At 39.7% G+C, this 144,179-nt stretch overlaps 2 protein-coding genes across 2 annotated transcripts; both read left to right on the top strand.

Annotated features, from left to right (window-relative positions):
- Nucleotides 1-30,597: 30,597 nt before the first annotated feature.
- Nucleotides 30,598-31,407, top strand: LOC124170569. Its single transcript, XM_046549369.1, has one exon. It carries the CDS (start codon nt 30,598-30,600, stop codon nt 31,405-31,407), a length of 810 nt encoding a protein of 269 aa, XP_046405325.1.
- Nucleotides 31,408-62,796: 31,389 nt separating this feature from the next.
- LOC124170870 (protein Peter pan) lies at nt 62,797-110,734 on the top strand. The gene is made up of 8 exons (XM_046549882.1): nt 62,797-63,023; nt 63,155-63,322; nt 63,474-63,797; nt 96,626-96,810; nt 99,013-99,157; nt 100,494-100,603; nt 100,693-100,916; nt 110,339-110,734. Exons 1-8 carry the CDS (start codon nt 63,003-63,005, stop codon nt 110,527-110,529), a joined length of 1,368 nt encoding a protein of 455 aa, XP_046405838.1. The 5' UTR covers nt 62,797-63,002; the 3' UTR covers nt 110,530-110,734.
- Nucleotides 110,735-144,179: the final 33,445 nt, after the last annotated feature.

The following is a 144,179-nucleotide window of genomic DNA, read 5'->3' as shown; positions in this document are numbered from 1 at the left end:
ATTTCAATCGTTACCGAATGCCTCATTATGTGTCCGTTTTCGAGGTATTTTATAATGCCCCCAAGCAAGGGTATTGATACCATCCTCGCAGATGTATCGCTTGTCATCGAACGCATTCAGTGATACTTTATTCATTCTCATAGTGTATAGTTCATGATTTCTGCTTCGAATTACCGTCATTTTTCGGAACTCTGTTGAGTTCTCGCGGAGACAATGCACGTAGTTTTCAAATTTTAGGCATTTTTCTTTCACGGATTTAGTTATTCCCTTTGCTTTTTTTGTCTCTTTCCCTGTTTCCATCTTGAACGAATACAATTTACTACGTAAACCTACGAAATGTGTCATAATTTTACCATCGCATTTATCCTAAAATTTACCGATTACTTTCTTGTTTTTTTCGGAAAAGCAGGGGTGATTTTTTGGATAATTGGAAGTATCAAACACGTCCATGTTTTTTAGCATATCTTCGTAAATATCATCTGTTTTTATACAATACATAAGGCTATCCGTGTCTGTGTATGCAAGTGATAATCTTTCACCGTATTTTGGAAGCATTGTTCGGTAATGAAAATCATACATTAATGTTTTACTTAGATCCAACACACAGAAACCTATATAAATTGGCTTCGTCATTTTAATGATGGCCTTCCGCATGTGAACGGCGACTAGAGACTCGGTATATATTGTTCTATCGGGAAAAGTGGATTTATTGATCAATTTCTGCATCCTTTTTTCAGAGGTAACAAGTTCAAGGTTAATTCGCTTCCTAACATTCTCCATTGTCTTTCCAAATACGGATTTATTCATAAGTTTATAGAAATCCTTCTCAAACTCGTTTTTGGCAACTTTCCGACGGTTAGTGTTCAGGTTGATATATGGCTTTAACCACTGAGACTGACTGAACTCGATGACTCGATGTACCTTTTGGAGTCTTAGGCCTAGAGAAAGAGCCTGCTTCAAATTTACGTAATGTATTACATATTTTGTTTTATTTTCGAGTGTTGTTAGCAACTTGGCATGTTTACCGTTATGTGGAACTTTATTTTCTGAGCAAAGAGGAAAATCTGAATGCTTATCGTGAAGGTTTCGCGGATAGTCGAGGTCAACCTCAAGAATATATCCCGTTTCACTGAAATCTGAAATATTGTTTACGTCTAGGTTTTGAATTTCATCAGGTGAAAGCCATTTGAAATTTAAACATGGGAGTGGTCTTGAGAGGGCCCAGCCATACAAATTATTTGCGTCCAAATATGTCAAGTAGTTAGTTTCTTTTTTAGTATCATGAACCTCCATGTATTTATTGTTAGCTTCACAATATCGCTTGCAGCATTGAGGTATTCCTCCTCGAATACCTTTCTCTCTCATCAGTAACATATCGTAGTCTGTTAAAAGCTCAAGCTCAATACGAGTATGTTTTAGCATTGCGTCAAAAGTCAATCCCGGAGCGGTATAGTACCACGCAGGATCGAGTTTGTACGCGCTAAAACACACGTCACGAAAGTTTTCAAAAACATCAGCGAGAAGAGTGACGTCACTTTTTAGATAAACATCGCTGTAATCGCCCAAAGTGTTGCAGTTGAAAGCTTCCCAAACATTACATGCATGCGCATAGTCCGTGTCAGAAATTCCGTCATCTGTTAGACGATTGTAAAATTTTTCCTTTCCCGGGAGCAAGGTTTCATCGAGTTAATTCAACGAATCTGTGTAATCATAGGGATAAACCCCCTTTCGTGTAACTAGTCGTGTCTTACCACCAAATATTTCTGTAGTATTTTTAAATTCAGTTAGGTTGGAGACTAGTGACGCTAATGAGGTGGACATGAATCGACAAGTATCAATAAATCGTACAACAAAATTGTTTTCAACTGATTTTGCAAAAGAAATGTACTTTTCTTCCGTGTTTGCTATAACAAATATTTGTCTTTCATCGTAATCCAATTCACGAACAATGAAATGACCATCATAAGCGGACAGGTTATGAATGAAAACGGGGAGAAATTTAGGCATCTTGTACTGAACATTGCAAAAGGAATGAGCTGGGCCTCGATACTGCCCCGTTAGGTGATCGTGATCTCTAACCCTATCGGTACCCAACTCATTTTCGCAAATGTGGCACGTCGATGCGTTTTGGAAAGCGCTCTCTTTTTCCTCGGTGAGTGGAGTCATCGGAATAGGGTTCTTGTAAATTTTGAAAACCTTCTGGGCCTCCTGTTTCATGCACTCAATAAAAGCCCGTGCTGCATTAGGTCCCCGATACAATACTGGTTCCTCACACCCGTCTGGTGTTTTTAGCATGTAACAAAAACTAAATGGTACGTGTTTCTGAGTAGCATTTGTAATAGATGTCCTAGAAGAAGGTTCACATGTACTGATGTTTTTTAGAAGACATTCAAAATCAGCATATATCACGTAAGGTACACGGAAAGTGCGATTAATGTTGGTAAATTTCAATAATTTACTGTCGTCGTCTGGCATTACGATTTTACTGGGTTCGCCTGTGCCCCTACATAGCTCTTTGTGAGCCTTGAGTTTTGATTCGTCATGATGGTGAGTAAGACGACGTTTACAAATGAATATAGGATTATTATTTCTTGCTAATTGAGTTTTAATCAGCCTATAAGTTCTTAATCCAACAATAGTGGGCAGTATTCTCGTTAGTTATGTAAAGTAAGTCTCTATGATCCTCGAGCTCATGATCTACAATTTTTAAAGGATAAACGTTATTTTTGTCATCCAATTCAAACACATTGATTGAAATGTTATTGGCGCGTTCGAATTTAGGGATTTCATTCAGTCGGGCGGTATAAGTGATACAATCCCAGTCGTAGGCGTCATAAAATTCGTTCGTGTTGTACAAGCTAACACGTTGAGGGTTTGTAGCGATATGTTTTGCCCAAATTGAATACTTGAAGCAAAAATTGTCGTTGTTTCTAACGTTAATGACTGCCTCTTTCCTAGCGATCTTCGCAGGTAGTGGAATGAAACTAGATCCTCTTAATGGCTTGTATTTGTCAATACGTAATTCCAACCCAATCACACGATCTAATGCCCATCCTGACCCTTTAGCCTGAAATTCGGATTTTTCCTTCAGTAATTTTGAAAAGGTTTCGTCAACAACTTCTTCAATTTATCTACTAAGAATAGACGTCGATTGTTAGTTTGAAAAGAAGCATCCATTTATTCTCTCTCACCCTTTTGAAATTTACAAATAAGAACAAGATTAAATTTGATGGAATTGTTCTGAATCACAGAATCCAGTAATTTTGCAATTGTACGCGTCTTGATCTCATCTTAAAAGGACAGTACATCAATAGCACCGTCCTCCTCCTCTGGAGTAATCCAAAACGTCTTTAGCCGCGAACCAATTGCCGACTGAATTTCATTAAATCCTCTACCAACTTGCTCATTAATTTTCATCCGGTGCGCGTTAGTGTTCTCATGAGGCATAGACTCATCAATATTGTAAAAGATTTCACAATAAGTGCAAAATTTTCTGCCCTTTGCCTTATCTAACGATTCTGTCATTCTATTATAAGTTTCCATGTCATCTACCGTTTCGTTATAGAATATAATGCGTTCATTGATCCCCGTGAGCGCTGATTCTAGCTCCTGTGGGGTCACATAACGTTCGGCATTAAAATTGTTTAGGATGGTGGATATGAAGGATGACATATTTGATGATTCAGTTTCCTGCATGAAGAGGAGAGATAAACTTAATTAATTGGAGATATATGTGTTGTCGCTAAAAGTTCGATATCAAATGAAATACCTGCATTAATTTGTTAAGTTATATATGAAACATGGTTAAATATAATTAAAATGTACATGATAAAGAGTTTGGAAGGTAAACCGGTAACAACTAGCTCGTTTAGATGGTGGAATCAAAATTAATTGATTCATGCAAATGTAAGTCAATGCATTTTTCGGCACGAGGATTAAAACATTTTTTCAGTTATTGCACTGTATTTAGCTATCAATATAGCTTGTTTCCTGTAATAAATATCAATAGTCTTACACTCTAATTAGAGGTACCTAAGTATCCTGACCCTGAATCATTCAGGGTTTCATAAAATTTTGATAATTTATAAAGGTAATTAAAATTAATCTAATTTCCTGTTTGCATCGTATTTTTATGATTTTAACTAGGGAAGATATAAAAGATTAAATATGCTTACCCAGACTAGGGAAATTCTAAGTACAAATCTAATTTTTAAGTTAATTTTTGAAGGGCTATCGGAGCGAATTTGAAAAACAAATTATTAATTCATATATAACGTTTAAGGAGCAACAATATTTGCCAGAAACTTTGAAAGGTTAACTCCTATAATAAGGGTGAAAGAGACCCCTGACCCTGACCCTATGAGGGTCTGAGAAATTTTAATTGTTATATTTGAAGCGTAGTTAAAACTTATCACCTATACCGTTTACAGTTTGCATTTATCACTTCAAATAAGGAAGATATTAACAGATTTATATTGTCCCCAAGAAGAGAGAAATTTTCTAAGTCCTCTCTTAACTTGAAACCGATTTTTGGACACTTTGGGGGGTGATTATGAAAAAATAAACCGGTGCTTCGTGTATAGAGTTGAAAGATGAACAACTTTTCTAATAACTCTTAAAACCCTAACATGGAAAATAAGGGTACTTGAGTACCCTGAATCGGAACCCTTAAGGGTCGTAGAGAATTTGATTGGTATATTTTAAGGACATTTAAATTTTATCACCTACACCGTTTACACTTTGCATTTATCACTTCAAATAAGAAACATATTAACAGATTTATATTGTCCCCAAGAAAAGAAATTTTTTTAAGTCCCCTCTTAACTTAAAACCGATTTTTTGACCCTTTGGGGGGTAATTATGAAAAAATCAACCGGTGCTTCGTGTATAGAGTTGAAAGATGAACAACTTTTCTAATAACTTCTAAAACCCTAAAATGGAAAATAAGGGTACTTGATTACCCTGAATGAGAACCCTTAAGGGTCATAGAGAATTTGATTGCTGCATCTTATGTGCATTGAAAAACAAAGAAACTTTTTCCTTTAAACAATACCCAAATTCCTTCAAATAACGGAGTTATTAAAGATTTTCTTACAAAGCTACCTGCTGCTAACCTATATTTTCCTAATACCATCGCTCATAAATTGGCCCACCAAATCTAAATTACTTGCTTTGTCAAAATTTTTTCAACGGTATTGTTTCTATACTAACCCCCCGAATTTTTTAGGTGAAAAATGACAGTACTTGCACCAGAATTTTCCCGTACCCTAAATACCCTGAATACCCTGAAAAGGGTTTTTACGAGAAAAATATTACGGATGAATGCTAGTTGTGTGAAAGTCACTCGTAAGGATTTTTGAGGCTCTCTGATCAATATTATCGGATTTAATGACCTCTTATTTCTATGGACTTATTATAAATATAGCCAAAATAATATGGAATCAGGCTGGCACTCACCAATTCACTGTCTGAGGTGGTCCTCCCGATTTCTGACGACTTCTTATATCGACGATAGCTATTAGGAAGGTCCTCGAAATTTTGGTGAAATTTAGGTGAAGATCACTGTGCTGGCAGCTTGAAGCAAGAGAATGAGTCCGCTCCGATTTGGTGAGGCTTATATATCCATGAAAATGAGGGGTGGGGGGTACGAAAGCCATGTCACGTTGTAGCCGCACGTGTTGGATGATGCAATTTCGGGGGGATATTGCGTCTCCAGAACACGAAAAAGAGGGGTGGGGTTGCGTCATATTCTTTGCGAAAGCCAGGTCACGTTGCAGCCGCACGTGTTGGGTGATGCAATGTCGGGGGGATATTGCGTCTCCAGGAAATGCGAAGGGTGGGGGAGACACGTGCGCGGGACACCAACAGGGTGATGCAATGCCGACTGGTTATTGCAATTCACGTTTTTGAAATGACGTAATGTCGCTCGAATGTTGGTGGCGGGGAGGGGAGGGGAGGGGCTTGTGCAGCGAGACGCCTCTCCTCGCAGTTGCTACGCGGAAGTGACCTTGGACTGTGCCCGTTTTCTTTTTTTCTCCCTACTCATAACCTGTTAACGTTTAGGCAAACTAAAGCCCCAAAAGAGACTCGCTACTGAACACGAGTACATCGCTTCACAACACAAAAAGGACTGCCTGGGCCTTGAATAGTATATGCGGTACCAAAAAGAAAACAAAAGAGTATAAAAAAGCAACTCTCATTAGTTCACTGCCACTCCGTGGTGTCGCTAGTGTGCAGTGCACTTAAACTTCAACAAAAAAGACGTCTTCTAGGCGTCTTATAGGTCATGATATGGTCAATGGTTTTAGTTTGGTCTCGAAAAAAAATGACCAGCAAAAATGATGTGCAAAAGTTTTTCAAATAGTTCGCTTAGCAGTTCTAGGACATTCTGGAATCCATTTTCATGAAGATTACTCGTTAATGCAAAATGTATTTACTTCATCATTAACGTGGTCTATGTTTGGTTTTGAATTGGTCTAGGAAACGTCGAATAAGACGTCTTCAAAAGGGGTCGATAAGAAGTCAAAAAACGTCATTAAATGGTCAGAAAATCCTCTCGATCCCATATTCATAATACATATTCCCTATAAATTTTCCCTTTGCGGGAAAGTTTCCAGCATATCAGGGTTTCGATCCTATTTTTTCAAAATCAGATATTGTTGACCTCTGCCGCTATCCAGGGAGAACACGGTCAAAAAGACGTCATTTAGATGGCAAAAAAAACCTTGCGATCCCCGATCAAAAAAACTATTTCCTTCCCTCCACCGTGACCTAATCACGACGTCTTCTGGTTGGTCAAAAAGTCGTCTTTAAGACGTCATTTAGATGGTCAAAAAACGTATTAATCCCAGGTCAATCATACCTATTTCCTTTGAAGGTGGATGGATAGATGAAGTCATAGTTCACACGTGCACCAAAATGCATAGGCAACTTTTCTGGCAAATGTTCATAGAAGCAATTTAAAGTTGGGAAAACTCGTTCTTTAAATGTCTTTACTAAATATATAGCTATATATTCTAGAAAATAGTAAAGTAGAATAATAGAAATTCTATAGAATGTCTGTTTTATGAAAGTATGGCTGTTGATTGGACTTCAAAAATACCAATATTTTAGCCGATAGCCATTGAACTTCCAGAATAGGTTTCAGTATCGAGGCATTGAAAACCGTTACATTGCACTGGTGAGGTCTGTTGTGGATTTTGGAAGTGTTATGTCACCTCGTAAGCTTGGACAAATACAGAGGATCCAGCGGGTTCAAGGCAGGTTCCTCCGAATAGGGAAATTGCATACTTTTTATAAACAGTATGCTGATATACTACAGTAAACACTTAGTACCGCAACATACTTTTTTCCGCTTAAAATTCAGTTTATACACTAGAAAATGACTCCCAAAAGTCTCCCGAGTTTCGCGGGCTAAAAAATACCGCCCCCACTAATCTTAGGCCGTGACGTCAAAGTTCAGTAGGAGTCCAAGATCCAAGCCCAAACTGCAGGTTTGGAAGAGCCACGTTGCGTTTAAAGGAGAACATGGGTGAAGTAAGGAAAACTTACAAGTGGTGCATTGTTCCTCTGTGCAATAACACCCCAGAAAAAATTTTCGTCTGCATTCCCACGGAGGAAATTAGATAAGAAAAGCCTGGATGCATGTCGTCTGTCGGGATGAGCGTTGCGGAAAAATAAGAGTATAATAAACGGAATGATAAACCCGTGTGCTATGTGAGCGAAGATAACTTTAATATAAATAATATTACCATATTTCATTGACTGAATAACTTGAAACTGAGATTTTTCGATAATTCGGACGCCGTAATATAAAAACTCAACTTCACAACAAAAATCGAAATAGGTGTTTCTCGATGGTTACGATGGCCTCAAATTATTTATGGCACTAGTTCAATTTCAGTTACGGAAGGACATAGAAAATTCCATGATGTTTAAAATCAAGGAAGGAAATATGAAAATATAGAGCAACGTTGATCCTCATGCATTCGAGTGCCAGCCAAGAAGACAGCGTTTTCTTCTACTGTCGGCGTCAAAATTATGTGCCGCTGTACTTTGCAAATTTATATCCTGGCATCACTGCATGCTATAATAATGAACTATACGTCATTTTAAAGGAAATTTTATCCTAAATTCTGATTTGTTTTATTACAAAAAAATTTAAAAATGTAGACACGGCCAGTGCAATAAATGACTCCGCGCACAGAAAAATCAGCCGTTTTGTCAACTTCATGAACTTTGAAACTCAACCTAAGAAAACTATTACGTCTACAGCATTCATCTTCCACATTAATTTACACTCATCAGTGCGGATTAATAAAATGGCTTTTGCAAAACCCATAATGGCTTTTGCAAAACCCATTGCTCATGGGTATTTTTAGAACTTATATTTTGTTATAAATTAATGAAAATATTTAAACATTATCTTGTCCCATAGTTTACCCCGAAAGATAAAGGAAGTTGTAGATGAAAAAAGAATGGAATCCAGAGGTGGTCACAAAAAATGAATCGCAGCATTCTTTGATTTTATTCTACGCCGGCTTGCTTTTCAGAGAAAGTTGAGTCACAAGAGGAATGTTCCGCGGCCCTTGATTTGGAAACTGTGGAGATAGAGTAAGACGTGTGGATCAGCAATTTCCATTTAGTTGGTTGTCAGGATAAACCAAGGATCCATTTAAAGGTTGTCAGGCCTTCGTATAAAGATAGGACTGATGTGCACCACAGGGGAAATGAGGTGTTTGAGGGAAAGTCAAACACAAAGTTGCCCAAAGAATGTGCAGTTCTATGTTGCTCTTTCCCCAGTTAAAAACAAATAGAAATTGGATTGGGATGATATTTTCACCACGGGTTCCAGTAAGAGTGAGAGTGCAGGTGATCATGGTCATCGTCGAAGGTCATCCCTCTAGGATTTCCGATACGTAATTTTTAATTGACAACCGATCGCAATGACGATGAGCTCGCCTTTAGAGTAGGTTTCAGATATATCGTGAGAAAAGCTCCCAAAATGTATTAAAGACTCGCGCTGTTTGGAAAACATTCACATTTTAATGCTAATTTAGGAAGGATTTCATTACAAAAGTAACTTATTAACACCGTTAACAAGACGTTGCGTTTATTACATTGATGTAAGTGCGATTGACCGATTCTTTCTGCAGAGTAGGAAGTGTGGAAGTGGCTTCGGGGTTTTGAGTCACAAGATGGTAGATTGTGTTGGAAGTTCGTCTATATTATCGCTACTAAATTGAAACATTAACAGTCTGGCTTCGTCAGAGCTTCCTGTCGCCCTCCAGGCAACGTATTTTTAAGTTGAAAGTATCATCGACAGCTTCGAGGTGGAAATAAGTTCACCATAAGACTCTACCGGACTGCCAAAAGAATACACATTTCACATGAGTATACGCTATCGCCAATATTATACGCAAGTCTCACTTTGTTATGAACTATAAAACATTTCAGATGCACATCAGCTACCTTTCCATTTCTCGGCATCGACTTTCGGCGCCGACGAAGTCTACAGTTTCACTAAAATACCCTATTATCATGATGGAATCAGTAACAGGAAGCTTGCAAGGTTCAGCCTAGGAATAACCATATTCCTTTATCTTTACGCAATCTATCGCTTTCAATGGAGGATAAATATATCAAATAATAGCCCTGAAGTCACAATGAACAACTCCGATACGTCTGCACTTCAATAAATGAATCCTAACCACGCCGTCGCATATACTTGAATTGAATACATATGTATTCAATTCAAGTACTATGGCCGTGCCTCCTCGTACTGAACTATGACGTCACTTTTCTACCAGCCAATCATCGGGCGTTTTCGCTTCTCACTTGCATTTGAAAATTCTCGTGAACTTTGATGCATTAAATATCGCAAACCACGTCATAAAATAATAAAAAAAACTTTCACCGAGGTAAGCAAACATATATTTTTATATAATTTTGGGGCTATTGATTATATCTGAAATATATGCAAGTTCCCTATTATAGTTATAAAGATGGGTTTTTCATTACCAGACTACACCTCTCGAAACCATTATTGAAATTGTCGTAGCCATTGATGGTGAGACGAAGACTACTGGACCTGCTGTTTTTCTACAGCGTCTCTTGGTTGGTGATGTTGGCTTTCCTCAACTCCTACACGATAATAATATATACCAGTACCATGTTATTATATATGACCCAGACGGCACAGAATCCTCCGTATCTAATTCGTATGTGCATAGTACCCATTGACTGCGGGGATACTATGCCGCTCGTCATGGATAATTTCCGTTCACGGCCTGTCGACGAAGCGCGTACGAAGCATGTGAATGTCCGCTACGAAGTGCTTTCGAAAGGATACGAAGCGCGCAGGAACACAGCGCTCAGGTTAATCTCAATCGTTTAAGTCGAAAATTAGATATATCATAACTGGCACGATCGAAAAATGTATCGAACGCAGCACAATCGATAACTACCTACCATGGCCCTTACATACCCTTGGCCCTTTTACGAGGCAGGAAAGAAAAAAAAACACAGAAATACATTACATATATTATTTATTTTCTTTAGTCAATCACAATAATATTTCCAATTTTCTCTTCTAACCCACATCTAATTTGGCGAAACAATTACCTACTCTTATTCTCTTCGAAATGAAAATTATATAACACCTTGAGTGCGGCATGACGTGATATCACGTCATGGTGTGCTATCCCCTGGTGCTGATGACGTGATATCACGTCATGCGTACCCCGAGGGTTCCGGCCCTCCGTAAGTGCTCGGTTAAAAGAGGATCGGCCGATACATAATAACTATCTTCAATGCCTCCTCCGATGAACGTTCACTATCACAGCATCCATTTGCACAAAACAAATCCACATCCACTTTAGATCTATATGTCCCTACTGCCACGACGTCTTTCTTCTTGACGACAGGTTACAGGGAAGCAATGGCACCTTCCTCCAATCTGGGCGCCTTCAATTCAACAAGAATTTTCTCCCCGTCTTCTCGTCCAAGACCGCAGATTATTTTCTGATATCACAAGGTGTGATGTGAAGCTCTCACACCTGAAACTAATAATTAATAAAAATACCATGTAACTTACTAGGTCACATCTGTCGTATTATTGTTAATTGTCACAGTTATTGTATAAGGTAGGGAACACTTATAGAGAACAACTCACTAATGTACTTACTTTGTTAGAAAACACGCACTCATATACATGTATACATTGTAAAACAAAACACACACTAGATTAGTGCTACCAACCCTACTTTATAAAATTATCCCACTGAGGTTATTGCCAACCTAAAATACATTCCAACAACATCATTTCCAATTTTTGGTATTTCTGCATGAGAAATCATATTACTAGGCTCGTAAATAGAGTAAATATTTGTATACAGTATATTTTTTCATTTTAAACTATAGTATAAGATAATTTGAAATGATGAAAGCCGACGTATAACAAACCATTGGGCAAGCTATGAAACAATATTCGATTCTATAAACTTGGCTGCTTATTTCTATTTTCTCCATTAACCACACGTTTAACGAATGAATTAACACAAAAAAGACAACTAAAATGCAAGAATTTGCAAATGAATTGCTGCTACAAAATTTTGAATCACCATTTTCAGTACTGAAGTTATGCATCAACATCCCGAAGTTACTTCTAACTTAAAGTTACATCCAAATAATTACAACGAGAAAGAGTACACACCTTACTGTGTTTCGTAAGGGTGAAATGTTTTCTTCTTATCACCCGAATGCACTTCTTCTTCAACTCACGATCTTTTGGAAAGCTAAAACTTGAACCATGTCCCGGAGTTTCCTTTACACCCTGACAATACCACAGCCACCTAGAGAAACTGTCATACACGAAAGGCATTTTTAACAAAAAAATACCTCACAAACACGTTTCTGAAGCCCAGTGAATGAAATTAAAGCCGATGTCCCACGGTCAAATTTGCGTCAAAATATTTGCATCAAAATGTTTGTCCAAATATTTTGATGCAAATATTTTGGTACAACTGGACTGGGGGTGTCCCACGATGCATCTCATTTTTATCAAAAACAAACGAAAGACGATATTTATGTAAACAATTAGGAAACTTGTGGAGGTGGAGGATTCTTTCTTTTTTAGCAGGCGAAATTGTCTGAACAGGCCTCTTGAACATTAAAGATGCGAAAAAAAAGAAAACAGAAGGAATGCTGAACTTGGCCTTGGCTGGAAAGGGGAATGAAAGCGTTGGAATAAGCATGCTAAACATGTTGGAGAAGGAGTTGGTCGCCGATGTTCCCGTTTATTATCGATAATAATTGACAAGTGAGGATATTTTCATGTCCCTTATCAGCAAGGTTGAAGGCAGAATAAAACGCCAGGATACAAACGTGAGGCAGTTTATTCCCGCGAGGAAAATGTTATTAATAAATGATGGACATTGTGGTTGAGGAGATGTTATGAATAGTGCTGTAAGCGTGCACTTAAATCACATTTTTCTCTCCTAATCTAGCAGTTTCTAAAATAAGGTCCTTATCCGATAATCATAGTAATAGAAACGGGCAGCTGTAGTGTTCCATAGGTACAATCGTCAGTTCATATTAGTCATTTCTCCAGCTACTCGCTCGCATTGTATGCCTTCCACAAAGCGTAAAATTCGGCCTCGATACCTTAATTAAATCTTTTATTATTTACAAAACATCCCTCCTGGTATTGCGATTCTAAATATCGCTTCCTTTCTATTAATGATCAACTAATTATTACGGATTTCCTAGTTGAGAGCTTCCATCGCCTATCACTAAGACAAATTTTTGCTCATATTTACCTTTAGGGCCACACCATGCGATGAAATAGACGATCACGAACGTATATATATATTTGAAATAATGTTTTGTGAATTCACTTCGTGGTATGTTGATGTTATAAATTTAAAACTAAGCCTTTTAGTATTCCATACAATACTAATGAAAAAACTCAACCGGTTTCGATCTTTTAAGGTCCTTATCTAGAGGTTTACGATTAAGATAACGACCTGAAAAGGTGGAAACCGGTTGGGTTTTTAATGCATACTGTGTGGAATACAACAAATTTTATTTTTGTGTCCATAATATACATAATTGTTGTATGTATGTCGTATAGATGTCGCCACATATGTGTCGGTGCTGCCACTTGTGGTAGAGTGTTGTTTGCTGTACAGAAACCGGCAGTCTTTCCGTGGTGACTACATTGTCAAGACCATGTATTATAACGGACTAATAAATCTACAACATGGTGTCAGAAGTGTCGCGAAGTACCAGTTTCTTTAAGTCTGTGCTACGACTGTTATGTTTCAAGTAAAAGTAGATCGAAATGCCTAAAACCGACGAATCCGACCGGCTTGAATCAAATACGGGTGTTCAACCGCGATCACAGACTACGATCGGCATGTCAGGCCACGTGCGTCCGATGGAGACAGAGGGCAATATCGCAGTGAATTGGAAACACTGGTTTCAAACTTTCGAAATATATCTAATTGCCAGTGGTCTCGTGTCAGAAAAGGAAGAACGACGGGTGGCATTATTACTCCACTACATTGGCCCCTACGGGTTGGAGGTTTTTAACTCCTTCAACGTGGACAGATCACAAGTTACTTTTGATGAATTGGTGAGAAAATTTAATAGCCATTTTCTGCCAAAAAAAGAACCTGACTATGCAAAGATATAAATTTTTTTCAAGACTACAAGGTCAGGATGATATCGATGTATATTTGACTGACCTGCAAAATCTGAGTCATACGTGCGACTTCGGTAATTTGCGAGAGTCGCTGGTAAAGGACATATTTATACTAAATATGAATCGGCGACATCATGTGGTTAGAGAGAAGCTACTGCAAGAGCCAGACCTCGATCTCTCTAAGACAGTTAGGCCCATATCGTCAGTCGCTCCTTCAGATCTCGTCTTCACTTAGGATTCCTTCGGCGGCCTCCTTCGCGAAGGACGCGATTACGTTCGAGAGACGATCCTCAGTGAAGCTCTTCTTTGTCTTCCGACTTAAGCTGGTCTTTTGGATCATTTTCGTCGCTCATGGAATGTCCGGTTCTGAGATCCGTTCATCCAGTCAAACAAAGATAAAGCATAACTCACCTAGCGTCACATGGGTCACAAAATATGCCGAAATGGAGCGAAAGGGTAACGCAGAAAGAGTTTTTCTGTTTCATTTGGCAATCAAACATAGGGATATTCAAGAAAATAAGAAAACAGACATACTTAGTGACAGTTTGCATTGGAATCAGAAATTAAATTCACCGAAAATTCATAGATAATTCATACTTCAAATATACAACAGACCGAAGCGTGGGAAAAAAGCAACAAGTTTCCTCAGTTAGATGATTTGTAAATATCAACTATAGTCTTTAGTAGTCGAAACGTACACCTAAACAATCCAGCATTAACGTAAGCCAACATGATGATTAAATAATTCCTGGGGTGTAGGTAATATAATGCAAAAAGTTGTTTGCCAACGTGTTGTTTTATTTTAAAGCCATCATTCCCTTTCCGAATAAAATTCCACTGGATTTTGACAATTCCTCAAGTATTGCCGAGATAAGCAATCGTAAACGGAAAAAAGGTTTAGTTAGAACTATCGAATTCTGATGAAATTTATCAAACTTTTCGGTCGTCATATGGCTCATTGAAAAATTTAGCAACAATTACCAAACCAGTTTGATAAATTATATCAAACTGGTTTGGTAATTGATACCGAAATGGCCACAGCAGTTCGATAAAAACTATCAAAATCAAAAGATAATAAAACCGACGTAGCGTGCACAGTGCGCGTGAAAGATTTTCAATCCAGAAAACACTATTCTGATTTAAAATCATAAAATTAATAGTTTAACGTAAGTTTATGCTAAAGAAATACAAAAAAAGCTAAAAAAAAATTCACCTGCAAGCAGCATCGAACGTGAGCCCTGCGCGTGGTAGCGACGGGCGCTAACGACTGGGCTAAATCGGTTATAGTAATAATGCCAGACACAAAGGGAATAATATTTTATTAATGTAAATAATCAACCTTTGCGTTGAAATGTGAATAAGATGTGACTAAACTTTCCATTTGTAAGCTTAAGAGGAATACTTGATGCACACAATTGCATTACGTAGTTACTCCATATCCATTTCTAGTGCAGATGCGCAAGAAAACTTTATTTGTAGGCTTTTTACATCGATGTAGAGATGATTTTAACGTGCTGGGTGATGGATTGAGTCTAGTATGACGACTTTTATCACATGTCATTCAACATGATCGCGAATGATTATGCCTCAGGAATACCTCTAATTAAGGTTTTTATGTGTCGAAATACACAAACATCTCCTTGCAGCTTTATTATCCATGATAATACGCTGTTCAATAATTGCCTTTGATGCACCGGCTTACGGATAACATTGCAATGTAAAGCAGAAATAAACAGAAAAATGAACGTAAACAAAATTAAAACGTTATCGCCATCACAAATAATAAAAATAAAAGCATTTCTACCAACCTATTTTTTATGTAAGGCCTGTTTAAAAATCTTTAAAGTGATGAAATGGTTGTGAAGGCTGGGCCAGACCAACCTACGCTGGCGAGGAGTCCTTCACCAGCAAAGTGCGCTGAAGAAGACCTTCGGACGTCTCTCGAACTGAAATCTATCCTTTAGGAGCCGAGGAAGATGAAGGATGGCTAAAGAAGCGACTGACGATACGGGCCTTAATCTCGCCAAAGTCATTCTGTCGTCACAGCGAGATGCGGAAAAACTGGAAGTGGCTGATGTAAGCTTTGTTCAACGCTCGCGCCCCGGTGCACCATCACGTCGGACGACCACGCAGAGTTCAGCAACGGCACGGTCCACGGGAAATACGCAGACGCCCGCGCATGCGCAGCAACGTCAGCCGTTCGGGCGGCAGCTGCTCAGATCGCCGCGGCAGACTCAATGCTCCAAGTGTGGTCAAGTTCATCGCTACAAGTGTCCAGCAGAACAGGTTCAGTGTCGAGTATGCTCTAAAAAGGGCCATTATGCAAAATGTTGTTTTTTTCGTGACACTATTAAAACTGTGACGGTCGATTCTATCGATCAAAATGATTCTTTGTTTTTGGGTATCATCAATTGCCAAAATGAATCAAAGTCCAACGATTACAAACCTGTGATGTGTCATATGTTTTATCGTCAGCCTGGCAAATAGAACTAATGATCAATGATATTAAAGTTCCATTTATTTTGGACACTGGTGCCATGACGAATGTCATATCCTACGAAACATTTAAAATGTTAAATATTGCCGAGTCTAATATTGTACAAACATCAATTAGAATAAGTGGATTTGGGGGTAGTGAGGTCAAAGTCAGGGGAATAGTTAATTTAAAATGTGTACTTGTTCCTGCAAGGGTTGTGTCAATTAAATTTGTGGTCGCTGACCAACCATGTTTTTCTGTTATAGGGCTCACAACATGTCAAGAGTTGGGACTAATCAAGAGAGTTTTAATGACCTCTAATTCTAATATATTTGTACGAAGTGTCACATTTGACTCACTATTGCTTAAATATTCTGACCTTTTTCAGGGTTTGGGGTGTCTCCCATACAAATGTACTCTAAATATGCACTCTGATGTACCACCCAAGGTTGAGCCTCTCAGGAAGGAGCCATTTTATTTATACTCAAGGCTCAAAGATGAGTTACAGAGAATGGAAAAGCTGGGAGTGGTAACAAAGGTATCTGACCCAACACCCTGGGTAAGCTCAATTGTAATAGTAGAAAAAAAGTCTGGGCAGTTGAGGATCTGTCTTGATCCTCGTAATCTTAATCGGGCATTAATGAGGTCTCATTATCCTCTGCCAACTATTGAACAAGTAAGATATAAACTCAAGGGTGCTAAAGTATTTTCTCATCTTGATGCTTATTCAGGCTTTTGGATGATACCATTGGAACGAGAAAGCTCTAATTTATGTGCTTTTCAAACCCCCTTTGGCAGGTATAAATTTCTGAGGCTGCCATATGGACTTAATTCTGCACCAGAAATATTTAGCAGGATCATGACAGAAATATTTTCTGATATCCCTGGTGTTTTGGTTTATGCAGATGATATTTTGGTGTGGGCAGAAAATGAAAGTATACATACTGAAAGAATTCAAAGAGTTTTTCAAAGGGCTAAGGAAGTTAATCTTAAATTTTACAAATCAAAATGTCATTTCAGAGTCAAGGAAATGAACTTCCCAGTCAGCACAAAAGATAATTTAGACGGAAAATTTTCTGGTAATTTGGGGCGAATTTACCCCAGTAAGCTTTACCCCTTCTTTACCACGTTCCCTGTAAACACAATGAGTTGCAGCAACGTTGCAGTCAGGTTGCACGAGGTTGCAGAGGTTGCAGGGCTGTTGAGGTCTCTTTGCAACGTCCTGGCAACGTTGCAGACAGGTTGCACGAGGTTGCAGAGCTACTTAGGTCTCTTTGCAACGTTGCAGACAGGTTGCTTTGCAACGTCCTTACAACAATTGTACCTCATTCATTAAAATATGAAAATATTGAGCTAAAAGAATAGGTACCCACACAGCAGAGGATATTCCAGGAATATCCCATTTTGATCCCCAATATTCCTATTTCGTCCCAGGGATATTGCGACTCATCACGGAATATTCCTGGAATATCCTATTTTGATCCCTTATATTCCTATTTCGTCCCAGAGACATTGCGAACCATTGTGGGATATTCGCGGTATATACTTTGACAGTAGGCTTTTGTGTATGTAATAACTGAGTCACAGTTGTTACAGTGTGTTTCGTCATTTCTTTTCGGAACACCCAAGAACGCAGTCCACCTGGGGTGCTACGAAATGCAGATTAATTAAAAAATCAATCAATTCCCTTAAGATGTAAAAAAAACCTGCCATGATAAGTTTTCCTCGTTTCATAAAGAAAAATGTTCTTCGAAATGTGATTTCACTCGTGCTTTTTAATCTACTAAGGCGATGATACAAAAACGATATATTTCCCAGTGGGATTTATTCCTCAAGTCATAAGGCGAAACTTAATTTTTCGCCTACCAAGATTTAGACTCCCGCCCGCGATGTCGAGCTATCGATTGTGGATACCATCGATGGTCGATTCCACCAATAGTCGATTTCCATCGAGAGAAAAACAAATACGCGCATGCGCATTACCACTTTAAAATCCAACCGAATCCAACGGCCATGGCCGTTTGATGTCCGTTGTGGTATTCATGTGAGTAGGAGTAAATTGGCGAGTCTGGCATATGACGTCACAGCATCATTTACCTTGAATATCTTCCACATTTGAATTGATAAATTTTTGCTTTAAACGGTATAACTGTAAGCATTTTATCATCCTTCGAATCCAATCATCAAATTTTCTAAGACTCATTCAGGGTCCAAAGTAAGGATACTAGGGTATCCAATTTGAAGAGTTAGCGCTTTGACAGTTATTACAAAAAATGTTTCTCCTTCAACGTTATACACGAATCACTGATTATCTTTTACGAATTCAACCCGTAACTCTCAAAAAGTGAATGGGGAGTCTGGCGCATGACGTCACAGCATAATTTACCTTGAATATCTTCCACATTTGAATAGATAAATTTTTGCTTTAAACGGTATAGCTGTAAGCATTTTATCATCCTTCGAATCCAATCATCAAATTTTCTAAGACTCTTTCAGGGTCCAAAGTAAGCATACTAGGGTATCCAATTTGAAGAGTTAGCGCTTTGACAGTTACTACAAAAAATGTTTCTCCTTCAACGTTATACACGAATCACTGATTATCTTTTACGAATTCAACCCGTAACTCTCAAAAAGTGAATGGGGAGTCTGGCGCACGACGTCACAGCATCGTTTACCTTGAATATCTTCTACATTTGAATAGATAAATTTTTGCTTTAAACGGCATAGCTGTGAGCATTTAATTATCCTTCGAATCCAGTCATCAAATTTCCTAATACTCATTCAGGGTCCATAGTAAGGGTACTAGGGTATCCAATTTGAAGAGTTAGCGTGTTGACAGTTATTACAGAAAATGTTTCTCTTTCATTGTTATACACGAATCACTAATTATATTTTACAAATTCAAACTGAAAGTCTCTTTAACTGAATGCCGATCATAGCGCATGACGTCACAGCTTCATCTACCTTTAATATCTTCTACATTTGAATAAATAAATTTTTGCTTTAAACGGCATAGCTGTCAGCATTTTATTATCCTTCGAATTCAACCATCAAACTAGCTAAGACTTATTCAGGGTCCAAAGTAAGGATACCAGGGTATCTTATTTGAAGAGTAAGCGTTTTGTCAGTTATTACAGAAAATGTTCCTCCTTTGTCGTAATATACGAATCATTGATTATATTTTACGTATTCAACCGGTAAGCCTCCAAAGGTGCATGCCGAAGCTGGCATATGACGTCACAGCAGCATCAAACTTTAATATCTTCCACATTTCAATAGATAAATGTAAGCTTTAAACGGCATAGCTGTTAGCATTATATCATCTCTCGGATGAAACAATTAAATTTCCTCAGACCCTTGAGGCTCCATTGCCAGGGTGCAAGGGTACTCCTATTTCACGATATATCGTTTTGACGTCTATTACATAAAATGTTCATCATTAAAGCTAATAAACGAAACCATACTTTGTATTAACCTGTTCTCTAATATTTATACTTTCTATTCTAATATTCCAAATTAGTGTTAAATTTTTCACTGTTTTTAAAATCGAGAGATCATTCCCATCATTCTAATGCAACCTCTAACATATTTAAGGGTTATTGTTCTGGGTAAATAAATTAAGAAATAAATAATACATTTTTTAATTTGTAATGTTTTTTATTAATTTGCGTGCATAAAACTTTTCATCCCCGTTTAAGTTGTAGGAACATACTCCCCCTTCAGTCGTCCTGAACATCCGGGGATAGTATAGATTTCTCTCTCCCCCATCATAATTAATTAGGGTCAACAACCCCTCTCCGTATCGGGTACTAATCCTCTCCTTCCGATACCTCACCCATCCTCCAACTCTTACTTCTTGAGGAAGGTGAACACCTCCAGTACATCTTGTAGTCTTCTCCTTAATAATCACTGCCAGAATAAATGGATAGAGAAAATATCAGGTATTGATAAATTAGATACATTATCATATATTTCATAACGAAAAAGAAAAGAAACTCTTTCAAATTAGCAGGAGGAGCTTGCTGTGTTGGTGAGGGTATGAGGTGGTGGTCGTGTAAGAGGTACCGGTCGTGGTAGTGGAGGGGATTTCGATCCTTCCATAACAAAAGGAAGAGAATAAATTAACATCATATTGAACAATGAGATTTAAGAACTCCGATTTTTTCCTCCATGATCTGTATTATTTTTTATTGAAGAAGCAGATCTCATTAATTATTTCATTGATTATTATAGCAATAAATTATAGTGATCTTCCTCTCAGCCCGTAAAATTCCTTATATTTCACTCATGATCAACTTAAAGTTGAATCTCAACGTTTACAACACTCATAAATAACACTTTTCACCCATTTCCACGAAACACCGCATGGAAACGGTAGAGTACATTTCTTCTTCTTTATTTTAGGTATTCTAGTAGACATTTTTTCCATTTCCATTCCTTTCTTAGTTCTGCAACTTTTTCTAGTGAGATTTAGGGGTAGGGGGTATCACAGGGGCCATGACTTCGTAACTATCTACGCAGCTATGCCTGTAATTTTTGAAATAAAAGTGTCCTCCATATTAGATGAGTATTATTTTTTTAATTAGACGAACCATTACTTCACAATATTGCGTCAAACTCGGGTGCTTATATTTACGACGTGGGAAGTCAATGAAGATGACGAATATGCGTCGAAAAGTCGGAAAAGATATTAAAAAATTGACCCAACCTCAAAATAAACCAGAAGCATCACTAATAACTAGAGATACGTGTAAATAGCACTTTCATTTTAATTTTATAGCACCTTCAATTATAGTTTATAGCATTGAGTAGCGTCTTTCTTTTCTTTTTTCATTACACATTATCAGTAGATGACGACAAAGTGCGGTGAAACACAGTTATTTGAAAAAATACGGAACAGTTTTAATAATGCGTTGACAAAAATTAATTAAGGAATAAGATATATACTAAACTATCTCACCCCCGGTGAACTTCGTACCACCTGATAATCAATGAACGGTTTCAAAACACCAGTTCTAAATCAAGAACGGTTGTACTGATTTTAATAATTTTTGAATTATTTTAAAAAAATATTAGTAAAAAATGTGCACTCAAGAAAACTACAAGAATAAGTATTACAATGGCTTGTTAGAAAGACATTTTTATTTATTCTATCTACGTTGGGTAGACGGGAGACTTAACTTGCCCGCTCTTGGGACAAGCTTACATAACGCTAGACCGATGCTTGATTGACGTAACAATCTCGTGAATAGGCCCTAAGGAAGAGCATTAATATGTTATGACTTATGGCGCGCTATAGTTTTAACTCGGTTAGGTAAAGTGCACCGCGTAAATCTACCCCATGTGTAAACGTACCTCTGTCTACCCTACACATTCGGGTCTATTCCATTGAGCCAAGCACCTTCCGATATACAAGGCAAAACACAAAATATCATCGTCGTATAGACCGCTAACGATCTTTGGTAGCGTTTTTAATAACCGTAGTCAAGGTGACAGTCTGAAAAAAAAACATTCTCAGGAAGAAAGGTAAAGAGGGAGAAATGCTTCTATATTCCAATTGGTGAACTCCCCGATTTTTTGCGCCTTTTAGACGGAAGCGTGCGAAAATGGGCTGGCGGGGGCGGTGGTGTAGCCTGTATGGTCTAGTTTGAGTCTCATTCAATTAGCAGTATGAGTCGGCAGAGCATTTCCACAGAGCTCGTGACTAAATTTACGAATTTTACCATCGGAAAGACAAATTTGCTGATTAAACATCATAAAAGTCCAGTCATCGCGCCTATGCCGCATTTATTCACGTGCAACGCATCAATATCGCATTTATCACATTAGAATTTTTTACGTATCACTACAAATAACTTATTGGTCATGAAGCACACTCGTTGGTTCAGACAGGAGATACCCATTTCCTCTCGTTTCTCATTGTTCTCTAAGCTCTCATGCTTTCCCTTATTCTGTTTTTATTTTGATAACTATGTCAAAAAATTGAAGTATTTTCTCAATTATCATTAGGATACATCTATGCTGGTAATCACTTATTTATTCGAAAAGTCAATGGTTTTCATTACAAAAGTAAGCACGAAAGAAAAAATCGGAGTTCTTAAATCTCATTGTTCAATATGATGTTAATTTATTCTCTTCCTTTTGTTATGGAAGGATCGAAATCCCCTCCACTACCACGACCGGTACCTCTTACACGACCACCACCTCATACCCTCACCAACACAGCAAGCTCCTCCTGCTAATTTGAAAGAGTTTCTTTTCTTTTTCGTTATGAAATATATGATAATGTATCTAATTTATCAATACCTGATATTTTCTCTATCCATTTATTCTGGCAGTGATTATTAAGGAGAAGACTACAAGATGTACTGGAGGTGTTCACCTTCCTCAAGAAGTAAGAGTTGGAGGATGGGTGAGGTATCGGAAGGAGAGGATTAGTACCCGATACGGAGAGGGGTTGTTGACCCTAATTAATTATGATGGGGGAGAGAGAAATCTATACTATCCCCGGATGTTCAGGACGACTGAAGGGGGAGTATGTTCCTACAACTTAAACGGGGATGAAAAGTTTTATGCACGCAAATTAATAAAAAACATTACAAATTAAAAAATGTATTATTTATTTCTTAATTTATTTACCCAGAACAATAACCCTTAAATATGTTAGAGGTTGCATTAGAATGATGGGAATGATCTCTCGATTTTAAAAACAGTGAAAAATTTAACACTAATTTGGAATATTAGAATAGAAAGTATAAATATTAGAGAACAGGTTAATACAAAGTATGGTTTCGTTTATTAGCTTTAATGATGAACATTTTATGTAATAGACGTCAAAACGATATATCGTGAAATAGGAGTACCCTTGCACCCTGGCAATGGAGCCTCAAGGGTCTGAGGAAATTTAATTGTTTCATCCGAGAGATGATATAATGCTAACAGCTATGCCGTTTAAAGCTTACATTTATCTATTGAAATGTGGAAGATATTAAAGTTTGATGCTGCTGTGACGTCATATGCCAGCTTCGGCATGCACCTTTGGAGGCTTACCGGTTGAATACGTAAAATATAATCAATGATTCGTATATTACGACAAAGGAGGAACATTTTCTGTAATAACTGACAAAACGCTTACTCTTCAAATAAGATACCCTGGTATCCTTACTTTGGACCCTGAATAAGTCTTAGCTAGTTTGATGGTTGAATTCGAAGGATAATAAAATGCTGACAGCTATGCCGTTTAAAGCAAAAATTTATTTATTCAAATGTAGAAGATATTAAAGGTAGATGAAGCTGTGACGTCATGCGCTATGATCGGCATTCAGTTAAAGAGACTTTCAGTTTGAATTTGTAAAATATAATTAGTGATTCGTGTATAACAATGAAAGAGAAACATTTTCTGTAATAACTGTCAACACGCTAACTCTTCAAATTGGATACCCTAGTACCCTTACTATGGACCCTGAATGAGTATTAGGAAATTTGATGACTGGATTCGAAGGATAATTAAATGCTCACAGCTATGCCGTTTAAAGCAAAAATTTATCTATTCAAATGTAGAAGATATTCAAGGTAAACGATGCTGTGACGTCGTGCGCCAGACTCCCCATTCACTTTTTGAGAGTTACGGGTTGAATTCGTAAAAGATAATCAGTGATTCGTGTATAACGTTGAAGGAGAAACATTTTTTGTAGTAACTGTCAAAGCGCTAACTCTTCAAATTGGATACCCTAGTATGCTTACTTTGGACCCTGAAAGAGTCTTAGAAAATTTGATGATTGGATTCGAAGGATGATAAAATGCTTACAGCTATACCGTTTAAAGCAAAAATTTATCTATTCAAATGTGGAAGATATTCAAGGTAAATTATGCTGTGACGTCATGCGCCAGACTCCCCATTCACTTTTTGAGAGTTACGGGTTGAATTCGTAAAAGATAATCAGTGATTCGTGTATAACGTTGAAGGAGAAACATTTTTTGTAGTAACTGTCAAAGCGCTAACTCTTCAAATTGGATACCCTAGTATGCTTACTTTGGACCCTGAAAGAGTCTTAGAAAATTTGATGATTGGATTCGAAGGATGATAAAATGCTTACAGTTATACCGTTTAAAGCAAAAATTTATCAATTCAAATGTGGAAGATATTCAAGGTAAATGATGCTGTGACGTCATGTGCCAGACTCGCCAATTTACTCCTACTCATGTGCACATTAATAATGTTACGTGAACTGTGTTGTGTTCTTCGTGAGCGGAATTGATCCTGCCGAAGCATATCAGCCTCTTAAGTTCTTCTTTTACTTGTTTCACCAGCACCTAGGCAATCATCTACTGTTACTACGTAATTTTGTAGCGTTATGTTTGCGAAACCTCTCCAACAAAAGTTTATCAACCGCTGAAGTTCTACTTTTGCTTCCTTCATCAGAATCTGGGTAAGTAGATGTGTTGCTTATTGCAACATTTTTTATTTTAAATGAAGCATATTCTTAATATTTTCAACCTTCTCACACTTCCTGAGACAGCTCAGTCAATCCATCTTCTGTGGATTGAAAAACATTGCATATGCATAACCTTCCCAGACGGCACTGGAAGTTTTCGTACCTGAATACGAGGGTGGACCATCAAGATACAAAAATCGCGCTTAGGAAGTTACTAAAAAGGTTTTGTTTCTTTATTTCCTTTAATGACGAAAAAAGATGCAAGAGGACTGGCAAATTCATATGCATCGATAAAATTGTATCTCATCGATAAAACTGTATTCGGTCTGGGACTATTTTCTTTCGCGGGTGGTGCTATCGTGCCATATCCTCCTACAAAGATCACATGCCTTCACAAGCCGTTGGAGATCGCATCGTTTACGTCACGTCTCACCACATTTCAGGGATTTTTGTGGTTAATTTTGTGAAAAATAGAGTGTCTGGTAATGGTGAAGTTTCCCTTATTCTTTAATTTCATTCACTGGGCTTCAGAAACGTGTTTGTGAGATATTTTTGTTAAAAGTGCCTTTCGTGTGTGTATTGTCGGGATGCAATGGAAACTCCGGGACATGGTTCAAGTTTTTAGCTTTCCAAAAGATCCTGAGTTGAAGAAGAAGTGCATTTGGGCGATAAGAAGAAAACATTTCACCCCTACGAAAAACTGTGAGGTATGTAATCTTTCTCGCTTTAATTATTTGGATGTAATTTTAAGTTAGAAGTGGCTTCGGGATGTTGATGCATCAACATCCCGAACTATTCAGTACTGAAGTACTATAGTACTATTCAGTACTAAAAATGGTGATTCAAAATATTGTAACAGCAATTCGTTTGAAAATTCTTGCATTTTAGTTGTCTTTTTTGTATTAATTCATTCGGTAAACGTGTGGTTAAAGGAGAAACTAGGAATAAGCTGCCAAGTTTATAGGATCAAATATTGCTTCTTAGCTTGCCCTATGGTGTATTACACGTCGGCTTTCATCATTTCAAATTATCTTATGCTATAGTTTAAAACAATAAAAATATCAGGCATACAAATATTTACTATATTTACGAGCCTAGTAATTTGATTTCTCATGGAGAAATACCAAAAATTGGAAATGATTTGACCTAATAAGTTACATGGTATTTTATTATTTATTAATTTTAGATGTGTGAGCTTCACATCGCACCTTGTGATATCAGAAAATAATCTGTGGCCTTGGACGAGAAGACGAGGAGAAAATTCTTGCTGAATTGAAGGTGCCCAGATTGGAGGAAGGTACCATTGCTTCACTGTTACCTGTCGCCAAGAAGACAGACATTGTGGCAGAAGTGACATATATTTGTGGATGTGGATTTGATTTGTGCAAGTTGATGCTGTGATAGTGGACGTTCATCGGAGAAAGTATTGAAGATAGTTTTTATGTATCGACCAGTCGATCCTCTTTTAAATAATTTTTTATTCGAAAGAGAATAAGAGTAATTGTTTCGCTAAATTAGATGTGGGATAGAAGAGAAAATTGGAAATATTATTGTGGTTGACAATAGAAAATACATAATATATGTATTGTATTTCTGTGGGTTTTTTCTTTCCTGCCTCTTTAAAATTTCTTGTGGTGGTGACTTCATGCAAAGTAAGTGTAAAATCGGAGGTGTGATCTAAGAGATACCATGTTTTATTTTACAAGTGTTTATGCTGGTGATTTGGCAGGACTTTCATATTTTTAATAGGTTGATACATTTACTGCAGTGACCTAGAGACTTTTACTCATCCCAAATAATTTTTCAAATGCTTTAGCGCCTGATATGGGTAAGTTTTAGTAGCTGAGACTGAACTATACGTTAATTTTTGCTTGCATTTTGATGAATTCGATCATACTAATAGTAGATGTGTCAGCAATCCTGTTTCATCGGCAATTTTTATTTAAAAATTTTATTTCGTCAGGCTTTAGGGTAAGCTTTTTAATGCTCGTGGGCTATGTGATGTCTTATTTAGTGTCAAAATTAATAAGAATTTACTCTTATTAACATCTCAAGGTTTCCATGTAAGTACGTGCCACTTAAGAATGCTGGGGATGCGTGAATTAGCCTTGAGAATCTCATTTTTCGCAGTTATTTAAGTGGCCGAGTAAGTTTTGTAAGTTCTCAATAGGTAAATAGTACTGTATCATGGTAATTAGAATTCATGATATAGTATTATTTACCTATTGAGAACTTACAATTCATAATGATTCATAACATTCTCATCGATTGAGATTAGCCTGAGTGCTGTGTTCCTGCGCGCTTCGTATCCTATCGTACGTGCTTCGTAGCGGACATTCACATGCTGCGTACGCGCTTCGTCGACAGGCCGCGAATGGAAAGTATCCATTGACGAAAAGCGACGAAGCGGCATAGTATCCCCGTAGTCAATGGGTACTAATGTACATACGAATTAGATACGGAGGGTTCTGTGCCGTCTGGGTTAAATTTATTTTAATGCTTGACGCATTGCATCACCGTAGTGTGGGAGGATTATGAAGAAAAACTTCTCGGCTTTACTATTTATTGAGTAATTTAAAGTTATTTAGATTTTTTATAGTGTTTATTTTTCATTTAGGTGTAGTGGGTTTAAGTGTAGCTTCATGTCAAAAACATCTTCATGATGATGTAAAAAGTTTTGGATCAAAGTTCCAATCAGGTAATTGTTATTAAAAGAAAACATTTCAATCAATTTTGTGTCTCATTTTTGATAATTTTTTGTAGTTAAAGATGTCACTGTGATTTTGTTAAAGAGGGGATAAGGAATGGGATTTGATTTGTTGGAGGCAAGTCTATTTGTGCACATTACTCAGGGATAAAACCATTGGGCCATAATGATAAAGTGAATATCAGTTTATCTGTGGTAATATTATTAATACCCAGGCCAGTAAAGGAAATGGTTTAGATTCATCTTCCTTTATGTTTGCTTGAAGCACTTTTCAATAGAGTGATCAAAGACTTTGAGATGCGTTGACTCCCTAATATTGTTTTCTTCTAAGCAACCAGACTGTTTGATCTTGATTCCAATTATGCAGGGTATCCCATTTATCTTGACCACCAGAAATAACTTTTTGTTCAGATGGAAGTTCAAAAATGTGTCAAGCAAATGTTCATAAGCTCTCAGGGGGACATTAATCAGCATGACTGCCTTCCTTGTATCTTTGTTTCTACAAAGATTTGAAGAGTGGTATGTCTTTTTTAAATGACACCCTATATTTTTTATGAATGACTGGTGGAGTAGTTCCAATACCCGCCTACCTGCACTAAGTGCTATTGAGTCAGACATTTTTCATAACACTGTGTTTATGTTAATCATGGTCCACTGTGCTACATTTTTGAATAAGTCTTTAGGAGAGGAAATGAACTGCCAAATAAAAAATATAGAGTGCCATTTTAAAAAGACATACCACTGTTCATATCTTTGTAAATAATAAAGCTACAAGGAAGTCAATCATGCTAATTAATGTCCCCCTGACGGCTAATGAACATTTGCTTGACACATTTTTGAATTTCCATCTGGACAAAAAGTTATTTCGGGTGATCAAGATAAATGGGACACCCAGTATTCTTCATGTAAAATTGTCATAGTGGATGTGTACAGCCTTTGGTTCAATGAATTATCCCTAATATAATAATTTTTATTTCAGATTGATTTTTTGAAAAGAGTTGGGGGTTCTACTCCACCAGATGCAACAAGGCGTGGGTTGAGAGCATCATTCTTAGATGATATTGCAAAATATTATTCATTGGAAGGCCTTAAAGGGAACATAAAGTTTGGACAGACACACATTCATTCGGCTCTAAGCTGTAAGTAAAGTTTTCAAATTTCTATTAATTAAATACTTCAATGAGACCAACATATGTCAGTAGCTTAGGTATTTTCCTTGAGAGTTATCAGCAATCCATCCTTGCATTTTGTTGAAATTCTTGCAAGGACATTACTTTTGTTATTTTGTGCTGTCCAGCGCCCAGAATTGAATTATGCTCTCTAGTCTCTTGGGTTGTATTCAAAGTTAAGCCCGTATGACACTTGCCAATTTATTGGCCAATATATCGGCGCGCAATATTGGTTAAAATATTGGGCTTTAGGCATCGTATGACACGTACCAATATTTACACCAATATTGGCCGTTATAGTGTTCTAATACCCCACTAGAGAACGCCAAATAACACAAAATGACGAAAGAGCATCTCAAGACGCAGATTGATTGCCAATGAGCTACAGAATGGGAGGTGGCATAATAATTGTAAATTTAATAACTATTTCGAGGGGCTGCAAAGATATTTTCGAATTGCTCGAAATTTCATTCGGGTGAGTTCCTTGAATGATGAAAGATAGGAAATATTGTGATCTCATAGGTGAGCCAAGATAACGTAGCGGCTCGTTTTGGCTGGAATATGTTCATCGAATAAACAGAGATTGTGTCATCAATTGGGACTTTCACCCGAAACTTTAGCGCTCAAATCATGAAAAATAGTTTAATAATTGTAATTTAAACAAAATATAGACGCAAACGAGGAGAATCACGACGTTTTTATTCATTAAATATCCGAAATGTTATTTCCGAATTACCCACTTTAGACAGTTGATGTTTGTGAATTTATGTTCTCTCAAAGTACATATTAATTATTTGAGCTATTCCATGGATTGCTATGCTTCTAAAGTTTGTATATATGATATTAAAATTCCGAGGTGAAATGTTTTGCAAAGAGCTTATAGATTTGGCCACTAGGAGTCGACGACACTGAGTTCTGATTGGAGATTGGCCTCGAGAAAATAGAACCCGTTCTAAAATCTAGATTGGCCAAGAAATTGTGCCCAATATTGTGAAACGGAGATTGGGCTAGAAATTGGTGTGTGTCAGTGGGTCCACAATCCAATATCCAATGGATTGGCCAATAAATTGGGAAGTGTCATACGGGCTTTAGTACTCTCCCTTTCAGTACAACCCTAGCATTCGATTATTTTTATTACCATTCCTATGATTTTCAAGATTGGCTGTTCTAAAAAATATCATGAGATAATTTCTGTTTTCTTTGAATGACATTCTATTATTGTTGTGCTTGCTTATTTCATTAACATTTGGACTAAACTTTTATTTCTCTAAAGTAAAGAAACCACTCTCCAGCCTTAAATTTATCAGGTGGATTTTGTGGGAAAATCAACTGCTTACGCCTTAATTATCGAGGTCATTTCAAGATCTCATGTAATGACAGTAATGATAATAGAATCGCTCGAGAAAATGACTAAGTATATGCAGCCAAGCTCGTGTCTCAAACCCTTGTTTGTCATTTCATATGAAGTAATTTGCCAACTCTTGCCTCATAGAAAGTCCAAATTTGTGGGCTCTGACCTAGGTGGCAAGTGCAATACTAACCCTGCTGATTTCATCAGCTGACCATCACATCTTATTGGTTATGTGCATGTATTTAAAAATGGCCCTATAAAAACTACTGTCTTAATTATATTATAGTCAATTTACTTCTCACCTTTATAATAAGATGAAAAGTACTGTGGCGCCCCTGTGCGAGTCTCCAGCAAGTAATTTAAGGGCTCGCAGATAGAGGGATGAGGAGCGCCACGCCAGGGGCGCGAGAAAGTACAGTTAGTTCGACGGAGAGAGAGGACTGGTGATAAGGACTTACGCGCGTGTCGGCTGAGTGTCAGTGCTTCATAACTAACAGTGTCACAGTGTATTGTAAAATATATTTTCTTTTCTTGGAGCCAATAAACTCCCTTTACATTAATGCGTGTTCGGAATATGTTTACACCTTAATCCCCGGTACATCGGGCCTACAGTGGTGACCCCGACGTGATCCCCGATAAAGTTAACGACCACGTGGGCCGTCTTATTCCCCCTAGTGACCGTGTGCGCCGTTTTATTTTTGTGTGTTTTTGTGACCTGTATTTTCGCCATTATTTTTTATTTCCCCTTGCAAAAATGGAGGGAGGTTCAGCCGCGTCCGTCGACCGAATCAGTATTCGTGTGCCCCCATTCTGGCCCGAGGATCCCGCGGTATGGTTCGCGCAAGTGGAAGGGCAGTTTCACCTTAACGGCATCACCCAGGATGCCACTAAATTTTACTACGTTATGTCACAATTGGACCATAAATATGCCGCGGAAGTGAGTGACATAATTACTTCCCCTCCCGCCCAAGACAAATACGTCCGCCTAAAAGAGGAACTTATCAGGCGCTTGACGGCATCGCAGGAGCAGCGCATCCGACAGCTCCTGGAGCATGAAGAGATGGGAGATCGAAAGCCGTCTCAATTTTTGCGCCACCTCCGCAACCTCGCAGGCGGCGTCGTTCCGGACGCTTTTCTTCGCACCCTTTGGGTCAATCGCCTTCCCGCCAACATGCACGCCATTTTGTCCGTACAGAGCGGAGCGGACCTAGACTCGCTTTCCGCCTTGGCGGATAAGGTGCACGAGGTGACCCCCCACCCCCAAGTGGCCAGCGCAACCGCCCCCGCCGATAACGACGCCCTCCTCCAGCGGGTAGAGGAACTAACCAAACAAGTCGCTGCCCTGATGACGCAGATGACAAACATGGCCACCGCCGTCACAGCGCAAATCTCCGGTCCTACGGATAACCGGTCCCGCCCGAGGTCCCGCAGCCATTCCCGGGGGAACCCTCGCCGCCGCTCCCGTCATAGGGAGTCGGACATGTGCTGGTACCACTATACCTTCGGAGAGAAGGCTCACCGCTGCGAATCCCCGTGTTCTTACACGGCGGCGGGAAACCTATAGGGCCGTCGGTGAACGCGGCCACCGACTACCGCCCGAATGTCAGCCGCCTTTTTGTCACAGACGCGAGCACTAAGCGGCAATTCCTTGTAGACACGGGTTCGGACCTCTGTGTATACCCTCGCGCTCTAGTGAGAGGCCCCCGTACGAAGTCCACTTATGAACTTTTCGCTGCGAACGAAAGTGTCATCCCGACGTATGGAGCGCTGGATTTATGTATAAACCTTGGCCTCCGGCGGGACTTCAATTGGCGCTTTGTGGTGGCGGACGTGTCCAAACCCATCATTGGTGCGGATTTTCTCCGTTTTTACGGACTGCTAGTGGACATGAGGAACCAACGCCTCATCGACGGCACCACCCACCTTAAAGCGAGCGGTAAAGCCGTGCGGGAACCGTTCCCACACGTCAAAGCGGTAAGCAGCGACAACAAATTTCACCGCATTCTCGCTTGTTTCCCGGATATTACGCGCCCAGCTGGTGCCCCTAGAGATCCCCTACATTCTACCGTGCACTACATTCGCACCACAGCCGGACCACCCACTTCTTGCCGACCGCGAAGACTCGCACCGGATCATCAGCGTGTCGCTAAGCGGGTGTTTGATGACATGTTGCGCGCTGGTACGGCGCGCCCGTCCGAGAGTTGTTGGTCATCCCCCCTCCACCTAGTCCCGAAGAAGGGGGATGAGTGGAGGCCCTGCGGTGATTATCGGGCTCTCAACGCCCGGACGATACCTGACCAATATCCAGTTCCGCATATTGCAGACTTTGCCCACAACCTCCGCGGAAACCGCGTGTTTTCCACCGTTGACCTTGTGCGCGCGTACAACCAGATCCCCATCAACCCAGATGACATCCCGAAAACAGCCATCACAACACCTTTCGGCTTGTTCGAATTCCCGTACATGACGTTTGGACTACGAAATGCCGCTCAGACATTCCAACGCTTCATGGACGAGGTCCTCCGGGGGTTAGAGTTTTGCTTCGTGTACATCGACGACATCCTGGTTGCATCGGAATCCGCAGAGGAGCACGAAGATCACCTCCACCAGCTATGCGCCCGATTGTGTAAGTACGGGATAGTCATCAACCCATCTAAGTGCGTCTTTGGGCAGCCGGAGGTGGATTTCCTCGGTTATCGTGTGTCTGGCAGTGGTTACACGCCTTTACCGGAAAAGTTGGACGCGATAACGGGTTTTGGCTTGCCAGAAACGGTGGAGCACTTAAGAAAGTTTCTGGGCATGGTGAACTTTTACCGCCGTTTCATACCAGGCGCGGCTAAATTTCAGGCGCCTTTAAGTGAAGTGCTACGCGGGGGGGCTAAGGGGAAGGACCGCATTTCGTGGACACCGGGGTTACGGAAAGCGTTTGACGCCTGCAAAGACAGTTTAGCAAATGCAGCCCTCCTCGCACACCCGGACGTGACTCTATCATTAGCCCTTTTCACGGATGCCTCGGATTTTGCAATTGGAGCAGCCCTCCAACAGAAGACCCCTTTAGGTTGGCAACCTTTAGCATTCTTTTCCCGTAAGCTGACCAAGCCGCAGCAAAATTATAGCCCTTACGACCGGGAGCTCTTGGCCATTTACGAATCTGTGCGCCATTTCCGGCACATGGTCGAAGGCCGCGAATTCAGTGTATTCACTGACCACAAGCCCCTCATTTTTGCCTTTCGGCAGAAGAATGATAAAACATCGCCAAGACAGTGCCGTCATCTGACATACATCGCTCAGTTCACCGTAGACGTACGCCATTTAGCTGGAAAGGACAATTTAGTGGCCGACACTCTCTCTCGGATCGAGGAAATCACCGCCGCCGTCAGTCACGATGAACTCGCTGTAGCGCAGGAGGGTGACAGCGAACTCGCCGAGCTGCTCCGCTCAAATTCCTCCTCGCTCGTCCTGCGACAAGTATTACTCCCGCACAGTGAAGTGGCCCTGTACTGTGACGTTTCTACTTCGAAAGCCCGCCCCTTTGTGCCCTCCCAGTTACGCCGACGAGTCTTCCTCTCCCTTCACGGCTTGTCCCATCCGGGTGGAAAGGCGTCCTCGCGCCTGGTCGGGTCCCGTTACGTGTGGCCCTTCATGAGGAAGGATTGCATTTCTTGGGCAAGAGAGTGCGTCCCCTGTCAGCGCGCGAAGATAACACGCCATGTGCAGTCCCCTATTGGTACATTTCCAACACCCTCCCACCGCTTCGAGCACGTCCACATGGACATTGTGGGCCCATTAACGCACTCCCGGGGCTGTAGGTTCTGCCTCACGGTCATCGACCGTTACACCCGATGGCCGGAAGCCATCCCCATAGCAAACATCACGGCGGAGACGGTGGCCCAAGCCTTCTTTCGCGAGTGGATCGCTCGTTTTGGCGTCCCACAGCGCATTACCACCGACCAGGGTCGCCAATTCGAGAGCCAGCTCTTCCAACAACTGGCAGATCTCTCCGGAGCCGTACACCTGCGGACGACGGCTTACCACCCGGCCTCAAATGGTTTTGTGGAACGCCTCCATCGGCAGCTGAAAGCCGCCATCCGCAGTCATGAGACTGAGGGTTGGGTGGATATTCTTCCGACCATCCTCCTTGGCCTCCGCTCCGCCTGGAAGGAGGACCTGCAGACCACATCAGCAGAGTTGGTATATGGAGAGCCGCTTCGCCTACCAGGAGATTTCCTTTCCCCCACCGAGAGCCACACCATAGACGACCAAACCAACTATGTGGTCCAGCTGCGGCAGCATATGCAAAGCCTTCGTCCCCAACCTGCTTCGCGCCATGGAGCACGATCAACATTTGTATTTAAATCCTTGTTCTCTTCTCCCTTTGTTTTTGTTAGGTGTGATCTCACACGCGGAGCATTACAGCAGCCATATGAGGGCCCCTTTGAAGTCCTTCGGAGGCATGACAAATTTTTCACCCTGAGGATCCGTGGGCGAGAGGCCAATGTTTCAATTGACCGCCTTAAGCCCGCTTTCATCGCCTCCGATGACCCAACAGTGGCCACACCAGCTGCACCAGCAAGTACCATCCTGCGGCCACCACGACCTGAGACACCATTGATACCTCCACAGGGGGTCATAGCGTCAGGGGGACCACAGAGGGAACCCCTCAGAGTGCCCACAGCACCCGAAAAGGAAGGGCAGACGACCCGATCGGGAAGAAGAGTGCACTTTCCTGAGCACCTCCGGGATTTTTTGCCTTAAATTGTCTCTCTCAGTGGGTTAATTTTGTTTGCATTTAAATTTTCTTTTTTTTTCTCTTTCTTTTGTCATGCCAGATTGCCTCTGTCACTAGGAAGGGGGTAGTGTGGCGCCCCTGTGCGAGTCTCCAGCAAGTAATTTAAGGGCTCGCAGATAGAGGGATGAGGAGCGCCACGCCAGGGGCGCGAGAAAGTACAGTTAGTTCGACGGAGAGAGAGGACTGGTGATAAGGACTTACGCGCGTGTCGGCTGAGTGTCAGTGCTTCATAACTAACAGTGTCACAGTGTATTGTAAAATATATTTTCTTTTCTTGGAGCCAATAAACTCCCTTTACATTAATGCGTGTTCGGAATATGTTTACACCTTAATCCCCGGTACATCGGGCCTACAAGTACATTATACATATTTTTTAGTAATGTAAACTTCTTCTGGTCCCATAGTTATTTATGAAGACCTTCTTCAGTATTTAAAGAGAATTGAGAAGACGCAGCTGGAAATTTTAAAGGAAATTCGGGCTTTGAAAAGAGCTAAGTCGAACTGCCAGATGAAAGTGACAACGACTTATTATTGACCTGGAAATTCCCCATGTATACAATGGAAGAATTTGATGCCCTGGGGCCTAAGTCTGTAACTTCGTTTTCTCCCGATTTGGGAGAAAAGAGACTCGTGAAGCTCCAGTTTCATCCAACTGAAGTCTGTAACGGTAACGGAGAAAACTTTCTCCCAGTAACGGAGACTCTGACTCTCCTGGAGAGTATCTTTCTCCCGACTGAAGTCCGTAACGCGATTTGGAGACTCTGACGCGCCCTAGACGGGAGCTTGGGAGTCACCCGCCCGGGACCCGGCGATTCATTTTCTCCATAGGAGAAACGAGGAAAATACCAATGGCGGACCGTTGTGGGCGATCGTACTGCAGTTCTAATTGTATTCTAATATGGTTTTTTTACGTATTTGTGACAAAATAGAACACGAAAATGCATTCTTCAAGTTAGGCAGGCAACTTATGTAGTGTAATTTGTGACAAGAATAGAAATTTTTGTATGGCTGCATTTGCAAGGAAACTACGTGCAGTGAACTTTCATTGTGCCTCTAGTATAAGTGAACAAAATTTGTGTCCTTAGTGTACCCCTTAGTGAATTGATTGCACATAGACGATGAAGTAAAGAGTGAAGTGTGTTGTGAATGTAACATCTTCGACGAAATTGTTTCGCACGTATATAACTTAGGCTACGAATCAACTGTATACATTACGATGAAAGGTATCTAACTATGTATTGCGAAGGGGATATGTTTCATATTTGAACTAGTCTTACTTTAGGGATACATCGAACGCCTGTTAATTTTCATTCGTTTGTTCGCTTCTAAGTTCTGTTTGATTTTATTACGTATTGCATCTATTTCCAATTCCCGTTGTGAGATGTGAGGTTTTGGCAATGTTTACATTTCACGCATTTCGTTGTGTTGTTGTTTGTTTTTGTTTTGGTCATGTTACGGTGAGAGTGATAGTGAAATTCGAAGTTTGTTGGTGTTACAATAACTGGTTTAGCAATTTGTTTCAACCTATTCATTTAATTGTCTTCGCAATGTTAATGTGAAATAACGTAATCTGATTCTAAGTCGTTAGTGATGAGTAGGAAGTGAGGTGTAAAGAATCCTTTCGAACTTCAAGGAGTGCAAATTCTTTTAGTGTGTGCAAAGTGATTGGAAAACCGATTATCATGTTTTATTAGTGTTACATAATGGTGTTTTATATTTATTGTGAGCCAAGATATTTATTGAAACAGTTGATTCCGAATATAATGATTATAAGTATTAAAAAGATAGAAATGTGTGCGTTGTAGTGCTGTATGTGATATGATGAGCAATAAATATGTACAAGTAAGGGTAATTTTGCTTTGTTTTCTCTATATATACCTCTAGTAAACCATTTTCCCCATGTTTTCGCTATTCTACGCTGTCAGTCTTTGAAATTTTTAAAAGTAGCGAGGCAGGTTGTTGTGTTTCCTAAACTATAACATTTTGGGAGATTGTAACATATGTTACTAATTGCTGGCACGTAGGTATTTGCAAGAATAAATATGTACCATTCACACATTTATCTTAACGTTATTTTCTTTACGATTCTTTTCTGCATAGTAAAGTTTTTCAATTTTCTTTTTCCACTCCCACATTGTGTATTTCAGCTTTTCGAGGATAAATGCATGTAATACTGACGTTGATAGTTATGTTTTTCCATACTCATCATGCATTCACCAATGAAAGTAAGCATCCGAAGTGCAAAACAATATGCCATATATATCATCAATGAATACAGCGGCCGTTTGTATACAAGATTACCTACATCTAAAACATAAAAATGCTTTGGTGTTACGCATTAGTCTCTCCTTTTTCAATGGTATAATATACTCTTTTGTGTGTACTAATGAACAAATATATCTGCGATGGATTTAAATCGATTTATCCACTATCAATTATAATTTCGATGCATCAATTTCTTTTATTTGAAAGTTTAACTTTAATGATGAACGAGTAGCCCTTATTACAGGTGAGAATCGTTTGATTTCCCTCTCGTTTTTTTATTTGAAACAAAGCTTTTCTATTGGTTCTTCACGGTATCGCCGGCTTCGGATTCAATATTTTTCATACCTACCTGCCGTTCCTGTCCGATACCGAGAATTAGAGTTTTCTCCGGTAGCGGCCAGGAACTGATGTTCTCTCCGCCAAGTTACGGACTACAGTCGGGAGAAAACTACGGGAGAGTACAGAGTCTCCGGAGAAAGGAGAATTCAAGTTACGGACTTAGGCCCGGAGGTGGAACTCCTCAAAAAGCCATTCCACGCAGCTCTGGTAAAATAAAACTTTTGAGTGTCATTTGTTTGATGGGCTTTTATAAGTAGCTATTTGTGAGTTTTTTTGTGTTGTAAAAATTCCTCTGATTTTTCAGACTGTAGAGTTATGCAGACGATGTCGGAATAACATTACTGAGGGTGTTTTCGGCATGTTATACCACCTATTTACCAATAATCTTGGTCGGGGATTTTCATTTTTCGGCCATTCCAAAATGAACACTAAAAAAATCCAGTTCTGTGCCACCAGAACGTGTGCCTGTATTATTGGTATGTTGTGCTTATAAAATTATATCAAAATGGGAACTGTTCAATAAAACTACTTGTGTCTAAAATCCTTACTAAAATTTAATTTCAGATGCTTTCCGTTGCAAGCCCACATTAAAGGAATATGGCCATAAGCACATAAAGGAGAAGGCAATTGACTGGTTCAGGCACGCTGAGTCAAGGCATCAGAGGGTGGAGGAAAGGAAAACAAATTGTAAATAAGGAATAATAAAAAAATTTCCTTTGAAACGACACAATTTAAAGTATTATTTATTAAAGGTTGCATCACGTTACGCTTCTGGTGGCGAAGATTTGTGAAAATGTAGTAAGGATTAAATTTTGGCAGTAAATTGGTTGACGTGAGACGTAGCTGCAACGTTGTGGCAACCTATATGGTTTACAGAAGGTTGCAGGCAGGTTGCAATCATGTTACGTGTCACGTTGCAAAGATGTTGTGAAGACGTTGTGAAAACGTAGTACGGAGGACGTTTGGCAGTAAATAAGACGTTGTCACAACGTTGCATGGAACTCCCAGTTGGTTGCCGTGAGACGTTGCTGCAACGTTGTGGCAACCATTATGGTTTACAGGGTTATTACTCGCGTACAGAATTGCCAACAGCGAAGTGTAAAAAATATAAAGTGAGTAATTTATTTCATTGTATGAGGTTGAGCAAAGTTTAAAGAAGAAAAGTAAAGTTCAATATAACCACAGCGACGCTGTAGTGATATTTTGCAAACTATTTTCGATTTATTTTTGCAAATAGTTTCACTTTATATACCTACACGCTATCGATGAAAGGCTGTGGTCATTAACAAAAATTCAATTGCTTAAAAATTACCAGATTATTTTCGTAAATAAATAGTGGAGAGTACTAATTTTCATCGGATAATTATTTTCGTTAAAATTTTATGAAAGGTCGAGTTCATATCTTGACAGTTGGCTATTCTGGATCCTGTGCGATTTGCGACTAGTGGAGTGTAACGCACGAGTGAACAAGTAAACTGAAGTAAACAATGAAGAAGGAACATGAACGCGACATGTGCCGAAGTAACGTACCTGGTAATTATAATTTCTATCTATTACTGGAGCATGAAGTAAGCTAAACTAAGTTGCCTGATACAATGCTGAAAATAGTTGAATATAATTCAGTTGAAAATTTAACCAGAGAGTTGCATCACTTTTTGTTGTGACGCCGTGGTGAGGCAATATACTTTTTAATAACCAATATAACTGAAATTTGGTTCCCTCAACCTCTGCTAAAGTATAGAGCTCTTTATTTACTGTGATTTCATTGAAAATTTCAGGAGAAAAACCTTGGAAAAGCAGTTTTTAGGATTCTCGTTTGGGTGAATCGTTTCCTCGTAAGCATGCCATTAGGAGTTCGGTGTGGAAGCTGTTGTCACTAAGTGCTTAACGGAAGGAAATTAGTTCTAAGTTTAACATTGTTTCTATTTTAAATGAAATCAAATTGGCAATTCCTCTTAAAACATAACTGTTATGTATTTCAGTCATCTCTCTTTCTTCGAGTACGTATGTCCTCGTGAATGTGGGTTTTGTTTTTGTTATTATTTCTCTTTCACCAAGTGGTTATTTCCTAATATATGTCGTGTTTGTATATGTAGTTACTTTTCGTCGTTCAATAAACAGTTATTTTTCAATATCAATGTCGATTTCGTTCATTTATCGTGCATATGAATGCCTATCAATGCCTGTAGGGCATTGCAATTAGGCACTGTTAGTTCACAATAGCACCGATAGAGGGAGTGTCGTCATGTTTACTTTGAAGCTCCACAGATGGCTCTGATGTCGCATCGGGAAGTTTTACCCGGAAAAAGTACGAATTTTACCACTTAAATTTACAGATATTTTACCCGTTACCATGCAGGTTACCCATCTTTTACCACAATTTTACCCGTGTAAAATTTGGTTAATAATGGGGTAAAATATCTTTTGTGCTGACTGGGTTTCTAGGTCATATTTTTGATGAGAATGGCATGAGGGCAGATAATTCTAAAGTTAGGGCCATATGTGAAATGCCTAGACCACAGAACCCTAAAGAATTGAAAAGATTTCTTGGTATGGTTACTTACTTATGTCCCTATTTAAATAATTTGGCAAAAGAATCTGAAACACTTAGAAAACTTCTTGCTAAAGATGTTGTCTGGACTTGGGATTCAAATCATGATAGTGTATTTAATAGATTAAAGAAAATTATAACTACTGCTCCAGTGCTTAGACATTTTGATGTTAATTTACCAATCACACTGTCAGTTGATGCTTCTAGCACTGCTGTTGGAGCTGTTCTATTGCAAAAGGGTCAACCAGTTTCATATGCTTCAAAGAGTCTTACAGAAAGCCAGCAAAGGTATGCACAAATTGAAAAAGAATTGTATGCTATTCAGTTTGGTTGTCAGAAGTTTCATCAATTTGTTTATGGACATATGGTCAATGTTGAAACAGATCATAGACCTTTGGTGACATTGTTTCAAAAACCATTGGCAGATGTGCCTAGTCGCCTGCAAAGAATGATGTTGGCACTTCAGTCCTATCATTTAAAAGTTACTTATGTTCCTGGTAAATATATGTTTATTGCTGATGCACTGTCAAGGGCTCCTCTTCCTGAAACTGAAGTCACTGACATTGAACAGGATGTGGAAGTCCATATTAATTTGTTTTTAAATAATCTAGCCATGTCTGAGCAAAAACGTGAAGAATTTATTGCTGTAACAAATGATGATCCAACATTGTCAGTACTCAAAAAATATTATTACGAAGGCTGGCCAAGCTCAAAAATGAAAGTGGAACAGTGTGCTAAACCGTACTGGAATATGCGCTCTGAAATAAATGTAGCAGGTAACTTAGTTTTTAGAGGATCCAGTCTTGTTGTCCCTGCTGCCTTACGCCATGAACTTTTACAAAAAGTCCACATGGGTCATCAAGGGCTAATCAAAACTAAAAGTTTAGTTCGTGGCATAATATACTGGCCAAATATGAACTCTGACTTAGAAAATTTAATCAGTCAATGTGAAATTTGTGCCAAATTCCGGTGTCATAATCCCCATGAACCAATTGTTAATTACCCCATTTCTAAATTTCCCTGGGAACGAGTTGGAGTCGATTTATTGTCCTTTAGAGGTTTGACGTACTTAGTAATTGGAGATTATTATTCTAAGTACTTTGAGTTGGCATTGTTAAAAGCAGGATATACTGCATCCTTAGTGGTCACCCAACTCAAGTCAATTTTTTCTCGCCATGGAATCCCAGTGTATCTGGTTAGTGACAATGGCCCTCCGTTTAGTTCAGCAGAATTTAAAACATTCCTTTCTGAATGGGAAATAGAGCATGTTGCCACGAGTCCTTGCTATCCAAGATCTAATGGCCAAATTGAAAGTTTTGTTAAAATAGCAAAAAGTACCCTATTAAAGAGTCACGAGGAAGGCAAAGATCCTTATCTAGCCTTGCTTCATTATAGATAGGACCACTGCTAAAACCAATTTACCTTCACCATCAAAACTATTAATGGGCCGTCAGTTAAGATTTAATTTGCCTATTTCTCTCCAAAATTTACAACCGAAGACAGTGACGTTTAAAGAATATCAAAGGGGCATTACCCAGCTAGCACACGGGAGACTGTCTCCCCCGAATCCTTAGAGACTCTCTACAGAAACCAAAGAGACCGCCGCCCGGAAGCGGTAAGCGTCTCCGGAGACAACAAGGAGACGGCCGGACGATACGATTGCGAACCCATGACGAAATGTCCGCACTACTCAAGAGACGGTCTCCGATTTCCGATTGATGCGCCATCAAGCGATAACCACGCGAACTACGTCGGACACATGAACTATGCGCCGGTGGCGCCATCTGTTGTCATTTATCAGTACTACGAGCAGCGAGCTACAGCCGACCGCTACTTTACTCCAAATCAGGATACATTAACCGGCCACTTATAAATCCGTGGCGTATGCGAATTGATATTAATGCATATTACTTACGAACATGGTGTTAATGGACTGCTATAGAGCGTTCCACATTTAGTTGACAGTACGGGCCTTATGGATAACAGTGTTGCCAAGCTTCCGCTCCGCCGGAAGGCATCCTAACAGCGTATGCAACCACACATAATATGGCGCCAAAATGGTTTAGTTCAAAAAGGAGTTAGGGATCGCACGAAAGACGGCGTAAATTAAGGAATTTTTTAGCGTAAATTACAATACCTTTGCTGCAATATAAAAGGAAAGGTCTTTTGTTATTTTATGTATGTAGTTATTCAATACACAAGCTGAATAATGAATAATCTGTAATGTAAAAAATAACAATAAATTGAAGAACAATAAAAATTATCGCCACTCCTGAATGAGACAAAATTTCTATTCCTCCCATATTATGCAATATTTTTTGGCTCTGGCTAACATTACATGAAAGGCGATGTTGTATAAGACATAAATCTTTAATTTTACAAAATTTTCCCGTACTTGGTTTATTGTAAATTAAAGATCTCTTATAAATCTGACATCTTCAAAGCTAATTTCCTTAATGCTCCTTTTCCTCCACATTCTAGTAGGCAAGGATTCCAATTTCCTTGAGTAATAAGAGGCATTATCAACCACTATAATTGATCCTTCGGGTAAGTTTGCAAGAAGTGAGCGCTCAAACCATCTCTCGTAACACTCGCCACCCACTTCTTCATGCTCATCCATTGAGTTCTTTTTGTACAGAAACACATGCAATGCTCCTTTTATGAACCCATTTTCCGTTCCTGCGTGTATAATTGCAAATCGTCCTCCTCGGGAAGTGGGGGCCAAGCCCAGTATTTAGTTCTGCAAGGAAAGCTTGACGCGGATTTTCTAATTGTTTACGATGACTGCTAATTTCCGGGTTCTCCAGCCGCGTCTGTCGTTTATAGTTGACTACAGTTTCGGAAGCCATCCTGCTTCCGTCTTCAGGTCGAAGGTGAGAAGTGTTCATTTTTTGCCGTCTTATATAGCACTGGCCGATCTCCTCCTGTGCGCTGATTGGTCAGAACTCTCTTCCAAGCGTTGCTGATTGGGTAGCCGTTGTCCCTGTTAATATTTTGCCTTTTGTGGATTTCAATCGCTTCCCTAATTTGCCTTGGGTAGTAGCGACTCTCTTTTGCCACTATCTTCGCTTTTTCAAATTCAATGTTATGGCCGGCCTCACTCCAAACATGCTCTGCAATGGCTGACAAGTGCAGTTGTTTTTTATTGGTAGCCCTCACATGCTCCTTCATCCTTGTCGCCATTCCTCGGCATGTTTCGCCAACATATGATTTTCCGCAGGAGCATTATTAAATGATGATTAAATGAGATTTTAAAGATAAAATGAACAAAAAAGGAAATCTGTAAAGAATCCTCCCTGAATTAAAAACTGCAGAATCGCAATAACAAAGCTATGCATTTTAGAAAATAGCATCTTCATCCTCACAGCAATATCCCAAGAATATGTCACCATGCCATATGTTAAACCCACACTTAAGAATAAACAAAACATGAGGGATTTCCATTGTTCCATATCTTAAATGAAACATCAAAAGAAAAACACCAGGCATCTCTGCCAAGAATAATGTGCACAACCTAATTCTTCTAATGTCTGCTTCACTACATTGTGGAGATTCATCATGGCTGTGAACCTTGCTCACCATCAGAAGATATTAACATGTTCCATCACAAGGTAATAAGAACAAATCGCCTGAAAATGAAGAAATTTAAAAAATTGTAATCACGTGAGGTCCTTACTTCACCAGCTATTAATGAAGATGTAAAAAATTTCTGTTAGTCCATGCACATAAACTATAAGGGTGGATATTGATAAATCACAAGAAGCACTCACCAAGATTAAAAACCAACACTATTAACAGGAACATCCACTGAGATGCCAAATCAACCCTTTCCATATTTACTTATGATACCAAGTCAGAAGAGAATCACCCTGGCAGTAATTGTTGCCCGCCAGAATCAGAAGAACGATGATCCAATCGTGAGGTCCTTACTTCACCACCTATTAATGAAGATGTAAAAAATTTCTGTTAGTCCATACATATAAACTATAAGGGTGGATATTGATAAATCACAAGAAGCACTCACCAAGATTAAAAACTCCCACTATTAACAGGAACATCCACTGAGATGCCAAATCAACCAGTTCCACTTTCCATAGATATTTATGATACCAAGTCAGAAGAGAATCACCCTGAAGTAATTGTTGCCCACCAGAATCAGAAGAACGATGATCCAATCGTGAGGTCCTTACTTCACCACCTATTAATGAAGATGTAAAAAATTTCTGTTAGTCCATGCATATAAACTATAAGGGTGGATATTGATAAATCACAAGAAGCACTCACCAAGATTAAAAACCACCACTATTAACAGGAACATCCACTGAGATGCCAAATCAACCAGTTCCACTTTCCATAGATATTTATGATTCCAAGTCAGAAGAGTATCACCATGGCAGTAATTGTTGCCCACCAGAATCTGAAAAACAATGGTCCAATCATGAGTACCTTACTTCACCACCTATTAACGAAGATGTAAAAAATTTCAATTACCCTTGCAATATTAACAAATGATTTGTATTTCCCCAACTGCACTGATTTATCGGTACAATAATTTACAACCTAATCATAGTTGAATGCTACTCATTGCAGGATCACATGAGTACTGCGTCTTAACCGATTAATCTGATTTGCACATTTGATTAAATTGAACGACCTAAGTTTGGTCGCCATCTCCTTAGCATTATGAATGATCAAAGTATTAAAATTTCTCGCGCACTTACAAGTAAATATTGGCGCTATGTCAAACTACAAAATCAACTGACTACGTTAACATCAACAATGAACTGATAGTAACGAAATTAACGTAAAGTATGTGAAAATCATTTCGCGCACCCTATTTGTGAATAAACAGTGATAAATGAGCTGCCCTCATGATTCAGCCCTGTAGATGAGTGCCGAGACGGTACTTGAAACGTTGGCCGATATAAAAACATTAACCCGGAGGGAATCCCGAGAAAAGTTTACCCACAATGATAAATGAGCTTTTTATGAGGTAAATCAACAATCAAGGGGATAGTGACCCTATGTCACTAAATTTTCAGCATTTTTTCGAATACTTTCCCCAAATTCACGGTAAATAACGCAGAAGACGAAATTCGAGTGCAAGAATGGGATTTTATTTTTCTTTCCAATGTTATATGCTCCAACTATGTGCAACCATTATCTCTAATTTAAATATGCAAAAGAAAAGGTTGCAGTCATTCATAACGAACTTTACCTATGTTTCTTATAATTTTCTCACCTTTAAAATCTTCCCTGAACTTTCACTCACCAACATTTTAAAATCAAAATGAGCCAAATCGGTTCTCGAGTATATTAGCGAGACTAAAGGACATCAATTCATTATTATAATCTATATCAGTAAATGTGACAATGCACCTCGTGCCACACAACATGGCGGCTAGCCGAATATTAAACATATCAACTTTCATTAATTTTAATGTCTCAAAATAAATCTGTTGTTTACATTAATTTTCCTTATTATCGGGAATTCAACAAAACTTAATAATAGTCCACAGAGTAAATAATAGCGTCGGAAGGATAACGGCCATGCTTCGTGAATATTTTCGACCCGCACGAGGCGATTTGGGATAAACACTAAGTGACTAAGGTAGGTGCATTAGATAACGAATATTATCCTTAATGAGGTTAATAAGTAACACATGAAAATACATGTAAAAGGCAACCATAAGCGAATCGAATACACTACCGAATAAATGACAAAATCTAAGTCCTTTGGGACACGTGAAGACAATATGCGATAATGCCATAAAAATTAGCAGGGATACACAATTAATCAGTACTTCCCTCAAACCGGTGAAAATGGACGCGGTTGAAAAGGCGATTGCAAGAACCGGCAGGCTCCAACAATGAGGATAAACACGTGCGGTGATCGTAACTTCGAAGGCAGGACCTCTCAGATTCGAGTTATGGCACAAAGTGAAAGAGACGAAGCGGATGTTGCAAGGGGGAGGAAGGGCTCTTTTCCGGTATCGGCGTAGTCAGTGATATAACTATACTAATTAATGTCTAATTCGTGTTATACTACGACGAATTACCAACATTAAATTAGAAAATAATTAAATATACTGCCATGATCACTCGGTATCCGCATAATGCCTCTTGAAGATAATGTAATTTCGGAAAGGCGAAGCGTTGACCTCGGAAAGAAGCGGAAGTGGGTGGGGGTGAACACTCGAAAATTGACGAACCAAGGGAGAAGGGGGAGAGGGCGGCCATCTCCTCGGGGTCTCTTACCTGTCGTCAAGAGACAGTCTCCCGTGTGCTTGTAGGGTAAAAAGCAAAGAACTTCCATGAAAACCTATGCTAATCAGAGAACAAAAGAATTGCCCACATTAAAGGCTGGGGATCATATATACTTCAAAAAATTTCCAAATGATTATTGGCATCCAGCTGTCATTACAGCTGTATCAGAAAACTGCCCCAGGTCATATTACCTTAGGACACCTGATGGAACTATCTACCGCAGAAACCGCCATCATTTGAGGCTAAAATATAATAGCTCGAAATCATTTCCACAATCAGTGCAAAATTACAATAACCTGGCAGAACCCCCCACTCCCAAGGCAATTCAAGGAATGAGCTCTCAGGTTTCAAGGGAAGGACAGGATGACCAACAACTATCAACACCTAAGTCTAACAGGTCTAGGTCGGGTCGACTTGTTAAGCCCCCTAAAAGGTACTCTGACTCAGAGTATCCTTAATTGTGTTTAAATCCTCATATGTATGTATTATGTATTATTTCCAAGAATGTTGTTGGGTTCATTATATTTTTATTAAAAGTTATTTTGTTATAAAGGAAGGGAGATGTTGTATGTATGTCGTATAGATGTCGCCACATATGTGTCGGTGCTGCCACTTGTGGTAGAGTGTTGTTTGCTGTACAGAAACCGGCAGTCTTTCCGTGGTGACTACATTGTCAAGACCATGTATTATAACGGACTAATAAATCTACAACAATAATTATTAATTAAAATACTCATGCAGACGATAAAAAAGTTTAACCTATTTGGCCTGTGTGTCAGCGCTTGGCGATGCTTTTTTGTCAAAGGCTCTGTGATTGGTCGGTTTCATCCAATTGGATGAAAATTTAGAACCTGTCCTATCCATTTGTACAAATCGGTGATTTGTACAAACGATAGGACCAAAAGCTAGTTGGACAAAATTTTGACCGTGGGACAGGGTGCGCGTCAGTTGCATCAAATTTTGATGCAAATATTTTGACGAAAATTTGACCGTGGGACATCGGCTTAAAAAATGAGGGAAACTTCACCATTACCAGACACTCTATTATTACCAACTTAACCACACAAATCCCTGAAATGTGTTGCGACGTCACGTAAACATCGCGATCTCCAAAGCTTGTGCAGGCTTTGATCGGGCCTTTTTCCTAGGAGTAATGGCATCACCCGCGAGAGAAAATAGTCCCAAACCGAATACAGTTTTATCGATGAGATAAAATTTTATCGACGCATATGAATTTGCCAGTCCTCTTGTACATTTTTTCGTCATTAAAGGAAATAAAGAAACAACACTTTTTAGCAACTTCTTAAACGCGATTTCTTGTATCTTGATGGTCCACCCTCGTATTCAGATACGTAAAATTCCTGTGCCGTCTGGGGATATATTAGTACCATGAACTCCTAGAATTAATCAGGTGAAGAGTCCCAGGCCTAACCCGCTCCTTGGATGTGTTCAGGTGCCATGTGTATTCTACCGACTGTTAGCACCACAGCACCATAACCGGACTCCATAGACTTGGAAAGCTTACATCGTCTCCTCACGACTTTTTCCACGAGGAGTCGCCACCTCAAGACTATTTTCAAGTTCCTGTGATTATTATGCTTGGCATTCCTTAGTTATGGATTGCTATTTTTACTTATATTTAAATTATTTATGTTTATTCGTTATCTGCATGTTCATAGATTCCATTTATTTTTAGTTTTTTCTCTATGGTAAATATTATTTACCTACTGAATTTTCAGGCTCGTATTGCAAGAATGTATTCTCTGAATCCTTTTTTAATTAATATCAATTTCTTGTAGTTGTGATTTCCATATTTGCTCATGATTAGCTTGTTGTACATTTGTTATTGTAACAAATCTACAAAATAACAACAATTTGTATCTGTACGACTCTTATGTACTTATTTAGTGACTACTTGCATATTTATCAACGCTGTTTTTTTGTTGAAATGTCACAATTTTGTTTTAGTAGCTTTCTTGCACATGCTATTTTTGTCATTGCTTATGGCTATTGTTGAGGTTCCGTAATGAAAGATCGACTTATCTCAACATGAATTTATTTGTTGCTTCTTCGCAGCGCAGAACAAGACTAGACTCATACAGGGAATAATCACGATAAAAACCCAGTCAGCCAAAAAAAACAAAAGAGCAATGAAAAACGTAAAACAAGTCAAATCAGCAATTGAAAACTTTTACATTTTCTACAACACTCCCCCAAAAAGTTTACATTGCTGTAATAACAAACAAAAGAAATACATCAAATATCAATAACATCTCTTTGGCTCAAAATGACTCTTACTTCATCAGTAGCAAAATTAAAAGAAAACCCTTACATTCCAAATAAATAATTCACATTCAACTTCAAATTAAAGTTCACACATGCCCAATAAAGAACGCAAATTTTCAAATGGTACTCTTGGAACAGGCTTAGTAAAAACATCTGCAACTTGATTTTTACTTGGAACATACTCAATTGATAATTGTCCTTTTTGGAGTTGTTCACGAACAAAATGATAACGTACATCAATGTGCTTAGACCTCTTGTGAAATTCAGGGTTTTTAGCAAGCTTAATAGAACTAATGTTATCACAGAACAACACCGGGGGATACTTTAATGGGGAAATTTCGCCAAAGAGTCTCTTCAACCAGACAGCATCTTTTGCGGCTTCACTAGCAGCAATGTACTCAGCCTCTGTGGTTGACAGCGACACACACTGTTGCCACCTGCTGGCCCAGGTGATGGCACCACCACTATGCATAAACACAATGCCACTGACTGACCGCCGCGTAGTGGGGTCGCTGGCATAATCAGCATCACTGTAACCAACTACCCACACAGCACACGGACACCTTTCGGACATCCGGTGATTGTCCGCCAAGTGGCCTATGGACGTCCTACGGACGTGCGAATTCATGCTAAAGGATGTCCGCTGCAAGTCCGCATGTCAGTAAAAAAGGTGGCCTACGGACGTCCTGAAAGTGTCCGCTCCGGACACCTTGAGGACACGTTTAGGTTAGGATTGCATTTTGCTCGATACAAATAAATAATAGGTCCAGACAAGAATTTAAATAAATAAGGCATCAATTCCATGCACAATATTTATTTGGCTTCTTAAAATAATACAATGCAAGAAACTACATACATATTATTAAATTTTCTTCTTCCCCTGCAACCGCTCCTTGGCGTGCCTTAGCCAGTTTTGGATGGCAACCTCCACATCTTTTTCAGCGGTCATGCTCTCCTGCACTGCTCCTGTAATAATGAAGTATATAAACATTTCATTGTAGCAAGAAATTGTATCTTGTACGTAACAAGCAGATTACATAAGACAGGACGCTACAGTCTTATTAGTCACGTGTTTAACATTCTTAAGGTTTCAAAATTAGGAAACCTGTCCATTAGAGGCTGAATACATTTTACAAACTTTTCTTTGACTTTTTCTTGTTATTAAATAAGAAAAGATTTTGAGTAAAAATATTAATATGTTAGTAATGTATATATTATGATTAAGAACATTTTTCATAGAACAATTGTTGAACTAGATTTTAATCCCAAATATGAGAAGACTGTTTGCCTGTTAGACCCTGGTGCACCATCTAGAAAAAAATTCTTTGATCCATCCTTGCCAGACAGCTAAGTAGAGGTCTCGAAAAAGATATTGGAAAAAGCATTCAAATGGAGGATAATATTTCTGAACAATAGGGTTGTTCACCATATTTTTTTTATTTAAGAAATCGAAAGATCGTGCTTCAGAAGGAGCAATGACAATAATATTATGCTATTTTCTTCATTGTACATGGTTAGAGAAGGCTTTAAACAGTGACAAATTTTACGTTACGCCAAAAAGCCCTACTTCCATCTTGAATTGATGTGTGACGTCACAAGCCTGTAGATGCCCTACTGCAGTGTTGTTTAAGTGGCTCAGCAGGGTTATTCTACTTTTTTTCAAGATCTCCAGCGTCTGCCGCCAGATCAGTGTTTAAAGAAAATCCAAATTTATCCTTTAATTCGAGTAACAATAAGCAAAATTACCCTTTTACATATTTATTGCTCATCATATCATAAATAGCACTACAACGTACACATTTCACGAGTTGTCTTTTTGATACATATAATCAGTATATTCCGAATCAACTGATTCAATGAAAAACTTGACTCACAATAAATATAAAACACTAATACAACATGATAATCGGTTTTCCAATCACTCTGCACACGCTAAAAGAATTTGCACTCCTTGAAGTTCGAAAGATTCTCCACACCTCACTTCTCACTCATCACTAACGACTTAGAATCAGTTTACGTTATTTCACATTGACATTGCGAAGACAATGAAATGAATAGGCTGAAACAAATTGCTAAACCGGTTATTGTAACATCAAAAAACTTCGAATTTCACTATTACTCTTACCCGTACTCTTACCGTAACCAAAATATGACCAAAACAAAAACAAACAACAGCGCAACGAAATTCGTGAAATGTAAACACTCGTGAATGCTCAAAATGAATAGGTAGTAAAATCAAACGGAACTTGGAAGCGAACAAACGATTGAAAATTAATATGCGTTCGATGTATCCCTAAAGCACAACTAGCTCAAATATGAAACATATCCCCTTGGCAATAGTTAGATACCTTAGATCGAAATGTATAGGGTTGATTGAACTAGCATGGAAGAAATAAATAATTTCGTCGAAGCAGTTACATTCACAACTCACTTCACTCTTTACTTCATCGTCTATATGCATTCATTCACTTAGGGGCACATTAAGGGCACAAATTGTGTTCAATTGCACTAGAGGCACAATGAAAGTTCACTGCACGTAGTTTCCTAGCAAATGCAGCTATACAAAACTTTCAATTCTTGTCAACGCTACATACGTTGCCTGCCTAACTTGAAGAATGGATTTCATGTCGCATTGATCCATCCGGAAGCTTCATGCACAACATAGGCCATTTCAAAATAAGGAATAACCTTGGCAAATGTCCAGTCGGCATGCAGAGTACTCAGCTTGGCATCGAGCGATCGAGGGTACAGGCCAGCCGTACAGGCTTGTTTCGTCATCACCTCTATTTCAAGATGGCCGACCGTTTTTGGCGGCGTTTAAAATTGTTCGAATTTTGATTGCTAATAATTCCATCATTGCTTTTTCAACGCATCTGTCATTCATCCCAATCGAAATGAAATTACATCAGAAGTGATATACATTCGTTTTTTTAGACCGTTCTGATAGGCTTGAACAACCCTATTGGTCTCTGCTTGAAGATTATGACTACACTAGAGTGAATTGTGTTACATAAGCTGGAGCTAAGGAAGACTAATGCAGAGGAGCTGAATATGATATAGGAGTAAAGGAAACTAGAAAATTTAAAGGAGGAAGTTTAAGTGGACTAGATCTCTTGGGATTAGTGTGAAAACAGCCACACTTACTGATTTGGCACACAAACCACTTAGCTGCATTGGCTGAGATGCAACTTAAAAAAATAGAAACTTTGAAAAACTTGCTGTAGTTAAGGCCATTCCATGATTTAGATCTCCGAATTCTTCCAATCTTAATAATTAAAATAGATCTTCTAATGTAGTCTGGTATCGAGGCAAAAGTGAAAACCTAGCTCACTGGCAATATTCACATTTCGACAGAGACATAACAGGTGAATAGCAGCTAAAGCCTGCTGTGAGCTACTGAAATTTCTATAGCTCCTACAACAACACCTACTTCAAAACATCTTAGTTAGCTAGAGCTACTAGAAAATAGTAGCTTCTGTAGTACTGTGCAACTACCATCCCTGTTGAATAAGTTATCCCATTCTTAAGTTCTACAGGTGTTATACATCGAACTTTTATAGAGCATGAGATCCTTTTCAACCATGTTTTTGGTAATTATACCTCCCATATGCAGAACAAAAATTGTTTTCAAATGTTTGAATTACTTGGTAGTGGAATCTGCATCTGAAAATAATACATAACAATACTATTTTCTCTACCTTTAGCATGGAAGGGTGAACCTTGTATTACAAGATGTTCAATAATTATTTAAATTTACTTTATATGAGCTCCCTTAACAGGAGCAACTTGCGAAAAAAGTATCCAGACCAAAATTATTCCTCCTTGCCCAAACCTATATAATAATCAAACGAATACTTACACCTCTCTCTCATGCCTTGCTTTAGCATGTTCCAGCCAACTCTTCACTGTAACTTCCACACTAGAATTGGTGGCTGTATCGTCCTGGTTCAGAGCAACATCTGTAAAGAATGAAGACAAATAAGTATACAGACAATTATAAGAAGAGAGACATACAAACTTATAAATAGAGATAGGAACTAAATAAAAATACAGATAAGGTATTTTTATTCAACTCCACTACATGAAAGCTATAGTCAGTAAATGCCTCCAGGTAAATATATCAGGTTCACGATACTCTACACCAAAATGTGTACCGATGGCTGTACGAAAAGATGCACAAGTTCTATTTTCTGGGTATAAGATTTCATGCAGCAGTTTGAGCAAATAAATGAACCATGTAACATAGCCGTAAGGTTTGTTTACACAATATATCACTTATAATTAGACCTTGTTTAGATTCATCCCAAGTTTCTTACAGTCGTCCTATAGTTTCCACTAAATTAAATGCATGGATGACTAATAGCACAGTTACTTAGTTTGTAGTTAAATTAGTTTATAGTTTAGTAGGTTAGCAAAGTTGGGCAGAAAATATATATTAAACGCTATAAAAGTTACGTCGGCATTGTAATTTTTTAATCCCTAAGCCTTATCTTTACTGACATAATAGATCATTTATTTATTTAGGACCTAAAATTTTTAATTATTAACCTAGTTCCATCAAACAGATAAAGAGTAAAAAAACTTTTTGTAAAAAGGCTAAACATTGGTGGTTATCCTATCATAACCTTAATCACCATATCCTATCATAACCCTTCGACCTGAAGACGCTGGCAGGATAGCCAGCGAAACTGTTGTCAACCAACAATCTGACGCGGAAGAAAACCCTGGAGAAATGCAGAGATCAAACCATCGCCGCGGAAACCTACGCTCTAACATCCTATCATAACATTAATGTTCTTTTTCGATGCGTGCGTGAATATACATATCGAAAGAAATCACACGGTGTACTCCGATTTCAAAGAATTAATAATTTACGTGAAACCTATTAATCATATATGCGTGTTGCAAAATCCCCCGGTTACACGTAAGTACAATTCCTAGTTTCCTAGTTATATATATATATATATTTTTTTTTTTAATATCACGAGATGTGGGTCAATTCCTAGTTATATTTATTGCCAAGAACCCTACTTGATTTGATTTAGGAACGGAACCAAACGGACCGTTCGGACAACAAATTCAGCCGTAGCCTACGTTATCAAAACAACAGGTTCTATTTTATACGCTAGCACTTACATTATTTCCTATACGTTCTCGCGTACAGAGACTATAGTACAAGAACTTCCACTTTAAATTATATCATGTAAACAAGGAACAAAAGCGAAAATTTCGCCATGAACAACGGAAAAAGACGCTACCTTTAGTTGCCAAGTAACGGTTTTACCAAGACGGTCATGTTGTTCCAAGCAGAGCCATATTTTTCCTCGAGATGTTACAGGCTGAGTTATAAGAATTATAAGGAGCATGCGGAAACACTATACTGCCGCCAGTGAACGCCAAGAAAAAATTATTTGGATGTCACATCAAACTTACTTGGAATAGAGCTGCATCTTTGTAACCGCCAAACCACCATGCTGTCTCCGGTGTTCCATTCCGGTTCCTCTGTTGGAAAGGAGGAACGGAGGAATGTGGAGAACCATGGGAGAATCTGTATCGCGGAGTAGCGGTAGATTCAAAATTCGTTCGCCACCAAAAAATCTAGAATTTCAATATAAAGTAAAGGTACGGCAGTACTTACCTTCTATTGCCTATCCTTAAATTGGACAATTACAATGTCTAATCTGGGAATGAGGCCATCGATGCCGTGAAAATTTTAGGAGAATTCTCACCATTAAAAATTAAAATAAATGTAAAGCGTTATGTTTCATTAAAATACTTTCCAATCAATCACCTCTGAGATGTTTTAATCCCTAGAGAGTAAATATTAATTAATCAATAAGTTGAAAGAGTTCATTTAACCTGTAGGAATGGAATGTCCCCGAGACGGCTACGCGACGTCCGCAGGACATTGGTACATCATATAAAATTTCAGTAAAAATCGATAAATGTAAGATTTAGGACCGTTACTGGTTCGTCAGAGGAAGTACAGGGAACAGAATTGAAAGATTTTGTGAGATAAAGACCATTCTTTTATTGATCCCCAAGTTGATGTTGCTCTCTCTACATCTCGCGCTTGACTTCCCGCTGCCAAGCTGCTTACTCTCTCAAGTCCACCTTAGGCGTCCCCACGTGATCGGCATTCACCTCTCCGATTCGTTGCCATCGCCGTGGCGTGTGAGGCTCGTAGGTCGCTGATGTTGCAGTACCTATTGGTGGGAAAGGAGCGACCGGAAACCAGAGGGATGTGCAGGTAAGGTGCAAGCAGAGGAAAAGAACGGAGAGAGCGTGGGATGCTTAGGTAGGTTCCTTCAATATGAAGAGCCAGCATCCGCTCTCCTACATCGCCTTCCCGCAAAACAAAATTGGACACACAGTGGACAATTTTTTTTTAAAGAAGACATTCAAGATGAAATACCACAATAAACCCAACACTCAATACAACTGTAAAAATCATACAATCCCGTAATAAATAATCATTCCGACCCTTGATCAACAATACAAAGATTAAATACTAATAAACCCAGCATCAACAAAATTTCATTAAACAATGTTCAATCTCACAAGACACCAGCATCAACAAAATTTCATTAAACAATGTTCAATCTCACAAGACACAATTTATTTCTTATTATTACGTGGTCGTAGGTTATATGCACCTTCGACTCTCTCCTCGTTCACCACACTTTCTGCTGGCACATTTACACTAACGTCTTCGTTCTCTGAGCGTGGTCCGGCTTGGCCAGCCGCTCGCGACCTCAAAGGGTAGGGAGAGCGCGCGGGGAGGGTTGGTGAGATAAGGGAATTGTCGTCTGCGTCGGTGCTCCCGCAGTCTCCGCGGCCTTCCGCGGAATGTGCTTGCGCACGGAATGGGGAAGCAAGGACGTTGGTATCCTCTTCGCGGTCTTCTCTGGGATGTGCGTACTCTTCCAGATTATCACTCTCGCTTGTCAGGGGACTCGCTGGGGGCACTGATGAGGTGGAGGGATAAACAACACTGGGAAGGGGAAAACAGGGGGGGTCTTCCGCACTTGGACAGGGCGCACAGCTGGCTCCTTCGTCCTCCGTCGTCTGGGTTTTCCGTGGGCGCCCTCGACGTCGCTCCTGGAATCTGCTAGTTGAAGTGGGAGGGGATGTACCATGATATGGTTTAAGCCTATTTTTGTGTACAACAATATTTCGAAAGGGAAGCTTCAGCCGCACATTTGTGTCCGAGAGAACTTCAATCACTTTGTATGGCCCCCTCCATGGGCAATGAAACTTCTTCACTCGGCCTGACTTAATTTGGGCATCACTCAAATATACATACTGCCCACACATGTACTTCACATCCCTGCATTTTTTATTGTACTGAATCTCTCGTGTTCTCTGCGCACTCCTACAACTATTGCGGCACTTCGACCTCAGATCCATCAGGATTTTCCGAAGACCCGTAACATAATCGCCGACAATCTTTTTACTCTCTCTGTCCAAACACTCGAAAGGGGTTTTCATTGGAAACCCGAATACAACTTCATGTGGCGAACATGTTGTACTACTATGCGTGCTACTATTATATGCTGTAGTTGCATATTGGAGTAATACATCCCAGCTATTGTTTTTAGAGTTTATGTAATGGCTAATCATAACCGCAATTGTTCGATGAACCCTCTCAATTCTCCCATTGCATTCCGGATGGAAGGGTGTTGTGCGTAACTTCGTAATCTTCAGTAATTTACACATATTTGTAAACAGTTCAGACATAAAATTAGACCCCTGATCGCTCAAAAGCTTACTTGGCACACCAAATTTCAAAACCCACCTATTCACGAAAGCCTCAGCTACAGTCACTGCCGACTGATCCGCCAAGGGGACCATGACCAAATACCGCGAAAAATGATCTAATATGGAGAGAATGTATCTGTTTCCACTCTCCGTCACGGGTAGGGGTCCTACCACATCGACCGCTACGAAATCAAAAGGGGCTTCGGCTTCAGGTAGCTTCTGCAAAGGCGCTCTCGTTCTACCATACGGGCTACGGCGATTGCATGACACACACTCTTTCACCAACCTTTCAACATGCGCTCGCATTTTAGGCCACCAATAGAGAGATTCTATTCTATTGAATGTTGACCGCGCACCTGCGTGGCCAAACAAAGGGTGCTCATGATACTGTCTGAAAACATCTACTCTCATTATCTCCGGAACCACTAGTTTCAATCCATTACGCGTATCTTTGTATAAAAACCCTCCCTTTTCTTCGAAACCTTGTGATGAACGCCACTGTTTACACTGCATATCCCTTACTTGCATTTTTGCTACGTCATCATCAAATATGGTGTCGACGAGCCTCACTTTACGACTCAAACAATCCGCGTTCAAATGTTTCTTCCCCGGTTTGTGAACAACGGAATAGTTATATTCGCCGAGCTTTAACGTCCATCGCATCAACCTACTAGAGGGGTCCTTCATACTGAAAAGCCATTTCAATGCTGCGTGATCTGTCACAATTTTAAAATTTTTCCCAAATAAATAAGGCCTCCAATGCTGAACACTCCAAATGATCGCCAGCAATTCTTTTTCAGTCGTGGAATAATTGATTTCCGCGGTATTTAGTTGCCGAGATGCATAGGCTATTGGATGCTCCTCTCCCGCGACCTCTTGTGATAAGACGGCCCCAAGCGCAAAATTACTTGCATCCGTGGAGAGAATAAAGGGTTTGTTAAAATCAGGGTATACAAGCACAGGGCTACAAGTCAGTGCATCCTTCAAAACACCCATTGCGTGTTGACAATCCGGTCCCCAGATAAACGCTGTCCCCTTCTTCAAAAGCCTTGTAAGTGGCCTGGCCAGCTCGGCGTATCGATCGACAAAGCGTCGGTAATAGTTGGCTAGACCGAGAAAAGATTGCAACTCTTTCACATTTGTTGGGGTTGGGAAGTTTTTCACCGCATCAATCTTTCCCGGGTCGGGCCGCACACCCTTTTTCGAAATAATATGGCCGAGATAATTTACCTGTTCTAAGGCGAAGTGGCATTTTTCAAATTTTAATGAAAGTTTTGATTCCCTCAATTTTTCGAAAACTCGTCTCAATCTCTCGGAGTGTTCTTTAATTCCGCTACTGAATACCAATGTAAGATTTAGGACCGTTACTGGTTCGTCAGAGGAAGTACAGGGAACAGAATTGAAAGATTTTGTGAGATAAAGACCATTCTTTTATTGATCCCCAAGTTGATGTTGCTCTCTCTACATCTCGCGCTTGACTTCCCGCTGCCAAGCTGCTTACTCTCTCAAGTCCACCTTAGGCGTCCCCACGTGATCGGCATTCACCTCTCCGATTCGTTGCCATCGCCGTGGCGTGTGAGGCTCGTAGGTCGCTGATGTTGCAGTACCTATTGGTGGGAAAGGAGCGACCGGAAACCAGAGGGATGTGCAGGTAAGGTGCAAGCAGAGGAAAAGAACGGAGAGAGCGTGGGATGCTTAGGTAGGTTCCTTCAATATGAAGAGCCAGCATCCGCTCTCCTACATAAATTCCATTATTCCTGTTGTTAATTTTTGTAAAAGTTGCTAAATTTAAGTAATTTTTATAATCATGAAAGAGTACGGGTTTATTGTTCATCCAACGCTTCTCAACCGTACAACATGCGGAAATTTTTAATTTTTTGAAAATTGCTAAATTTGTTAAAACTTTAAAAATTGTTATAAATAATGTAGAGAGTCATAAGTTCGTTCAATTGTTGTTGTTTAACCCGTAAGGCATGTAGAAATTTTTAACGCTCGTAAATGTTACTTAAATTGTTGCTAACTTTGTTTAAACTTAATTAATTGTTATAAACAATGTAAAACTTAAAAATAGCGTACATTCGTTGTTTTTAAACTATAGAAGCGGTAAAAATGTCAAATTTTTTTTTCGTTAAATAGTTTATAATTTCCTCCCAGAGTCCACACTCCAACAAGAGGATTACACTTGGTTACCTAAAATAATCCTCAAAATATCTCTTCCTCCACGAAAAATTTCCTCTTCCTCGATCGGGAGGAAGTATTCTGGCTTCAGAAACGAGAGAGAGTTTTTTTTCTTTCTCCCTTCTCCTATACTCCCTACTCGGAGGAGGATCTCGAGACTTTCTCTCGGAGTTCCTCCTTGAGGAGGTGAGTGTTTTAAGAGGAAACCAAAACTCCGAAACCCTGCATAATGGGACACTAGCTGGACGTCCGCTGGACATCCAAGATAGGACAGTGTGCGGACGGATGGCCAGGACAGCCGGCGGATGTCCTCTGGCTGTCCTGAAAATCCGCGGACACTGAGAGGACGCGACGGACGCGCAGCGGACGTCCTCTGGCAACGATGTGCAGTGTGGGTAGTTCCCCACCATTCTCAGATGAACTGTAGAGAATCCCCTGTGACATTGAACCCTGCAAATACTTCAAAATTCGTTTAACTAAACCCCAATGTCTTACCTCTGGGTTATCAAGGAATTGGGATGCATAGTTCACCGAGAATGCTATATCTGGCCTAGTAGCAACAGCCAGATACAACAGGCAGCCCACAGCCTCTCGATAAGGTGCACTTGTTTTCTCAGCATCCTTCCTTTCCTCTTCTTTCAAATACTGTTCAATTGGTGTAGAAACTGGATTTTCTTCAGCCATATTGAACCGCTGCAGCACCTCTTCCACATAAGAACTTTGGTTTTTGAAGATTGAACCATCTGTTTTTTGAGTTATGTGTAAGTTCAAGAAGTATCCCACTGGTTCACTAGTGATTTTAAACTCCATTTCTAAACGTTGCATAAATTCAGTAATTTTATGTTTATTTGATGCTACCACAAGTCCATCATCAACGTAAATGACCACTATCAGTTTGTCATGGCTATTTGTCCCATAAAATAAGCAAGGATCTACTTCACTCTCACACAGTCCAAAGTCCTTAAGAACTTCCTTAAAGCACTTATTCCAACACCGGGGGGATTGCTTTAGCCCATATAAACTTTTGTGAAGCTTGCAGACTCTGCCAGTGCCATCATCATACCCCTCTGGCTGCTTCATGAATATTTCTGCGTCAAGAACCCCATTGAGAAAAGCAGTTTTAACATTAAATTGTGCCAAATGCATGTGTTCCTTGGCAGCAATACTTAATACAGCTCGTATAGTATCGAGCTGGGCAACAGGGCTAAAAGTTTCACTATAATCTACTCCTTCTCGCTGGCTAAACCCTCGCACTACAAGTCGAGCCCTGTATCTATTAATGTGACCATCACCTGCACGTTTTACTTTGTAAACCCATCGATTAGAGATGGATTTGCGATTACCTGGTAGCGTAGGTCCAGGTCAAGTTTTCCTTTAAGGCAGCCATCCTTCCTCCTTCTCCCAGAGTAATCGCTGATCAGATTTCATTGCCTCCGAGTAGCTGCTTGGCTCATCAACCTCAGCTAACATTGACTCAATGAGGCGTTCAGGTGGTTTGATTTTCAAACGATCCCGTAGGTTTCTCTCACATTTATCAGTGGGTTCAGTAACGCAGTCCTCTTCAGGATCATTTGAAGGCTCCAGCTCATCATGCACGTCAGTTGGAAATAACGTCAGCAGCCCCCCACAAGTCTCAGGTTCAAATACGACGTCACAACTCCGAACTATCTTGTTTCCAGGTTTTATCCACACTCGAAATCCATCTATATTCTGAGAATACCCCACAAAAACCCCACGCTGGCTCTTTGGGTCCCATTTCTTCCGACGGACTGTTGGTATGTGAATGTAACAGTTGATACCAAAAACCCGAAGTTTGTCTAATTGAAACTCTTTCCTTGTTAAGATCTCATACGGTGTTTTTCCATCCACACTGCTTGGGCCTGTTCGGTTGAGAACATAAACAGCCGTATTAACTGCTTCTGCCCACAATGTTTTAGGCAAATTCTTTGCTAATAGCATAGTGCGAGCGAGTTCAACCACAGTCCTGTTACTACGCTCTGCACAACCATTTTGCTCTGGCGTATATGGATTGCAGACACAGAAATCCACACCCATTGACTTTAACAGTTTTTCTACCTCATGATTGACAAACTCTCGACCACCATCGCATTGAAATACACGCACAGGTCGTCTGCATTGATTCCTCACGATCTGCAACACTTCTGTAATATTCTGTGCAGTTTCTGACTTCTCCTTCAGAAAGTAGACCATGCGAAACCTCGAGTAATCGCATGTAAAGCATAGAAAGTAACGTGCTCCACCCAGAGACTCACACTCCATCGGCCCACAGATGTCAGCGTGTATCAACTCCCCAGGTTCTTTGGCTCGCTGACTTCTTGAATGAAAGCTACTCCTGTGCTGCTTACCTTGAACGCAAGCGGCACAAAAACTTTCACCTTCAGTAGCTTCGATTCCCCGTTGTTTGAGAAACTTCAGGACATGTCTTTTATTTTGATGACCAAGACGCTCATGCCAAATTTGTAGTGTGTCTTTTGATGCTACATTCATCTCTTTGGCACCCGTTACATCTAACTTCAGCATACGGATGTGGAGTCTGAATAATTGTCCATACCGGACGCCACAAGCTTTCACTACACCGTCTTTAAGAAATTCACACTTAGTTTTCGACGACTTAAAAGACAAGCCTTTATCAAGGGCGGAAACAACAGAGAACAAATTTCTCCGGGCAGTGGGTACATATAGTACATTCTCCATGCGACACGTTAGCAATTTACCGTTAACACAGGATTCAAACTTAATTGTCCCTTTACAAAATCATTGTGGATTTGTCGCCAATATGTATTTTCAATGGCGTTGAAAACTGTTCAAAAGAAGAGAAACATTCTTTCTGGTTAGATATATGATCGGTGGCACCGGTGTCTACAACCCGCATATCACCAACAGTCTCTGCATTCAAAAGTTCACTAATGAAAGCCTGATCAGCCTCATCATTACGGTCTGGCACACTATATTTATTTTGTATCCTCTTCTGTTTCCAACTAGGACAATCCTTTTTCATGTGCCCTTGTCCACCACAACCATAGCACTTGATTTTCCTTTTATCTTTTACTTTCTCTCGTGAAGATTCCCCTTTCTTTCTACTTGAACCTGCGGCATAAGTGGAAAAATTGCTATTTCCCTGAATTTTAGATTTTACAGTCATCAGTGCTACTGCCTCTTCCTTTCTTTCAGCTCGTTTCGAACGACGTATTTCATCAGAAGTCAGCACTGCCACCAAATTTGCGAAGGTCTGATGATATTCAGGTCTCGCCCACCATGCCTGTTTCAGACTCTCGTACTCGTCGGGCAATGTGTCCAGTAACTTAACCATCAACGATGACTCATCCGGCTTCACGTTTAACTGCTGCATTCGTAAGACTAACCCTTCAAACTTCGCGATATGAGTGACCATATCGTCGGCGAGGCTCATATTGAAGCCAAAAAATTCCGCTTGAACAGTGTGAGCAGCTTGTTTAGTCTGTTGTTCGAATACAGCATGCAATTTGCACCACATGTCTCTCGCCGAGTCACACGCGACGAGAAGAGCAGCCACTTTAGATTCAATAGACCTTACCAAGACTTGGCATGCCGCTCGATCCGCCTTGTCCCAAACTCTATACGCTGCATCATAGGAAGTGCGCTCATTAGAGGATGAATTGCTTCCCACAACCTCTGGTTTTGAGACCTCTCCAGTGCAGACCTCGTATGCATTTTCAATACCTCGTAGTACATTTTTCACCGAGAATTTCCAAATTGTCCAGTTCTCACTACCGCGTAACTTCTCGATTCCATGGAGCTCCATGCTTTACACTTAACAGCAAACAGTTCGTTCACAAGTGCAACCAAGCAAATGTCCAAACGAGAACGTGGCGCGAAAACGTTATTTAACTCGCGAAAAAACACGATTGAAAGCAACGAAGACTATTTAAGCAACCAAGGAACGCAAGGAGCCACGCTCTGCTACCATGTTGAGGTTCCGTAATGAAATATCGACTTATCTCAACATGAATTTATTTGTTGCTTCTTCGCAGCGCAGAACAAGACTAGACTCATACAGGGAATAATCACGATAAAAACCCAGTCAGCCAAAAAAAAAACAAAAGAGCAATGAAAAACGTAAAACAAGTCAAATCAGCAATTGAAAACTTTTACATTTTCTACAACAGCTATGATCATTAAGTTCATTTTTTCATCTAATCTCTTGGATGTCGACTTTAGTGACGAGATCATTGATTGTTTATTTGCACGAACTCATCTTTTCATCTGCATTTACAATCTGTAAATTTTTGTTTATAAATGAATTAATAAGCTAAAATGTATAAATTAGTTAAAACGTAATCACCTGAACACGTAAACAAACACTCGTTTTGAACTGGCCGGGATGTGAATGCGCGTGTTTCCCGTAGCGCCACGGTTCGACTATTTTTGGAATCCATTTAAACGCGCAAGACCTGACAACGGTGTTCACTTCAACGCCTGACAACGGTGTTCTCCATGGTAGTACGGTCGTACTGGCCGTACTGTTTTGGAAGCGAAACTAAGCGAAACACGAGGTTCGGATGGGGGCATAGCGCATGGGTAGTGTATTTTAGTAATGGGTTATCCGTTGATGTTTTAGTTCTGGAAATTCGTGCACTGATTCTATCAACTAGGCTTTTGTTTGCCAGTTCAACTTTTGTGTAGTCACACCTGATAGGAGTTTATTCTGAAGCATTTAATCACAATGGCTCGTAGGAAAAGGAAAGTGAGTAAATAAATGACGGAACTGTTGTGTCTCATCCTTCCCTCGTTTTTAATCATTAGTTGATTTGTGTTTTTGTCAGATTCTCGGATCTTTATTTTTTACTCGAGTGACAAGATTTTTTTATGCCTCAGGGACGTGCGGCAAGAAGGAATAAACAACTAACCTCAGTGGAGCCAGAAGAGGTGAAAAATGCTCCGCATTCCTTTGTGCTGCATCGAGGAAATGTCGGTCGATATCTTAAAGAATTGACGAAAGATTTTAGAAAAATAATGCATCCTTATACGGCGTCGTCTTTGAAGGTAAAAATGGATTTGTTTTGAGTATTAATTAATGGATGTCTTTCATGTAGTCGATCGTCATAGTTATGTAGTATTATTTTTACATAGTTGATTTGGAGAAGTATTACATTTTTTTTTTTTCCGACTTACATGATTCCATTCGAATTGGCAGGTCAGACGGAAAAATACTATAAAGGACTTCCAGTCTGTGGCAGGGTTACTACATGTAACCCATCACGTTTTGTTCACCCGGACTCAGTTGAGCACGTATTTTCGTATTGCTCGGTTTCCTCGTGGACCAACCCTAACATTTCGGGTTCACAACTATTCCTTGGCACGTGATGTAGTATCGAGGATGAAGAAGCAGTACGTGTTTGATCGACTATTCGCAAATTCTCCTCTTGTCGTGCTCAATGGTTTTACTGGTGAGGGTCATCATTTGAAGCTTATGGTGACCACTTTCCAGAATATGTTTCCATCCATCAGCCTTTCCAAGGTAGGTATTGTTTGTATGTTGAATTTTAAGTGGTCCCCGTACCATGGGTAGGATTCCGTGATAGCAGGCGTCGTGGAATCAACATTAACTCTTGTCTCTATTCCATGATAAATCCATGATGGAATTATTATGGACCCATATGTAATCCATGTGGAAATACCACGGGAAGGGATGAAAGCCATGTATTCATTTGGATTCCATAGGGAATACCTATGTAAAATAGGAAAATAATCAATCTAGAATCCATGCTCATTTTCCGATTGCAATCCCCATTGAAAATTCAAATGGAATCCATTTTGAATCAAGAGTGTAAATGCCGGTTTACTTAGTACATTAACCCGTACGAATTAATGCCTGATTTTGTGAATGAACACAAAATGCAACTTACAACCACCCAACTTGTGTGAAAGCATAAACAGAAAATAAGACTTGTTCTAATTTGGTTCATGCATTTGTGCACGTTCCAGTCCTCCAACAATGGTCATGCATTCACGCATTAACTCTTTCATGTTAGTGGTCTCTGTAAACAGGCTTAAGGAGCAGTTTTGGTCATCAGTTATGAATTACTTCTTCTAATAGTATCCAAATTTTTGACTGTACAATGTCACCGAAATCAAGCACAATGCTCATGCATAATGTACCTATATTATTGAAGAATGTCAATGATATAATAAGATTGTAAAGGCCTGGTTACTTAGTGCATTAATAGGTATAAGATGTTGGCATCATTGATTTTTGTGGACTTGGATGGAACATGTACCAGTGCATGAACCAAACGAGAAAAAGTTCTATTTTCTGTTCATGCGTTTGCACAAGTTGGGTGGTTGCATGGTTCATTTTCGGGTCCATCCACTCATTCTTACATTTAGACATTAACTTTTACATGTTTATGTATCGTTAGCCAGGCCTTAACACTCACTTTATTTGTATGCCATGCTGAATTTATTTCATTATCCCAAGCATGCATCTTAAAAGTCTTCACAATATTAATTTATTTATGTAACGGCATTGCACTATGTTTCAGGAATGATATACTATGGCTGACAGAAAAATAATTTAGTTCCATAACTGAGATGTTAGTGATATGATGACTAGTGCTTAACCCAAGGACCATTATTATTTGACTAATATTAATAAGTTCTTTAAGGTTGAATTGAAGATATTATCATTTAACTAATGCAAAAACTAGGTTTAATGAATAAATGTCAAAAGAATGATGTCTCATTTTTTTAATGTTAGCCCAAATCGGTAGCCTTCTTTTCAGAATACAACAGTCAGTAATAATTTTCAAACATTTTTTCCAGATACTTCTTGGCTTAAAATTAATGCTAATAAAGCTGCTAAAAGAAGAACAATGACTGTGTTTAATGAAATGTGCTTATTCATTCAAAATATTGACAATAATTCTTGTGGACATGAACTATTTTAAATATAATGTCACATTATACTTGGCCAGATTGCATGAAAATGTTATTTAATTTTGCGGACATGAAACATTTTGTGATAGAAAAGTACTATTTAGCTTCTCCAGAACAATAAACACACAAAATAATTAAAAATATTGTAAAACTAGAAAGGGATAAAACTTTGTGGTATACATTGGGAAGAAATATACAAAATATTCATCACCTGACATTTGGTACAAATATAAAGGGATATAACCATGATATGTACTCACCACCAATGAGGCTATTACCTATGTTATTTCCTTAAAAATGGCTGAATGAATGAGGTATCAGCTCCTTATATTAATGCACTAAAGTAAATGATCATAAGACCATAAAGGTCTCATAAGTCCATGTAAATATAAGTATTAACACAAGAACTAGTTTCTAACAGGTGGTACAGAGGTGAAACAGAATTCCTGTAATCCTGCAAAGCATTTTATCCATGAATCAGATGAGCTATGTATCAAATAAAAATTCATCGATGTTAAACTTGGATATCACACTGATGATTGCAAGAGTTCAGGATCTTGGAATAAAAGGCCGTCTGAGTATAGGCCCATAAACCCAATAGCATATGAAAAGATCCCCATTACATATAATTTTTCTAATGGCATCCTAGTAAATCTATCTAAATTAATAGATAAATAGTTTTCAGTAATTATAACAAGAAATATATCTCGAATTGTTTCTAACTGTATGCCAACTTAAAGTCTATGCTATGGTAAATATAATTTATAATTTTGATAACGTTGAGCTGTCGTAGTGATTCTTTCAGGCTCCGTGGCAAGGACTTTCTTCTCTTTAGACTTGTATTTGGACTCACCATTTATGTTTTGTGAAGACGGGACTACATACCTAAATAGGTTTGTTTGGGGCCTGGTAGATACAGTGGAGATTTTAGAGGGTTCGAACCCATAGTAATCAAATTATTTTCATTTTTTTAAGAGGCATTCTGGGTCATTCCACGTCAAATCACCCAGAAATTTTCAAAATGACACCCAACGACTCGGATTTTAATGAAATTTTTGTCACTAGCTGCTATCATCTATCTAATGACCCATGTAAAATATTTCCTCTCTCACTCTCATAGTTTGCAAGATATGAGGAGTCGAAGTTTGAGATGTTTGCTCAGAAGTGGCGCTAGTGGGAGTAAAATTCCAGAGTGCAGGGCACAGGGTAAAAAGTCATAACTCAGAAACCACATGATATATTTGAATGAAATTTTGACCCCTTGTCTATCCAAGTACATAGCCTCCATAGTAATGTCTTTTATTCCCCTTGCATTGTTATGTTAGCCAAAATGATGTCAACAGTTGTTAATTAACCGATTTTTTTAGCTCAAAAACATTACTTCATATTTTCAGAATTATCACCAAAAGGCAGAGTAGTTAACTCATCCAATTTTTTTTTAAATTGAAGGTTAATATGTGCTCCAATATACTGTGAAATAAAAATGGTGGTGTTTTGACTGCCACCATGAGTATTTCAGGTTTTACTTTTTTTCTGCCCCCGTGAGAGGGATTTTGGACACGTACTGTAAGATAATAAGTATAAGTGTATCCATACCTTCATGAGGATATATTTGAAATATTGGTCAGTAAATCTAAGACCAAACATGTAGTCTAGTGAATGTGGCTCTTGTTCATACAATTGTTTTTAATAACAATACTTGGCTTGTGGCAGCTGAGGGGAAAAGAGTCCAAATGGCTCAGAAATGTGAAATGATGCTTTTTTTCCTGGAATTTACCCATTTTTCTAGTGTTTAGTTTATGGAAAAATTGGTATCAAAATACATTAGACTCTTACTGTGCATTAGAGGATAAATGGAAATACTAATTTAAATAAAATTATTTAAATAATACACTTCAATGTGTTTAAGGCATCTCCCGAACATCTCTGGAGGCTCTCACGGGCAACTAACTAAATGCTTAACAATACCACCAATTCCATCACATGGGGATTTTCCATGGCTTGTAGCAAAGAATGTCCGTGATGCCATTAAGGAGAAATCCTGGTAATGCTTGCAAAGATTGAGAAATTTTTTGCAGTTCTTGTACCGTCCTGCACAACCATCACTGAAGTAACTCAATTTTTTGACCAAAGTAAAATTTTCTTTGACAATGCTAAATATTACTCTTTGGGTTTCATAAGCAAAAGCTACATCATGATCCAAATCATCTGACAAGATGCATAAACTGGAAATAATAAGCTGTTTAGTCAGGTGATCTCGAGTATAAATCACAACATGGTGTACACCGTACAACTATCACTTGTCCAGTGATACCCTTGTGCCTCATCCTGGATAACATATGAGTAGCTCTCACTGAAGTCAAAGAGAACAGCTGCTTCATGGGGCCCAAGATTTTCTTTCATTTGCTGAAGGTAGTTTGCCTGTACCTTCGTAATAAATGAATGGGGCACCAGTTTTTTCACTCTTTCAATTAAAGTTAATCAGTATTCATCAAATGTCGCAGTGAAGTTCACCAGTTGATATCAGTCCCTGGAAACCCACTGACTGTATGAAACTTCATCTCTGGGGTCACCTTGTTCAAACTTTTTCAGCAGTAAGCTTTTCAATTTTTCATGTGAAGGACTCTTAGAGCAATGTCGCAGTATACAGTCCCTATTATTTCTAGAGCACACGAAATAACCAATTAGGTCCTGGCTTGTTTCCTCTATATTACAGGCATTAAGCAGTAGGTTGACATTTTAATGAATTGTGCAAACACACATTGAATGCGTTCCAGGAGATCCTGCTACCACAAACCATTTTGGACCTAGGTTGCAGAATTTAGAAAAGCCAATTTTAATTCTGGGGAAGTCAAATTTAAAAGTGGAATACAATTCCTTCAAGTTAGCAAGTAATAATCTCTTCTGAACATGTACATTTTTGGAGATACTAATGGAATCTTTCTTTCCTGGTATCTTTCTGGAGTACTCATCACTTTCATAGAAAGTCCTAACTAATTGTAATGTTTTATTTTTGCCTTCCCTTTTCTCAATTCAGGTGCAGCTAATTTTCCATTGTCTCTGAAAAGTTCTCTTGCTTGGCAGGCAGTGTACTCACTCACATGAAACTCTTCCATTACTTTCTTCCTGCTCCATGAAGTTGGTATCAACGATAACAGATGTACCTTTCCTTGATGAGTGCTTGATGTGTCAACTTTTTGTTTGATTAAGTCTATGAGCACATCCATATCATGAACTTTCTGAAGTAGTTATTTTGGGAGTTTTGGGTCATCCTTTTCTGGAGATAATTCTTTATCAAGAACTCTTAACTTTCCTTTTAAAATTACTGCATGCTGACTCTACTTTCCTTTTAGCGTAGGTTGACCTTCTGTGAGATGATATGCCATGAAATTTTAAAGGTGACTCCCCTATATCTTGCAGCGTTCTGTTAAGTAGCTCAGTTGATTTTTCTTGGGGTACTGTTGTTTGAAAATTCAAAATACTATCATTGCTGTCTTTATCTACTGCTTCAACATCAGAAAGCTCATTTCCAAACCTGGAGGGTTTCTGTACTTCCTCCCTACATGGCTGGCATATTTTCATTCCTGGCACTAATTTCCGAAGAGTTGGGATTTTACAGGCCTTTTCTGCAAATTCAAGACTTGCATTTCTCAGTGATTTTGATATTTTCTTCTTGTGGCTCTTAAAAGGATCAAGACAATATATTTGGTAGGTTTCATACTTTTTCAAATATTATAGTCTGTGATGTTCGCAGACATTGGATAGGACTTCCCCAGGTACACCACTTCTGAGAGATAACAGCTGTTTTTGAAGCATACTCATGATCTCAATTTTGTTCAGTTGCACCACTGGTGTGTAGCTTTTTTTAGGCAATCAGATGCAGTTACTTTTCCAATGCTGCACAGTTCAAAAATTTGCTCATTTTGAAGCATAGTGGAGACACTAACCTTTTTTAATGTCGTCGTTCACGATGAGCAGCTTCGCCTAACTCATAGCACACACTGTAATGTACTGGTAAATATACAATGATCGTACACACAGAATAAACTTGGACACCCATGGAGCATCTTCACACAAGAAGACTTGGCAGAAGAGTAAAAGTGGTATTAGAATCAATTTTGATTTATCATGCCCTAGAATCTATTTTGATTTATCATGCCCTCACTGTGATACATTGAAACATTTTATTCTTCCTAATGTAGAGGTTGCACTTAATTCTCTTATTCCTTGGGGAGATGGAATAACACTGGAAAGTGAGGCTGAATAGGTGGGATTGTATTACCTTCTCAAGTTTGCCATGTAATTCAATCATATGTGAGGCAGGGGAGAAGGGCACATAGTGTCAGCATTATCTCTCCCAGTGAAATAGAAATTTAATACTCAAGTTGCCATCAAGGAATGTGGATATTGGTGACAACCTGCTGCATGTCTATAAGTAATACCATTTGCTCTGCCAGCTCTTCCATCACCAAGGGTCTGGAAGACCGCACTTCTTCTGTGAAAGTGAGGCTAACTTTGTACAACTCCAGTTCAGCGGGACTCATTTAATCCCTTTTTCACAGATCTTAACAAACTTGAACATTGCATGTGCTTATGATGACCACTGGTTTTTTGGATTAGTGATTTCTAAACACGAGGAAGAACATGATGTGAAAGTGAAATTTATGCACCCATATGGAAAATCCCCATGTGATGGAATTGGTGGTACTGTTAAGCGTTTAGTTGCCCGAGAGAGCCTCCAGAGATGTTCGGGAGATGCCTTAAACACATTGAAGTGTATTATTTAAATAATTTTATTTAAATTAGTATTTCCATTTATCCTCTAATGCACAGTAAGAGTCTAATGTATTTTGATACCAATTTTTCCATAAACTAAACACTAGAAAAATGGGTAAATTCCAGGAAAAAAAGCATCATTTCACATTTCTGAGCCATTTGGACTCGTTTCCCCTCAGCTGCCACAAGCCAAGTATTGTTATTAAAAACAATTGTATGAACAAGAGCCACATTCACTAGACTACATGTTTGGTCTTAGATTTACTGACCAATATTTCAAATATATCCTCATGAAGGTATGGATACACTTATACTTATTATCTTACAGTACGTGTCCAAAATCCCTCTCACGGGGGCAGAAAAAAAGTAAAACCTGAAATACTCATGGTGGCAGTCAAAACACCACCATTTTTATTTCACAGTATATTGGAGCACATATTAACCTTCAATTAAAAAAGAAATTGGATGAGTTAACTGCTCTGCCTTTTGGTGATAATTCTGAAAATATGAAGTAATGTTTTTGAGCTAAAAAAATCGGTTAATTAACAACTGTTGACATCATTTTGGCTAACATAACAATGCAAGGGGAATAAAAGACATTACTATGGAGGCTATGTACTTGTATAGACAAGGGGTCAAAATTTCATTCAAATATATCATGTGGTTTCTGAGTTATGACTTTTTACCCTGTGCCCTGCACTCTGGAATTTTACTCCCACTAGCGCCACTTCTGAGCAAACATCTCAAACTTCGACTCCTCATATCTTGCAAACTATGAGAGTGAGAGAGGAAATATTTTACATGGGTCATTAGATAGATGATAGCAGCTAGTGACAAAAATTTCATTAAAATCCGAGTCGGTGGGTGCCATGCCTGGGTGAACTGACATGGAATGACCCATTCATAAAATTTGTGTTCCTGTGTTTTCATGGTTTCAAAAGTTTCTAATTATTTCTATTTCAAACTTGTAATTATATCCTGTTTCCATGAGGTGCTTGGCCACCATTTATTGATTGTCCCCTTTATTGAAATAATGTTTGTCTTCATTCATCCTGGTGGTGAAACTTATCCCATACATACAACACTGCACAATCATCATGAGATCTTGTACGTCCCACTTTTTTTAAATACAGTAGAAGATCGATAATTTAGAATGCCTGGGACCAAACACACCATAAATTAACAATATTTCTGGTGAATATGCATGTAGATCAGCAAGTGGATGTAGACAACACTGCAAGATGAAAAATACTTTATGTTGAATGTACATTAATGCTAGTGGAAATGATGCTTTGTTGAGTGAAGTGTCAAGTAATAAGAAAAACCTAATCACAGTCATAAAATTTATGATAATAGATGTGATTAAAAAATATCAGAAACACCAGAAAAAGTTGTCCATCCATAAATTGAAAAGGTAGTTAAGTCACGAAAGTAATTTTGATGTGACCACCTGTAAATGGAAGGAAATTTGTTTACAATTTCACTTCGATTGTGCCAGTAGTTAATCCCTTACACTGTCCTACACCGATCACAGCAGGGTATAGCCATTTGGCTGCAGTGGGCAAAATGGGTTAGCCCATTTATTTCCTAACATTCATTCACAAAGAGGAAATAAGCGGGGAAGGTGGCAGTCATTGTATCTTTTTTGTCCTTTTCGGTAATTACAGTCAAATCTCCATTAAGTAAAATTCCCACTCATAGTAACAACAATTCTCACTAAATAACCAGGTACACTCATAGTTGAAATAATCTTGATAACCCTGGAGCAGCATGAAAAATTGTAATTCAATTGATGATCTTAGCTTTCAAATTTCTAGTGCATACTGGGCCATGAAAAAATGTGGGAAATTAAGTGATTAAAAGCACCCACACCATCCTTTTAGTGGGTATGCAAACCACAAATAGCTCTAAGGACCAGGTAGATGTGAACTCTTTCTCCCAAAATAACCTTACCACTATTAGTAAATATCCATGTGTAACCAAATGGATATCATCAATTTCTTCAATTTATACATAACTTTTGATTAATTAAGCATAATATTTCTATTTGGAAATCTATTGCCCTTGCCTTCTAATTTCACCCCTGCACCCTGATTATGTAACTGTGAGAAGGGTGAGAGCGATGTCGTTGTCAGGGGCAACACGATTCCCACGGCGGAAGGTGATAGCAGCGATTATGAAACCGTGATGGCACTCATTATCACGCTGCGAGCGTCATCGGCCTATCACGTCCGAAACCGATGGTGACAAGCATATGCTGACATAAAAACGAGTGCTAAATGCAAATATTAGCAAAAAATTGTTTATTCAATTTCAAAATGCTCTATAATCGAGTAAAAACCAATAAAATTCATAAGTATTTCTACTGAAGTGCTGTCTCGACTTTATTAGTTGTCCACGTTGCTCAATTGTTATATGCCCATGGTGGTGAATTCGTTTGAGCAGCTTTATTTTCATGCAGCACATTGGAAAGTACCGTATAAGCTTGTGTAAGACGCGCACACGTGTAAGAGGCGCACCCCTATTTTGAGGATCGAAGCTATAAAGAAAAAAAATTTTGCGACTTTTTTTGTTCTATCGTGCGGTGTTGCAGACGTATGCCTGGAATTTCGACAGTTATCGAAATGTCCTCTTTCAGTACTATTTGAAAGAGGAAATTTTGATAACTGCGGCGGCATAAGAGGGAGTAGAAAGAGTTCCGATCCTCTCTTTGCATACGCCATCGCTCTACATTGCTTGTTCTACTCACGAACAATTTTGTTTAAAAGCTCTCGCAGGAGTATTGCAATAGAATTGCAGCCGTGGAAAATTTTAAGGCAAAACACGACAGGCAAATGGCATGAGCTTTCCCCAAGAGATTGAACAACAATCGGGGCAATCTCAGCGCCGTAGGATAATAACCACGTCGTAGATTTAAGGCCCCTTGCACACACACCGATTTTGGACGGCCGGTAAAATATCGGCCATCCACATTCCAATGGTGAACAATGGGAGAGCATTGGAGCTTGCACACGTACCGACCACACGCCTGCACCGGTAAAATGCCGTTTAGCTGCCGGCTATTGTCACTGTGGATCACCGGCGCCGGCTCAAAAACTTAGCAACGTATCGTTTGACCAGTAAAAATCCGGCGTGTGTGCAAGCATCGCTTTGCCGGTAAAATATCGGCCAATATTTTACCGGCCGTCCAAAATCGGTGTGTGTGCAAGGGGCCTAACGGAACTACACTCGGCTCTCCATCAGCTAATGCCTCTGCCGTTTTTTTCCTTTCCGAGACTCCACAGGAAAATATCAAGTTACAGGGGAACAATGGAAACGTGTTTCATCCCTACCCCATTCCACCAACTGACCTTTTTCGGTCTACCAGGTTCAATTCCCCGAGTTTCTGGAGGTCAAATGCTACGTGAGTCACCTTCTGAGCTCGAAGATATCTCGATATCTTTCAGCAATTGTATGACACGCACGAGGTTCTAAAAAGAATTAGACCTAACGCGACGTATATCTTACAGCATTTAAGTTTTTGAGCTCTAATTGATTGACACAAAGATTTATAGCTAAAATAAGGCTATTAATATTCAACATAGTCCAAACAGCACAATTTCGGAAGAAACAAGCGTAGCATTAGCACATTCAAACAAGACGAGACGGACTGGAAACTCAGGCAACGCAAACTGCGTATATCACATTGCTGCGCCTTCGCCCCTTCGCTTTAAAGGCAACGACGTCACATGCAAGATCGGACGTGTTCTTCCCTTTCTCCTTCGCTCGTAGCTTTAAATACGGAGGGGAGGGAGCCCTCTTCCCCTCGACCTCTCCTTCAGCGCTCTTCACTTATAAGCATTTCCGATTTCTTCTATCCACTATTAAGTCCAACAATGAGCACACTCGTTCGAATTTTTTCAACCGCAGGTTTTGACACCAATATTACTATATGCAGTATAAATGCCGCGGGATGCCCACTCGCGGCAATAAATTTAGCGCGCGCTCCGGAGAGAATCACCCCGTGCGATCTTTTCAATGTTCACCTCTGAGGTACCGACGTGACGGCGCGATGCTTGCAAAAAATTCAAACAAGAGCATTTTAAAAATACGTCACTAAGGGAGAAACTCCCCTGCCTGCCGCTTGATTTTGACCCAGGGTTTCAGATGACTGACTCACGCTGAAAACCAAGGCCACTCAGTTCCCCTTGAACTTGCAACCGGTGAAGGGGAGGGGGGGAAGATAAGAAGTTTGTGTAAGAGGCGCACCCCCATTTTCGGCTGCAATATCTGGGAAAAAAGGTGCGCCTCTTACACGAGCTTATACGGTACTGCTAATTGAAGTACATCCGTGATTTAAACGACAATTACTTTATATCGAAGTTTTATTATCAACATTTGCCAAGAACGTTCTCCAATATATCAACATCGGAAAACTCCATTTCGATTTTTTAATCATCATAAATCAACTATTAACTACTTACGTTCAAATTGTGTACTTAATTCCTTCCTTTGAATTTTACACTTCCATTATCATTTCAACATTAATCAGTTTCAATCCAAGGTTATGACTTTTCGACTATTCTCTACAATCGAGCATTAGCATAATTGATTACATTATCAAACATTGAAAATTAATACTACACTTTCCCCATGACTTTACCATAATACTAGTACTTTGTCATAATATTACCTATTAGGAAAGTGAAGTACTTAGCCTTGAACTGCCTCCATTTTATGTTTTCGTTGTTTGTTGTTGTTATTTCAAAGACTCCGCAGACGACGCATTCTCGGACAGAGATCTGTCGAAGGATTTCATTGGCTCTTCAGATTTCCCAATGATACCAACCTCGCACGCTCATACCTATATGATACGCTCGATGACGGTGGCTTATATGATCGCACGATACAGCGGAACGTGATAGGAGAACGTGATGGTCATCTATTGCCATCGTGGCTGTTACATTTACATAATTGAGGTGCTGGTTACTTAAGAAAAACAACATGGCCACCTCATTCACCCGGCCTAAATTCATCACAGTAAAATCACGTGCTAGTGTGATTAATTATTATTATTATTACATAAATTGTTACAAGTCGACCATGAAGTCTGGTGGTAACATAAAGTCAGGCATTACATTAAGACAAAAATATAGAATGCAAAGTACCAGCTTGGTGGATAGGTTACATCACACACAAAAATATACATAAACCAAAATACAAAACAAAATAATAAGTACAAAAAAATTTTAAAAGCCCTCAAAATACCATTTTTTACCCAAAACATGTCCCCATGTACATGGCACCAAATCAGCAAAAAACAATACATGACTACATTTACATTGCCAGCGAGTCACCCATATCTTCAAACTCATTGTAAATGAGTTTAAAGATATGGGTGACAACTATTTTGGTCTACATTTACATGTGCAAGTACATAATTATTAATTGTGTTTCATCATCATTTTAATAACTTAGTTGTTTAAAAAATTCAGTATCAACTTTTTCTTCAATAGAGTATGTGCACATTTTTGGGGAGTGATCTCAAAAAAATATAAACCTCAATAAGCTTAATTCCGAGTCTGAGAATAGTGAGGCACTTTTTAAGTGAGATAACAATTATTAAAATTTGCAAAATTAATGATGCGCTGAAACACTAGTCTGCCATTTTCTCAGAGCTGTGACGTAATTTTGTTTTGTGTGTTCTCAGGCATACCTTGTTCTTTAGGGTGAGGCCCTCTACAGCGTATACCGTGTTTGGAAGGAAGCCATGGAATGGCTTATGGACTAGATTGAACTTGTGTACATGCCATCATCTATATCTTTTAATTAATTTATTTCTCGGTTACGCTGACTACAAGACTCTCTATCAAGTTTTCTACCTTGAACTAACTGATAGTATTTCTCACTCCTCGGTTCTCGGTTTTGTGTTCGTGTGCAGATTTATATTGACATTAAAATTACGAGAGGCACTTAAACAGTGATGATCCTAGTTAATATTAGGACTTAATTCGTTAAAACTAAGTCACCAATTGTAATTAACAGCACCCATACTATTAACTAAAAAACGGAAAATTTATTTTCGATAAAAAGTGATAGTTTGAGTATTCAAAACGTTTGTAATTTAATGGCAAGCACAGTCATGCAAATATTTTCAAAATTGGATGTGAAATAAGCTCATTATTATGTATCACAAGTCGGGACTACTTTTTGGAAATGCACCGCGTGGAGGGATTCCTGGTTGGTCATAGACAGTTGTACCTTGAAAACCTATAAACTTATACTGTGAAAAAATGAAAAATTAACAAATTTTAAAATTGTGCTAACAAATGCTTCAAGAAGCATATTGAAACTGAATGAATGAAAATTAATCGTCTGATCTAACAATCAAACATTTGAGTGAAGTTCTCTCGGGATTTCCACCGGTTGATTTGATTTATAGGCACCAACGTTTCAATGAACGCCTCGTTCATCGTCCTCGGGGTGAATAATAAATTTTTACTGATTAAAGAATGTTTATAAGTAACTATAAACAAATTGCAACAATTAAGTTACCCCTGATCGGCCGGAAAAATCTGAATTTTTATGAAACGGTGGGGTTCTATGATTTTTTATTTTCTTTAAAATGGGATTCCACGCATTGCTAATTTTGTATCCAGTGTCCCTATTGAAATTATACACGTGGCACGTCCAAATCTACGTGGGGGAGACTGGTATAACGATAGCCACCAGGATTAAGGAGCATCGGAGGCATTTCAGACTTGGACAGCCTGATAAGTCTGCTGTGGCTGAACATAGCATTAATAGGGATCACCAAATTAAATGGGATAGCGCCAAATTAATCTGCCGTTCCAACAACTTCTGGGACAGGCTCGCTAAGGAGGCCATTGAAATTAGGCTTAATAAAAATAATTTCAATAGGGACACTGGATACAAAATTAGCAATGCGTGGAATCCCATTTTAAAGAAAATTAAAAATCATAGAACCCCACCGTTTCATAAAAATTCAGATTTTTCCGGCCGATCAGGGGTAACTTAATTGTTGCAATTTGTTTATAGTTACTTATAAACATTCTTTAATCAGTAAAAATTTATTATTCACCCTGAGGACGATGAACGAGGCGTTCATTGAAACGTTGGTGCCTATAAATCAAATCAACCGGTGGAAATCCCGAGAGGACTTCACTCAATTAATACGCCGGGAAAGAATCTCATCATAATCAAACATTTGATTTGGAGCCTTTCCGGAATACATCTGGACCAAGTTTTCAATAACATTATTTTAAGATATGCCTCACAAATGCTATTCATAAACCTCAACCAAGCAAATGAATAGCTGACTGACATATCTCTATTAACGAAATGAAAATAACTGGTACAAACATTGAGATTATCAGAACTCTGCTTTTGAATACATTAATTTTACAAAAGAACAAATACATACGTCTATAAAAAGTGCAATTTGTTAAAGAAATTAAGGTCAGATTACTGCTTAGACTAGGCCAAAATGTAACTCCAGTTATATGTGCTTACGTTTCAAACCTTAAAAAGCCCAGAAGAAGAAGAACCCATCTCAGTAGCGGCAATTAAATAATGAACCATGGATATTCATCCAGTCACTACGGGCCAAAACTCATGTGAAAAATTATTTTTCGTGAGTCAGTAGGTTAAATACTAATAGAAGAGAAAATAGTTAAATAGATGAATTAAGATCGGTATTTGAAATAATGATACAAATATCGATAGTTATCTATGCACCGGCACTTTTACTTCCATAAACCTTCGAATCGTGCTTACAAAATTTTGGCCAATTACCTACTGTTAGAAACTCTCTTACTTAATTTACTTTGGCCTAATTTCTGATGAGGTTTCCCATCGATTGCTCTTTACAATGAATGGGGCAACACAACGAAAAGGTCCAGTGCAACATTAAAACTTCGTTCCGTGGCATGTAGATATAGTCAAACATAATCAGTATGGTCAATCATTGAAGCATCAACCTTAGGGATATTTTCAAGAAACCTTCACAAAACCTGATTCCATGATATGCACTTAAACTATTTCCCTGTACAAAGATCAGATCCACCAACATTTTCCAATGCACACGTAGTTCATTGTATCATAAACACGATCATAACACGATAAACACCTTGCACGCTGATGAGATAAAACAGAATGAAGTCACATACCGAGGAGCCAATAGATGAGCGTTTTCGTCTGCTCAATATCGTTGCTAAAACAATGCATATTAAATATTAATTATTACAAAAACTAAGCTACAATTAATGCTGTTAATCGAAAGTAATGGTATTTATTAGTGATGGGTCGATTCCAAAATTTTATCGATTCCGATTCTGACATTTCGATTCCGATTCTACCGATACCGATTCCATCGATTCTGACACCATAGGCTCCAAGAAAAATATCACTTATAACTACACCCATGTCTCGTATAGCGCAAGGGATGCGTTCCTTGGGGTCTTTGCGCTATACGAATTTGCGCTATACGAGAGCGTTTTAACATAGGGAAGATAGGGATGCGTTCCTGGTAGCATAGGTCTTTGGTATTGAATTTCCTCTAAAACATCTATATTCCCATAAAAAGCCTTAGAAAACATTATTTCTATAAATATTTATAGTTTAAAACATCTTTAAAGATAGTATTCATGCATTCAAAGACTTTTATTCACGTTAAAAAAAATTCTTACGTGCTTTCGAAATTCCATCCTGTCGTGCGGGTGGGCTAACATCTGCTATCTCAGGGGATTGTAATGCGTTGCCGGCAGTTGACGATTTTTAAAACTAGTCTAAAAACAACTGTTGTGTCACGCAGGCCCTTTTGTAGCTCATCGAAATGACAGGAAAATGCTACTTTAAATGCCATTTCATAGCTAGCGGAGTTTATGAATGATAAATCATTTTAATTTGAAGTCCTCCGAGTCATTAGCAGCTACGTGAAACAGTCTTTAAATGCCTTGAAACCTGACCCAGGTTTTCCTTCCCTGAAAATGAATGAACGAGAATGCATTCTTTTCCAAAAGAATATCGTCTCGTCAACACTAGATCTAGTTGAGGGGGAAAGGAGCCACTTTCAATAACAGCTTGGAGTTCATCAGAAAATGTTGTGGTGGCTGCGCTATCAACACTTGCAGATTCACCTGATATCGCCGCACTGAAAATACCTGCTTGCCGTTTAAATTCTGGAACCAACCGCTTTCACTAAATGTCTCGGAGCGATTACCACTCTCGTCTTTTTGTACTGATTCACCATGAACTTTCCGTATGTGTAGACCGCTTGGTTGAAGTTGGTGCGGCTGAGGTCATTGATATTTTAGCTTCGTCTTTATTCAAAATAAGGCATCGTGAGTTTAAACTTCCACGCAATATCGCTTTGACGCTCTACATTTTCAAAGCAATTGACCTCTCTCAAGTCCTCTTCTAGGTTTATGGTTTTTCTTGATTTTTCTACACGCATTCCTATTTTTTGCCATATTCTCTTGGTTTTTACTCTGTATGGCTCTATCTAAATCACCTTCTTCTGCTGAACTGTATTCCTGAGACGCAGAAGGCCTATGACTGCGGGGAGGGAACGAAGCCATTGTGTTTGAGACTCTATAGCGGACCCTTTTATGTGTTGATGCTATTCATGCGCAACTCCGCCACCCCTCCATTTCTCCCCCGTGAATACCGATGACCTTGAAGGCTTTAGCGTAGACACTCTACCGGAAGTCAATCGCCCGGTAACATACGACGGCAAAAATACGTCTCAAACCGTATTGCTGAAAAAAAACTCATTTCCACTAGCCCCACGCTTAATTAACGATCTAAATTATTTATTATCATTCTGTTAAGGAGACGAGATAAATCTTCGGTAGGCCGGCTATCTGGACCCAATGACGAGTAATACTTTTGGCAATTGCACAGCAATGAATTTCGATTAATATATAAACAAAAAAGATTTGAGGCAAGAAATAACATTAATATGCGTAAATTGATAGAAATTACGTGTGTACTTAGCGCAAGTTCACGTTTTATCACGAGAGCGTTTAAAATTTTTGATTAGGCTACACTGCGTTGCAATGTTTCCCCGAGGAACGAATTTGCGCTATATCGAAATTGCGCTAATCGAAATTGCGCTATACGAGACATGGGTGTACAATGGAGAGCCCTGAGTATACTCGTATTCTCAGTTATAATAAAGATTAAATACTATCCATGGATATGAATCATGTAATATTTGGCCCTTTCAAATTCTCAAGCAGAAAAACCAACATGCTCATGCTCAGCCAGTAGGTTATAATAATAATAATAATAATATTTATTTGCCCAAAGGATACTATATGTCATGATACAATCATAAAACAAGTATATAGGGCACGTCAAAATTAACAAATTCACATAAGAAAATGTTACATTTCAGATTGAAGATATTCTTTTATACTATAAAAACACTTCTCTATTAAGTAAGCTAAGACACTCTTTTTAAAAACATCAATATTTTCTATACTTTTAATATATACAGGTAGGTTATTATACAATTTTGTACACATGAGCTCAGGCCCTCTAGATACCAGAGCTAGGTTCGATTGTTTGACATGAACGTCATTGCATCTCCTGGTTTCATAGGAATGTATCCTATTATTCATAGTAAAACAACCTTTATACCTTTTTACATATATGACACTCTGATATATATATACGCAAGGTACAGTGAGTAATTTAAGGCTTTTAAAAAAAGGGCGACAATGAGCTCGACACTTTAGTTTGCACATACTTCTCACAAATTTCTTTTGTATAACAAACACATCATGAAGTTGGGGCGAAGATCCCCATATTATAATTCCATATGAAATTCTTGAGTAGAATAATCCATAGTAAAGGGTTTTCAGAACATACTGGCTTACACTATGCTTTAATACAGATATAAGATAAAACACTGTATTCAGTTTTTTACATAGGTGCTCTATATGTGCATCCCACTTCATATTTCTATCCACATAAATTCCTAGAAACTTTACACATTCCATATCATTAAGATAATTATTTTTACATTGCAGTAGATCATTGTCCTTTGGGCTGTGCCCAGCAGAAAACAATATCACTTGGGTTTTATCATCATTTAGCCTTAGTTCATTGACATCACACCAGGTTTGCATGCATTTTATTATATATTGACTGGAATCAATTAACGCGGTCAGATTTTTTCTTTTTGATAAGATGGTTACATCATCTGCATATAATACACACTTATTATCTTGGGTTACAATTTTATTAGGTAGGTCATTGATGAATATTAGAAAGAGAAGAGGACCCAATACTGACCCCTGTGGTACACCCTTTTTGACTTCTAACGTGGAGGAGAAATAGACTGTCCCATCTTTCCTGTATGCTACTTTCTGTTTTCTTCCATGAAGATATGTCTTAAGCCAATTTAGAGGAATGCCCCTAATACCTATTGATTCACATTTTTTTAGCAATTTGTCATGATCCACAGCATCAAAGGCTCGGCTCATGTCAAAAAATATCCCCATTACCTTATTTTTACTATTTATTTCCTGTGTAATATTATCAATTGCATTAAATAGAGCCAATTCTGTCGATTTTCCCTGCTGAAAGCCATATTGATGGAGTGATATTATGTTTTGCTTATCAAGATAGTCAATGAGCCTTTTACAGAATACATACTCAAATAATTTACCAAATTGTGGCACTATAGATACTGGCCTGTAGTTTTGCAGATTATTTCTATTGTCTTTGTTCTTATACACTGGGACCACCTTGGATACCTTCAAGGAATCAGGATATACACCTTCTGACAAGGACTGGTTGACTAACGAGAGTAAGGGTCTTCGTATGAGGGACTCACAGTCTTTAATTACTTTTCCCGTTATTCCCTCAATGTCAGCAGACTTTTTCTTTCCTATCTTGGCTATATAGAGAGACAACTCTCTTTCTGAGCAAGGCTTAAGATACAATGAGCTACTTATTTTATGGTTTTCGAGAGTAGCTCCACTTTGGGTGGTAATCACCCTCTTAGGAAGATGCAAGAATGAGTGGTTTAGGGCATTGGAGATTTCAATGGGGTTTGTAGTAATTTCCCCTTGTTCATTTGTAACTTGATCTGGCAGAACTGTTGGGTTGGCATTGACATTACTTTTTATGATGTCCCAGGCTACTTTAGAATAATTAGAGGCATTCCTAAACCTTTGGTCATTATACTCCCTTTTTGCTTTTCTTATAAATATCTTATATTCTTTCCTAAGTTGAGAGTACTTCTGTCGCAACCCATCATCATTTGAGTACCGTATTTGCAAAAATGTTTGTTTTAGAACTCTGGATAAGTTTTGAACTTCTTTTGTAACCCATTTTTTTGTGCTGACACTCCTGTGTTCCACGGACTGCAGCGGAAAAGCTAAGTTGAAGTAATACTTAAATCTACAAAGATATTCATCAAAGTTAACATTCAGAGGTCTTCCACCATATATGTCTTTCCAATCTTCTTGATTCAACAATACACAAAAATAATTCATATTATGCTCATTAAAGAACCTACATTGATTTAGGGTTTTTGATTGAGGATGCTCCTCATGTATATGAAAGATGGATACAATAGCTGAATGATCAGATATTGCTGGGTCAAATACTGAAGTATTAACATTAGATTCATTGTAATCAGTGAAAACGTTATCCAGTAGTGTCCCTGTGCCATTAGTAATCCTTGTTGGAGTATTTACCAGTGGTTTCATTTGATAGGACTGTAAAATTTGCAAAAATCTTCTTTTATCTTGTCCGTCCTTAAAAAGGTTACAGTTGAAGTCTCCTGCCAATATAACATTTGGTCTTGACAATTGACTTGTCAAGGTGTACAACAGATTATCTAAAATTTCTAGGAAACTATTAAAGCTACTAACAGGGGATCTATATACAGATAATACAATAAAATCATTACTTGCTACAGTGTACCTCACTGCTGCACATTCAAATATAAGTTCAGCATTTAGATTATGCACCAAATGCGACATATTAGAAAAAACTAATGTACTTTTTACAAAAATAACCACACCTCCATTACGATGATCTTTCCGACAATAAAAGTCACCAATCACATAGCCTGGTATTGATATAATTATATCTCTCATCCAATGTTCACTTAAACATATAAATTCTGGTTTCTCTGCCTCTGCTAGTGCTTCAAGCTCTGCTATTTTGTTACTCAGGCACTGAATGTTTAAAACCAGTAATTTAAACCCTGAGTGCGTCTTTTGCTGATTTGAGTCACAGAAAGCTAGTCAGGAAGACTTACCCTTAGGTTCGACTCTCATGTCAGTCGACTGTTGTCTTGGTCTTGTAAATTTGTTGATAATCACGCCAGAAGGCCAGTGAAGCGGATTAATCACCTGTTTAAAATCACTGTATTCAACGCCGAGTTTGAATGCACCATGTACACTTTTACCTTCTATTTTTTCACAAGAATCACACGTGACGTCAAACTTATTTTTTACATATTTTACCACTTCATCTTCAGTGGAATCGCTGGCCAAGCGGCCCACATATACGTACGTTATCATTTTCGCAGCTCGGAGACCTGCACCGTTGTTTTCAGTCGCACCTTTTCCAATACCAAAGAAGTTTCGTTTCTTTCTTCTGTGTTGCACTCGGGTATAGCCGTCGTCGTCTGATTCTCTTCGTGATTGTTCATGGTTTAGGCGCACTATTCCGCAGCTGGTTTGATCAACATGGGTCGTTTTTTCCTTTTTTGCCGAAGGTTTTGAGTCAGAAACAGTGTTTGCTCCAAACTCAGCCTCTTTTCCATCTCTTTGACGATGTTTTGCCGGCTTAGCTACGTCATGTGAGGCCTCTGTTACGTGATTTGCCACTTTAGCAAAACTTAACTTTTTCACACGATTTTCATTCCCCGCGTGAAACTTAGGGTTATCCTTTAGATTGTTAATCTCTTCTTTTAATAATTCGATGTCGCACGCCATCTTGCTAAGTCGGTTTCCTTCTATAACGCGACATGAAAGACATTTCCAGAATAATCCGGAAATTTCCTCCAGAGCTCTCAAAGCAATTTCTTTCAGGCCCGTACACTTATAATGATAAAATTGCTTGCAATTTTCACAAGGAAGGGCTTTTTCACAATCCTTTAAATGGTTTTTACAAGCGTGACATTCAATGTTTACTTGACCGGCCGCCATGTTGAATCTGAATCAAAATGTAGCTGACGCGGTCTCGAACCGGAGACGTTGGCCATGTGAGTCAAGCTCTCTGCCTACTAGGCTATTACGCCGGTTTTGATGTCTCCATGTTACAGTATTACTGTCTGCAGAAAATTGCCTTTTGCTACACACTTGTGTGACTGGGCAAGTACTTTCCTACCAAAATTGCAAGATTTAGGAAACTGGAATTTTTATTGAAAACTATATCATCGATCTTTATGGATCTTGAGTCCTCATGGAACTCAAATGACTAAGCTAATGGACTAAAGAACTTAGCTTTAGTTTTGTAGAGCCAAAAAAATCTATATTTCTCACGTCGTTTAATCAACCTTAAAAACTCTTGTTTTTTAAGTTCAAGAAAGAAACTAAACGCTACAAATGAATATCACATCGGACGGACGTAGTAATACAAAAGACTAAAAGATGCCTTGTGGTGTGAAAACTCCCCTTTCCGCGCGACTCACCTCGGCGAAGGTGGAAAGGGAAAAAGGGTATCGGTTGTTGACTTTCGAGGAAACAGTTTATTTTCCTCTCTCTTAAGTATGCCGACTTAATCTCTTCACTTTACTTCAATACCCGAGCCATATTTCTTATGCGTGGGATGGTTCCGAAAAATATCCAATCCTTAGTATATTTTCACTCGAGTAATGCGTTAAATGGTCAAGTCTATCTATACATAACACTTTCTAACACCCTCTGTTTTAAGTCGAAGAAGACGATTACCCGTGATTTAAATGACGATTTTCAAGACTAAAGTTTTAAAAAACTTGAAAAATCGGCCTCAGTTACCGAGCCCCAGAGTTCCGCGATGAGAAGCCCAGTCTTGACGCGCGATTGAAAAATCGCTCTTATTTCCTTCGTCGCGAACGTTTTTTTTCCCAAGATTTCTACTTAGTACTCTTTAGAAATCTCTACTTTATATTGTGGTTCAAATTTTCCGAGTTATATTTTTCTTAAACGAAAGATAATGTCTACTTTATGTCAAATTTCAAGTGAAAAACGGGTCGACCATTTTGCATTGTAAAACCAGACAGATGAAAGCCAAAATCTTCATAAGTCATTTGAAGTATAGGCAAAGCACCAGGTGAAAATAATATTGCATTTTTTTTCCATTAAAATCATACCAACGCAACACCACCTGGATAAATTTAAAAAATTTCGAGGATTTACGAGATCGCGCGTGGTTTTGAAAAGTTGGTCATGTTTGGGCCACTGTATCATCACTAAAGGGTCGTATTTATGTAAAATGGCATATAAATCTATATCTGGTAATGATTTATGAGTATTTACGCTAAGTTTCAAGTCTCTATCCCCAAAAAGGTGATTTTGGACTTCATTCCAGCTTTTTCCGATTTCGGACCGGTGCACAGTGGTCGGAACGGCCGATCTGGCTGGACAAAAGTCAAATATTTGAGTTTGGATAAATAACGTGGAAATGTGCTTATTGAATAGGTAATGAGTTGTAGTTTAAGATAGTATGCTGTTTTTGCGGATTTCTTTCAAATGCAATCCACTGTAATGGCTAGAAACTTCGATTCGGGACTTGTCATGATTTTACTGTACCGGTCACTGACTTTTAGGCATCAGTATCAGTGGTTCTAAAACCATAATGATGGAATATTTTAATGTAAAGTGGAAGTAAATAGACTTATCTTTATATTGAATTCATAGTTTGGACAAAACTTATTGTTATTCTGAAGAATCAATCTGTTGAAAACAATCTGACCAAAATTGTTATAAACGTACTTTGTGTTAGAATTTAAAAGAAGCCCTGAAGGCCCCGGTATAATTTTAACGGATTATTGTAGGCAATAGTCTTATAAAACATGCTGAGCAAAAATTGGCTGCGCCTAGTTGCGCCTTTTAGAATTATAATGTATTTTCTACAGTGACATACGAATCTTCGAGCGGTGCTTTTCAGCTTACCGCAGAGTGGCGCTAGTGAGATACGCGCGAAATTGGAAAAATCATCAGCACTAAAATATTCTTGGGAACGACTTCATGTGTAATTTGTTTATCTAAACTTATTTTTATATTTACTTTATTATAAAAAATTGCATTGTGTAATAAAATTATAAATAATTGTTAATTTATTTTTGATTGATTACATTAGTTGTTTTCCTAGCTGGAATGAGGTATTGGGTGTTGTGGACACTACCCGTAACACCATAGGAAAACGGAAATAGCCAAATTGTGAGAATGGTTTGTTCTTACTAGACGTGACTGGGAACCGTAACCTTGACACCCGTGCAACTGAAAATCCGACCTCAGTGCAATGGGGGCAGGAAAACGATCCTTCGTCAAAGTAAAGCAGGATTGACAAAGGAGAAATCAAGTATGCCAGTAAAAGATATCATAAATTCAGAAAAAATTGATTCCCTACAATATTCCCAACCTGAAATTCTACACCTTGAAAATAAGGGCAAAAGGCTAGATATTTTTACAGCAATTTGAAGCTGTGCAAAGTGATACAAATATGCTTATGAATGAACTACTATTTGTCACTCACTCACTCTCCTCTCCTTAAGTTCCCCTTCCCCAAAGCAAATGGTCAAATTATTTCTTCACCCACTCCTTAACCGACTCAGCCCACAAAGAATTCATGGCTAGTGATTTATTTTGTATCGCAATTGTGCCATTGCGTCTGTATATACCATCGAGTGACTTGACCGTATGGAAGAATCCACGGCCATCTTCGCCAAGATATTGCCGACCGATCAAGTTGTCTTTTAAAAAGGAAACTTGTAATTTTATCGTTGAGGAAAAGGCATACATGGACGAAGAGATAAATAAATTGAGGCCGTCCATTTGGTTTGATGTTGCAGTTGATCATCATTTGGTTTTGTCGATGGTCGACGGTAAAGCCGTCAGTTCTATGACTGGTATTTCTTCCCAGACTTGCAATGTCTGCAAAGCTACTCCTTGCCAAATGAATGATATAAAACAATTATTATTACGACCCGTAAACTCAGATGTATTCGAGTTTGGCCATTCACCTCTTCACGCCTGGTTAAGGATTTTTGAGTATATGCTTCACATTTCGCATAGAGTTGACATTAAAAAATGGCAAATTAAAATCGCCGAAAATGAATCCATTCTTTCAGCATGAAAAAAGTGTGTCCAGGACAGATTTAGAGTGGAAACGGGGTTGATTGTGGACATTACGAAGCAGGGAACTGGCTCCACGAATGATGGCAATGCAGCGAGGAGATTTTTCGCCCAACCAGATTTGTCTTCAGAAGTCACTGGAATCAGCAAGGAACGAATACAAAGATTAGGTACCTATCGTGTTGAAAACAGTGGCGTCAAAACGCGCAATTGATGTGGAAGTTTTTAAGCAATATGCTTTGGAGACGACAAGGTTGTGCGTGGAGCTATACGGATGGTATTATATGCCAGCATATGTGCATAAAATGCTAATTAATGGAAGTGATATCATTCGTACGGCTCCCTTACCAATTGGTGTTTTGTCCGAAGAGCCAAAGGAGTCCCGAAATAAGGATATAAGGCGCTACAGGGAAAGCAACACGAGGAAAATCTCTACTGCTACGGTAAATGAAGACCTCTTCAACATTCTTCTGGTATCATCAGACCCTTTAATATCTTCCAAAAGAAAATTGAAAAAAGTGAAGAATTCCCCTTACCCACCCGAAGTTATGAATGTTCTATTGCCATCAATAGATGAAAATTATGGCTTAAGTGACTCGGATGGTTTTGTTTCTGACTAAGTAGGATTAACAGGAGTGAATTTCGCCTAATTGAAATGTCTAAAAGTGATTATTTTCTGTAAATTGTAAAATTTAAATTATTTAAATGTTGCAAAGTGATTGGTTTATGCCCATTAATTTCTTGTATTAGGTGCAATGTTCTGGTAGGATTAACAAGAGTAAATTTCGCCTTATTAAAATGTCTAAAAGTGATTATTTTCTGTAAATTGTATAAACATTTAAGTATTGTGAAACACATTGTTACATTGCTATTTCCATTGTAAATTTTGAAATCAAAATTTGTCATTCAAAAAGGAGATACTAGAGTAATTTTAAAGTCACAGGTCATTTAGAAACTGCCCCACTAAATTAAACCTGGTAAGAACCTCTCATTAAATATGATGGGGCTAATAGCCATTGCCGTTATCTCTTATTCAAGGACGCAGAAAATTTTAAGCTATTGCAAATGAAAGATGATAAAATGTTTGACAGCTTAAACATTAATTCGCACAGAGTGATAATAATTTCAGCTAATAATTAATTTTCAGGCAATATAGTGAAAACCGGGGGATTCCCAAACCCCCTATTTTTGCCTCAGGTCAAGAGAAAATTATTTTAACCATTTAATAAGGTAAAGTTATCGATATTGAAGGTATTTCAAAAACATTTGCCACTTATGCGTGCAATATATGCGCCCGACAGACTTTTGTCCAGCCAGGCCGGCCTTTCAGACCACTGTGCGGTGTGCGCCGGGTCGGAAGACGATCGGCCGCCGCGGCTGGCGTAAAGGTATTCGGCGCCCACTTCGACAACTATAGAGCAAACAGCAAGCTGAAACTACCAGGCCAAGGCATTAGAATGGCTTATCAGCTTTAAAAACTGTATTACTACATGAGTTTCATGATAGCGCTTCCTGTCGGCAGATTGCTGGACCCACTAGCCTCGAAAGCTCCGTAACCGTAACTTACTCGACTAGACATTTGTAATGCTACTCGAAACACTCGAGTCGAGTACCACCGACTCGACTCGAACTTTCAAGTACTCGCACATCCCTAGAAGATAATGTGCTTTGTTATTACGATTACGCGGCACGAAAATTCCAATGACTGTTGGAAACGCGGTCGTATATAAATTTGTGGTTTGAAGTACTCGTACTACTGGAATCGGAATCGATTTTTCCCCTTGGCAAGTACTCATTTTCGATTCCGGTTCTTGGCTGAGAATCGAAGAATCGAGGAATCGAACCGACCCATCACTAGTATTTATAATACACTTTGTTGAATACACTGCATTTCAATCGTATTCCTCCCGGGTGCACATAGTATTCAAATTGAACTTCCAGATTTTTTTCCAGAAATAGCCTAAAATAGAACACTTAAGCATTCATATTTTCTAAATATATGAACACGTACTGTCAAGATTTTCAAAGCTTAAGGAAATCACCTAAACAATATCTATATGCTTCATGATTTGTAATAGGTGAATGCATTGTGAGGAAGGATGCTCTGGCACTTGAATAGCTCATAACAAGCCTTTAGACACAACAATAACACTTTAGGTCACATTTTTACTGCGTACGAAAAGTAACTCTGTGACTTTCACTAAAAGAACCTCTTTTTGGGGATTTACAAAGGTGAACACGAAACCATGGCAAAGCCACACATCAAAATGCCACAGTTAATATAAGTCAGAGCTGCTATTGGCCAATTTGATGAGCAAATGAAGTATGCTCCAAATGAAAAGCAGAAAATTAGCTTATCGCTTTTTTTCACATTTTCAAAGGCCTCCACAATAGAGTCCACTTGATTGCGAAGATATTATCTCTGTCATTAAAACTATGCAACAGTGACAGTCACCTTCTTGCTTGAAGTTCAGTCATAAGAGTGAATCTGCTAAAGTCAAGGAGTTGATATAATCTTTTATGAAACAAAAACTATGCATATTTTAAGCCTTGCCTGTGCATATAAAATCAGAATTAAAAAATGTTTATTTTAAAGGAACATTCCTTTGTGAAAATGTGCATTATATCTTTGTTTGACTTCGGTAAAATTGAATAATAAAGGAGTTCAAATTAGATTGGCAGCATTAATCATGAAGAAATTCTCAAATGGAATCAATAATTAATTATGCATGTCTATTCCATTCTTAAATTTTGCAAAGGTTTCTTCTCTTTCTTTATCATGGATTCCACGAGTGAGTGCCATCTGGGTTTAGCCATCCCTAATCCCTGCAATCTAGTAATCCCTGCACAGAAGCTCAGGAAATGGTCAGCTAACAGGTTTGGTAACACTGTTAGCAAATATAACAATATAATGAGAGAGAGGTTTACCATATAGTGTGTGGAAAAGACAAAGATATCTACTTATTTGATGAACCACTAGCAGATTGATCATGTCAGCACAACGGAATGTAATGTTGCGGCCTGTGCCTAACCAATGTTGTGTCGCGAGTCCTAAGTGTGGGTTATTGCCCTTGGTTTCAGGAAGCGAATTATTATTATTAAAGTATTCTACCGATTAAGGTAGGTTTGCATGGAGTACTAAAGAAGTGATCTGGGAGCCTTCCTTTCCTTCCATTACCGCCTTCTTCAATTCACTATAAGGCCTACTCCCCTTCAATCTATCCAAAAATCCTACTCTTTTCCTTCCCCTCCCTCGTTTCCCTAACATTCTACCCTCTAACAACTTTTTCAACATCCCCTCCCCGCTGAGTACTCCCTCCATCCATACCTTCTGTCTCCTCCGTATCTCATCCAAAAGCTGCCTCTCCTCACCCACCATATCCAGCACTTCGTCGTTCCTTTTCCTCTCAGTCCATTTTACCCTCTCCATTCTTCTCCATACCCACATCTTGAATGCCTGAATGCCTCCAATCTTCTCTCATCTTCTTTCCTCAGTGTCCATGTTTCGGCACCATAGAGAGCTACACTCCAAATCAAACTCTTCACTAACCTTTTCTTTAAACTCTTACATAACGATCCTCTAAGAAGCTCCTTCCTGTTCATGAACGCCTCCTTTGCTAGTGCAATTCGCTTCCTGATGTCTTTGCTACTGTGTCCGTTTTCCTCTAATGTGCTGCCCAAATAGTTAAACTGCTCTACCTGTTCAAGTTTTTCCCCACCTACTTTGATCTTGAGTCTCACATTCCTCGCTCGCGATACTTTACAAAACCGCATTACCTTAGTCTTCTTGTGATTAATCCTCATCCCATACTCCTCGCAACGCTCGTATAACGCATCCACTAGAGCCTGTAATCCCCTCACTGACTGCCTAATCAGCGCCTGATCATCCGCGAACCTTACCGATTTCAACATCATTCCTCCCACTTTCACTCCAGCTTCCAACTCGTCCCACGCTTCTCTAACCATCTCCTCAGCGTATACGTTAAAAAGCAGCGGCGATAGAGGACAGCCTTGCCTTACACCTCGGCCAATGCCTGCCCACCCAGATCTCTCGCCCGCTACCCTCACTTGCGCAGTCTGGGCCATATAAAGATTACGAATCAGTCATCTATCCCTCCAATCTACACCTATTCTCTTGAGAATATCCATCAGCTAAACCCAGTTCACCCTATCAAATGCTTTCTCAAAGTCCACGAAACAGGCATATACGTCCTGGTCATATTCTAGGTTCCTCTCGACGAGGGACCTCATTACTGCTATTGCATCACGAGTTGATATCCCTTTTCTGAAACCAAATTGATCTTCGCCCAAATACTCGTTTGCCCTTGCCTCCATTAGCCTGTTCAATATTCTCAGTACCACCTTCGCCGCATGCGATATTAGGCTGATAGTTCTATAATCTCCGCATTCCACAGCTTTCTTCTTTTTCGGAAGCGGAATTAAAACCGTCTTCACGAAATAATCCGGCCAACACCCCCCCTCATAGATGCTGCGAACTAGTTCGAAAAACCTTTTCTTACTATCCTTCCCTAGATTCTTCAGAAGCTCACACGGGATATTGTCAACTCCTACTGCTTTCCTAGCCTTCATATCACGAAGTGCTCTCTCTATTTCCGAATCTAATATCCCCGGCCCAAGAATGTCCTCCTCCACTGCACTTTCATCCTCTAAACTCAATCTCTCCGGCCTGTTTCTTCCATCATACAGATCCTCCACGTATTCCTTCCATCTACTCAGTACCTCTTCTCGCTCGGTTAGCACTCTCCCATCTTTAGCCTTAATTTTAAACATGGCTTGTCCTCTTTTGCCGCATGATAGCGACTTAACTTTGGCGTACAACGTGCCTACTTCTCCAACCTTCTGGAACTTTTCCATTTCCTCACACTACTTTTCACCAAGCCTCCCTTGCCCTCTTAGTTTCACGACGTAATCGATTATTTAGCTCTCTATACATTCTTTTTCCCTCCTCTGTGTCCACGCTCTTCCACTTCCTTCTCTCCTCCATCTCTTTTACCATCGCCTCCGTAACCCAAGGCTTCTCTATCCTTCTGCTGTCAACGTAGCCAATTTATTTCTCCGCCGCATTAGCTATTCCAGTTTTAATATTATCCCATCTTTCCTCAACAGACTTCGTACCTTCAATCTCCCATACATTGATGTCCACTAGTTCCCGATATTCTCTCCTCATACTCCCCTTCAGTGCTTCTACATTCCATTTCCTCACCCTCCTGCCTTTCATGAGCCTTTTGAATCTTACATTGCATTTCATAAGTACTAAATTGTGGTCTGAATCCGCATCTGCTGCTGGGAAGCTGCGCGAGTTTTTCACACTATTCCTAAACCTCTGGTTTACCATAATGTAGTCTATTTGATATCTGCCTTCATCCCCTGGACTTTTCCACGTGTACCTTCGCCCTTTATGATGTTTGAACCACGTGTTTGTGATGAATAACTTGTTTCTCTTGCAAAATTCTGCTACTTTCTCGCCCCTGTCGTTTCGAATTCCTAATCCAAATTCTCCTATTTCGTTTCCATCCCTACCTTCCCCGACTGAAGCGTTCCAGTCCCCCATCACTACCAGATTTTTCTTACCCGGTGTGTCTCTAATTATTTCCTCGAGCTGTTCATACACCTCATCTACTTCTTCCTCCCTATGATTGCTAGTGGGCATGTAAACTTGGACCACCACAAGGTTGGCGGGCTGCGCCTCAATTTCTACCACCAGAATCCTATCGTTTACCTGGTCTATACCTACCACACGCTTACCCATCTTCCCGTTTAATACTAATGCTACCCCTTGCTGGCTTTCTTCCCCTCCACTATATACAGGGGCGCCGACTTATAAAAAATATTGGGGGGGCCCATACCGCGGGTCTTGCATCGGGAAATTTTCTAAATTTTAGATGAAAAATAGTGAATTTTTTAAAAGCCTTTTAGAGGGGTCATATGATCAACATTAGAACCCCGAAAACTTGAATCTCTATCACTCGACACTTCGGGAAACTCTGCAAGCCTGACACATTTTTTGGCTTTGAAAAAAGAAACAAAACAACAACAGCACGGTATTTTGGTAAAACGCTAATTTCATTTACAGTTAAATTACGCTCGTAGTCTATTACAGAGCAGTGAATATATAGCTCTGAACCAACTAAAATTATATTTAAATAAATCCTAAACTATCATAAAAAGAATGAAACATAAAATATTGCTGTTGCTCAGCAATAGCACTTTGATTAATAAGTGATGTAGGCAATTTGAGTTTACTTTGAAGAAGACTCCGCGGTTCATTTAATTAAAGCAATATCTCAACGATAATCCTTTACACAGTTAGCAACGTTTATAAAGTACGCATAATACTTTCAGTCAACAAATATGTAAATAGCGGGTTTTAATTGGGTCTTACACTCTAAAAATACATATATATAAACATATATATGAAACAAATATATATATATATATATCTGTTTTATAAAGATTTTTAATATTTCTATAAATACCATTATTAGTGCAAGTGTCTTTAGAAAGGTGCAAATAGCGACCGTCTGACTGGATTACTGTATATGAAGTCGTTGATGACTGGTGGGATATCAAATTCATCCAGAACATCACGGTGGGCATGGACAACAGCCAAGTTGTTCAATCGCTTCTGTCCCATTGTTGATCGAAGGTATGATTTCAGACGTCTAAGGGCGCTAAATGACCGTTCTGCTGTCGCTGTCGTTATTGGAACTACTTGGAGAAACTTAATGCACTTCACTACTTCGCATAACATTTCTCCAACTGCAGGCTCTTGTGTAATGTACCTTCTTACAACACGCATATGTTTTTAAGACCAGCTGTTTTTTATTAGCGATATCGGCTAACATATGTAAGTGTAAGCGCAATCTCTCAATGTCGAGGTCGTTTTTGAAAAATTCAGTTGAGTTTACAAAATTTGTTTCCCCTCTGTTCACTAAAAGCAAACACTCTTGTTCAACTGCAATGACCTGCGTAAGTCCAGTGGATGAAAATCGCTCAGTAATGCAAGATTGCACCGTTTCACAAACTTCAATGTAGATAGCTTTGTAGTATTCGTTTGGAGTTTTGAAAGTGTGCGGTGAGCTGGCTTTGTCGTTTTCATATTTCTATGGCATAAGTCGATTCCGAGGAAGTGAAGGATCATTAACTTGTGAAGGTTTCTCTTTGAAACCCAAATCCCAAAAGTGTTCAAAACTGCAGAAAAGTTTCTCGGGTTTTCCACCGGTTGATATCGTTTTTTCCATCGGTATTATCGATATTCGGAAGATCCCCTGAGGATGATCAGCAAGTCGCGGATCGAAACGTCGGGAGACATGGACGGTATCAACCGGTGGAAAACCCGAGAAACTTTTCTGCAACTGATACGCCGGGAAAACCTGAGATCATACGTGTTCAAAACTATCACGCCTTCCATTCAGTATAAAAATCAAGCCCTCATATATTTTTCCAAGATCAGCAGCACTTAGATGAGGGCATTGAATTTTTTCATTACATCCTCTACTGGGTTCATTACATGGCAATAAAGACGTAAAAATAAATGAGTCCTAAATTGTAACATTGACTCAAGGTAGCCTGCACATCTGTAACCAGCCTCTGTTTTGTCCTCTCCACTAAATGTTTTAAAAAAATCTAGAAGTTCTTCAAAGTTTTTCACTATTGTCAAAACACTGGAAGCTCGCATTGTCCATCGAGTCGGGCAAAGAGGTTGTAGACCAGGTTGATTGTTGGCGCTTTCACAACGTATGCTTCTGAAAAGTCACATCCTTTTGGTGGATTCCCTTACGGTGTTTATTAAGTCCTTGACAAAAGCCATAATATCCCTCATAAACGTAAGAGCGCGGAGACTGTCGACAACTGCCAAGTTTAAACTGTGAGCAGTGCAGTGCACATAACATGCTTTTGGTTATTTTCTAGAATTATTGGGGGGGCGGAGCCCCCCCAAACGAATTATTGAGGGGGCTCGAGCCCCCTCAGGCCCCATGGAGTCGGCGCCTATGACTATATATAACCCTATACCCATCACTCCAATAGTCCCCCCCATCCCTCCACCTCACCTCGCATAATCCTAAGATATCTATCCTCCCTTTATCCATTTCCCTTTTGATATTTTCTAACTTTCCCGCCCTCATCATAGTCCTCACATTCCTCGTCCCCACATTTATAGCCGACTTCTTCTTCTCCATCTTCTTGGCCTTCCATTCTTCTTTCTTCATTGCTGCTGCCGCTGATGGTGATGATGATATGTCTCTGCAAGGATTTCGCATGTTGGCGACCCCGAGGACCTTGCCGACCTCGCTGCCGTGCCCGACACCCGCCCTTTGCAGACGGGTCCCAGGCGATGAGATTCCGAGGCTCATTTGGTTGTACTCCATGTGTTCAGGGAAGAGATAGTTGGTAGGGTTTCCCACTTCCATTCCAACAGTGTTTTTTACGTGACACCATCACGTGGACTACGTTTCGTCTGGCTCCTACCCTTCGACCTATCTGGCATGGGTGGCCCTACCGGGAATAATTTAGAATTAATCCCGCCAGTGCAGCTCTAGGGGTCATAGGAACGCGCAAGCCTTTCCACCGCGACAAGGTTGTAGCCCAAGGGAAAGGCAGGAAGCGAATAATCACACACAAATATTTGCATTTTTTACCAAATTTTATTTCCATTTAAATTCCCAAATAATCAATTGAGTGAATAAGCATCAAGTAATAGTGAATTTGTGCATCTAGAATAGCCAAAATTTAGGATATTAGCAGTGTCTCGGGAAGGAGAGGAGCTGCTGGTGATGGCAAGGTGGTAGCATGGGCTGTATTGCCTGCACTTTGACTCCCTCTGATGACTACAATGTGACTAACCACTGATGAGAGACAAATTATTGGTTGAATGAGTCTACTGGTAACCTAGTGAGTGACGGTAGTGTGTCCACTGTGCCATTTTATAGGATGGGTGAAACAAGGATGTTTTCGACAAAGAGGAAGGTTTAGCCATTTTTGAAAGTGAAAGTTACAAATACCGAGGCATATGTTGACTATTGCTGGCTATTCTGAGACATCGCACAACAACATATTTATGCATGTTTTGGAAATAGAAATCTTCCATTCCCAGATCACTCCTGAAGGTCTGAGAGCAAATGAATTTCTGAAGCAAATGCTGTCCTCTGATTGGAGAAAGTTGTGAGAAACTTTCACTCACAAGGCACACCTCCACTTTCTCGAGCCAAATCCGCTGAGCTGCTAAAATATATTGAACGAGGAATAGTTCAAACCTATATCTCTGCTGCTCTTCCAACTTAGTGAATTGTTCGTCTTCTTTTTACAGGTCAATCTGAGTGACATCCGGCGATGTGTGCTGCTGAACTATAATCCTGCTTCAAAGATCATTGATTTTCGTCATTATGCGATTAAAGTTGTCCCCAAAGGAATATCAAAGAGTGTGAAGAAAATGGTCCAGAACAAGGTTCCCAATCTATCAAGATTTGAAGACATGTCAGAATTTTTTTCTAAGTAAGCATTCTTTGATTACCCTTAGTAGTATGTTCAGTATATTAGGTAGAGATGGGTTGATAAGAAATATTAACTGGGTTAATGTATTTTTTTCTATGCGTTACCTAAACTATGCTGAACTTGTGGGAAAACATTTGGCTGTAATTTTCCACAATTTACCTGTCACACTGATCTCTATATTATTGAATTGCAATTTGACACTGGAAGGAAAGAACTTCTCACTTTGCCAGAGAAAGTCTAGAGAAGCATGTATTCATCATTTTTGGTGTAATGAAAAAACTTTGTCATCCACTTGGGTTTTATTTAATGATTAATGTTTTTTCGCAACATTCTCATTCCACTTGAGACCACTTTACTGAATTGCTCATAAATAATCTCAAATTGTAAACTTTCTTCTGTTTCTCATGTTTTATGTTTTGTCATACTAGGTATTGTTTGGGTCGATGTGAGGATAGAGAAAAGATTTATAATATTTATTTAAGAAGCATGTACATATTAATAAAAGTAAATGGATAGTCAGGAGGGGTATGAAAACTAATAATTGATCACAGAGAATGCTGATCTGGGGTAAGTTCTCAGTATCAATATTTGAGATTTATACAGTACACTCCCGATTGTTTGGGCTAATGGCTTTGGAGATTGCCAGTTCGCAATCTTTTTAGTGGAGATAACTGGTTGTACTCGTATTGCTACTGATCCATGTACGACATGGTTTCAAAAACCACACATCTGTAGCTGTGTGATGACGGATACAGAAAAGTGGTTTGCATGAATGCTTCAAAACCCTGCTCGATGTCGGAAACTACACTGTCCGGCACCATGCCACATAGTCGTGTCTCGCACAAGTTGCCCGGGTTGCAACTGCTGTGCGACGTGTATCCGTGATGAAGGAGCACTGTGAGGCTTGGAAAACGGAACACGGTGCTCCTGTGAATGCAGCTAGCGCGTCATCGCTTCCGTTTTACGAAGGCGATTATAATGGAAATAATGTGCCTGGTGTATCCTGGCATTAATGCAGTAATTGCGATGATTGTGCATCTGATTTTATTCTTTTAAAAAGATCACGGAAAAAATTGAGCGAGTGAAAATCATGCACGAAGAATGCGCGACGTGCATAAAGAAGCGCACAGCTGGATAATCAGGAGTGTGCTGTGGTTCGTTTTATTTCTTGCAGAGAGTAAAGTGAGGCCAAAATAATGTTCTGGTAGATAATGATCTAATATGACATCTGTATGTGCTATTTTACTGTATTGTGGTATTTTAAAGCGATTTATTGACTTATGTAAAATGTATTGACCAAACCTCACATTGCTGTTAAAAAGCGATAGATAATAATACAAGTTGGAAGGCAGAATTACCATTGTCCATGGAATTTTTATTTTAGGCAGGAAAACATAGGATATGTGGGAGCCATGGATTCAAAATGCACACGCTAGTAAAAGCTTTAGGAACTAAACTAGAATTGCCTGTACTGAATGGAGAAAAACTTTAAGGATGTAGATTAATATACTGGTGGCCTTAGGAAAATATTGGAGTAGTCCATTGTTCTTATATGCAGAGCTGGAATGTAAGAGGACATAATATGGAAAATATGTAATGCATAATTTACCCTGACTCTTCATCAAGAATATAGTCCTGACATTGATCAAGATGTGTTCTGAGACAAGAGTTGAAAAACCGAAGCAAGGCCCCATAAAGTGTAGTTATCCTACACAATGCAACACTGTATTACAATTTTGCGTTACCACACTATGGTGACAATCTTATCTTCCTGCGCAGGCTAAGCAGCTGGAGCAGCCAAAAAAATTTCACTGATCAAGGGAAGGAAAAATGTGCAAAATGCTGAACAGTTCCTCACTTCGCAACTGTTTAATTGATACTTACTTTAGACTGTTCCCAGGAAAGATGTTTCTCTCCACCACGCTGCATTGCATCGCCCAGCCTCAAAGGCCCCAAATTTTAAAGTTCAGGCCCACTTTAATTTTTTGAATGTTCAGATCTCTGAAAAATCGTATGCCGAATTTTCGGGAGTAGAGGACTAGACTAATTGTAACAATTGTGCAAAACATTATTTTTCTCAAAACTTAGTTGAGTGCCTATGCACTGCATTGGAATTCACAGCTTTAATTATTGTACTTGAGTAAGTAGAATCTTCCAGGTAATTTGCACCTCAATAATTTTTGAACTTGTTTTTCCTTAAAGGTGTGCAATGCTGTCTGAAAGTGAGGCTGAGGATGAGCCAAATAGTCATGTAATTTTGCCCCAGAATGTGCCTACTAGAGGGAATGTGGCATCTAATCAATCTGCCATAAGGGTAATGGAATTAGGACCAAGGATGTCAATACAGGTAAAGCAGCAGCATGCTTTGTCTTGCCATTTCAGTCACATTACCACTGAGGTCTAGGCAATCACAATCATTAAAGAATGAACATACAATGGTCTGATAAACGTTTTGCCTTATTTTGGATGCCACATGGAAATTTTATTTAAATTATGTTACTGGCATGCTGATAGATTAGCTTGTGGGATAGTTCGAGTCCACAAAAGACAAAAAGCTATTGCTTTTGTGGGAATGTTCAAGTATTGCGTACTATATTTCAATTTGGTAAATGGGTAGCAAGTGCATGCGTGCTTGCTCATTTATTTTTATTGGAAGATGTACAACAGAAGGAATTCTGAAGGATGATTAGTGAATTATCCTTAGTTTAAAGTTGGTTGCCAATTAGTGGCTTTTGTTTGGTAAGGATTGTGAGAATGGCCATGACTTTAACTAATTCCGAAATAATTCAAGGTAAATATTCCTCTCAGAGAAGTTTAAGTGAATCACGCCTGCCTGATTCCATTTTCTTGTAGTATGAGTTGAGGTCTCTCTTTGAGACTATTTATTTCTATAACTTTGCGAGGGCACCACATGTAATAAATATAAATAAATTCCAATATATGCAATGAAAAAAGCAAAAAAAGTCGTAAACAAAACAAACACTCAAATGAAATGTTTTGGCATTGCATATTTTGGCGGTCTTCACTGGGTAGGAGATGTTTGTGGACTGAGGGGAGGCTGAGGGGGATGAGAAAGTGTGGGAGGTGGGGGAGGGTGTGGTGGAGGAGGGGGAGAGAGAGTTGGATTGAAAGAGCGAAACACATTCCCTCCTGCCTGCTGCGGCCCATCCTAACTCTCTCTGAACCTGAAAGTGGCAACATGAAAGCGTGAGGGATGGATCCCAGACTGTGTTCATCTCTCGATAGGGCTGGCCCTTGTGGGTGGGGCTTAGTGTCAGAGTGGCACCAGGAGGAAAGAAGAAGATGGCACAAGGGTGATTTGGCACGCTTTGGTGGGCATGACGTATCCACTTATGATAATAAACTCAAAACTAATCCTAGTGAGTAGCATTTGGCTGGAACGGGGAGCCAAGGGGTAAGGACGTGGTTGAATTTGGGTGGAGTGATTCATATGTATTCTGTGGCTCTCACAACAATTGAATGTTTTTGGAAGGAATACTTTTCAGATTTTAACTACTGGCAAATACATATTTTTGAAATTTCTTTACTGGAGAGATTCAAGTTCTTGTGACATGAGGGAAATTGTTATTCTCATTAATAAAAGAAACATTGAGTTAATTGTTATTTTAAAGAATGTAAGATAATATTCACTGAAGAAAATTTTAAATTATATTTATTTTCAGCTTCTCAAAGTGGAGGAAGGTTTGTTGTCTGGCGAGGTTTTATTCCATGAGTTGATAGTGAAATCTGAGGAGGAGAAAAAATTGATAAAGAAAAGACGAATGGAAAGAATGTAAGTCACATGGCACCAATTCATTCATCACTTTTACAAAGGCATAAGGCAAATTTTTACAATGATTTTATGTCTGCATGCAATTGTAGGTTGATGAAAGCAAAGAGGAAGAAAATTCAGGAGGAGAACAAATTGAAGAAGGAGCGTCTGAAAGAAGAGCACAAGCAAAGGTCTCTGAAGGGAATGAAGAAATTAGAGACTGATATTCTGATGAAGAAAGCATCTGAGGAAACGAATGCAGCTAGAGGGACTGATGACGAAGATGATGATGCTAACTGGTATCGACAGGAGGTTGGGGAAGAGCCTAGCCAAGGTATTGGCTCCTTTTAACCCTTTGGAGATTGGCCATGATTGTATAAGTGTACCTTGTAATTTCCACGGAATTTATGTGAAACTTGCACAATACACTGTGGAATAATAATAGTTAGTGCTACCCCAGTGCAGTTCAGGGCGTATATGGATGAGATTGATGGGGTGGGCGGGAAAAAGATACCGTATAAGCTTGTGTAAGAGGCGCACCCCTATTTTGAGCATCGAAGCTATGAAGAAAAAAAAATTTTGCGACATTTTTTTTATCCTATCGTGCGGTGTTGCAGACGTATGCCTGGAATTTCGACAGTTATCGAAATGTCCTCTTTCAGTACTATTTGAAAGAGGAAATTTTGATAACTGCGGCGGCATAAGAGGGAGTAGAAAGAGTTCCGATCCTCTCTTTGCATACGCCATCCCTCTACGTTGCTTGTCCTACTCACGAACAATTTTGTTTAAAAGCTCTCGCAGGAGTATTGCAATAGAATTTATTTATTTATTTATTTATTAAATTATTCAAACACAGCCATAATGGCCTTTACATTGAATACAAAACATAAAATCTGCAGCTTTAACAAATATAAACTATAAAAAAAACTATAAAAAGGATATAAAAAAGGAAAAAAAAGGGATTCAGTAGATGGCTTTTCGAAGTTGCCTCTTGAATAATCTTATGGGCATTGAAAGATCCAGGGAAGGGTGAGTACTCGAAATGGAATTGAAGGAGGTAGGGAGTCTGTAAAAAAGTGATCTCTGAGAGAGAGAAAGACGGAATTTAGGTTGGTGTAGTAGGTGGTTATTACGGACGGAGCGGGTGGGAATGTGGAGTGAAAAGAAAGGCAGCATATCTGAGGATCGGAACTTGCCATTTAAGGCATTGTAAATGAAGGAAATATCGTGGAAATTCCTTCGGGAGGATAGTGGGACCAATGATAGGGCAGACTTTACTTCAGAGCGAGAAGAATTACGGAGGTGAGGTACACGGTGTCGGACTATTGAAATAAAGAAATTAACTGGGCGTTCAAGAATTTTAAGGTTGGAGGGGCTGGCAGTGGAGTAAATAACGGAGCAGTACTCGAGGATTGGGAGAACGCAACCGGTGAAAATAGCTCTCATGGCGATTGGATCGGTAACAGAAGTGAGTCGATAAAGAACACCCATGACTGACATGGCCTTGGTTTTCATTTTATTTAGGTGCGGAAGAAAAGTTAGTTTGGGGTCGAAAGTAACACCCAGGTCATTGATGGTGGACTCTATCGGAACAATTTCATTAAAAATAGTATATTTATGAGGATTGAGGGTGCGTTTTAAAGAAAAGGGTATGTATTTTGATTTGCTTGTATTAATTTTGAGCTGCCACTGAAGGCACCAGGCCTCGAGGGAATGAAGGGAAGACTGCAAAGACTGAGAGTCAGAAGTATTCTCAACTCTTTTGAATATTTTACAGTCATCTGCAAAGAGGAGAATTCCACATGCGTTAGAAAGTGCACAGCTCGTAATATCATCAATGAAGAGGGAAAAGAGAAGAGGTCCGAGAACACTGCCTTGGGGAACGCCTGAAAGGATGGGGGTGAATTGCAGCCGTGGAAAATTTTAAGGCAAAACACGACAGGCATGAGCTTTCCCAAGAGATTGAACAACAATCGGGGCAATCTCAGCGCCGTAGGATAATAACCACGTCGTAGATTTAAGGCCCCTTGCACACGCACCGATTTTGGACGGCCGGTAAAATATTGGCCGTCCACATTCCAATAGTGAACAATGGGAGAGCATTGGAGCTTGCACACGTACCGACCACACGCCTGCACCGGCAAAATGCCGGTTAGCTGCCGGCTATTGTCACTGTGGATCGCTGACGCCGGCTCAAAAACTTAGCAACGTATCGTTTGACAGGTAAAAATCCGGCGTGTGTGCAAGCATCGCTTCGCCGGTAAAATATCGGCCAATATTTTACCGGCCGTCCAAAATCGGTGTGTGTGCAAGGGGCCTAACGGAACTACACTCGGCTCTCCATCAGCTAATGCCTCTACCGTTTTTTTCCTTTCCGAGACTCCACAGGAAAATATCAAGTTACAGGGGAACAATGGAAACGTGTTTCATCCCTACCCCATTCCACCAACTAACCTTTTTCGGTCTACCAGGTTCAATTCCCCGAGTTTCTGGAGGTCAAATGCTACGTGAGTCACCTTCTGAGCTCGAAGATATCTCGATATCTTTCAGCAATTGTATGACACGCATGAGGTTCTAAAAAGAATTAGACCTAACGCGACGTATATCTTACAGCATTTAAGTTTTCTGAGCTCTAATTGATTGACACAAAGATTTATAGCTAAAATAAGGCTACTAATATTCAACATAGTCCAAACAGCACAATTTCGGAAGAAACAAGCGTAGCATAAGCGCATTCAAACAAGACGAGACGGACTGGAAACTCAGGCAACGCAAACTGCGTATATCACATTGCTGCGCCTTCGCCCCTTTGCTTTAAAGGCAACGACGTCACATGCAAGATCGGACGTGTTCTTCCCTTGCTCCTTCGCTCGTAGCTTTAAATACGGAGGGGAGGGAGCCCTCTTCCCCTCGACCTCTCCTTCAGCGCTCTTCACTTATAAGCATTTCCGATTTCTTCTATCCACCATTAAGTCCAACAATGAGCACACTCGTTCGAATTTTTTCAACCGCAGGTTTTGACACCAATATTACTATATGCAGTATAAATGCCGCGGGATGCCCACTCGTGGCAATAAATTTAGCGCGCGCTCCGGAGCGAATCACCCCGCGCGATCTTTTCAATGTTCACCTCTGGGGTACCAACGTGACGGTGCGATGCTTGCAAGAAATTCAAACAGGAGCATTTTAAAAATACGTCTCTAAGGTAGAAACTCCCCTGCCTGCCGCTTGATTTTGACCCAGGGTTTCAGATGACTGACTCACGCTGAAAACCAAGGCCACTCAGTTCCCCTTGAACTTGCAACCGGTGAAGGGGAGGGGGGGAAGATAAGAAGTTTGTGTAAGAGGCGCACCCCCATTTTCGGCTGCAATATCTGGGAAAAAAGGTGCGCCTCTTACACGCGCTTATACGGTATATCTCTGCAAAATTGAGGGTGCAGCTACTAATGTGAGGTTGGTGAGGAGTGGGGGGAAGGGAGTTATGGGGATTTAACCATAGTATACAGTAATTCGATCAATGCATAGTCATTTATAATATTCTGTCGGCAGTCTTTCTGTTGGCCAAACATCAAAGTAGAAATGTATGTAGTCACCCTGGTTTCTCAAGAGCTGAGAGGTATGTTAGTGAGGTATGGGACACTCAAATTTAACGAAGGAGTTGTGTGGTGTTGGGGTGTGCAATAATGCTCTTCATTTTAATGAGCTGGTGGATATAAAAAATATTTAACTTCAGGAACATATTATATTCTAGCATAAATCAATGGTAAAGCTGTCGTTAAATTCAAATTTGATTTTTCAAAGATATGCTGCCAGAAAGAAGAAATTATGTAACTTAATCTGTCCTCTTATAACATATGCATGGCAAATCACAGGAGAATGATGTCATTTTTACACAATTGTCTCAGGGAAATGTATTAAACATCGTGATTATCATTTACTTAGTACTGTTCTTGCAAAGTAGTGCTCATTGTCTTAATTTTCAATGCAAAACGAGTTCAGGAAGGCGATCCTATGAGAACTTCCAAAAGTAATTGTATTTATGATGATTTTTCCATGGAGTGCAATCACCCCAGTTGCTATTATCTACTTGCCTGGTTGGCACGTTTTCCTGGATAGCACCTTCATTTTTCATGGTCCCTTCAGAAACATACTAATCAAGTTCTACTGTAAAGGCCCTCAATCTTAGAATATAAATGTCTACCACTAAAAATCAGAAAGGGAGGTTATTCACGGACAAAATAAAAATGCAATACTGACATTTCACTAAGAAAATGTAAAAAAATGAATAGGAAAAATAGGTAAATATAATTCAGAGCAAACTATACAATGGTGAAGCAGCCTTAACTATTCTGAAATGTACTAACATAAGGCCTAAGCCTCACTGCATTGGGTCCTGAAACTAAGACTTCACTTACCCGCGACCATCATATAAGGGAGAGAGAAAGGAGACAAATATTTTCTGCATTCATTTGTCTGAGTGGGAAAATCTGCAATGAAAATTTTCGGCTTTTGCCTCCCGGGTCAAGAAACCTACTGCCGAATATTTTCGTTGTTAAGTGAAGGATAAGATCATTTAATTTTTGATTTTTTTCAGAGGTAACTAAGAATCTGGTGGCTAAAAATAAATGCCTTTCTTGCATCTAGTGCTGCCTGAATGTTTCAAGATCCATACAACCATCCAGTCTGCTGAGTAGAATAAATTGCTTCAGATTTAACTTGGTGGAAATTATGGATATTCATGGATGAATGATTTACCTTTGTAATTTGCACAGAATATGATTAAAAATAAGTCACAAACGGGTGTATGCCGCGTGTCGTGATGGAGATAGCCCCGACGTTTCGTGACCGACTGCTGGTCACTTTTTCAAGGGAATAGTGTTAGGATTGGGTTTTTGCTGCCTTTTTATATTTCAGGTGGGAGGGGTGGGCGGAGGGTGTGGGGAGTTAGGACTGGAGGGGAAAGATAACGAAATGTGTGGATGACTGGGTTCCAAGTATTGCTGATTCTTAATCCGGTATCTCTATTGTAGTTGTTCTTGTTTTTCTTTATTTCTATGGTCTCGCGGATGAGTCTGGTTTTAAAATGTTTTATCCTCGCGATGACTCTTGATTTTTCGAAGTCGATCGCATGTCTGGTGCCTTCGTGCTCCGCTACGGCTGACTTTGAAGGGTAACCCAGTCGAATGGCCCGCTTGTGTTCTTCTATCCGAGTTTTGACTGTTCGTCCGGTTTCCCCGATGTATTTCTTCTCACACGATCGGCAGGGGATTTCGTATACCCCTTCAATTTGAAGTGGCGTCCTATCCTTGGCATTTCCGAGGAGGTGTCTTACTTGGGCGTGTGGTTTAAAAATGGCTTTAATGTCAAATTTCCGGAGGATGTTACCGATCTTATCCGTCGTTCCTTTCACGTAGGGGAGGAAGGCTTTCTTTTGGCTAATGATGTCTTCTGCGTCTTGGGAATTGTTCCTGTTGTCCTTGTTGATAATCTTTCTAAAATTTCGGGATATAGCTCCGTTGTCGTAACCATTAAGACGTAGTATGGATTTCAGCTTAATAATTTCTGAAGATAGATTCTTTGGGTCACTCAGCCGGATCGAGCGTTCAATTAGAGAGGTCATCACAGCGTTTAATTGAGCAGGGTGGTGATGAGAACTGGCATGGAGATACCGATTTGTTGATGTCGGTTTTCCATACACGGCGTGGCCTAGGCTTCCGTTGTCATTCTTCTTCACCAAGACGTCGAGAAATGGCAGTTTTCCGGATTTTCTATCTCCATAGTGAATTTAATGTTGCTGTTAAGGGTATTTAAATATTCAAAAAATTGTTCTAACTTCTGTCGACCATGCGTCCAAATGATGGAAGTGTCGTCTATATACCGTAACCAAATTTTGGGTTTATGCGTTGCATTTTCGATTGCCACTGTTTCTAAGTGTTCCATGTAAATATTCGCCACTGCTGGAGAGATGGGAGATCCCATCGCCGCCCCTGAAACTTGTTCGTAGAAATTATTTTGCCATCGGAAGAAAGTGCTGTGCAGGCAAATAGATGTCAGAGAAGCGATGTCCTTGTCGAACCTTTCTTCTATTAGTTGGACCGCCTCTTCCCCCGGTATATTCGTGAAAAGTGACGTCACGTCTAAAACTGACGAGAATGTCCTCCGGGTTCACTCGTACGTCCTTTATTATTTGCAGGAAATGCAGTGAGTTCTTTACGTACGATTTGGCTTCCTCTACTCTAGGTTGCAGAAGGATAAGGGGAATGCGATGGTATTATTAAAGAAAGAGGACTACATTAAGAAGATGGAAGAGGTCATAAGAGATGGCCCATACCAAAAATTAGAACGCAACCCAACGTCTCGCTTCAAGAGGATAACCACTGAAGCCATTAAGAAACATATAGGGGATACAGAAGTCAGAAAGAAGCTGATACCACAAGACCCAAAAACTCCTTGTATTTATGGATTACCCAAAATACATAAGGAAGATATACCACTTAGACCCATCGTTAGCGCCATAGACGCCCCACCGTACAAGCTGGCCAAATATTTTGAGAAAAAATTACGCAACCTAAAGTAGAGGAAGCAGAAATTAGAAATATACCGGGGGAAGAGGCGGTCCAACTAATAGAAGAAAGGTTCGACAAGGACATCGCTTCTCTGACATCTATTTGCCTGCACAGCACTTTCTTCCGATGGCAAAATAATTTCTACGAACAAGTTTCAGGGGCGGCGATGGGATCTCCCATCTCTCCAGCAGTGGCGAATATTTACATGGAACACTTAGAAACAGTGGCAATCGAAAATGCAACGCATAAACCCAAAATTTGGTTACGGTATATAGACGACACTTCCATCATTTGGACGCATGGTCGACAGAAGTTAGAACAATTTTTTGAATATTTAAATACCCTTAACAGCAACATTAAATTCACTATGGAGATAGAAAATCCGGAAAACTGCCATTTCTCGACGTCTTGGTGAAGAAGAATGACAACGGAAGCCTAGGCCACGCCGTGTATGGAAAACCGACATCAACAAATCGGTATCTCCATGCCAGTTCTCATCACCACCCTGCTCAATTAAACGCTGTGATGACCTCTCTAATTGAACGCTCGATCCGGCTGAGTGACCCAAAGAATCTATCTTCAGAAATTATTAAGCTGAAATCCATACTACGTCTTAATGGTTACGACAACGGAGCTATATCCCGAAATTTTAGAAAGATTATCAACAAGGACAACAGGAACAATTCCCAAGACGCAGAAGACATCATTAGCCAAAAGAAAGCCTTCCTCCCCTACGTGAAAGGAACGACGGATAAGATCGGTAACATCCTCCGGAAATTTGACATTAAAGCCATTTTTAAACCACACGCCCAAGTAAGACACCTCCTCGGAAATGCCAAGGATAGGACGCCACTTCAAATTGAAGGGGTATACGAAATCCCCTGCCGATCGTGTGAGAAGAAATACATCGGGGAAACCGGACGAACAGTCAAAACTCGGATAGAAGAACACAAGCGGGCCATTCGACTGGGTTACCCTTCAAAGTCAGCCGTAGCGGAGCACGAAGGCACCAGACATGCGATCGACTTCGAAAAATCAAGAGTCATCGCGAGGATAAAACATTTTAAAACCAGACTCATCCGCGAGACCATAGAAATAAAGAAAAACAAGAACAACTACAATAGAGATACCGGATTAAGAATCAGCAATACTTGGAACCCAGTCATCCACACATTTCGTTATCTTCCCCCTCCAGTCCTAACTCCCCACACCCTCCGCCCACCCCTCCCACCTGAAATATAAAAAGGCAGCAAAAACCCAATCCTAACACTATTCCCTTGAAAAAGTGACCAGCAGTCGGTCGCGAGACGTCGGGGCTATCTCCATCATGACACGCGGCATACACCCGTATGTGACTTATTTTTAATCATCATGAGCCGCGAAAGCTGCACAGAATATGTTTGAAAGAGCCAACATCTATCGACTACCCCTTCCCTTCTCCGAACCTCAGCTAAGATGAAGAGTGAAAGTGGTTCAACACGACTCATTGTCAGTCTGAGTGTTTTGTTAAACAGCCTTTCATGCTCAGAGTTTTTCATTTATGCATACATTCAGGGCATTTGTGTATATTGATATAACTTTGGAATACTTTTAAAAACATGGGTGCATTGGTTCAATATGTACAGTCGTCTGTGAGAGTGTCCACCTAGTCTGAGAGAGTTAAGCTGATAAAGGTCTCCAGAGTACCTCTATCAGTTTAACACCAAAATAAAAATTTATTTTGGTACCACCTGGTTGCTTGAGTCCTGATAGGAATGTGGCCAGTTGGGAAAAGTTCACACATTCAAATTTAACAAATGGATGGGAATATGAATTACAAAGCGACAGAAATTAACACTTAACTAGTTATGCTGTCTATAGGTAAACATCACCTCACATTGAAAGACAGTTTCTGTTAGCAACTTCAGGGAAGAGCAATTTTCAAAAGTCTTAGGGCCAAATTGAGTTCTGCTTCTCACCAAAATTTAATCTTCCTCACTGCCGCTGTTGCCCTTTGTTACGCATCCCAAAAATTTCATTTGTTTGTAAATATAAATTGCTCTCAAAGGTAAGACTGGAGATGTTTTTATTACCACATTATCGCATATTTGTCTTTGTTCTATTGATTTATTGAGGCTAAAATGACTTGTTTGTGTGCATTAGTTACCTGCTGACTCCCAGAGTTCCTGTCAGTTTCTATTTTGCATGTTACAGATTGGACATTCCAAGGAACTGTTCCTTTTTAATAGTTTAGATTATTGTTTCAACTTACCATTATGTTGGTAAGTGCTATATATTAATTGATATTGTGATCACTCTCATGTGTGAACTAGCACATTGCTCTGTTTTCTGGAGCAGATATTTGAAGCTAGCATGCATCAATTAGCTCCATTTGTATATATTTTCGAGGAGTTGAAGACATTTCCTGTATTCTGCAATGCTTTTGCCACACATTTTCATAGAAATCAGGTATTATTTGCTGACTGTTATGTGTGTCAGTTTAAAATGTTTCAAGAGAAATTCTTAGGTATACATTTAACTTTACAGAAGTGGTATTTCTGTGGCCGTCATCTTAGAGAGGCACGTTTCTCTCACATGTGCGTACGTACTAACCAAATAGTTTTACCCGTATTTTGTTAGGATGGTAGTGGGACCAAGAGAAATTGTCGTGTTAGGGAGAGAAACATGCTAAAGAGGAGAGTACTGACCAAGTTCCACTCTATTTGGACAAATACCTGTGCACAATAGTCTCTGAATATGCCCATGAAATCCTCATCACCACTGTTTTCTCAGGTTCGAATTCCTCTCAACATCAGTCCCATGGAAAGGTTTGTGTATTAGAAATGTGTTGAAATAACTGAATTGTTTTATGTAGGGAAACACCTTACCTATAAATGGTCTCAAAATTATATCAGCCTTCCACCCATTTGACATAAATTGCCATGAGAAAATTCCCATTGACCAGGAATGGATGAAAGGAATATCCACACTCATTTTGCTCAACTGAGTAATGCATCCTTGTGCCTGCTCCCATGTCATAATGATCCCACCCGGCGGGCTCGGGTTCAAATCCTGTTCAAATCGGGTTCAAATTTACTACAGTATCAGGCTAGTGAAGAAATTTTTATCTTATGTGATAAAAAAAAGTAAAAATAATAAAAATGAAATACAAGTCGACATGGTAGTGTATAATTCATATTTTTCTTTTCAGATCTCTTCTCAACAAAACCCTCTGTAGGTGTTAAGAGGAAGAAGAATGTTCCTTCTTGGATAAAGAGGAAGAAACCCAAGCAGGAAATTGATAGCATTAGCAGAGGAAATTTGAAAAAATTTGGAAGTAAGAGAGGAAAAGAGTTCTCTCGACCAAAGTGGACTGTGACTGATAGCAAAGTTCGAAGGTGACATTTCCCTAAGGAGAATCTCGTCATTATGTCTGAGGACCAAATCTAATATGCAAGATGGGAAATTTTAAGTGCTTTCTTTTTTGTGTGACTTATGGTCTTTTACTGTGCTGACACAAGTTGTGTTTAAACATTTTATTCATATTGGAAGTATATAAAATTTTATGTACTCCATGAGTTGACCATTAAATCATTCATGCTGTGAATTTTTCATTTGTTTTCTTGTCTTTATCATTAAAGTTGATTTAATACGGACTAGGAAAGCTCACTAATGCCATATTAGTATTGAATAGTCTGCATATCATTGATAGATAGCAACCTTTGTGATTTTTCTTGCTATTAGTTTGCTCAATTTGTAACTACATATTTTATTCCCCAGGTACAGACTTATTTCAAAATTATCGAGTGATACATTGCTAGTCTTCATTGTGGTTAATTCAAAGGTGGGACCATCTTTTCGAAACTGAGGCATCCTAGGCTGCTTCTAATTGTTATTCATTCTTGTGCAAAGTCCTTGCTCTCCATGCATTTAATAGTTAGGGTGAACTTGGTTTGTCTTCACTTTGATGACGCTCTAGATTTCTGAAATGCTTTTCAAATCATCTATTATGAGGAATCTTATTTTAAATTTCAGTATCTAGTTGAGTTTTCCTGTACTTGTGATCATAATTTTATTTTATTCTAAAACCTACCTGCTACAAATCTCCCTTATGTGAATTTTTTCCAGAGCCAGCATCTTGCCAAGTATTTTCTGTGGTCCTTGGGTGTTGCAGTACACAGTGTATGTACAAATATATGTGTCCCCTTTCCCTTGGGTTCAGCTTTGTCATGGCAGATAGGATTGTGATTTCTAGTAACCCCTTGAGCTGAACTGTGGTGAGTTACTCCCAAGATCAGAGGATGTGAGCCATAGGAATCATGGAATAATGCTATGTGAAAAACTTAAATTGCATGTGGGTAACTCAGCTGTATGTAATCACTGAGAAATGTTCACTAATCAATGGAATGAAGCGAATCAATTGATGGATGTCATGTCAGATTTCAACTATTCTGTGCTTGTCCTAATTGTGTGTGTGCAGTTTTCTTGGTAACAGTCATCCTTCTTGGGTATCAATTTTGGTAGGTGATGGTAACTATTGAACCTAATTTGATTAATTCATGCACTGCAGATTTGTGAATAATTGAGGTCGCTTTAATGTCACAACTGTCCAAATGAACTCTTGCTGAGGTAGACATGTTACTAACTTCCGCTTTGGCATTATATTCTCTCACTCCCCGTTTATCGCTGTTCTGAATAGTTCTGTTTGGAGAGACTGCTCCAGTGAAAAATATGCTGCACCCCACACATCCTTTGCCTCAATCAGAGTTGTATTCTGTAACTGGTTTATATTCTTTTGCAACGGAAAATCCCTAATTAAATACCTTTATGACTGAATATTGCCAATGAAGCATTGTCTGAAAGATGAAAAATGTATGCATGAAGGCTTTTGCCATTACCTCACAAAGCTATTTTTAGATGTGTGAACCTTTTCATGAAGTTCTGTGACTGCATTTACATCTACGTAATACCCCACAAATGCCAAAAAAGGTGTGTGGCAGGGGGTGTTAGGACACCAACTGTCCGCAAATGCTCAAACAAAATTACGTCTAGCATTTGTTAAAGTCCTTAATGGTTGGTGGGAAAAATGCATTCCTGTATCTATCTGTTCGGCAAAATATCTCTCTTAATTTATCACTTCTGTCGGAAATATAGTGGCACTCTTAAGATGATGTTCTGTGTGTCGCTCCTAAGTATGTATATCTATTTTCAATTGCTTAAGCGATCTAAGCCTCGCACGGAGCCTCAGAGTCTCCAGTGGCTCCCAACCTAATGTGCTTAACATCTGGGTAATGCTGTCTATTTGCCTGTCACAGTTTTTGACAAATTGTGCAGCTTTCCTTTGAATTTTATTACGTCTTTCTGCACTGGATCCCATATGCTCGCTGCACATTCAAGCTGTGGTCGGAGGAGTGTGGGATAGCACCTTTCTTTTACTTTCTCATCTGAAAATTTTCCCACTATACGCTTGAATCTAGTAATCCTAATTTATTTAGGGCTATGCCACAAATATTCCTAATAAGTGTTCCCCATGAGAGGTTCAAAGTTATCGTAACTGCCAGGTACTTCACTGTATGTCTTTTTATATTAAGTTTAGTGTAGTGCTCAATTTAAAGTTTTAACATCCTATTTTCCTGTGAAAAATAGGGAATGAGTGATACTAGGCAGCCTACTACAGAATACAGAACCACATGGCGTGAGGTTGGAAGTCCTGCAATGTACTATTGTTGGACAACTTGATGATAACAGTTATGCTCAGGGCCGGATTTACCATAAGGCAAAATGGGTGCATACCTAGGGGCGTCACAGTTCAAGGGGCGTCTACTGTTAGGCTGTCAGCAGTGATCTGTAGTGGAGGCGCCTAGAAGTGCACCACCGTCAGCAGGCTTATTATTAGGGTTCCTTCTGCCTGCAGGTGCCCTCTTTGCTAGGGCTTTAAATGTGCTAGGTTAGGATTGTAGCAGAACTTGAACTGCGATGCCATAATTAATGAATTTGTCAAAAAGATGGCAAGAAGGAAACTTTTGAAGTAGTTCTCATTGTGCTTGAGCCAGGTCCTGTTATGTCTTCATTCATGTTTTTAATCTGCACTTTAATTTCTCTGGAAGATATGCAATTGGCCGTATTTGTACTTTAGAGGCTTGGTTCAATTGAAAATGTCGTTCGTACCACTGCTCTTCATGCGTTTTAAAATTAGTTAATTTATACTATATTTCGTGCTACCGGAGTTCATTCAGTTACAGCAGTACATTATGTTTTTATTCTTGCAGTTACTCTTCTTTTGTGTTGTACGAATTAAGGCTAGACATTATTTTTGGAAAGGGTATTCATAAAGTGTTTTAGTTGCATAGAAGTTAAACTGTTTCATATAGTTTTACTCCAAGCCGTTTTTTAAATTGAATTGTCAATATTTTCCCTACATAAAAATTCAAGCATAAACTTATGTTGTCAGCCATATACTATCTGTCTATTCCTTTTTTCTGAACCTTACCTCATGCGAGTGGCTATGCTATATCAAAAAAAATCTGGGAGGAGGGGGGGGGGCTCAAGTGAGGAGGTGGAGAGGTGCCTGTAGCATAACCTTGGGTAAATCCGACCCTGATGATGCTCCCTTGTTCTTCTTGCTTATATTTAATATTGGCCTTAGGCGTTTTCTTCATATTCTTCCGACTATCTTACATCTTACTAGAATCCAGCATTAGGTATACATATATGTAATTACCGTTGAGACAAGTCATCTATCATGCAAGTTTGTTATGCATTGGTAACATATAGTGTAATAAGTGATATATGGTGATGTCTGTGGTTTCCAATTTTCTTTGCTTTGTTTTAATATTTTTCAAATCATTTAAAGACACCATTTGATTATGAAGACTGGAAGTTATTATTATGTAGGATTGGATTGGTGAAAATATGTAATTTGTCTCTACATATGGCTTGAGGTAAAGCCTATAGCTTAATAAGTTATTTATTCATATATATATTGGAAAAATTGCTAAAAAATGGATTCAAAATAATATATAAATTATGTTTAATCGTTTTCAGACTTAACAAAATTTTTGCAGTGGAAAAGTGATCTCTTAGCAACAATTAATCTCAATAACATTAGACTAAATGGAGCTTGGTAACTTCATTAGCTCTGTTTCGATTTGTGGTCATTTCATCAGTGCACCTGCAAACAGGAAAAAGATGGAAGGTAGTGGAATTGGAGGGGTGTGGAATCTTGAAATCCTTTTCAAAATGTAGGAATCAATAATAATTAGTTAGTGTCAATCATGAGAACAGGCAGTGAATCTTAATGTAGACAAGTTTGAATTTCAACATGTTGATGAATTAAAATACATTTGTATAACCATAATGACAACAAAGAGGATAAGGAAATCAAATTAAAATAGTTAACATAAAAGTTCAGCAACCTACTTGCCCTAAGCTAATGTGCTCAAGTCAAAGCTACTGTCAAAAAACCATTAAAGTTAAAATATATCACTAAATTATCCTTTCTATACTATTGTATGGATCAGAAACTTGGGCGCTATGAAAAATGTGAAAAAAACTTAGCTTATTTGGATGGCTAATCCAGAAAACAGGCAATGGAGAGAGATAACCATCCAGATGTTGTAGCTACAGTGAAAAGCTTGTATGCTTGTTATTGTATTTCACAAGTGATAGCATTCATAGCCAATATAATACTATATATACAACTAATGCTATTTATTCTAGGACATGTTGTAATTTAATTATGAACTTCATTAAAACTAGTAAGTCCAGTTTTTCCCTTAGAACATGGGACTTATGCTGTGTAACAAATTTCCTTAAGGCATTAAGAGTGCAGAAAAAAATTCCATTTTAAAATTTAAGGCGAAGGAATTTTTCATGGTACATTAATTTTATTCTATTGATGAATTATTGACTGTGTCACCATGCTTTGTATGGATAGTATTTGTTGTATAGTTGAGCCTTGGTATGCCACATATCATGGGACATGTATGTACCTATATCCTCAAGTAATTAAAAACTATTATTAATGCTAGCTCGTGTCAGGGATTTTTGGCATGAAATGAATAATTAAGATTAATTTCAAAATATCATCACTCACCAACCGCACATTTCAAAAATTTACGTTTAGGGAAGCAGCACCGTTGTAATAAATTGAAGGCAATGCAGAAAGTTTTGATGCACAAATTCTCAGTGGCGAATCCTGAGAGGGGTTATAGCTGCCCCTTGGGTATCCAATTTATACTAGGTAATGGTAATTTTGATCGGACCTCTTCCATTGCTGGGAGGTTAGTCCCTAGGCCCCCCACCTATAGTCCTCCCTTGCATGGGCGTATCCAGCTGCCCCCCTAGAAGTACAAGTAAATTTAGTTCAAAACGAAAGTTTTGTACAAACTTTCATTAAATTCAAGAAAAGTAATATTAGTATAAAACATGTAATTATAATTAACAATTCATTTTCGAGCAAATAATTTTATTAACTAATAAGGCGTTTTTGTAATTTTCTTGAAAATTTCGCTTGCTTAACTTTTTCTGTGTGACAGTTTGAATGGAGCGGCGTGTCCCCTCTAGTTTTGATCCCGGGTACGCCTTTGCTCCCTTGTCTCTATCCTAGATCCAGCGCTGCTGCTGATCATCCGTAATGAGGGAATTTATGCAAACCTCGTAAGTTTTGAGTCAGTAGCGGATACAGAAAAAACTCGAAAGATATCTTGAGTTACCTTTACTTTTGTCCAAACAAAAATAATCAAGTCACATGCAAAGTTTAAGAAAATTTTAATAAAATTCATTACAAACATAAAGACGACAATGTCATCTTATGATATAAAAAGTTATAATTGTGGTTCTACAATGTTTGGCAATACGGGCAGCTCCGCAAGGGGGGGTTAGCGCCCCCTGCTGTATCCGCCGCTGGATTGAGTCGTTGATGACATTTAGAAAATCCTTTAACTGAAAAAAGTTGCTCCAATATGAAAGCCTCGAGTTTAAAAATAATAATTCGGAAATTGTTGTCCTACTATTCCGAAGATCACCAATTTAATAAAAATACATGCGATCTGGAATGTGCTATCAAATATCCCTCTTATAAAAATGTTAATTTTATTGAGAACCACAGTATTCTGAAATCCAATGGTTTCTAAGCCGTCAGCCGATTTTAGAAACAACATTGGCGGTATATTAATAAGAAACATCGTTCCTCGGCTCCTCTTCGATCGCTGACTAAGCAGGTAGTTCGATTATCTGCCACATCCAATGTCGAGCGCTTCCACGCAACTTCAACGCCATCTCCTGTGCAAACTTTATATACGGGGTAAAAGCTTTTGGCCTGGCACTGCGGGTTGATCTTAAACCAGACGCAAGTGCGCGTGCGGTGTGGTGAGGGCAGTGTGATTCGGTGTCGGCTGTGACGATTTACTACTGGGCGGTGGTCGTGTTTAAGCTGTAAATTAGATAGCTATCTTCTGGAAGTTGCTTGTGCTGGGGCAGCAGCGATAGTGTGGATCTTCATAAGTAGCAGCAGAAAGGTGGGAGATATTATTCCTGTCCCGATACGTATCTCCTTTACCACCTTTAGCATTGTTGGATGTCTGTAGCATCATTCATTGTGTCATTAATATTGCCAGAAACCTAGTCCATGTGTGTTGTTCATTCAATTAACGGCTTGCATTTAGAAATTTTGCCCTATCTTCTTCCAACATTGTCCCATTTGTTGTGTTTACATCTTACACGTGCGCCGTTCGGGATTGTTATTACGCTTGCAAGGATGTAGATTTATTATTAGGGTTTTATTTTTTGTTTTTTTTTGACCATATTCTCATTCGCACGAAGATACTAAAAAAAACTCATTACCTCGATCATAGGCTCATCACGTATTATTTCCCGCCAATTATGTGTAATATTCGCGCCGTGTTTAAACTGTGACCAATGCATTGACGTTTAGGTAACGTGAATTTTTGTAACTGTGGAAAAAACTGTTTTTGTTACTTTCTCTCTTCTTTGAAATATTTCTATAAAACTTTGTATGATACTGTTTGTCATGCAGAAAAGTGTTGCCAATTGAACATTAACGCAAACAGCGGATAACGTTTTGAGAATCACTTTTATCTGCACTCAGTTCACAGTTGAATTGCATTCTATTGGGTCTATGGATAATGCTTAGCACCGGATTAAGTATAATTTATGAATATTAATAATATGATGGTACATGTGGAAATAATGTTTGTTTTCTGGCAGCACAATTCTGAGTTAGCCCTGCCAAAGAAGCAAACTGGTATTTCAACAGCAATTTTCCTATGAAAGTGCTTATTATTTACCGCCATGGCCGCATTTGTTGAAAATAAGTTGTAATCGCTAAGGGTGCGATTCATAGACGACACTGAAATTGCTCACTTTACAAAGTCTCTCTTTACGGTAAAGTGAGACTTTAGCTAAAGTTCGTTTCAGAGTCGTCCCAAGGATCTCACTTTATAAAGTGGCACTTTAGCTCCTAAAGTCTCGATCGTGCATTGAAATTTTGAGTGTTGGCAATGAACGCTGCGAAAAAGTGAAGAAAAAGATGACACACGATATTAAATGCGTACTTGTTTACATGTTTCTGGCGACTGGGTTTTCGTGTTGTATTTTGCTAAGACTTATTAAGCTGTATTTTCTCGTTTTCTCATATTATGTGCAAATGTAAATGAATACTGCGTCATTGAAAGCTTTTCCCCACTAGCTTTTTTGTACGTTAATGACTGAGTTGGCTGAATAAAAGATCACTTTTAATTAGCTTCGTGCATTGGTAATGCCCTTCGATGTTCCCAGCGAAGTAAATATTCAAATGCTGATGTTTTCACGTCATTTTATGATCATTTTCTATGATTAACTGCATACGGTTGTTTGGACTACATGTTAGTCGAAGTTTGATGGTGTACGTTCATTGAAGGTGGGTGAAATAGTGAAATTCTCTCGCGTTAACTTGAAACTGCCAATTAATTTGAAGATTTACCGATCAGTGGTTGTCTCAGTTGGACGCATATTTTGAATGAGGTATGGGTGTTTTTTGAATTCTTTTGTGCTTACCAATATTTTAATTCCTGGAATGTTGACCTAAGGGGTTATATATTCTAGAGAAATCGACGAGAATGTACAGTCAAGAATATCTATATCATCAAAACCAATGAATGAATGGCCACGCAATGAAACATGTTGAATGTGAGAATGGACTTATATCAATAAATATCTCTTTGTCTACTTTAAAAGATGCCTCGACATATGTGAATACCTAACCCGAGTATCCATTCACGAATTTTGCAGTAAAAAATGTCAGTGAAGTCTGTGATGCTGCGTAAATAACATTTCATAACAATCCTACATCCTCGAGAAAACATTGATTTGCTGCTGATAATATGGCTATGAAGGAAAGTACATTTTACTTTTTATTGCTGACTTTAATGACGAGATCTTATATCATCATTGTAAACATGCAAATGTATAGTCGAAAAACGAAACAGAAACTCGACTCTATAGTTTCACAATCACAGAAACATGTTAAGCGTGATATGGAGGCATACGGAAAGAGTACATTAAGCAAATATTGAATGAAAACGCTTAAAAAGCAATGCAAGGTGTAGAAACTAGTATTTGGCTGGCCAAACGATATGAAAATCAAGTCTTTGTTTACGAAGGCTATTGACGCCAATGTAAACAGAATTTTGCTATCATATTCAAGTATCTTTAAGGAAAATTCTAGAATGTGAACGTATAAATAACCTAAGAACTTAACAATTAACTTGTATATAAAATCAGCATAAATTATGCCAACCTGTTCAACCAATTACTGTGTTGTAATTATCACACGACCGATAGAGTTAAACTTCAAAATATAAGAATTGGGTCATCTCCATCAATACCGACTCGATATATATTCAGGGAAAAGACATATATTACTTGTATGGCTATTTCTTGAAACGCGCCAGTTTGCTGCTGTGTTCTCACCAAAAAATTAGTTCATATTCATTTCCGTAACCCAAATATCTTCATATTTCAACTTCAATAACAGCCGGTGCAGCCATATTTATTCATCCGTAAAGGACACTTTAGCCCTAAAGTGAGCTCCGGTTGGGCACTTTACGGTAAAGTGACGATTCGGCCATTTTTCCTCTAAAGTGGCGTTTATGAAACGGAAAAAGCAGACTTTAGCCCGGCTAAAGTATACTTTAGCCTAAAGTGCCGTCTATGAATCGCACCCTAAGTCTCTATACACGAGTGCTACCTCCTTTATGTTTTGTTTTGGCCGCTGGTGAAATATTCAGATGTACTTTTTTCCGAAGAAGTTTAGAGGCTGCTTATCGTAATGTTAACCTTTTCCTATGTGTGTTGTTGTTTTCACGTTTCCTATGACCCGTATAGGGTATATATGGTTTCAGGAAGTCTATTCTTTATTCAAATGTTTGAATAATTTCTCCTTTGTCTCAACTATCCCCCTGTACTGTGTGAGATTTCACGATCACATGCATATCGAATAATCAAAGTCACTGAGTTATTAATTTCTAGGATTTAACTTTCAGGTTTACTGGAGTAATTTTGGTCGAGTAGTGATTTAAAATGGAGTTTATGGCTAAAAAATGTACCCTTAGGAGATTTTTCCCAGTAACCAGCGGAACAGTGTCGTGTATCGGGTGGGTCGCTTAACACAGCAGCGTGTTCGCAGGTGCCGTCGTTTGCTCTTGGGCGGTATCCGGACTGAATTGATTTCATTCTGCTCTCATCCTGTAGTAAATCTGTGTTTTAAAAGGCGATTTACTCACACTCCTTATTCTTGGAGCATATCCGGTGTGAGTTTTACTTCGTTTTTGTGTATTATTGGTGGAGTCATTGTTTGATCTAGAGGAATTTATAGACATGGAGCTTATCAAGGATGAACAGTGACTTATGAAAGGTGACCACTGTCAAATATTAACCATTTAGAACCCGCGTATATATCTCTCATGCCTCTGGTTATACTTTATTCCCTAGCGAAATACCGTACCTTCATTTACCCAAGTTTGGGTATGAGCAGTTGTCGCTCTAATGCCAGTGGAGGGCCTTACGGGCACAATATTTGCTGTTATCATGTTTTTTACGTGATTATATTCCTGTAAGGAATTCCTATCGCGGTAAAAAGCGGTTTGGTTGTCTAACCTTATGTGTGATTTGCGTCAATTATATATACCTACGGTTGATAAAATAAGTTTCAACACGCATCAGCCGATTAGTTTACTGTGTTATAGATTGGTTTACTGGTTGGTCGAATCTAGGGTCAGCGGTTCATGTTAATGTCTTCTGGACGATATAGAACAGGTGGGTGAAACGTATATCTTATATATCTAAATATTTCTGCCAACTCCATGCTTCACATCATGGGCTAAAACCTAACCCTTATAAATACGTTGCTGTACTTCTAAATTGTGGTTATTGGCATAAATATTTGCAATCGTTAAATTAGTAATTCAGATATTCACATGGTCTGTTAAAATGTTATTTTACCTGTAATTGTATCTCATTGTGTTATGGCTAGAAAAAGTATTCCAGAATGCACTAGAAAAAAAAGGAAAATTTATTGCTCTGCCTTGTTACCATGTGCTATTAATTGTTGGATTGATACTTCATTGATGGGTCATGTTGCCAGTGAGTTCGCAATCATTTAGAGCTATAAAGTCTCATATTTTATTCATATCCATTTATGTTTCTTAGACCTTCGAATTTGTGGCCTAATTTGATTTGTAAACACTTCCTTTGCACGGTGACATTTCTAAACATTGAAAGCGAAGGCGAATGCTCCCATTCTCAAAAATGTTTTGCTAATGACTCATATGGCTCTTCTTATAGTGTTTCAGTGGTTGCGGTGAGCTGGTTGATAAATCATGTTGTTCAGCTGTTTAACGTGTAATCCCAATCGTAATTATATCCTCGTAGCATTTCCGGAAAGACTATCTTCTCATTTTTCTGATTTCATTGCCCGTAAACCAGTCGTGCATCGAAGAATTTCAGCATGTGTCAGCTTTATTTAAAATTCCGGTGCCCCAGTAATGAAATTCTTCTGAAAAGGGAAAATCGCGTTAGCGCAGTTGCTGTGTGTGCACAAAGCCTGCGGTTGCTGTCGTTTATTTTGAATTTGTCTTTTGCCTAGCAATTAAATTTTGCGGCAGAGGTCATGAAATAAGTTGGGAATTGAGGTAAGGAGCACACAGCGACGGCCGCGTGCCAACGCATTCCTGGCTTCATTTGGAGAAATCAAATTAATTAACTCGCGCCATGGTTTAGGGGAGCTGTGTGAGAATTCTTGATGTCATTTGATCTCGGTGGATGCTATGTGGTGCACATGGCGTTTCACGGAATATGAGCGGAAGAAACGACGAATAAAATTCCTAATATTCTCTTTCACGAAGTAAATGTTTTGAAAATTTACCGTTGTGAAGGACTACCGCGATCAATATATTATGTTTATCAATGTTGGCGATAGTGTGATTATTGTCTCTGAATTAGGTGATAATACCAGAGAAATGGAAATATTTATTCCTACCAAATCCTGAGTTGCTATGGATGAAGATTAATAAAGATAAATTATAAATAAACAAAATATAATGGACGCGACTTGGATACATGAATTGGATGCGTGCCTACCGACTCCCGCTTCCATTCTTTTTTTAGTTTTCCTGTGACTTAACCTTAAAGCCTACTTATTTTTATAAATCTGCATAAAATGAACGTTGAATGAATGAACAGCAGTTTTTCCGGACAAGTGGAGTTTCAACCTGTGACCTATTCTCGCTTCGGAGTAACTTCCTAGTGGGGCAGCGGAGACGAACCAGATAGCTTTTCTCATTTTCGTTAAGGTTTCTCTATTTTTCGTCTCTTTCGAATGGACCGGCTTGCCGCGTCTCTTATTCTAAAGGCCGTTTTACACGGTACACGGAATTGCGCAGTCTGACGTACGTGTGAAGGCGCAATCAAAATTGTGTCGTGTAAAGCGGTTAATTGCTGGAACACATGCGAGAATGCGTGGATGCGAGACGGCAAAATAGCCCCTGTTCTAATTTCGTTCATGCATTCGCGCAATTCCACGCCATTTTAGAAATTAATGCAGCTCTAGCCTGCGCAATTCCGTGTACCGTGTAAAACGGCCTTAAGGCATCGGTACGATTTCCGCCTAGTTCGCTTGAGATCAACCACGCGGAATTTTTCTTTGGGTTTATGGCTGCCACACGGTGTGTGCCGCCGTTGTGAAGAAGCGTCTCATTCATGTGGTCCGATTGTCTTGGACTCGTTCATGAGACTCCTGTCTTTTTATTTGGTCGTCAGCATTAAGGCAAATGAGTGTTTTCTTGGAATTCGCTACCTCGCATGGTTCGTCGTGGTCTCAAATATTGGAATGCATATTCTTCTCCGAATTTGTGAAGGGAACAATTACAACCTTATGCTTCGAATTGCTTAGTTTTTCTTTCATTCTTGCAGAAAAAGCAACCGTTGATGTATTCTGCGTGTCTCATAAAAAAAACGAGTGCCTGTTTTCTTGAATGTTGGGAAGGTTGAATGCGTGGCTTGCATCGAGGGAAACCTTGCTCCTGTATTGTATGGAAAAGGGGCTGATTCCTCAACTGCTTTCCTCGTGAGACGCTGCACCCCATCGATATGGCTCTCATCTGAAGCATTGTATTTATGTCTGTTTCACACCGTTACTACGTGTTGCGAATTTCCTCTTGTCGGTGGGGATAATCATAGTCAACTCCTTGGAGATACGGGAGGTTATTAAGGTTTTCTATTTGAAAAACTCTTACTTTACTGCTATAGAGCGTTCCACATTTAGTTGACAGTATGGGCTCTTATGGAGAATCGTTTCCCATGTTAAACTCCATAAGGCCAGGAGCGCAGTGTTGTCAACAACAGCACAAAAATTAATGTTGCGTTATGCACTGATTAAAATTTGCATTCTAATGTATAAAAAGGTGCTGCATTCATTGGTGCCAATAGTTTTTCGATAAAAATTATTACAAAAGCTATAAAAAACATTTCCGTAAATTTCCGTCAGAAACGTGTATTTTTGTACTTTATCTTCTTCTCGCAATTTCTACCTGACCGTTGTCTGTATTGAATTGAATTTTGTGCAAAATATTCTTCACACTATTTTCTCCTTGAAGGTCTTCACCAATTGTACAAATATTGAGTTTTAATATTGTTATGCCGACGTAACACACTTTAGGACAAGAAAATTTTGATTTTTGCAAGGTAAAAAGTAGTCGCTTACTAACTTACGTTTCTTACATCATAGGTCCCCATATGCTGCGTATCAAATGTGAAGAAAACTACAAGGTTATTTTTGGTGAAAACATCATTGACTTACATCAAATCTGAAGCGAGTTACAAGGTTTTTATCTTAAGAAAAAATATTACGGTGCCGCTGGGCCGGGCTTCTTGCTTTTTCTTGCGCGCAGAGGGAAAATTCTCGGGCGGAAAAGGAGTTTTTTGTCAATGCATACTATGAAATGTGTTTATCTATTCGTTTGATATCCTAAACAGGGAATACCTACTCATACGTCTTAACAGCAGTGTTTTTATCTGAATACATTGATACACGAAAGTAAGCAAGCGGCTTGGAAGTAAGACTCTTTCGCCTTGGGTGTTTAGGTCCCATCGGGGAAACCAAGAAAAAGAATATCTCATAATCTGTACCAAACACTACCCCATCCAGTGCACGCATTTACAAAAGAGGGCTCGGGTTTTTTTCTGAGTTCCTTTCATAGGGTACCATAAAACTTGCCCCAAAAGCGACCCAGGCCGAAGGGGCCGAGGGAAGAATTTACGAAGGCGTTCAGTTTGTCATTGCATTTTTTTGGAGTGAACAAGTGTTGTATAGTCTTCTGAATTTGAAAATTGTGAAGTGTGTTTTACATTTATCTTTGCTGTAACACGCGCAATCAATATGTCCGATACAAAGAAGAGGAGAAAAGGTGAGAAGCTCATAAGCCGCGAAAGACTCTAAGTCTTCTCGTACATAAGGAAATCTCTCAGCATTAGTGAGGCCTGCCGAGAAGTTTCGAAGGCTACTGGGTGCTAGGAGTTCACTATTTACAGAGTGAGAAAGGAAAGCTCCCGTGGTCCATTGGTAACTCCTTCAAAAACTAAATAAATTAGACAGCCTTACAAAAATTCGGGGGCGGTGATTTTCGACGGTTTGGTGAGATCGGGAATTAGAAGGAAGGTACATGAATCCTTCGTGAAAATTATTCCTCCGACTTTAAAATCCATCTGAAACCTGGTGAATATGGATAGTATTCTCCCAGATTCCAAAAGGACAACACTATATCGTCTTCTTTTGGACATAGGCTTCGTGTACGAACGCAGGGGGAAAAGAATCATCCTTATCGAAAGGGATGATATTATTCGTTGGTGGCACAATTAATTATCTAAGGTAGCTAAAAAAATATCGTCGCGAACACAGGACGAGTGTATTTACAGGCGAAAGTTGGATTAATGTTGGACAAATAGTGAACATTAGTTTGCGAAACAAACAATTAGAAAATCCGCGTCAAGCTTTCCTTGCTGGACTAAATACTGGGCTTGGCCCCCACTTCCCGAGGAGGACGATTTGCAATTATACACGCAGGAACGGAAAATGGGTTCATAAAAGGAGCATCGCATGTGTTTCTGTACAAAAAGAACTCAATGGATGAGCATGAAGAAGTGGGTGGCGAGTGTTACGAGAGATGGTTTGAGCGCTCACTTCTTGCAAACTTACCCGAAGGATCAATTATAGTGGTTGATAATGCCTCTTATTACTCAAGGAAATTGGAATCCTTGCCTACTACAATGTGGAGGAAAAGGAGCATTAAGGAAATTAGCTTTGAAGATGTCAGATTTATAAGAGATCTTTAATTTACAATAAACCAAGTACGGGAAAATTTTGAAAAATTAAAGATTGATGAAGTCTTATACAACATCGCCTTTCATGTAATACTAGCTAGAGCCAAAAAATATCGCATAATATGGAAGGAATAGAAATTTTGTCTCATTCAGGAGCGGCTATAATTTTTATTATCCTTCAATTTATTGTTATTTTTTACATTACAGATTATTCATTATTCAGCTTGTGCATTGAATAAGTACGTACATGAAATAACAAAAGACTTTTCCTTTTATATTGCAGCAAAGGTATTGTAATTTACGCTAAAAACTTCCTTAATTTACGTCGTCTTTCGTGCGATCCTTAACTCCTTTTTGAACTAAACCATTTTGGCGCTCTATTATGTGTGGTTGCATGCGCTGTTAGGATGCCTGCCGGCGGAGCGGAAGCTTGGCAACACTGTTATCCATAAGGCCCGTACTGTCAACTAAATGTGGAACGCTCTATAGCACCATTGAGAATTTTCTAAGAAAACACGTGATTATGAATCGAAGTTTTTTGAATTTGTATCCAATTCAGTTTATATTTTTTGCATATTCAGTTTATAAATGGGAGAGTGAAGTGGCTAGAACTCATAGCCACTAAATTTTATTGTTTCCTGGAAAAGTTTTGGTAATAGTGGTGGGATTATGACAGGTTTTGATGGCCTGTGTTTTTTTTGACACCAGGAGGCACCATTTGAAGATACTTCACATGTTATCAATTTTTAAAGCCAACACAATGTTAGTGGCTATTTAGAGGTTACTTACATTCTTATGACGTAAAGTAATCGGTTTAAAATTGTTCATTGTGATACAATTTATTTTCTTAATCTTCGGTGTCCCAATATAAATGTTATCTTCCCCTCTAATCGAGTTCATTACTCGTGTCGAGCTTCTTCATATTATTATTTTTCGCATTAATAAGGTGATTTGCGGTTGGGGGATTGATTGCGTTATGTTGCTTACTTTATGACCTTTTAAACACGACGACGTTTTTTTGCGACATTGCCTATCGGCATAGAGTGCATGTTCATGATGTATCTAGCCTTAAAGCTCTCGAATATTGGTTATAATTACGCCCAACTGTAATGACTGCTCTGCATTTTCCCCGCCTCCCGTCGACTTCCGTTCGTCGCTCGCTGTTGCTGACTCGCAATCCCACGGTAGGAGTGAATGCTCACCTCAAGGGGTGGGGGGTGGAAAGGTGCTGATGATGGGTCAGCATACACGAGGCGGACGACGGTTGCGCGGGTGGGACGCGCGTGGAGGAGGCGTCAGTCGGTTTGGTATAGTGAATAAAGCATGTCGTAGAATGTACTGTTGCCTACTTAATTCATCATCCCGTTCCCTTGATGCGTCTCCGACGAACTACTAATAATCAATCGATTTACATTGGTGTCAGAAGTGGGATGATATCGATTGATCGGAGAGCACCAATATCGCGGGTGGTGAATTAAAGGTTACGACATGGCGGGCCGCGTGAGTGTGGGAGGCCGAGAGGTAGAGCTGCAGCAGGTGATCGACGAGTTTGGCGAAAGGCTGGGGCTCCTGTCGGAGGAAAACGCGAAGCTAAAGAAAAGACTGTCAGAGGATGACGGTGCGTCGTCTCCGAGACGAAGTTTCGCGCTCCTCTCCACGGTTGACGCTTTCTCGGGGCGACCTGGAGAATGCGTGGAAGCCTTTTTCGACCGCCTCGAGCAGGTGGCCGATCTCAGTGCGTGGACGGAGGAGGAGACGCTCAAGGCGGCAAAGATTCGGCTGACGGGAGACGCAGCGGAGTTCTGCCGGGCGAAGGAGGAGTGCCGCGATGCAGACACGTTTGTTGCCTTGAAGGAGCACCTGGTGGGGAGGTACAAATTGAAACGTACCGCTCGTTTCTACCGGGAGCTCTTGTCCACGATCAGCATGGGGCATAATGAAGACATAGAAGCCTTTGCCGACCGGGTACGCGTTGCTAATGCGCGTACGTACGATGCGACGGGGGACGCCAGTCGGAGAGAAGCTATGCGCTACGAGGCCGACCAGAGAGGACTGGACGCGTTCCTTAGGGGACTTCCAGGGGAGTTAGGGAGGCTAAGTCGATTGGCCATGCCTGAGACCTTGGACGCTGCCGTGGAGACTGCTGTCCGGATTCGCGAGGTGGAGAGGACACCGCGGCCGCCATCACCGGCTAGGAGAGTATTCCGGGCGCCGCGAGATGCCGCTTGCTTCAACTGCGGGCGGCCCGGCCATTTCGCGCGCGAGTGCGAGAGCGGTCGCCGCTGCTACGCGTGCGGGGGCGCCAACCATCTAGCCAGGGACTGCGGAAGGGAGAGCCACCGCCGCAGAGGGCCTTTAAACGACCGAGGATCTGGCGGCGCCGTCCCCGGTGGATCCCTGTGAGTAAGACCCTTCCCCGAATCGCTTCGGCGGCGGCGGGAATGGAAGACTTAGTGGCGGAAGTGACGGTGTGTGGGGTTCCCTCGAGGATATTGATAGACACGGGGGCCCAAATTTCCCTTATTTCTCGCGATGTGTGCGGATTGAGTGGCTTGAGGAAACCCTCGTGTAGGATAAAGGGAATCACGGGAAGACAGGTGTGGAATTATGGGGAAAAGACGATACATTTTAATTTTAATGGTGATTGTTATGTTGCTAATATGCAGGTGGTGGACTCGGTTGGGGGATATCAGGGTATAATATGGTTAGACTTTTTACGTAAATTCCACGGTGTTGTAGATGTTGTAAGAAAGACGTTGAGTTTGGGTGAGCGTCAAATTCCTTTGATGGGTTGTGATGTGCGACAAAAAAGGTCTTGGGAGAGAGTTCCACGAGCGAGAGAGAGGCCACGTGACACAGTAGAAGAGATCCCAGTGATGTTAGCTCAATCCGAGGTAATACCCGCGAAGTGCGAAAGGTTGTTGAGGATAAGGGTGAAGGATGAAGGGGTCAAGGAGGGCGGAATGTCTTTATGACAGAAACCGGGGACCTAGAGATAGAAAATTGTGCCACCGCCCGTAGTCTTGGAAAGATTTCTGCGGAGGGGGAAACATTTTTGCAAGTGGCAAATTTCGGCGAAGGGGCGCTTACTTTGACAAAGGGGACCAAGGTGGCTACACTATATAGGGTGGATAGAGTAGAAATACAGGAAGTTGCCGATGACGAGGCCGTTCTAGTGAGAACCGTTGAAGGCGTCAAAAGGGTAGACTTCGAGAATAAGCTGAGCCATTTGAAGGGTCGGGAGAGGGAGGAATTACTTGCTTTATTGCGAGAGTTCGAGGGAATTTTTTGCGAAACTGACCTACCGCCGGCGACGGATATTATTTCCCACCAAATACCGACGGGAAACGCTGCCCCAATTTATCGGCGCCCCTATCGTTTGCCACATCATCAAAAGCCTTTAGTTGAGAAATTCATTGAGGATCAATTGAAGGCGGGGGTGATAGTACCAAGTGAAAGCCCATGGGCCTCTCCTGTGGTAATTGTCCCAAAAAAATCTGCCGACGGGGCCCCTAAATTTCGGTTCTGTGTAGATTTCAGGGCCCTTAATGCGGTAACAACGCCCGATGTTTACCCGCTCCCCAACATTACCGAAACCTTAGACTATTTAGGCAATTGCAGATATTTTTCGACATTAGATCTTACTTCGGGCTACTATCAGATTCCAATCCATCCGGAGTCACAAGAAAAGACAGCATTTAACACACACAACGGCCATTATGAATACACTAGGATGCCATTCGGGCTTAGGAATGCCCCTAGTTCGTTCCAAAGATTGATGGACTGTGTGTTGCGTGGATTGAAGCCATCGCTTTGCCTTGTGTATTTAGATGACGTCATCATCTTTGGGACGAACATGGAGGAACTCGTTTCTCGGTTAAGAGAGGTATTTTCGAGATTGAGGAAGGCCAAACTATCCTTGAAATTAGAAAAGTGCAATTTCGCTTTAGAGGAAGTCAAATACCTGGGGCACGTTATTGGTAAGGAGGGTGTGAAGCCTGATCCAAGCAAGATCGAAACCGTAATTAATTTCCCGACTCCCACTTGCGTTAAGGAAATGCAATCCTTCCTTGGCTTGGCCAATTATTATCGGCGGTTTGTCAACGATTATGCAGTCATCGCGCGCCCGCTGACGCGTATGATGAAAAAGGGGGTTGCTTTCGTGTGGACGCCGGAATGCGATGAGGCGATGAGAGCGCTAACGAAGGCCCTGACCACGAGCCCTGTGTTGGCTTATCCAAATTTTGATGAACCTTTTATCATTTCGACAGACGCCTCCAACTTTGTAATCGGGGCGGTGTTATCGCAGGCAATTGGAGGCGTTGAGAGGCCTGTCGCGTACGCATCCCGGCAGCTACACGCAGCCGAAATTAATTATTCCACTACCGAAAAGGAGTTGCTATCTGTGGTCTGGGCTGTGACCCACTTCCGGTGTTATATATTTGGTCGAAAATTCAAAATTATTACGGACCACGCGGCCTTAAAATGGTTGTTTGGGCTAAAGGACCCCAATGGACGCCTTATGCGGTGGACCTTGAAGCTATCCGAGTATGACTATACAGTGGAATACAAGCCAGGGAAGTTGCACTCGAACGCAGACGCTCTGAGTAGGAAGGTAAGAAGGGTAGAGATTTTAGAAGAACCTGACTTGAGAGCCGCGCAGGCAAAGGATGAAGAGTGTTCTAGGCTGATGAGTGAACCAGGGTTTGAGATACGTGAGGGCCTACTTTGTAAAATTGTTCGAGGAGAGTGCAAAATAGTTGTTCCGAGAGAGGTGCGGGTACAAATTCTTAAACAGAATCATGACCATCCGATGTCAGGTCATTTGGGATTTAAGGCAACGAGCGCACGCGTAGGAGATCAGTACTGGTGGCCCGGTTGGAAAAAGGCTTGCGAGGGGTACGTTAAGGGTTGCGTGATGTGTCAGCAAAGGAGCCCGTATGGTAGAGGCAAAGCCCCTTTACACCCTCTGCCCATGGCTGATGGGCCATTTGAATTTATTGCGCTGGATATCGTTGGGCCCTTGCCGCGGACTGATTTAGGAAATAAGTATGTTTTATCGATAATCGACCATTTTTCGCGATACCTTGTAATGATACCCTTGCGGGATCAGATGGCTGAAACGGTGGCAGTGGCTCTAGTGAGGGATTGGATTCTTAAATTTGGTGTGCCAGGTAGACTCCTCACTGATCAGGGAAGTAATTTTACTTCCGACTTATTCAAAAGGGTTGCCGAACTTTTAAAAATTTCCAAGTTGAGAACTTCCCCTTTTCACCCTCAATGCAACGGGAGAGTGGAACGAGTGCATCGAACAATCGCCCAAATCCTTTCCCATTACGTGAACTGTAAGTCAAGCAATTGGGATTCCTGGGTCGATTATGCTGTCTGTTCATATAATAGTAGCTGGCACTCTAGCATTAAGTTCTCTCCATATGAGGTAATTTTCGGGAGGAAAATGAGGGGTCCGTTTGAGTGTGCAGTGCGGGATCACCCTGTTTTGGACAACACTTACGTTGCCACTTTAAACGAAAGGTTGCTTACAATGTGGGAAAAGTGTCATAAAAATAGTGGGGAGGCTCATCGGAAACAAGCGAGGTCTGCGAAGGTCACCAAGCAAAAACATTATCAGGTGAATGACCTCGTGTACCTAAGTGACCCGACGGTGAGGAGAGGGGGGGTAAAGAAATTTCACAAACCTTGGAAAGGACCTTATAAGGTAATTGAAATTCTGCCACCCGCTAATTTAAAATTGCAACTGCAGCATCGCACAGTGGTTGTTCACCGTGATCGCGTTAAGCCCCATCCCACCCACTTGTCACTTCCGCCCCCTCCCACTGGGGAGAGAAAAAGGGGAAGACCACGGAAAATTGCGCCGGAAAATAAAGAGGAAAGCTCGGGGGAATGGAGTGATTTCGACAGTGAAGTTTGCCCCCGACGCACCAACGCTTCACTCTTAGCGGACGAAGGCGGAGACTCCACCCCAGCCGTCCCTTTCCGTTCCCGCTCCCGCTCTGACCCCCCCTCATCACCGGGCTTCGCAGACAGCACGTCGCCTGCCGGTACAGCTGATAGCGAAGAAGAGAGAAGAGTTAGCCCCACTGCCCTCCCAAACCCCCTTGTGGTGACCGCCCCTGAAGAACAAGACGCTCTCGTCGAGCGCACACCCTTCCCCTTGCCACCGCCCCTCCCGCCCAGATCCCCATATGCATTGAGATCCCGAGGACCGCCGAATTCTCCCTCCGAATCGACCGAGGACCAGGGGGAGGAGGAGGGAGAGAGGAGCGATTTCCCCATAGAAGAGGGTTATAATTTGCGCCCCCGCAAGTAGTGTGAGAAGAAGAAGATGGTGTGCTTTACGCTGTTACTTGTGCTATTGGCCTGCGGGCTGGGGGCCATCACGGCATACCTGTGGCGTTATGGTTTAAGGTGGGCATGTGACGGGGGTATCGAGTTGGGGTAGTGGTGTTAAGTAATTGATTGTCACGGTTATTTCAGCTCATGAAGAACATTGAACTAATGTGTTAATTTGAAATGTCTTTTGTGTGTATTCCTTTGTTTTTAGTTGCAGAAGAAGTTGTGGTGAAGGATGAGAGAGTAATATTGTGAATTTTGGATATGGGTGTTTCTGGGATTTCTTTCTTAATATTTTGTCTGTGGATTTCGTAGGTTGAGTAACATAAATGTCTTTTGTGGGTATTCCTTTGTTTTTAATTGCAGGAGAAATTGTGGTGAAGGATGAGGGAGTAATTTTGTGAATTTTGGATATGGGTGTTTATGGGATTTCTCTCTTAATATTTTGTCTGTGGATTTCGTGGGTTGATTAAACATACGCCTGAAGAAAGTGATTAGTATCATCAATATTTTAATTTTGTGTCAAACCTTAGTTCCGTTATCTGCCAGTGGAGATTGTACTCACTGTATCTCTTTTTACCATTTAGAAATTTTATTATTTTGCTGGCTGGACTTTTCAATGCAATTTATGATTTGTAGAAAAATTTCCAGTGTGTCAATTTTTCTCTTTGTGGGGGGAGTAATGTAATGACTGCTCTGCATTTTCCCCGCCTCCCGTCGACTTCCGTTCGTCGCTCGCTGTTGCTGACTCGCAATCCCACGGTAGGAGTGAATGCTCACCTCAAGGGGTGGGGGGTGGAAAGGTGCTGATGATGGGTCAGCATACACGAGGCGGACGACGGTTGCGCGGGTGGGACGCGCGTGGAGGAGGCGTCAGTCGGTTTGGTATAGTGAATAAAGCATGTCGTAGAATGTACTGTTGCCTACTTAATTCATCATCCCGTTCCCTTGATGCGTCTCCGACGAACTACTAATAATCAATCGATTTACACAACTCAATTAAGTAAATGTATCTGGGATGCTAATTTTTTATCCGTTATATTTTTTATCATTTTGACCTTTTCATATGCCTTTTCATGTGGCCTTTGGGTAAACTTGCGAAGAATGTGGCGGAAACATCATTACACTGGTATGTTTTCCCAAATTATTTCGTTGCATAAAACTTCTCCCCGATCGGTAGAATATTTCCACGTATTGCATCCGACATTAAGTTAGTAATTAAAAAAATAAAAAGTAATTTGTGGAGTGTATCGAAATTTTTTTTTGTAGACGTCACCATTCTATTACTACTTATACTTGAGTCAGATTATACTTACATAACCGGGAGCATTATTTTCCGCTCTTCCTTCGATAAACGTTTGTTGCCATTGTATATGTAACTAAAATTTACAAAAAAGCAATTAAAAAGGAATACTTGGCTTTATATCAGCTACCTTAAACGTGGGATGGCTGTATTTGTTCTGCTCGGCCACCTTCTGCGTGGAGGAAAATGCTCATCTCATGAAGCCTTAATTCACCTGAGTTAATTATTTCATAGTTAGTGTGATCTTATAATAATAGGTTGGATCATACATTCCTTAAACGACCGTGAGCAAAGGGTTGTTTTCGACGGCGTTAGCTAACCTTCATATTAGAACCGTTGAGTACTTTTCAGTCTGCTATCATTGATACATTGATATGGTTGGCCACTGGTTGAAAGCAAAGCAAATCAATGTCGGTACCTGCTCTAAAAAGAGCTTTGTCCTCGCATTCCTTCTAACCAAGAAGAAGCCTCATCCTGCTGTCTTGATTATAGGTTCAAGATACTTTGAGAGAGCCTAATTATTATGGTATAAGCGATCACAAGGATAAGATTGGGGAGTGAACTGCAAAAGCGAAACATTTAAAATGTCGTTCTTTTCCGCGTACAATAAGGGACCATAGACTACTCAACTAAAATAAGACATTGATTTTGGATTTTGAAAACGATATAAAATAGTATCCATTATCCTGAAAGAAATTTTACTGTAGGTGGAGATTTAACGTACCTTCCATAGATAGTTAGACCTTTAGCTTCCTTCCTAGTGAGAAATAAAGGTGTATAAAGTGATTTGCGAAGCGTTACTGCACGCTTTTTCATCAAGTGCATTGTATCACATATCCTATTGCTATATAGCTTCCGTACCTAACAGAGGAGAAGATATTCTTGATTTATTAGCGACAAATATACCACATGAACGTGAACACCATCTAGGGAAACAGCGTCCATAGATTAATGGCAGCTAAGTTTTCTATAAATATCGCTAAAAATTCAAAAACAGAACGGAAAGTGTTCATTTTTGAAGGAGCTGATTTTGGTAGGGTCAAGAGTAGTAATATAAATCGTCGAGATAAAATGAAGAAAGGGACCACGGATTTATCCGCTAATGAACGTGAGTTTATAATTAAAAAAATTTAAGTTGTCTAAAGCCGCCACGAATAAAGGGTTCAGGAATGCATCCACGAATTTTAAAGGAATAGCACTTGTAGAGCAGTTACGGGATAACCCAAAAGCATTTTGGTCTTATGTTAAGTAAGTTCACGGTAAAAGATCTACCGTTTGTTCGCTTGAAACGATAATGGAGATGTGTTGAAAAATAGTTCGGATACAGCGAATTTATTAAGTTACTGCTTCAAGAGCATGTTCACCGACCCTTATGAGAACTCATCCAAGACACTTGACAATCTCTGCGTCTCGAAAGATACCTCCTCTCGACATTCGTGCGCACGGAATGGTAAAGTTATTGAAATCCAAATACGAGGGCGTCTTTTTCAACCTCAAGGTGGGCACTGCGCATCTAGGGCAATCGCGTGCCCTCCGTACCACACGCTCAAGTCACGAGCCACAAGCTGACCGTAAGTTGTCAGTTTAAGGCTAGTAGCAATTGCACTTACTATACTGGCTCAATCGATTCTCCAGACAAGATTGCACTACGGAGATACAGTCAGAAAACTCACCCAATGGCTTAAGAATTGACATGTCTTGACTTTACTGCCAATGAAAGAAATTTATTTTAATGACTTGATTGTGAAACCCTGTGAAATATTACGTCCATTCCTATTCAAAACAAAAGAAGAGACATACTGACTTCTGGAAGTGTTCTGATCCATGATAACACCCGTCATCTCATGTCAGTGCTGATGCAGTGCAGCCCAACAGCTGCTTGAGCAATTTCAATGGGACATTTTTGGTCACCAGCCGTCTCCCATTTTTACGCTGACACGAAGAAGTTGCTAGGAGGAAAGCGTTTTCAAACGGGCGATGAGCTTTAAGGCTAAGACAAAATTCGTAGTAAGTCATTGGCGGCAACATCCTATGAAAAAGTATTGTAGAGCTTGTCCTCAGGCTCGACAAATTCCTCAATCGCCGAGGCGATTATGTCGAAATTACACCACAACTGTACTCAAGATTTAGAAATGGAGTAATTTTTAATCAATCATTTCGTCTTCTGTTCATGGCCCATCGGAGCTTGAAAAAATGTCCCTCATAAAAACCTCTATGCACATGCAACCCCTTCTCGCGTGTATAAAGAAGTAGCCACAGAAATTGCCCTCTATTTACATTCAATATTCATTCAATCCAACAAGCAAACCGAAGTACCTAACGACTGGAAATTGCCGTTAGAAAAGACACTGCTCTTGAATTTATCTAAAAGGTTTAGTCTATTTTTCAACCTACGGCCTAACAGAGATTCCCATCCGAGTTAAACTAAGAGGTCAGTAACACTAACATGACTATCGTAACTACCTTTCACATACCTGGCTGCTCTTCTTTGCACGCGTTCTAATTCTGTTATTAAGCCTTTTTCATGAGGGTCACAAACACTAGCAGCGTATTCTAAATGGGGTCTAACGAGGGAAAAGTAGCTAATTACTCTCACTTTGTCGTCGCAATTTCCTAAAATTTTTTTTAACAAAACCCATTTTACGATTAGCTTGACCGGTTATTTCCCGAATATGTTTATTCCACGATAGATCATTATTGCGTCTAACTCCTAGATATTTCACGGATTCAACTGCCTTTAATTGGGTGCCCCGAATGATATAGCTATGTTGTCGGGAGTTATTCTTCTTCCAGAAACTCATTACTACGCATATTTTCAAATTTAATTCTAACTGCCATGCATCGCACCACACTTGGATATCAGCAGAATGGAGTACAAACTAAAGGAATTATACACGGCGTCATCGAGGCATTTTTCAGTCACCCATATGCATTTTGTTATAATGTCTTGATGTTGGTACAGCTTCTAAGTCGAACTAAGAGACAGTTCCATATTCGAGAGTCGATTACTGAGAACGATTTATTCATATGAAGCGTGCGATGTTGTGGGATATGGAGATCAATGGTATGTTTTCGGGTGGGTATGTTGTGTACTTAAATTTTTCTTACAAATTACTCATACAGGTAAGGCGGTTAACCGGTCGGAATATATTTCTACTTGTCAATAACTCTTCTCGAAATCATGCACAATGTACATGAAGGGCAGTAAAACGAGAACAGGAGGAGGAGTAGCTCAAATAGGAGGAGGCGAGGGCCAACTTGTATGAATAACAAGTAGTGCCAAAAATCTTGCAGATAGTGCATTGGAAGGTGTTTGGAGCTCAATCGAGTGCTCAGCTAATAGTAAGGGATTCTATTTATGCGGATATTATATACCGTCATATTCAATCCTTAATTCAGTTTTAGAGTTAAATAGTTAGATAAGGCGTTTAAATTCGCAGATACATTTAACATTGTCATAATTAGCGGCTATTTCAATATTCCATCTATCGATTGGGAAAAACATTGCCTTGAAAATGTAGGTAAAGACGAGGACCTATGAGAAACTTATCATGCATCAAACATATCCGATATAAAAACTGCGTCGAGAAGAAGGGTCTATTTATTTCATAAGGCGGATTTTGAAGGGTTAAAGCAGCACTTTTCGAACTCATTCGCTGTTTTCAAAAACGCCACTCTCAACCTTGGGGTGGACGAAGCATGGAACAACTTTATTAATATTATACAAGAGGCCGTGGATAATACAATACCGAGTAAGTTAAAATGCTTGAAAGCTGAACCGAAATGGTACAATGTTTATGTCCATGAAGGCCTCGATAAAGACAAAGACTCTCCATAAAAACAAACACCAATCGCTAAAATGAAAAAGCTAAATACCGGTCTTACTGGTGATAAAATACAAGAAATAGGTGAAATTTAAAAAATCGAAAAAGAGACAAAGATATACTTTGGGAGGCACTGAGTGAATTCAAAATAAACTAATTGGTCGAATATTTAGACGACATTTCTAAGGCTTTCTGGTCATTCGTAAGAGAGCTACAGAAAAATAGCTCCACAGTCTGTTTCTTATAAACGAAGGAGGCGATAGAGTGACGAACAATCGAGATTAACCTAATTTCTTAAATTACTTTTTTCATAGTGTCCTCACTAATTTCACGGCAAATATATCAACACCTTTACCTCGACTTACTATACTTCCAATCCTTTCAAAATATTGGAACACATTATTTTCCATTCGATAATGGGTCATCTAAACACCAAATATCTGTTATTAAAAGAAAATCACGTATTTGGAATTGGGAGGTCTTGTGAAACTAACCCCATTCTCTACGGGAGCGTAGAAGTGTATGCAAAATTTTATTAGTAAATTCGGAGAAAATGTTTTCTCAGACGACGTGTAAAAAATCTTACGTTTACCGACGTACTATGACGTGATCACGAGAAGAAAGTAAAAGAAATAGACTGCAAAGCAGAGAGATTTAGAACGCCATTCTTCCTTCGTACTATTAAGGATAGCAACGGTGTTTCAATCAACAGAATTATTGGCGTCGCTCGCTAGGACGACTCACTGCATGTCCTTTTTTCTTTTTAGTGAAAACTTGCATGGATTCGCCATAGGAATTACTAACCATTCGCAAGTTATGTCTTTACATGAATGTGTAGAATATTTCTATGAAATTGCGACGTGAAATGCTGCGGTCATCTTGCATGCTGCATGTTGAAGATTGGTCACCCCCTGCCAAACACCCTAGAGGTGGCTCGCATGGTATTTCCAATTCCCAGGTCAGAACGGGGTTTGTCATTCTCGGGCGTCAAGCGCTTTGGGTCCGAGAGGACCTTCACTACCCAGCCCACAGTTGATGGCTGCAGCGTTGCCAAGTCAGAAGGGGACTTTTATCGCAAATTGGACAAAATTCTTAAAAATCATCGTAGAAAGTCGATCAAAAAACGCCCATATTTCTAGGGTTACCAAGAAGACGATAAAGCCAATAAATTGTTGATAGCACTAAAAGAATTGTAAAATGTAAAATGTACTACACGTGGCCCAGATGGGTGGGGGCCCTCCCGGTGTTTTGGGTCCGTCCCTCGCGAGCTCGGACCCTCGGAAAAGGGTCGGATTAGGCTCGGAGTCGAGGTTGAACCCTCATTAGCGGGACTGACCATCGGTCGTCCCCACGAGAGCGACATAAACGGGTTGATTAAAGAAATTGTGTGGATGGAATTATATCCACCTCATCGTTTTTGCCGTGTTTTCAGTGTTTGTAGCGTCAGCGCAGTCGGCTAGCCCGATGCTTGTGTGTGGGGGCGCGAGGGGTGGCGGGCGGCGCTGTCTTCTCTTTAGTCGCATGCTCGCTGTCAGATTGACCATGCCATGCGACGTCTCAAACGTTCGGGTTGGAGAGAAAAAAATTGAGGGTATGAACCGGGTGAGGTTAAGAAGGAAGGCGCGATCCAAGGATTAATAGGTATGGGAGCATTTATGTGATGCTTCATGCTCGTGTGAACCGTGAAGTGGATGAGGAAGGAGTCTTTTGATCCAAGACCCAAGCGTTGAGCGTTTCAAGGAGGACGATGTAGACGGCGGTTGTGCCTCCGAAGGAATAACATCTGAAGCGAGTGCTCATGGTTGCATTTGAAGGGAAATGTAGTGCTAATCTATCAGCTGAGCTAGGGAGGCTCAATTTTGGTCTTGGAATAGCGTTCATTTGGTGAAATATCCACTTCATGTCCAAACGGTGATCACCTGGGTAATTTTCCAATTACAGTCATAATGGGAGAATGATGTAGAATATCTTTTATCATTAGCTACACGTTTTGTATGTATGCAGGCGGCACAACGTTGATGGCTGGCTAATCATTTACACATTGTCGTGGCGAAGAGTAGGTATTTGGAATTATAGTCCCCTCCCGTGGAAAAATGTATGGACACCATTGCATTCCTTATCCTCACGTTGTCTTACGTTGACAGAGATGAACTCATCTCCTCACCACTTGTCACCATTGTCTTGTCCGCAACGCTCCTGCCTTCTTTTCACCTACGAGAAAGTGTCTTCTTTAGCAATTATTTCTTTTATTGAACGGAAAACGGGAGAATGGAGATATACAGCCTCCAAGGTGCAGTATAGAATGGAAGTTCTCCCATCTCCCTTAGTTTGGATCAAAGGATCTTGCTTTGGTTGCGTGTGTGCCTATGAGTGATATTCCGGTTGCGACGCGGCTGGGGTTCAGTGTCATTTCCCGAGCACTCATTCATTGACGCCGATCGGAATACAGCGATATGAGCAAGATACTGAAAGTCTGACCTACTGCTCGATTCAATCGATTAAAATGTTGTATTATTTGTAAACATGAAACCCTTAAGCTTTCACTCCCGCTTATATTATTTATCTCATTTCGTGATTACACCGACAGCTTTTTATACACTTTTGTTATTTTCTTTGTCCATTTGGAAAATACTTTACCTGTCATTATTCATCTCGATGTGACACCAGAACATTTCCATGTAAGTTTTTCAGTTACGATTGTGGCAATGAAGGTTGAGTCGCGGGCTGAAGAAATAAATTTCTACCCTGTTGGCTACATCTGGAAATGAGGCCTTCTCCTTATTGGAAATCTGGAATTAAAAACGATTTTACCTTCCACTTATTGTTAGTTTAATGTAGTGGAAACCGCTCTTGATAATGGCGTTGAAACCGATTGATCGAATAAAATAGGGTGTAAAATTATTACAGCTGTTTGCATTTATTACTAGCGATGAATTTCTACAAAGTGAACTCGTCAACGATCGATCTGATTAATGGAAACTGGTTTCTCTGCCCTCATCTGAAACTTGTCGTAGTTAAATTATGTCGCGTGGAGAGCAAAGCCTTTCTGTCCAGCTATTGGTATGAACTTTCTTGAAGTGCCTACTTCCACCGATGATCTTGGTCTCTGACGGGGATTTGTTCATGCAGCGTGTTATGCGTTGCGTGCTTCTGGCGCAGTAAAGAGATGTTTTTATGACACATACTACAAGTGTGCAGCACGGAAACTGCCTGGTGGATGCAACTCATCTATTCTGGAGGATATGCCAGTCGTCTCGCTAGCTGGTCGCTTTGTAGGTTTTTCTCTCTTTGTTAAATATATTCCTCCTTATATTTTCTCCCGAATCAGCACTTGAGGCGTTATGGAAGTGACCGATAGGAGCCACGGCCGATGACGTCACTCATTGCCGGAATGTCATTTCATTTGATTATGGAGCAACCAGAGGTGATATAAACTAGTGGTTTTCTTTATTGCATTTAGAGGACATGTTTTCTTGTTAATGAAGGAAGTGCGCGCCTTTGCTTCCTCAGGCTATCGAGGAATTTTAACTGGACTTCTAGCAGCTATAACTTTCCTGCGCCAGCGACAAAACTCGAAACTAGCATCGAGAACCCCAATTCCGTATTATGTTTGGAAATGGAAAAAAATTAGCATACTTTCTAACAGATTTGTGGAAATCCTTATGTCCAGTCTCTATTTAATGCCAGCGCCTCTTTTTTTAGGGCGTTTAATGGAATTGGAACGTCCAATATCGCCGAAAGGTACGACTAAACATTCTCGTTTGAATCACACGGATGCGAAGTGTCAATGCAACCTTTGCCGCTCTTCTTCGGATCTCATCTGAGTCGAGGACCCCCGGTCCATCGCTTCTATGTTCTGCGTTTACTTAACTCTTTAGTCCTTATCATGAATGACCTGTATGGCGCGTATATTACGTCTCTTTCGGAGAAAGTAATACGGCAATATTTTAGCCAGACATGCCCCTCTATTTGTAGTGGTCCGTCCCTCTCACGTTGTACCCACCACCGCTCAATTGTTCCCGTCCCTCGCTTCTTTCTCCTAGATTCTCCATCGCGGCACGCACGTTTGACGAGAGGCCGCGCCCGGAAGGCTGGTAGTGGTAGTAGTATTTACATTTGGGGTGCATCGACGGCTAGGTCATTTCGCATCACTACTGTGTCATTTATTTCCAAAACTTATGCAGAAAGAGAGCCCCTGCATACGGTGTCTTCGTACAAAGAGTAAGCATAATTAGATTTTATTAAAAATATCTATTTCTTTGAGGAAATGATATGTATAGTTTAAGTTGGTGGGGTGGTCTCCTAAAAGGGCTTCTAGATCTCCCCGCGCCGGGAGGCTGTTGCCGATGCGTCACACCCGGCGCAGCTCCAGCCACGCGCCCGCGAATATTTCAAAGGGGCATCGTCAAGCCGGCCTCTTGTTGGGTTGTCACCCTCCCCTCATTTGCATGGGTTTACCAAAGTCGTCAGTGGCGGGGAAACGATCCGAATTTCCCGGAAAAATTAGCTATAATGGGGAACATGCATGAAATTATTTCATCATGCTATCAAGTCTCATTGAATAGACAATTTTCTCACGATTCCAAATATATAAGCCAAAAATTTCCTAGTACTCCACAAACGTCAATATTTGCTTATTAAAAGTGCTCTAATATCGCTTGAAATCACGTGACCGGAAACGCCTTCTGATGTCATCGCACGGTACACCATTCACTTCGCTAAGGGAGTAGAGCGGTAGAGCCTTAATGCAAGATATCGAAGTAAAACTCATCTTTGAGCTTAGTAGTAGTTCTTCAAAGGACAAATTGACTTAAGAGGGATTTAAGAAGGCACAATACGACAGTTTACTTTGGGTCGACTCCTTTGTATGGCGGCTGATTTTCTGAAAAACTGTGATTGCTTCGTCACTAGCGCGATGCGTGGAGTAGAAAATAATTATGTGGTTAATCACAATTACATTACGAACGTTTTTAAATATTTATTTTTGTCTATTAAGATTAAATAAATCCATTGCTAGCTTAAAATCTATCTTTTGTATTTACTTGGTAACCATGAGGAACTTAGATAGTTTTCCCCAATTGGCCGGAATTAAGATCCAAATGATCGTTAAATGGTAATAAAAAAGTATTTGATAGACACAGAAATAAGTTTCAAGTACTATTTACGCTGTATTTACTCAAGTTACTGTTTTTTGAACCGAAATCCATTGCAGAAACGAGCCGAAATTTTAGGTTTTGCGTTGACATGCAGCGAACATTTTTGGCATGGGTGGTAAATATTGAGTTAACCTTGCCATAAGCCTCATATTTCTCGTATATTCCTTATTTTTCTCCATGGTTTAATCGTAATCAGTATTTATTCTGGTGAATAGCCACCTTCCTTTATATTTACTCCTACAATGGATAGACTATTAGGTACATTTCTAGGGTTGTTTAAAAAGTGAAATGAGTGATACATCCTAAATTTTGTGGCTATCCGAGAAAAACTGGCAATTCGATAAAACCCTACTGTAACCCTGATTGAAAAGTGTACTTGCGTTGAGAAATAATCCATTGACAATGTGGATAAAGTATACGAGTATAACTCCATTCTGTAGGTCGTCAACCACTTTCTTCTATTATTTTTGTCCATTTGGACACAAGCACAAACCTTCTCCGGCGAGAAAGAAGAGGTACTTGAGCGCCGGGGCTCTATCCACGATTTCACACGTTTTTCTATTGCATATCCATGCTGCAATACACTTATTCCACTAAGCAAATGATGTAGGTGTGCAGCGTAGATCACAATGTGCAGTCAACTTATTTTCGTTTAATCTTTCCAATTCTCACCAAACAATCCCCTTTATTTATTTCAACAAAGCCTTGGCAACCCAATATACATTATCTGCATTTTGACGTAGAACAGCGTTGGCTAATTTATGCTCCTCAGTGATTGTAATTTAATTTAGGGCTAGCATTTGTCTTATGTTTAGGAAATATACAAAATATCTAAGGTGAACACTTCCAAATAATATTAAACAATGAAATAAATAGCATTTGCGACTCCCATTAGAGCTAATATTGCATATTTGTATACTCAGAAACTAACACCAATTCGAAATCGTCGGCTTACTGCCGCCTTCACGCAGAGAAAATCCGACAGGTTCAGTTTTTCTGCGACGACGCAGCGAGCTGGAGACGTGACGTCATCAATTCTCAAAGACGGGGTCTGATTAGCTCGCTAGCCGCGGCGTCAACGCAACACCCAACTGTGAAGGCCCTCCCTCAGTCTGTCATCAGTGGATACCGTGCCGTGACGTCACGCTCCGATGACGTCGTGTTTTCAAGCAGCCGACGAAGATTCATTTTTAAAGAATCATAACTCAGCTAAAAAACATTATCCATCCGCCAAATTTTCGGCGAGTACATTTGAGGTAGGGACCTTCTTATCAAAGCACTTTAAAAAAATTGTGCATGTTCCCCATTAGGGCTGCGAACAAAAATTGATATTCCTGATCCTGAATATTGAGTTCATAACTTTTCATGCTATCCCTCGACATTTCAAGTACTAAACTGAAAAATATTGAAATAAAGTGGATCGCTCTATACTCGTTTAAATGTCCGTTTTATTTGTGGTACCTTATTTTATTGTACAGTGTATTTCAAAAGTTTTAGGACAAAGTTTGTGGCGCCACTTCTGCTTCTCGAGGAATTTCAGTTTCCCTTACTCTTTTTATTATGCTTGGTTACTCACCGAAAATATTTCGTTTGTGGGTGATGTATATCAAATCAAAGGGTGATGTTACTTGCAAATTGATCTCTGTTGATTGATTGGTTTTCTCTGTTGTCCTGTCAGATTTGAAAACTTATTTGCTCGTTTGTGGAGTGTGTGCATTTTTTAATCGTCGATATGGGGTAATATACATTTTTGTGCGTTACCATATGATGTTTTAGTTGAGTTGTATACCATTAACTCGCACGCTCCGCGCGCTCGTTAAGGGGCTACGCCCCTTAAAACCCCTGTTCCGGCTTCGCCATCTACGTTTGTGGTCGCTCGAAGACTTTTAAAGTTCGAATAATCTCACCTCAGCTAGGGGCCGGCTTCGCCGGCCAGGGGGTAGGGTGGCGCCCCACTCATTCCTCGAAACGGCTTCGCCGCTCCTCTCTGAAGGGCGGCTTCGCCGCCCAGGGGTTGATTGTGAGTTGAGATGGGGGGGAGTCTACATCGGCTGCGGCGCTTGTACATCGGGGCGGCGGCGGTCGGATGAAGAGCCCCCCGCGGCTGCTCCGCTTAGTCGTTATAAATAATCTTCTCCACCGAGAGGGGTGCCCAGGGGGATTTGGGGGTTCAATGTGTTATACATGCGGTCACCAATCTTCCACAGTGATCACGTAGCGATGATTGTAAAGGGTAGTGCAATGCGGAGTAATAGTGGCGACAAGTACCCATTAAAGAAGACTTAATGGCAAGTTTTTCATTTTTTGCGGGGGGTTCCAACGGGATACCAGGGGTTTTATACTTGCATTAAACCAGTGGTCACAAATCGTTCTCATAAATTCCGTGCCGATAAGTCCTAGGGGTCCGGAACAGTGGTCTGACGATTCTTTTACCTGGAGAGGCGATTTATTAGAAATGTTTTGGGAGGTTTCACGGAGTTATCGGGGGTTTTAATAAGTGGCAGGGGCACCATTTAAATTGTGACGAAAACTATTCGGAAAGGC

Source organism: Ischnura elegans, chromosome X (genome assembly GCF_921293095.1).
Source record: "Ischnura elegans chromosome X, ioIscEleg1.1, whole genome shotgun sequence".
Taxonomy (NCBI): domain Eukaryota; kingdom Metazoa; phylum Arthropoda; class Insecta; order Odonata; family Coenagrionidae; genus Ischnura; species Ischnura elegans.
The sequence above is the reverse complement of the archived record's forward strand: the minus strand, read 5'-3'. Positions and strand labels throughout refer to the sequence as shown.

Coding starts and splice junctions, on each gene's coding strand:
- LOC124170569 (XM_046549369.1), top strand. CDS start 30,598: ATGGAGGGAGGTTCAGCCGCGTCCGTCGACCGAATCAGTATTCGTGTG.
- LOC124170870 (XM_046549882.1), top strand. CDS start 63,003: ATGGCTCGTAGGAAAAGGAAA. Junction 96,811..99,012: donor ATGTCAGAATTTTTTTCTAA/GTAAGCATTCTT, acceptor TTTTCCTTAAAG/GTGTGCAATGCTGTCTGAAA. Junction 100,917..110,338: donor TGGGGAAGAGCCTAGCCAAG/GTATTGGCTCCT, acceptor TTTTCTTTTCAG/ATCTCTTCTCAACAAAACCC.